Consider the following 144179-nt stretch of genomic DNA (forward strand, 5'->3'; position numbering starts at 1 on the left):
TGGCAGGAGGGACGCACAGACGTGACAGCACCTAGATTGATATCCAGGTTGATCAGTGAAGTATTCCCTACCATGACGATTTGTTTGTTCAGGAGACTGTAATTTCTCAACCTGTTTGTTCCTGGTAGCTCAGGCAGGTCTGATGCACTTTGTCACCACCCCAGAGCAGTATCTGCAACAGGCAACCTCCTTAGCAGCGGTGCCAATTACAGCTCATCACAGGTTGTGCTGGATGTACCTTTGCATCCCTTTGTGGTACTGAGATGAGTATCCCAGACTTACTCAGCTATGAGAGCCCCATCTAAGTGAGAGACTCACCACAGCTGATGTGTGCTGGTCATGTCCTTCTCTCTGCTTTGCAAGTCTGCTTGGCAAGTACGACAAGTGTTAACACTGGTATATGGCATTTTACTCTGAGACATTAGCCAGCTTTCAGGCAATGGTATCAAATCTCAGCTGATTATCTAGGCATTGTCAGAAGAGCAGAAAACAAAACTGTGCTTATGTCTCCAGGACACCAGCTTCAGTTTGTCTGCTGAAGTTACTACTGCTACATTATTCTACAGCATTTGAGATTTTTGCTCAGGTGTTTGTCATATGTATCGTTTTAGTTACTATGGATTTTCTAATACCTGGTTTTGTTTTCTTTTGCCTGGTTTTACAGACACCTCTCAGTGTTCGGGATGCTTTAATGTAAACCCTGGGCTTACCTGTAGGATGTCCCCTGATAAACCTCACTATCAATTATGCAAGCTCACATTTTTCAAAAGCTGTCCAGACTTCTTGAAGCAGACCAAAGTATGTTGCATTAATGTGTGGGAAGAGACTTAATCTATTTTTATATCCATTTTCAACAAACCACAATTTTCTCTGAAAGATCTGCCTAAACCCTTTGTCTCCTGACTTGAAATATATTTCTGAAAGTAATAAAATTTTCCATTACAGGAGCAAAGTACATATTAAATTTTATTTCTCTGAATATCAGAACTTCCCATCCCTTGAGGGATGTCTTCTGTGAATCTTTGCAGACTTGATAAATGAAGCACAATGAATCCAACTGATGTCCCACCTTCAGAGCAGGGTTATTACAAAGCAAGGGAAAAAGAATGTTTCTACAGCAAATGGAATCAGAAAAAAACTCCTGTTCTTAGGATACTCAGACATTTCTGACAAAAGATAAGATAAGGTATTTTACTCCTGTATGTGCACATAACTGTAAAGGCAGCTTGCTGTATACTTCACTTATTTAGAGAAAACATCCCTCTGATAGATGACACAGTTATGTAAAAAATAACAGAGCATGGTCATAAATTCATTGTATAGCTTTGACAATACATTGTATTTCTAATACTCCATCTCCTCAGGACTTTCTCATTTCAGGTGCCCTGGCCTCCTCAGCTTTGGCTGTATCTTCTTCTATTTCTTCTTTTTTACTTTCTTTTCCTTTAATAAATTCAGACTATGGGTTAAATGTTTCTTTCTCTTTGCCCAGGTACAGAGATCTTACCCGCTCTAGGCCAAAGGCAGGTGAAAGTCTATCCAGTACTAGTGAAAACTTTGCTACATGGACCAAAATAATCACTCTGGGAAAGTGTGGCATGTTGTCATATGAAGTAAAAATTGGCTGAAATGCCAATGCTGTTGAAGCAAGTGGAAATTTCCCAACGGATTTTAGTGAAGCTGGGGCTTCAGTCCTGGAGTTTGGGACCATGGAGCTGGGCTGTCCAGGGGACACCCTATGGTCTTGGTGATTGTGTCCCACAGGAGCCAGTGCTGTGTCATTGCTCTCTCTTGCTCGTGACCAGGTGCTGCAATGAACAGAAATGTTGTGGAACGATGGTCTTCATCACCCGACTAGATAACTATGTGGGCGGATGTGACCCTCTGCAACCAAGCGCTGCTGTCACCCCAGGGAACTGCACTGTGCTGGCACTGGCCACGTGCTCACCCTCTCCTTATTCCTCTCTGTGCCAAAGAAGGTTTAATAATCTCACGCAGTCACCCATTCCCAGGCAAGACTCAATGCTCCTCTTCAACGTGTATTTATAAACCTGGTAGTTTAAAACAAAGTTAGTAAGTGACACTGTCAGAAACTGTCAGGATTAAGGAAACTGTTGGATATTTCTCATGCTGAGAGAACACAACACTCAAACATTATTATGAGGTCATTGGCCAGTTTGGTCTGTTAACTTACGTGCTGCCCTTTTGCTTCTGCTGGCAGGGGAGATGGGAGTTCAAGCAGCAGACTCCTCATCTGACCCACCATCCCCGCCGGGACCACTGCCTGAGACAGGAGCACAGAGACGTGCCTCCTTCCCCTGAAATATAAACCTACCAAACACTACAAATGACTGACGCAATTAAAACCATAGTCCAGAGAAGGAAGATTGCCCCTTAATTTTTTGCAGGTTGAACGAGATAGGTAGAAGTGATGGTGTATTTCAGGTTTTAAAAGACACATGGGCAAATCTTTTACAATGAGGATGGTGAGGCACTGGCCCAGGTTGCCCAGAGAGGTGGTAGATGCCCCATCCCTGGAGACATTCAAGGCCAGGCTGGACGGGGCTCTGAGCAACCTGATCTGGTTGAAGATGTCCCTGCTCATGGCAGGGGGTTGGACTAGATGAGTTTTGAAGGCCCCTTCCAACCCAAACTATGCTATGATATCTGCTTGAAACCCATCCTGCCCACCTCCTCCTGCCAAGCTCTAACCCACACAATGGATCCTGCTTCTCAGCACCAAGCCAGGGCTGCTTTCACATCTGATGGAAATGAAAGTTTCATTATTCCTAAAATGATGTGCTGAACTTGAAATGGGAGTGCTTGGCACTGAAAGATGCATAGCAGATACCACAAACCAAGCCTGGGGATACCTGATACCAACTAAGAGGCATAGCCGGAAAAGAAAAAAAGCTACCTGCTTCCCTCTAAAATGTCCCTCTGTGTGCCAGTAACAAGGGTATGCAGCTTAAATTGCGATAGTAGTTGGAAATGTTTTAAAATCCATTTGCAGGTCACATCTAGCAGGCAGGCAGGCTGTCAGCAGCTCTGATTTTGCCATTTCATTTCCACTGTCTCTCATTCATGTGGAAAGACCCTGGAGCGCCCTGGGCTGTGATCTGCTCCGCTCTATTTTCGGCTGTCTGCTTTCTGAAGGAAGGTGATTTCTCAAATGCGGTTGTTTTCCAATTATCACTTGTTGAGACATACCCCCTGGTTATATTACAAAGAGAATCAGGTGGCAAGTACATATTTACAAGTCTTTATTCTAAGGCACAGGAATACCTTCTTGATCTGAGCTTTGAACTGAAACTATGGGGACTCTCTGGAAACACATTTCTTCTGGTTGAGTTCACCCAGCCTCTTACCCTTCCATGGGAGATACAGAAAATCAGGTATCATCTAATTTATTTGTGCGTCTATATGAATAGAGTGAGGGCGGTCCATTGTACAAGATTTAAAATAACCAAGTGCCTCCTACGATACGCTGTAAAGTTCCCATTGTATTTGTTACTAAGCAGGCTTTTTTCCAGTTACTGTTCACCCACTGCACACCAAGCCGTGACCCAACTGCTTCCTTCATTTCAAAAGCTTAATCTTTTTGGTGTATAATATTAGTTTGTAAAGCACTTTATCAGGAAAGCATGGATTTGTGAAGGGATGAGTGAGTGAGCGAGCAGTGCTGTGCCCTTTTTGTTTGCACTTTCCCACTCACAAGATGCACAGGATTACCTTTGAGCTCTCTCAGCAGCCCAAGTTTGAAAACTGGGAAAAGCATGACAATAAATGAAATATTTCCATTAGCAGAGAGCAGATGGACTCGTTCTGCATCAAAAATTAGCTCAAATATTGACAGCATTACAATAACACACCTAATACGGGAAAACAAAAGCCTTGGGGCTGCTGTGCTGGCTTCTGGCAAATTGTGCCAAGTGCTGACCACCTTCCCTCCCCATCATCCGCCGCCCCTGCAGAGTCCCAGGGCAGGTCCCAGGAGTCCCCAGCCACAACAGCAGGACCAGTAGGGTCCTGCTTGGAGCAGTCTGGTCATCAGTGGAGGCTCCTTTCTGTGCCATCATGCAGGACCAGCTCGGGGAAACTTCCAGGCATTGGTTTTCCTTCATCCTGTGAGCTCCCAGAAGTGGCAAAAGTCCCAGCGAGAGCTGCTGAGAAGAGAGAATCTCTTTTGTTGATGCTGTGGATGTTTCATGGCTCATAACCTTTGATTTTTTTTGGCAGCCACCTTTTCCTTTGCACCAGTGTGGTCAGCAGCTGTCTTTTCTCCTTGAAATTTGAACGAATTTGATGTATTTCTGCAGTTTCAGTTACTCTGGTGAGCAGTTTACCCCAGGGTCTTTGCACCAGCTGTTTTTCTCTTCCAGTTGTTTGCACACATCTGATGGAATGATTTAATTAGAGCAGCTTCAAGCTCATTGTAGTCAATGCCTCAGTTTCTTTTATGAGTTATTGAGATGCGGTTCATTTTCTCGCTTGTAGTTTTGGAGATTGAAATTGAGCTGCATCAAGATGCTGGCAATTTCTGGTTATTTCTTACCCATCTTTTCATTTATAGACATCCTACTTTTTCTAGGCAAACAACACACCCATTATCCCCCTTCCTTCTATTCATGGTTTGATTCAGAAAATCAAATCTGAGAACCAAATCATAGAGCTTTTCATCTACAAACACGTGTATTCAGCCTCTGGTGAATTTGTTTTGGCTCTGTTCAGATAAACAAGAGTGCCAGATGTAAATATGGTACTTGTAAGGCCAGGGAAACTGAAGGAAACCAGCACCTTTCTGAGCGTGGCAGAAGGATGCACACAGTATATGTAGGAGCAACCTGTTTAAGGTTTGAGGTCCGTATGCCTGGATTGTGGAGCTGTACTTTGTACCTGGGCATCCAGTATTGGGAATGTCTGTGAGCAACAGCTGCCACAAAGAGTGCTGAGAAAGAAATAAAAGGTATGATCATGCTGCAAAAAGTATGGGCAATGAGTTGAAAAGTTCAATAATAGCATCAGAGAGCCAGAATGGAAAATGCCCTAAAAATGTACAATTACTATCTACAGAGGCTTGTGGCTGAAGTTTCAATACAGTAATTGGGCTATTTCCCTATCAAATGTGACAGAAGGCAGAGCAGACTGTAAGGTACTGTATAAATATGAACTATGACCATTATTTAAAGTCACCCCACTGAATAGTCTGACACCTGGAAATCCATCTACCAGTAAGAACAGTTATTTTGTCCATGCCTAAATCATGTTTCTGAATCTTTTCTACCTGTCAGTAGTTAAGTTAGAAATAATTACATGATTCAATAGCATGTTGCTGCAAAAATAAGTACTATGAGAAAACGGGTCTTTTTGTCCTGTTCGGCTTTGTTTTCCATGCTCCCTTCTGTGCCGCTCTCACCCTCCATGTATTATATGAGGGATCCATACTAATGTGAAGGAAGAATCAAGTGGCCTGGAAATTCTTTATTCTAAATTACATGTGCACTTGGGCTTCTGACCCATGGAGCAGTCTGACAGAATAAACTGGTGTGCCGAGTTTTATTGAAATGGCTTTTATTGAAAAGAATAAGCAAGGGAGTTTACTCTTAAGGCAGCAAGGGTTAATCTGCTACAATTTTGCTAAGTTAATTAAAAATGGAACAATCCTGTGAGTGCATCAGGATTCCTATTAAGACTAAATCAATAAACCGATGGGTTCAAATCACTGAATCACTAAATTAATGCAGCGGGTAATCAAACTGGAGGCCGAGGTTGGCAATGGAAATAATTACTTTGTGTTAGTCCTGTTTCAAGCTCTCGTGAGAGCAAAGGACAAAATCTAAGGAAAAGCCAGCTTCCTTTCCATCTGAGGCTGCAGGCTGTAGTCTAACCAGTGCATGAAATTACCTAGCCAGGGAAGAATTATTTTGGTTTTAGGCCCATGCCAAGCAGACATTGTAATCCCATCCTGTTTCATTTTGAAGAAATGTACTTTAGAGAGTTCTCAGCCGTTCCTCTCTAACACGGCCTCTTCATGCACGGCTGCTGCCAGCGGTTACGGGTTAACTGTTCTCTCCGAATACCACAAAAGCTAGAAACTTCCCAGAGAAGAATAAAGACTCCTTCCATGAGGTGCAGAAGAAGTGATACACAGAGGACCCCGCTGCCCCCAGACCAAGAGCTCTTTCCCCTCCCCGAGCGCTCGTTCCCATCAGCAAACTGCCAGGCTGTGCTCTTCTGACCTCTCTAACTTGGGGAGAAATTATTCCACCATCCCACAAGACACTTTTTAATGTCTCCACAACTCTGAATTCGTTATTCCAGTATAAAATGTCCATCAAATTGTTTGTGGATGTCACAGTGCATCCTCCCTCCAGACCTTCTGGACTAAGCGCCCCTGCACAGACTGACCTCCCTGCCCTCCCTGCCCACTAATCAGCCAAATAAGTGGCAAGACTTCAGAACAGTTTAGAATCATCATTTTATTTTATTGCTTGTTTTATTTAAAGTCCCTTTAAAATTCAAGCTGTCTTATTTCTCAGAAGAGATACCTCATTCTCCTTGCTGTAGCTGTGGCTTTCTTGATGCCTTTATCCAGGCAATTTCAGGAGAACATACTCTGTAAAGCTAAATGCTACGCTGTTTTCCAAACATTCCACCCATTTTCTTCTCAAGACTGAGTAGTGCAAGGAAAACAGTGAGCTTTTACCTGTGGAGATTTACTTCAGGTTTCACTGGTGAAGTTTCAAGAGCCATATTTTCAATGATGCTTTGAAGATCCTGACAGACAACTTTTAGTACAGCTGATTTGTAAGCTTTTGAGCTTTAACTCTCACACAGACCAGTGCCTATAGAAATCAGGTGTAATGCCTAATGAGTGGGTGCTTTGAGTAAGTGAAAAATTGCCCTATTCATTTCTCTGTGGTTAAATAACCCCTGGTACTAAGCACCCTGCTGTGCAAATTGTCCCAGTAGGTATCTTGTCCTATATTTTATCTGTTTTAGCGTATTGCTTCAGTCAATAGGGTGACCATCAGACAAACACACTCTTTAAGAATTGATTAGGACATTATGACAAGCACAAGACAAGGAAGCCAAAATGCTGTAATTTTTTATGCCTTGCATGTAAACTGGAAAAGTTATTTCTGCCTTTGGGAACTGTGCCCCTTCTTTTCTGTAGTCCATTATCACAGGCACAGGGTATTAGATGGGAGAGAGGGTCAAATCTCTCTTAGTCAGGGTGGCTCCACATCTGATGTGGTACCATCAATAATCAGTATAATTCCTGCCCAAGTGCAGGAAAGTCCTGTGTGGCCACCAGCTCACACCAGCCAGAATGGCCAAATGATTTCTTCCATCTGAAATCACTTTTGTGGTGTAACGACTGGAAGTTCAGCCTGCTGGGCTTAAATACATCACGTCTGGCAGAGCTGTTGGGGTTGTGCCATCACTGAGGAACTTGAGATGGCTGGGCAGGCAGTGATATCCCTGCCATAGACTTCTACAGGACAAGTGAAAAATACACAGGCAGACTAGCGTGCTTTACTGGATTTGACATATTTTTAATGAATTAGAAAAAAATCTATGGTAAATTCATTAAGACTTTTCCGTGGGGGTCTCTAACCAGAGTCCCACAGCTGGGATTTAAAGGTCCTGAGACAAGATGTAGATGTTTTCCCCTTGGATGAGGCCCAGAGAACATACTGGAAAGATAAATGCACACTTCTTTCCTCATCTTCTTTCTTTCTCTGTAAAACATTTAGGCTTAGATCTTCTCTGGAGATAAACTGGCACGGTTTCACTTGTTGCAGTAGAGCTGCAATAATTTACGAAGGGCTTATGCATTTTAAATCACGTCACTTACAGCAGAGACAGAGGGAATACTGCAAACCACAGTACCTTCTGAAGGATCACATCCCCTCCAGCTCCCAGTCCCCACCTGACTGCTCTCCCCATCTTCTCTTTAAATCCAGGCTTGGCAGAGATTTTCTCATCCACCAGCACCTCGGTTCTGGCCTGGGGACCGGCAGCGCCCAAAGGAGCAGAGCTGCAGCCAGAAGCAGCTCCATGTCCAGACAAGCCAGCGCGATCCCACTTGTTGCGCTGAGCACAGGCAAAGTTCAGGCTCCCCCAGAGCTGCACCTTAGGGACCCCTTGTCACCTCGGCTCATCCCCAAGGCTCCCGAGGGCTCTGGCTGCCCCACACCCTTCACTTTGCAGCTGGAGCGCAGGGCTCCACGTCCAGCCTGGCCTTGCAAATCCCCCGGCCTTCCCTGGCACCCTTGCACGATTCGGGGTTTCTATTTCGCGTCCCTCCAAAGTAATTAATACAGAGGGCCGTACGCTGATTCTGCAGAGCCCATTAATCACTTCTGCTGAGACAGGGGGATTGTTTGTACAGAGTTTGCAGAGATTATCGCCCTGGCTCCGGGATTTGTCACGTTGCATTACAAATGGTGTTTTAGTGAGCTCCTCAGTTCCCAGGGGGCCATAACCTGTCTGAGGCAAAGTCAAATATTGTTGAGCAGCAGAGGTTTCCCAAGAAGGGGCTTATCTGTTCCCGATTGCTTGATTATATAAATAGGACTTCGATATGGGATATAAATGCAAATAAATCCTCAGGAGTTACATTTGATAATGGCACAGAAATTAATCTTCAGTTGCAGAAATAACACTGGCCGTTTCACAAAGTTTAAGTAAAAGACTGTAGAGATACCCACTATCCCACCAAAAATATTTTTCCCTTTTAAAATAGTTCTACTATTATTCTTGTAACCTACTGAGATTCCTTATTTGAAAATGTTTTAACAGGGATTAATTGACTAGTAACCAAAGAAAAGGGCACAGCAGCCACAAAACAGCTGAGCTGCAAGCACTGTCCTGTACGAGCAGTGGGCTGAGCCCATGTTCCCAGACTCCAGATCCACTCTCCCAGCCATAATCCAGCAGGAGGATGATCCAGGATTGAGTTTTACAAAGTCATTTACAGGCCTATGTACTCTGGGGTGAGTTAGTTGCCCAACACCATTGGGGAGCTCATTGTAGATAACATAGCAGGTAATTTCCCATGCATAACTGGGAAACTCTCATGTGATTCTACAAGGAGACAGTGATCATAAACGCATTCTTGCAAAAGTTTACCAGCAAGACAGTCAGATAAGGACAGTCATGAAACCAGGGGTATCAATGAAGAGGAAATGTTTGCAGGACCATACTGTACATTTATCAGCTGGTTGTCCTTCTCGGAACTGAAGAGCAGAATTTCCAGTCTTAAGGTTTTACTTCAGTAAACTTATTAACTTAGGTACACTTCAACTTACTTAAACTTAGTAACTATTAGTGTTATGGATTTTTTAAAATGTCAGATTTTCTTTTCTGGGCACAAACTACCTAGACATGTAAACACATCCAGTCACTTCCCCCAGCTCTTGTTCTCTATCTGGGAAGTGGCAGCTCTGTTGGGTTCACAGTCCTTACACTTTGTATGCTCATGCACCTAAATCCCACAGGTTTTTCTGTTGTTCTCATAGAGGAGAAAACCTGGAAGGGGATGGAGGAGTGAGAGGAGAAGAAGGGAAAGGAGATGCAAAGGCTGGGGGAATCTTGGATGCAGAGATGCTGGTGCAGGGGTACAGCCAAAGAGAAGTGCTGTTCACATCATTCTCAAATATACCAAACAAGTGGCGCTTACCAGTAGGCAGGTGAGTAGGATATCAAGAGAAATGGGTTTGTGGGCTGGGACACACAGTTTTGGCCCAATCATGGATAAAAAATTCTGAGAAATCCTCCAGAAAACAGAAAAACCCGAACAAATAAGTGAAAGCAGGGCATTGGTCTTCAGCATAATGGTACCAGCTTTGTGGTGGCATTAAGTTCATGTATAAAAGGAGGGGAGCTGAGAAAGCCTTAATCAAATGTCACTTAAAAAAAAAAGCATACATGAAGGAAAAGTTTTTTTATTTAGAAGTTTGGTGATTATGTGATTTTGAGCAATCCTACCACCTGCAGCTTGAGTAGCTACTTCAGAGACTTTTGGAAGGCACAAGTGAACAGATGGTATGTTTGTGACACCACCAGATAGTGGGCAGCGAATATTAGTAAACTGGCAAGTATCCACCAAAAATTACTCCAAAGCAGATAATTAAATAAGTTATAAATAACAACAAGAGAAAAAAAAAAATCTCAATAGCTGAAAAGGAAAGAATGAGGGGAGGAAACAAGACTTTTCAGATTAATTACACAGCCTTATTTCTTACTTTTTCCTTAGTCCATTACACAGAGAGACCAATTAAATATCTAATAAATTAAACATCCGTCAGATATTTTACATAACTGAAGCTAATTGTCTGCCATTTTGATATGGTCAAGCATATGTAATAATAATGTCCTAGTTCTCAATAGCATTAAGAAATAAATACAGACTTGAAATCGGGTCCCTCAGATATCACAAAAAGCCAGGTAGATGGAAAAAGTCCACAGCTTGGCACAGAACAGTGATTTGTATGAATGTAATATCCCCATTTTAATTTTACTGTCTTCAGCTCAGAAGCTTCGCAGGCCTGCCTGGGTTCTGATAGCAGCAATCTTGTCCCCACAATTCAAGAAAGGCACAAACAGACTGGAGAGGGTCCAAGGGAGGGCCACCAAAATGACCAAAAGGCTGGAGAACCTACCCTGTGAGGAAAGATTGAGGAGTTATGTCTTTTCTTCCTGAAGAAGAGAAGGTTCAGGTGGGACATCATCACAGTATTCCTGTATTAAAGAGCAGCTACAAAGAGGCTCTCTTTTCACAAGTAGCCACATGAAGAAGACAAGAGCCAACAAGTACAAGTTGCACTAGCATATGTTTCATAACAACATAAGAAAGACATTTTTTACAGAAGAACAATCATTCACTGGAACAACTTCTCCAGTGACATGGTGAAGTCCCCATCACACTATTCAAGATGTGATTGGACAGGGTGCTAGATAATCTCATCTAGATTCCTTTTCCCACGAAAGGCTGGACCAGATGATCTTTTGAGATCTCTTCCAACCTGGGCTGTTCTATGATTCTATTCAAATTATAATTTCCATTCGTAATGTAGGGTACAGGTTTACAACCATAAATCTTGTGCGTGGCTGTGTATTGGGGTCTTACAACAGAGTCAGCCCAGCAGCCAGTTGACTTGTGCGTGCCAGTGATCCCAACCTCTGAGCAGCTTGTGAGCTCAGGGAAATCCTTACACCATCATTCCACAGGAGAGAAGCCAAGACGCATCCCAGGGCAACGGTATTTAGCTCAGGCAACCAGGGAGCTGGTGGCAAAACAAAGGCTGAATGTTCCTGTCCTGTGTTTTTTCTCACAAGCCTATTGTCTATGCTGTTCCTTGAGGAACATCCAGCAGAAAGCAGAGACACTCTGGTCTTCTCAACTGGGCTTGGGTAAGCTCAAATCTGTTTTCCTGTTAGGTACTGCTACTTGTGATGCAGAATACCTTTCAGTCTGGAAAAGAGACAAATGAGGGGAAATATCACAGAGGTCTATGCAGTCACGAGTGGCATGGAAAGGGTGACTGCTTAGTGTTTCACCCATTACAAGCGCTAGCTGGTAGGTAGCACATTCAAAACAGACACATGAACGTATTTTTCATAAGATGTGTTTAAGTTGTGCAACACATTACCACAGAGAATTAGAGATCTCAAGGAGAGACTGGACAAATTAGTGAAGCAGAAAGTCATTGTGCACTGTTAAAAACAACATATTTTTCCTGGGTCAGGAACTCTAACAAATTGTCAGCAAGTTGGAAAGTAACCTAGAGAAGTACCAAAAAAATGTTTTGTCTATTTTCATCCTACTGCTGAGGAACAGCTTTCAGCCACTACTGGAGGCATGATGCTGGGCTAGACAGATTTTTGGGCCATCCCAAAACAGCCCTGCTTGTATTCTCGGGAACTGACAGAGAGGTCAGGGGATGAAAGACGGAGCCAGGAATTCTAGAAAACTGCTCTCTTCATTTGTTCTGAATACCTGCCTGTCGAAACGGGTGCCAATTCACAGAGTGAAAAATGTCCTCGGTGTTTCTCCAGGGCAGTCTGAAAGAGTAACTGCCCTGAAGAGTTGAATCAGTCATAGCATCTTTGGCCCCAGAGGAATGAACATGGCAAAAAGATCATCTTGGATCAACTAGAAGTCAAGACTGCAACAAGAAACTTTGACGTCCCCTACTGAGTTCCTGGAAGGAGATTAGACTTAAAAAACTCCATACCATGCTTCGGGTCGTGATTTCCACAGCCAGAAGAGTCTCAGTTTATCCCAGGCTATTGCTGTGAGTACCTTCCGGAGCAATTAACTACATGGATTCACCCTATCAATAATGGCATGAGTAACGTTGCTCCTGGATGTAATATGTGCGTGCTGGGCAGCGATCCACCTGCAATGTCAGGCGAGCTCTACAGAAGAAGGATTTGGCTGCAAACCTGCCAGTGCTGCAAAGTGTTTGATATTGAAAAACCATGAATACAAGGAGTGTTTGGCATTGTGAAACCAACACTCTGTGGGATATCTCTGGCTACCAACGTGGGATCTGCGGGCGGGTTAGTCAGTCCGCTACTTTGGAAAGACAGAAACTGAGCCAGAAAGGGCAGTGAAGTTTTCTTAAGGGAATCAGGAAGATTTTTTTTTATTATTTGTTTATGGTTTATTATTCTGCTCCCTACTCTCCTTCACTGCTAAGCCATTTCTGGTTCACCTTTTGCTACTTCCCTCTAGTTAACACCCAGAACCCACCCCAAATATTTTTCTCTCTTCCTTGGTTTCTTTTAAATCCCAGTGACTAATCTGCTATCTCTTTCTTCCTCCTAGCTTTTGGCTCTGGGTTGTTTTTAATTGGACCCTTGCTAACAGCTTCATTGTTCCCCTGTATCTGTACAGGGAGTGCAGCTGCATGCTCTCCCTCTCAACTGCAGAAGAAATCAGAAAATAAAGTAGAATCCCTCCGAGAGAGCGCAGCCTGTCTGTTCTCTAACAAGCTGAAGCAACTTTTGCAAAATGACTGCCTCCGTGGGCAGACAGCTGAGCTCTCCAAGACAAATTTGGGGCCCAGAGTGCACAGACATAATAATTACCAGACATACATCACAAGACCCTCTCGCAGCGTTAGTTAGGCCCTGCCTAAATCACAAGGTGCAGTCTCTGTCTCACTCCTGACTCTCTGGGTACTCAAACTTTTACTTTCTGTCATTCTCTCTCGGTACACTGCAATCTTTCTCCCTGAAATTGTAAATGATAACACCTGCTGAGGCCCTTATTTGTTCATTCGCCATATATCCGGCTGCTCCCTGTGTGAGATATTACGCCCACACAGAGGTATGAAATATACAGTAGCTGCTTGTGAAAGTTCTATATGAAACACGCAATGAGTATAAATAATGGTATTGTTCTGACGTTCTTCATCTTGGATCTGACAGAACATGTTCAAGAAACGCCAGGAACACTCTAATGCTGATGGAGAAGTCATTCCCACTGTATCAGTGTAGCTGAAAACAAATGAGCAGGACTGCCCTGGATATCCTATTTTCCTTTCACTACCAGAATGTATCTATTTTTCAAGTCATACCATATTCATATTTACTTTAATGATTCATAAACATCACAGGTTCCAGAAGCTTCTAATTAACTCATCTATTTAATGTTGTTAACAGATGCTCAGGGAGTGATTTATTGTACAATACCGGATCACACCAGTGTATAAATCCAGCCAATTCAATTGGCAGGCAGTCTGGGTAAATATCTTCTGCTGCTGGTGGATGAGACGCTGTCCTGAATTCAGCATTAATGCTCTGCAGACTGTGGCTGACGCGTTATTGTTTTCTTCTATTACTCTATACATGGAGCATACATTGTACGGTACAGCATGTGTTATTTCCCTCTTTTAAAAAAAGATTTAGTGAGGTACTGCATAGGACGCGGAATATATATTTATCCTGTCTGAGAAAAAAAGGAAATCAATAGCCTTTTAATTTACCTCTGGCTTTCTGCAGTTTCAAAACCAAGACCAGTCTCTTCATAACGCTACAGCAAAACGATCCTAAACTTAATTAGACAAGTCACATCTGGAACCCTGTCTACACTAGAGATGTGGCCAGATCTCCAGACCATTTATTGATAAATAAGGGCCTGGCCATCACAGCTTTGGGCAGCACATGGAGCTGAACACCTACAACAGCAGCCGTGGCCCCTGGCGTCACTGATTTCACTATACCATGACAGCCTGGCAACTTTGGCCTGGCAGATTTATTTACTTGGAAACTAGGGCGTTTTTCTCTTATATATATGTATTCCAAAATGGTAACACCACAGGGCCTGATTGCCTCTGCTTGTTGCCTGGGCAGGTGCTCTCTTCCAAAAGCGAGAGACAAGTTATTTCCCTCGCCGGAGGAGAGCTGCAGCTATGCTGCAGACAAATTTTACAGCTTTTCTCTTAAGAGCTCGCTGCCTTTTCTTTCCAATTCTTCCCAATGGCAACACCATGACTCAGTTTGTGGTAACAAAACACTAAGGAAACACAGATAAATATTGTTTTAAATTCCTTAAGGTGGTTGCTACTAGAGGACTGCTAAAATATTCCTTTTCGCAGTAATTACGTTTCTGTCTATTGTCTTAAAAAAAAAAGAGATATATTTAAGCTTTGTGTCTCAACAGCACTGAAAGGGGCTATTTTAAATAATTTTCCACTCTATTTTTGAAATATTTTTAGTAAAGTTACTGGGCTTTAACATAATTCCGACTCTGAATGAAATTTTGAAGATGAACCACCTGTCTGCTCCAAGCTTTACTTTTGGCAGTGCTTTCTGTGGGTGTGTTTGGGGAGGGGGCAGAAACATAAGCAATATTTAGGGGGAATGGGAAGCAAAACTACATTAACATGGCGCTGTGCCCAAATAAGTGAAGAAGAAGGGAATAGGACAGCTTGAGAAAAGTGATATAAACAAATACGCTGCATTAAGAAGTTACTACATTTCTCTTCAGGACTCACTATTAGCAATCAATGTAGGAACAATACCACGATGAGTGGGACTGTTTTAAATTTTTAATTAAAGCTTTGACCAGGAGCACAGCACCCTTTCCTCTCACACTCAGTTCCCAAGGCACAAGTTGTCTCCCTGATGGCACCATGAAGGCTCAGCGCCCTCCCAGCAGCTGTGGTGCGAGCACTGGTGTCTACTGGGGGCTACAGCAGTGTGTCCCATGCTGCAAGCGTCAAGCACACCAACCTACCCCACCGGCAGATTCTAGGGAACAAATCCACAGTTTCCACTAACACTGGCTAACTCCATCCCTCAAATAGTTATCTCAAACTCTGTGAAACAATTCTCCTTATAGTTCGAAAAGCCAACAGAAAGCATCATACATTATAGCTGTGTATGTGCTCCAGATCTTTGAGAGCCTGTCACTCACTTCTGCCTCCTAAAGCCATCAAACATGCAAGGTTCAGGAAATTACTACTAAAGAAAATCAGGTATTTGAGACATTTTTGGCAGCTCCCTCCTTCAACTCAGTTCTAGTCTGTTGATGACCTTGCAGAACAGTGACCTAAGTCCCAACACCATCAGCTGGTGGTGTTTCAGAACTCCTCCCCATTAGGTATCGGCCAGTGCTTTGATTTGGCATTTTCAGTTTGTGTTCTTCCTATTTAAAAGGAAGAGTAAACTGGAGATAAATGGGACACACCAGAGATGCCATTACCATGTCAGGAATATCAACACTATCACACACCTTTCGGGATCTTCTTAACAGATAACAGATAACAATCATGAACAACAGACATATTGGTTCACTTGGTTCACAGAGTAACTTAGGCTGGAAGGGGCTTCTTGACAGCATTCAGTCACTTTGCAACAGTTAACTTTTGTATTCAAACAATACAGGTAAACAGGATACTCTGCTCTTTTAGGTCAGTTTCACATTCTGTAACAGCACAACTGTCAAAACTCATTTTAGTAAGAATAGCAACCTAGATCAAGGAAGAAGTCTAGAACTGTGTTCAGTTTTGGGCCCCTCACCACAGGAAAGACTTGCTGGAGAGAGTTCAAAGAAGGGCAATGAAGCTGGTGAGGTGTCTGGAGCACAAGTCTGGTGAGGAGTGGCTGAGGGAACGGGGGCTCTTTAGCCTGGAGAAAAGAAGGCTGAGGGGAGATCTTATCACTGTGTGCAACTACCTGAAAGGAGGTTGTAGAATGGTGGGTGTTAGTCTCTTCTCCCAAGTAGCAAGTGGTACAACGAGAGGAAATGGCCTCAAGTTGCACCAGGGGAGGTTTAGATTGGATATTAGGAAAAATTCTTCCCGGAATGGGTTGTCAGGCATTGGAACAGGCTGCCCAGGGAAGCGGTGGAGTCACCATCCCTGGAGATGTCTAAAAGATGTGCAGATGTGGTACTTAGGTACATGGTCTAGTGCCAGTGTTGGGCTAGCAGTTGGACTCAATGATCTTGAGCGTCTCTTCTGACCAAAATGATTCAATGATCCCACCAAAACCTATATGAAACCCAAGAAGCATTTCTAGAAACTTTGCTACTGATCATGTGAACTCTCTGGCAAGAATCAAGATGCTGCAGAGAATAACGAAACATGAGGGTTGCCAAATATTTTGTCATAACCTCAATTACTAAACAACAGAATAAATTATTAGGACAAAAACCTGCAAATATTGAGATGCAATAATAAGCAGCACCACCTCATAAAAATAAGTTTTAATATTAACAACTTGATTTCACATGACTGCCTATTAATCTTTCTTTTTGCAAAGTTCAAACAATGTTCGAGTCCTGCACTGTTTACAAAGATGGGTTTATTCTTCTTCATTCTGCACTGACTGCACAGCTTCTGCTTTAACCCTAATTCGCTTTCTTTTTCTTCTCTTCTTCTTTTCAGCAGAAGGCTCCTGACCCTCCTGTGTTTTCTTCTTTTTCTTCTTCAGACAGCTGAGAGGATTGGGGCCACCTGCCCTTTTACGTTTTCTTCTCTTTTCACCTTCTTGCTTCACTAGTCCTTCTTTTTCTTTAAGCTCAACAATACTTTGTTTTTGGTGCTCTGGAACAAGCTGATTCATCTGCAACTTTTGAACAAACGCCAGAGATTTAGGAGAAGGTTTGTCTAGCACCATAGTGTTCTGAATAATAAATAGGAGAGGAATGCCAGCCTTCTTTTTCACTTTGTTTGCTAAATCCTGGTCCTGCAAAATTAAATACTTTAGTCAATATTTTGGGATTAAATCTTATTTGCAATTCAAATGCACCTACTTTTAATACAAAACTATGAAGATAAATTATATTATGAAAAAGATAAGAAACTTAATCTAGCAGATATACGTGGCAGTGCCTATCAGAGCAATTTAAATTTCAATTTCTCTCCTTCTGATTAGCTGTACTTCTGATGGAAAATTTATTAATGTTTCCTTTTTCATGCATGTATAATCATATATGCATTTTTTGCGGAAAAAGTCCCAGTGGATTGGTATGTAGTACACCACAAGAAGATAATTTTTTCCACAGCAAGTCATTTTAAACTCCTTGTATCTTACTAAAACACCTTTTACTGTAAACCATTTTATATATTCTGTATATAATTTACATGTACAGTGCCCAGAACAGACCTTAAAAAAACACTGCCTTTCTTATTTGTACACAAGTCCTAACTTTTCTCTAGTTAAAACCTGTAAAATTTCTTAAAATTGAAGTTATATGGTCATTTAATACTTGATTTCACTTTTCAGACTACCGTGCAAAACAATTAAGGGCAGGGGATGCACACACAAGCCATATGCAAATTAACAGTCATCAGTTGTTTTCTTATATGTCAATAGGTAGTATGTTTTCTACACTTTCTGCTAAACTAAGCAATATCCTGCCAGGGTCAAAGAACCTACTTGTTCAAGTAAGACAAAAGATTCTCTACCTCATAATTAGCAAATACATTTAAGAATGAGTAAGGCTTTATGGGATTAATTCCCACAGCTGTTTAAAATCTTATAATCGAGGTTTCTGTAGGTCACCTTACCCTTAGGTATCAGAGGATCACTTCAAATGAAATGGAGTTATGTCTCCCATGAGCATTTACCTGTGTAGCAATGAAGAAGTGGTGAGGGTTGCCTTCTTCAATCATGGACAGTAAACAGACTGAACCACTCACAGGATCCTTGTGGTGGGAACATTTTCGAACTTCGAATCTTTGGGCAATTAATTTTGCTCCATACAATGCTTTCCCCAATGATTCCAGCTCTTTTAGAACACATCTGAAAACCAAAAGCAACAGTGGTTTCTAAATGAAGAAGTAACTACACATCTTTTACAACAGCGAAAGGCTGATGTGAGCTAATTAGGAATGAACAATGGCCAGTTGTTCAGGCTCCATGATTTGTAAATGGCGCCTAGTAATCTGAAAGCAGTAGCCCATCCCCAGGTAACCCTTGACTTCAGCAAGATTTCCTCTGTTCCAAACAAGATTCAACAGTGACAACATTGTTATATTAAATGGATTTAGAAACATTTTGTATCAGTGACAATATTAAGTCATTACACTTATATTTGGACATCACCTAGTATATGAACTACTACGTCACAATTACTCAATTTAGCAGAAACTGATTAATTATTGCATTCAAGTTAAACCTCATATTAGCATCCATCATAATCCTTCAAACTTGCTATCAGAATCCAACCGATTCAAGCAAAAAAAGACAAAAGACTTCCAATATGACTAAAGATCTGGCAGTCTATGGCTTAACAACATCCCAGTTAAACAGCAAAACACAAACCTAAAATCCTCCTCTTAGCAGCACTTAGAGCAGATGTTCAGTACAGCCTATGAGGATGCTAGCTCCGATACTCAGAGGTGAACAGGAGATGAGACCTAACTTGGTTCCACCACTGAGTCTTACTGTTAAATGTGGACAGTGGTAGGAACACATGGCCTTGAAATACCACTTCAAGGATATGGCAGCATGGTGATTAACCAGAAGAAGTGAGCATGTCAAGAAATCTCTTTGGAATTTTTATTTATTTTACAATTATCTCCAAAATAACAACAAGATATTAAACAAACTATTTTTCTTTTCCAGAGATGAAAGTTTAGTCTTTGAGGACAGTCTTCGCACAGACTTGTGCCTGATCTTTTCGCAAGGACTCTCACAGTGAGCCAGCTCATTTCCTCAGGGAAGCTCTAGTCGTGCCACTAAGGTGCTGCCTCACCAACCTGCCATTCTGACAGCAGGAAAAATGAGTCGGTTCAGCTGCATTAAATGAAAACAGGTCAAAAAGACCAATATTGCTGAAAGAAGGAAACAAGAAGTGACATTCAGACATGACTGGAATAGTTTGGATCAAAGCAATGCCTGAACCTTTCACAGGTAAAGTCATGACTCGGTACTTTCTCCCGTTTAGAAGTACAGGCCAGTTCTGTATGCTTTGCAATACGGCTCAGTGTTTAACTTTTGTAGCCCTGGGTATACATTACTCAGATACTTTGCCTCCAAGATGGGCAGTTAGCTGTTCTGTCATTGCAGAAATCCAAGTGAGAGAGACTTTATCATGTGCAATATACAAAGTCAAGTTGAAAAAATGGCTATTTCAAGGCAATTCAGATATTTGGTGTGCACATTTTACCTCCACGCTTTTGTCTAGCACATCTTTGTGCTCCTCTGAGAACAGTGACTTTGGAAACTGTCCCTTACTGACAGGCTGAAACTCCAGATACGCAGTAATGTCCTCAATGCCTGATAAATCTGAGCTTGTCTCTGTTCACACCTCACCAAGAAGGCAGCACGCGCAGGCAGAGGCCCACCCGGCTGCCACTCTCACACCGGGGTCACCCTCAACCCACCTCATCCCTCAACAGTTTCTGCCATCTCAGAAAAAGGCAGCTGGTATTGAAAAAAGCTCCTGTCCCTCACAGAACAGTCTGGGTTGGCAAGGACCTTCAAAGCTCATCTAGTCCAACCCCCTGCCATGAGCAGCTACATTTTCACCCAGATCAGGTTGCTCAGAGCCCTGTCCAGCCTGGCCTGGGATGTCTCCAGGGATGGGGCATCTACCTCTGTGGGTAGTTAACTTTTGCAGGTTAACTACAGCCCACAGCGCTCCCCCCTCACCCCACCTACCACCCTCAGACCCACAACCACGGCAGCACCGACCCCACGGCGGCTGAGGGGGCCGAGGCACCACGCGGCCGCCAGGCGCCTGCGCACTGCAGCCCCCTCCGCCAAGCCCGTCTCCTCGCGCATGCGCACTGCGGCTGCCGCCGGCCCTACCGGGTGGTGCAGAACTGCAGGGCGCCGCCCAGGTACCCGGGCAGCTGCTCGCGGATCTGGATCTTGTTGCGGAGCGCGGCCTGGCAGAAGGTGCCGTCCAGCAGCACCTGGAAGGGCTCGCGGAAGTGGAAGTTGTGCTTGTAGAAGCCCATGATCTTCTTGGCATGCTTCTGCCGCGTCACCTTCATGGCGCCGCCGCCCGCCCGCAACGCCGGTTCCCCCGGAAGCTGCGCCGGGCCCGGCCGCCGCGGCGGAGCGGGGCGGGGCTTGCCGCGAGCCCCGCCCCCGGAGGCCTGAGGGGCGGGGCCGGAGCAGCGCCCCGGTCGGGGTGGCCGTTCTGCGCCTGGCTGTGCAGCTGTCCCCGGGGACACCGACCGGTCCCTTGTGCCCGGGTGGCCAAGAAGGCCAGCAGCATCCTGGCTTGTGTCAGGACTAGTGTGGCCATCGGGATGAGGGAAACGGTTGTCCCGCTGCACGCGGCACTGGTGAGGCTGCATCTCCAATCCTGTGTTCAGTTTTGGGCCCCTCACCACAGGAAAGACACTGAGGTGTTGGAGAGTTCAGAGAAGGGCAACAAAGCTGGTGAGGGGTCCGGAGCACAGGTCTGATGAGGAGCAGCTGAGGGAACTGGGGCTGTTCAGCCTGGAGAAAAGGAGGCTGAGGGGAGACCTTATCACTGTCTACAACTGCCTGAAAGGAGGTTGTAGTGTGGGGAGCGTTGGTTTCTTCTGAGTAACAAGCAATAGCATGAGAGGAAATGGCCTCAAGTTGTGCCAGGGGAGGTTTCTTCACAGAAAGCGTTGTCAAGAATTGGAACAGGCTGCTCAAGGAAGTGGTTGAACCACCATCCCTGCAGGTATTTAAAAGAGGCATAGATGAGTTTCTTAGGGACGTGGTTTAGTGCCAGTGTCAGGTTAATGGTTGGGCGCAATGATCGTGAGGGTCTTTTCTAGCCCAAATGATTCTGTGATCCCTCGGCCAGGCGGGCATGCACTGTGGCGGGGCGAGCGGTGCGTCGGGGGTCACCAGGAGCGGACTGTGCTGCCCGCCCCGCGTGGGGCCTGCCCGGGCTCCCACTTGCCATCGGACACTTCACACCCGTTCATGACCCTGGGTTTTGTGGTGCTGTGCTGGCTCCTGCCATTTGCTGAGATCAGAAATACACCAGAGACATATTTTTCTTAACTCAGTATAATGGTTAAATTACAATTATTGTCTCTGACACTTCATTGTCAGTATTGTTTATCATCCATCAGCATGTTTTCCTCAGGAAGGCTTATTCAATGCCTGATTTTATTGTTTGCCTGTATTAGGTACATCAACTTAAGTTCTACGTGCACAAAGTTCAACACAAAGTTGAAAATCATATATTCTGCATTTTACTACTACTTTTTTTTTCCCCATAGCAAATAGAAAATTTAATTTCACTGTAGTCTGGTGAAACAGCTGTCATTCAGAAAGCTGAATTTCACAAACACCTCCCTGTTCATCAGAAAACCTGAGCACACCAGACATCTGGCAGTTAAGAAACTGAACTTAATGCCTGTATTTTAGGCAGGCAAAGGGATGTGGTATCTTAACACCATCAAAATGGTAATTGGAGACATCTGTCTTGCTGTGCAGGTGCAACGACACACATCTTTCTGCCAGGGACAACAGTATTGCAAGCAAAATTTGCAGCGACCTGCCTGTGAGCTCATTGTAATCAGTCAGACTGCTCTAAGGGCATTTAAGCAAATACCCACCTGTCATATTGGTCTTTTTGCTACCAAATAGACATGGGAAACATCTGCTTCAAAGCAGGTTAGCTAGTGGTAAAAGAAACTGAATAATAATGTATTTAATTACTATTCTAGAAATTGAAATGTTTAAATGGGAAGATATTTTAAAGTGTCTACAGGATGAAAAGTGGGAAGAACAGGTGACTATTTTCCATGGGATATGACTGTGCTGTCGACAGTATATTTCTGTCATTAAGTAAATCCTTCTTTCCAGCTGTCTTCAGGGCACAGTTGTGTGTGCTCATGAGTGTCATGCACATATAAAGATACATGCTTTATTCCATGAGCTAAGTGATATGTTGAATTCAGTGGTCTTTATTAAACCTCAGTCCTGTGGCCAATGTGTTCTAATACTGGCGTGGTGTCTCAGTTCCCCTAACGTTATACTTTCATTATTTAAAAAATTAGACAAAACCACTCAGCAAGACTCCAAAGTAAAACCTTATTAGATTTTTTTTTTTTTTTTCAAAATTAACTGCCCAAAGACAGATAGTTATTTCTTATTAAGAACACTTTGCCAGCACATCTCACAGTGGACTTGTCAGCTAGAATGTGGAATCTGCAATGGTAAGAGCTGCTATTACAGAACAGAGATAAAAAGGAGAAAAAAGTAAATGAGAGGTTGAACTAGCCACCATTTTTAACTAAATGCAAAGTAAGATATAATCCAGAGTAGGGTGTTAAATGCCATTGTGATGAGATACTCCTTTGCTTTTCGTTTGTAATGCAGTTGGTCTGGTAAAATCTGTTCGGCAGGCTGGCTAGCAGGCAAAACAGCAGCACAGACTTCTCCTTCATGGTGCAGAAGATAGTGTTAATTGTATGATAAACTACTTGCAGTACCATTCTGTAAAATATATTTAACTTCTATGCAGTTCTTTTAAAAGTTTCTTTTTAATAAATTTTAAATGTTACAAGTAATGTCTGTAAGAATAGTATAGCAGTGTAGAGAATTTTTTCAACATTTTCTTTGATGTTTTGATAGTATTTTACATATAATAAAATTCATAATTTTCCTTTTAAGTTCAATTATTTTACTATTCCCATGATCAATCTGTAGAGTGTTTGTTGTTGCTGTTGTTGTTTTTCTTTTTAAATAAGTTTAAGAATCTTATGGGAGCTGCTGAATCCAGTGGTCCCCGGGACTGGGGGGTTGCTGCTCTTGGCTGCTGAAGTCCATCCATGTACATGCTTTGGACCTGGGAGAGGTTTTAGGCTCGCATGTGTCCTGGACAAGCATATGCACACACGCACACAGAGGACATATGTAATGTAAGTGTAGACAGTTAAGTGAACCACTGCCTGTTCATGCATGAACCCCCCTCCTCCCATTTTCTTACATGTCCCCCTAGATCCATCTAATCCTTCCTTTGCCTGCCTTGGGCCAATTCTGTGAACATCCCATAGTAAGTTTTGCACAATCCCACAAGCCCCTGCTGTTATTCCATTAAAAGTTTTGCACAGTCTGATACACCCACTCAAAAATGTTGTAAAACTCATGATAATCATGCTTCCTCCATCGTAGCAGGGACCAAACTCAGGCTGATTGTCTCCAGGGTGGCTTCCTCAGTAGCTCCTTTAATGGCCCGAAGAGTTCTGCTCTTCACTGTTGTCTTTGTTACCACCATTTGGCAAACTTTATGTGTCTGTGTGTGTTTAATATACCACTTTCCTTCTTATTTCTTGTTTCTTTTATATAGAATAATCCTTAACCAGATGAGTTAATTAGCCAAATGCTCTTACATTCCACATAGGCCTACAGAAACTGTCGCACAGTAAAGCTTGTCATAAAGCTCAGAGGAAGATCCCTTTTTGAAATTACTTACTATTATATTTTTAATTAAGAAGTTTCATCAGTTATCTGGCTGCATCACTAAAAGACTTGGAGTTCGGTTTTAAGTGACTGTTTTATTGAAGAACTAACACCACTCACAGGATCAGTAAATTGCCCACCAGCAGTATCGCTGTGGAAATGAACCTGAGGAGGAGAGCGGAAGGTGTTGAAGCACTAACTTTGTTAATGTGACTTGGTTTTCCAAAGACAGAAAGCAGAATTTGAAATGAGCAATTTATTTTTCCTGAAACACAAGTTCCTGATCGCTGCTGGACAGGATACTGGTCTAGGGTACAGTTGTGATCTAACAAAACAGTTGCTGTGACTTTATTAATAAAGTCAATGTCCTGTGAGTAAATATACAGTATTTATGAAAATAAGCTATCACAATGAAGGAGATCTTCTATATATCCGAGGTAAGTTAATACAGAACTTAGCAAATCTGAGCAATGACAGGCACCTTAGGAACCTGGCTCTACTCGCTCTGCTGCCCACAAAACTTGCTTCAGCAGAGTATCAGCTTTTTGAGACGAGACATCTCTTGGCAAGTTCAGCTGCTTTTAAGATACTAGGTAAAGCAGCAACAGAATTAAATAACAGAAAATTGCTGTGACATGTGGATTACTTGAAGCGAAAACTGTTCTTTATCAAAAGAGCTTTGATGTTGGTCTAATAATGATTTTCCTTAATAGCTGGGACTTGGCAAATGCTTATAGCTTGGTGAGAAAAAAATCTCAGCTCCTGATTCTCCCAAACTTGTCCTGTGTCAGACCTTTTTAATCTATGTTGCTCCTGAGCAAATGTTGTGCCCTGTGGTTATCTGCAATAAGTCTTAGCACCAGACATGTTTATATATAAAAACTGAACTGATTTACAAAATTTAAAAGGGTATGGTTTGAAATTACCAGGTTTGGAAACAAAACTCTAATTAATAAACACAGGACAGTAAAACATTATTGGAGAGTGTCTGAAAATACTTTCCTGGGTGTATTTTAGAATTTTTCTGAAGTATGTATAGGCCACAGAATAAGATTCACCAGCATTTAATATGTTAGGTTAAATTTGTCAGGATGTTTATTATTAATTGCTGGCTTCTCCTTTCATTGCTTTGGTGCTGGTTTTGAGCTTTTGAATTTTAGCCTTCATCATGTACAGTCATTTTTTACAGAATGTATTGTTCTGTTACCTGATTGGAATGCAGCATCTGGATTTATAACAAACATGGCTGTGACAAGCCTTGTTTGTTCCTTATGGATTGGTACAAACTCAGAGGATGAGAATTTTGTATATGGTAAAGCTTTCTGCATCTTTCTGGCTCTACTAGTACCAACCTCCTTAGCTAGAAAATTATTTCAGGTTTAAATACAATAACTGCTCATTGCAGTATACCCCACATTAACTGTCTTTTAAATTCCATATAATAAAAAGCACACATTTTATGTAGAAGTTAGGATATTTAGTTTCACTACATACTAGTGACTTCCATAGTAAGAAACAGAATACAATGGATCCATACAGGCTTTTAAGTGGCTGTTTGCAGGCAACTGTAGCTTTCTTAGTAGAGCTGAAAGAAATTATGGGACTGAAACCAGTGTGATTCTTGACAGCCTCTCAAATGTCATAGCAGCTTTTCTCTTTTTATGACCTTGAGCTAAATTCACACAAATGCTGAACAAAATCAGATCTTATCTAACTTGACTAAATCATTTATCTTTCTGAATAGATACACATCACTGATAGACATCATTTAGTTCATGCAGCATTTTTGGTTGATGCAGCTCTATAAGATGGACTTGTTAAACAGCTGGTTTTGTGCTGCTGGAAGGACAGACAAGGTCATCCTTTGGAGCTGTTTTCCAACAGGCAGATATCTTGCCAAAGAGTGATGGTGTGATAGCTGATGTTCCGGGTGGATCGAGGGGAAGAATGGAGTGAAGCTTTCCAGCTTGTCTCCCGTTGTGCCTTTTCCTCCTTTTAGCATTTCTGATAGAAAGTAAATATATCAGGTGCGTTTTAGTTCATTTAATCAACTACATAGTTTTACTTTGGAGATTACAGGAAGGTGGAAGACATAAAATATTCTGGATTTTTTGGCACGTTTGCTTCCACTTCTTTCCTCATTTCTTGCTCTCCTTAGAGAAGGTTGCTACCTTCCACATGTGATAGCTTGCATGTCATCAACAATTAGAAGGTCCATTAGTTGATTATGAAGATAAGGCAGAACAAATTGATATTGGAAGAGAAATTACATGGGAAACCTATTTCAGACAAGAAATTGACTTTATGGCCAAAATTTTGATTTGCACAAGAGAATTCAATTCAGTTGCCTGAGATACTGTACATATCTTTTCACCCTTACATTGATTTCAGGGAGAAATCAGTAACTAGAAACCTTTACATTGTGGTAATAAATGATATATACTCTCTATGCTTACATAATTTCCTAACTTGATACTATAGCAAGAGTCTGTCTCTCCTTAGAAACATATAATAATTTTGTGCAAGTAACTTCTCTTTGTTTTACAAGCCAAAATTAGCACTTTAAATATCTCAGTCTTTTTTATAATTTTCCATTAGGTAATTTTACTGTTAATTCCTATGTCATTTTTTGTTCCTCTTAGTTGTATGCTAAAGGTTTTGAGGTGCTATAGTAAATGACCCATTAATAATAAAAAATATGTCTAAACACCTGGAATGTAAAAATAATAGATAAGAATAAAAGGTAATTGAAAACATTTATTGGAAAATAATTATGGAAAAAAGCAGAGAAAAAGCTGAGCAGTGAAACTCTCCCCCTCACCCTCCTTTCCCAATAAAAGAGCTTATATTTTTAAAATGTTTCCTTAATGTGCAGAAATACCTTACTATGGTGGTGTCCATGATAGCTGCTCCATTTTTTTTTTTACAGTAATGCTTTCACATTTCGTCAAGCAAATGCTAAAAGGTTGCCTGTCTAAGAGCATGGCTGAAACCACACCTGGCCTCTGAAACCTCTGTTCTCACAGAAAAGAAATTGAATTTTCTTAGCTCACATTCTGGTCCCATAGTTCCTTTATGGCATTCAGTGTTTGTCCCTGGGGGTTTCTATTCTGTTGCAGCTCCCACCTTTACAATTTTTATATCATTCCTGCACCTTATTACTTTCCATTTCATGTTTCAGGTAAAAAATCCAATAAACCCAATTTCTTCTCTTTGATTCTCTTGAAGAAAATTAGAAAAAAAATGTGGAATGAACTTCAGTATCAGCACCAATAACATCTGAAATCACAATTAGCCTCATGACAAATACTAGTAATTAAAAATTCTTTGGCACAAAATGCCCATGCAGTTACGTAGCCTGATCTTAAGTTTTCACACTGAGCTCCTCTGTGGAAAGCAGTAAGCACTGTATAAATACCTGACAGTTCAGAAGATTATCATTTATCAGTGAAACAGAATCTTGTAGATGCTGTAGAAACAAGCATGCAAGGGGCCTGGCTTCAGTGACTTGCATCTGGTGAAGTGATCAGCAATATCTGAACAGAGCGGGTGTAGAACACTACCTTATTTATCAGGGAGAACCTTCTTAACAAGGGTTGATAGGCCAGGGGCAGTTTAATTTCCTTTAGATGTAAGATGCTGCAGTCAGCAGAACAGAAATGGCTGAAAATCTTGAATTTTGCTGGGTTTATACACAGTTCTGCTTCCTGAAGCTGCAGTCAGCACTTGTGTTACCTGCACAAGGCAGGCAGTGCTACTGGGTGTTACTGGAGTTGATGGAAGGAAGAGTAATGCATGCACTGGGTGAAACTACATCTAGTGGAGAGACCCGAAGGTTCCTGATACATCTTCTTCTGACCTCTTTTTTATTTTTTTATTTTTTTTTTCTTTTGGAAACAAAGGAAACAAAAGAATGAGCATCAAAGAGATCTTGTCTGTTTCATGGCTTCTAAAATTCCACTCCCAAATGTTCTTGCCTTCCTCCCATTTTCTCCCTATCCGGTGGGAGAGGCAAGTGAACGAGAGGCTGGGTGGGTGTTTGGCAGTTGTTCGGGGTCAACCCACTGCAGACAAACCTGACACAGAGGGACCTTCTCATCAGGAGGATTTTCACCCTCCCTGTGGGATATGGAAGTGGTATGTAAGTGAGAGGCTGCTACCAAAAGGCGTGATGTGAATTACAGAGGGAGTTCAAAAGGAGCAAAGAGCCCCTGCCATATGTAGAATTACCTGGAATAAGCTTTGTACTAGAACGTAGGGATTAAGTAGAGCCTTATACTCACTACAGTTCTCCCAAATACAAGGCTTACTTTACAAAGAAAAGATGTTAGATACTTAAGCAGTGCACCTGCCTGCTAAGGCAGAGTAGGTTTGTTACCTATAATGGCACACTGAAAAAGGTCAGTGATATATTCCTAGGGAGATGTGCCAAGTGCTTGTGTGTCTGAGGTTTCTGCGAGAAATCTGGGCTTTTCTGAACTTGAAACTTCTGTGCGGTTGCAAGATACTACAAGGTAATTTTGAGTCTATGTTACGTGAATCCACCAAGTTTTGGAGATGATTTTACTGGAAACAATTTCTTTTTGTAGGTAATTAATGTTGTTTTAGGCAACTGTAGTTATTAGTGCAACTTTGTATTTGGGGTGCTGTTGTGTCTCAGTGCAAGTACAGACTGCTCTATGTGTATCCAAAGTGATTCTTCCCTATTCCTCTATACTGTGCGATAATGAAATTAAGGTCTTCATTATGCTTAGAAATATTTGGAATTGCTGAGGGGGTAGGGAGGAAAAACACACAATTCAGACATGACCCACTTACCAGGTGGTAACAAGTCATTGCAGGTTAGCCCGTCTCCAGTAACTTTTCATGTGCGTGGTCTCAGCCTCCAGCACTCACAAATGCGATTCAAGTTGGTTTATTTAGCCCTTAAGGTAAAGTCAGTCTGACAATTTGGAAGGGATTACATCTTTGAACCCTTAATCAGATAATTTCCACTTAGTAACACTACTTCTGCTCATAGCACTGGTAGGGTGAAGCAGCGCTGTAGAGATAAACGACACATCTGAATTCTGCCAAGGTTTTTTACTTAAGTAGGACTGGGGAACAACAGGGTTTTCTTTGGTTGCAGCTGTCTTTTGATTTAGAATATCGTTTTAAAATGATTAATGGAGTTTGTGCACTACTTGAATTTTCTGAAATATTTTGTGATGGAAGTCTTCTGTTTTGTGGTTTTCCTGAGTAGCCTGGGCAATGTTACTAGATTTTTTCAGTCTGACATCCTCTTTATGGCCTCCTTTTCAATAATTTAGTATTTCAATGGTGACATTTTCTATGGCCTCTTGCCTGGATCTGGTGAGTTCTGTAAAGTAGAACGATGATATTTGTGTTTCATTTTTCATGTTAATCGTAAGTAACCAAATTGACTGAATTATTCTGGCAGTGCATTAAGTAATGTGAACCCTATGCCAGTCCCTCAAATAAGGTTATTTTGGGTGCCCACAGCAACCTCTTTGAAAATGCTGATGTTCTGTGCTATAGCTACTTTTTGTTTCTTTCTTTTTCTTTTTTGTTTTTGTTTTTCTTTTTCTTTTTCTTTTTCAATTACATTTAGTTTCTATTCAAAAACTGATAGGCAGGCATAACATGTCACATTTGTCTTATCCCAGGAGTTTTCATTCTCTTTCAGATCCCTAAGAATTGGCCAGTGGTAAAGCACTGTGCATTTACTGACAGAAGGCATGTTTTTTTCTGTTTAAATACCTTTCACCAACACCTTTGAAGTAGCCCACAGATCTCCAGCAGTCCATGGAGCTGAAAACCACTGTATTACCATAATCCTGTTTCTTAATCTTAGTTTTCTTTAATTAAAGCTGTTTGATCATATTTGCAAAGTTAAACTAGATATGCATGTGTACATAACAGCAAAGTGAAATATTGACTCAAGCAACTTTGTTGCCTAGAAAATCTTCAAAAGGCAATACTAGTGGAAGTGAGATGTTCAGTCATGGAAACCTGCGAAGGGCAGGATGCAGATTTGCAGTCCCTGTGTGATGGTTGAGCTCATTGGCCACGGCATCCTGCCTTGAAACTATGGCTCATTGTTGCATCAGCCTCTCCGCAAACCTATTTTCTAGAACAACTCCCTAATCCTGCTGCATACACACCCTTCAGTCTCTTTGGGGCACATTTGAACTCAGCGATGCTGCAATTGTGAATTTCCCTTTCAACTTCCATTTAACAGTTTTTTCCCCAATGGAACGTGTAAAGTGCAGTTCATCTTACCCAACTTTAGACATCTATTGCAAGCTGTTCTTAGCTAAGCTGGGTATCCAGGTTTCTTGTTGGTCAGTGCAGATCTAGTCAGTGAAATCAGTGCCATTTAGGATACGATTTGCATGGTGGTCATCATTATTGTACTCAATTCTTCGCTTGAATTTGTGCCAGCCCCGATGCAGGCAGCTGGTGGGGAATATCCTAAGTGATGTTAAAGCCATTTGTAGGCACAGACAATGCTGGATGTGTGTCAGCGGGAAAATGCAGATACATCAGCGCTGGTTGGTATGTTCTTCTCCCCTAGTTAGAAATTATTGTCAACTACATTGTTGAAAAGGTAAATTTTTATGAGGTCGCATATTAGGCATAGTGCCTGGACAGCTTTGTGGTGTTTGGTATGCCTGCCTTTCAGAGCCCATTTCATTTTTCAGAAGAATGTGTAGGGTTTGAAATACTTTAAAAAACAAATGAGAGCAGAAAGTCAAAAACAACAGTTAACTTTTAATACAACACTTAAACCTTTTCCCGGGAACATCATCAGTAGCTGATAGTTCAGCGTTTTGTTTGTATCTAATGATAAGGTTTTGTACCCCCCCTCAGTGCTCTGGTCATAGAACCACAGAACAGTTCGGGTTGGACCTTCAAAGGTCACCAGTGCAGCCCCTGCACTGACGGCTCCTTGTTCATGCTCAATCCACACCACTCTCCTTTTCTAAAGCTAAACCTTTCAATTATCTGATCTCTTGTATCTAGCTCGTATCCAGCTGGTTTAAGAGGTGTAAAGCTCCGCTGAGCGGGGCATCCCTTGGTCCCGCCGGGATCTGGGGTCCCCGGGCTCACACACGGTTCGCCAGCCGCCCCCACCATGTGGGGAGGAAAGGCCGGGCCTGCTCAGCCCCTCTCCCGTCCCAGGTCGGGGGCGCTGTGGCGGTCACCGGCGCCTGGCACAAAGCACCGGGCTCCTCCCGCCGAGTCGGTGTCGAAGCCGAGCGCGGTCAGACCCACCCGTGAGGAGCCGCCGCGGGGGCACCGCGCATGCGCTTCCCGCCGAGTTTCCGCCCGGAACCCTTTCCCTGTGTCTCCACTTCCGGTGTTTCATTTTTCCCTTTCCGGCCGGTGCGAGGGGAAAGATGGCGTCGCGCAAGGAAGGCTCCGGGGCTGCCGGCAGCGGCTTCGGCGCCTCCAAAGGCAAAGGCAAGGCCGCCGCCACGGGGGACTCGGCCGTCAAGCAAGTGCAGATCGACGGGCTGGTGAGCGGAGGGGCCGGGGCCGCCGCTGGCGGAGGGGCGGGCGGGACGGGGCGGCCGCGTGGAGCCGCCGGCGGGGCCGGTCCCGTGTGCGGGCGCTGCCGCGGCCGGGCCGGTGTCCGACCAGGGGACAGTGTCCGAACCGACAGGCAGGAGCGGTGCCGTCCTCGGCCCGAGCTCCCCACCCCGCGGACGGGCTCCCCGTCGGCCCATCCCGGGAGCGGGTTGTGGCTCTCAGCCGCTGTCAGCGCACGGATTAGTTGCTTTTAAATAGTCCCCTTTTCCTTCGCTCCCGCTGCCCTGGTGCTCCGGTTTCCTGTTCTCATCTTTCATAGCTCAAACTATTGAAAACTGTACAGGTGTAAGAGGTGGTGAGCACGGTGGGGTTTTCCTTCATATGTTTTGCTTTTTATCTTCTCTGTTAGGACTGTGAACACCTACCGTTTTTTATTAATAAAACACAAATCGACGGATTGAAGAGGTTTAGCAGAAAATGAAGCCACCCTAATAGGGATGATCCATGCTGATCTTAAGTAAAATAGTGTCTACTAAAGTGGGTTCTGGGCTTTGCTGCTGGATACACAAATCTTATGAGGGCTGGTTGATGGAGCTGGGGCTGTTCAGCCTGGAGAAAAGGAGGCTGAGGGGAGACCTTATCGCTGTCTGCAACTGCCTGAAAGGAGGTTGTAGCATGGAGGGGGTTGGTAGCTCCTCCCAAGTAACAAATGATATGATAAGAGGAAATGGCCTCAAGTTGTGCCAGGGGAGGTTTATATTGGATATTAGGAAAAAATCCTTCACGGAAAGGGCTGTCAAGCATTGGAACAGGCTGCCCAGGGAAGTGGTGAAGTCACTATCCCTGGAAGTGTTTAAAACACGCATAGACAAGGTTCTTAGGGACATGGTTCAATGCTAGAGTTAGGTTATTTTTGGAGTCAATGATCTTGAGGGTCTCTTCCAACCAAAATGATTCTATGGTTCTATGCATTTGAGTCAGTTCATGTCTCATACACTTGATACTACTCACAATGACACAGAGTGAGGAAAAATAGTTACTTAAGCTTCTTAAGGACAGAATCATTGTTTGTTACTTCTTGTCTTTCCCAGCTGTCACTGGAACACTGTACAGCTGAAGCGTGAAGGAGTCAGTGTACTGGTAATGAGAAGGAAGATCATAATTCTGGGGCAAGCTTTGAAGCCTATTCGGTGTTTATTAGTGATAGTCTCCAGTCATTGTCCTGGAGTTACACAGTATAGTAAATGTTTGGGAAGAGAAAGTGTACCTTATTTGTCTGTAGTGGTTCTTATGAAAGAGTCTATTTGAATTCATTAGTGGATTTTTGCAGTATTCTGTTCAACTGTCTGCATATCTGTGCCTTTGGTGCACATAGCGTTTTCAAAGAGTGGTGAAAACTGACCAGTTTTGAAATGGAGCCCTAAAAATATAGGAGCTGACAGCAAACTGCTGCTGTTGCAAGCAGGCTAGAGCCAAATGGACAGTGGTATGCATGTGGCTTTTTATTAGCAAGTTTGAGGAAACAACGAAAAAGGGAATAGTTAAGAGCAGGATACAGGTTGACGCCTTTAATTCAATTTCTGTGGGTGTAAAACCTGTTTTGTCAGCTTTGGACTTAGTAACAACTGTTAAGTTGGATTCCTTTTGTTTCTACTTCGATGAAAGAAAGAGAGCAGATGTTTCAAAACTGTTCCCTACCAGATGTGTAATCTGCTTTGTGAACTACTATTCGTTCAGATCAATTGTGAGTGGCTCTGATGGGCTGCTTCTGACAGTCCAACAAGTACCTGTGAATTCTTCTTGCTTTATGCTTTTTTTTTTCTGCTTGTGTATTCTTCTGGTACATCACAGTGGTGCCTCTTGCATGGAGTCTGTATGGAGGAAGGTAACTTACTGAAAACAGTAGAAAGCTTTCACCTTTCCACCTACTGAAGATATCTGCCAATGGATCTTACACAAAGTGTTCTCAGGACAGCCAGTGTGGTTCACACACTTCCATGACAACTGTGGTGAAATGTTTGCATAAATTTGCTTGCTTTGTGAACGAAGTGGCTCCCACTGCAAGTCCTTAGACTGTCTTACTGAAATTCTGCTAAAACATTCTAATATCTTGCTGATTTGAATGTCTCATCCGTGCTCTCACGAAGTAACAAGACTTCATCAGTCAACTTGATGATGACCAGAGTGATCATGTGCCAATATTGGGGATGAATTTTGGTGGGTGTCAGGGCAGTTACCGATCTCGTTCTCTTCACTGGTGCCTCATCTCTTGGCAGTGGCATAAGCAATCCTTTCAAATGGGACTGCTTTGAAAGCAAAGGCGTGCAATGGATGTTGCTTTTAGGTCTGTGTGTGCAAAACAGAAGATGCACCAGTCTTCTCTATGTGTGAGAATGTGAACGTACTTTTAGAAAGCTTGTTATTTCAGAGAAACAGTAAAATAAAATGTTAGTAATGAAGAGAAGTTCTAAATGTCAGTATGTTAGCTTAAAACATATTACATAATTCTGCAGAAATACCTGCTTTTCTGGCCTCCTTTTAAATTTGGTATAACTATAGAGCATCCTGTAGTTAACGTCTATTAATCTTATTCCATATTTTGTTACGTAATGATCTAATTTGGATTTAGATCAAGTACAATTTTATTTCAGGTAACACAGTAGTAAAATAAAAAGCACTGCCATGGCAAGAGTAAAAGCTAACTTTTGGTTATGAATGAAACCCCAACTAATAAGACAGGCTAAATTCACATAACTTTAAAAAATGTTAGTACTGTTGAGTATTCTACTAAAAAAAATAGCATCAAAATTTAAGAAGATTGAGGAGAACTGTAGATATTTGGTAACTTGATTGATGTACCTGAATGTTTGTTTATAAAATGCCTCTGAAATTGAATGTGAACGTAGATTTCCAGCGACGAAATTGAATGTGAACGTAGATTTCCAGCCTTCACAGTTTGACAAGAAAGAGGGGAATATAAAAGTCTATACCTTTTTCTGTTAGTTTTTCTACAAGATTAAGGTATCAGTCATCAAATGATACGTACGGCTATCTACTGTGTCAGCATCATTATGTGATTCCAAGTATTTTATTCTAGTCTTGATAGCTTGAGCATGGTTTTATTTTCTGAATAATTTTTGAGAGATCTGTAGCAGACAAATTATCAGTATATACAGTTACATGGGCAGTTTCAAATTAAGAATGTCTTTTGTAAAGTAAAATAAGCAGAAGTGGGTGGTATCTTTCATCCAGCTCAAGAATACAAGGAACGACTGCAATATCAAAGAAAATGGACTCTATCCAGTTACTTTTACAACACAGAAAGAGACACTTGTTGCACATGGATTCAGAGCTACTGATGTTGAGGAGATTTGTTAAATAAGGCATCTTTGAGGTGCTCCCTTCTTGGAAATGGTCATCTTCTGGATTATTGAACTGAGTGGGTATTGCAGTTTAGACTGTGATGAACAGAAATACAAGATTTCTGTTATTCCATTTAAGACAATGTTGTGATCTGCTTTGAGTTTGTTTAATAATGTGGCAGCCTATGATTGTTCTACATATCACTGTTTTGCTCATCCCTAGTGAGTAGGGATATGTACTCTATATTTGTACCACTAAGGGATAACAGGCTTTTAGTTGCATATTATGGAAAGTCCTAATATGTCACTGGTTTATGCCATCATAAGGTGTGCTCATCCAGCTTGTGTTGGTTCAACTAAAAAAGTATCCCATGTGTTTAAGTTTTTATGTTGAGCTTTTGTTGATATAGCACTGTGACAGAAAAACTATATGTGAAAAAATCTACAGTGAAAGCAGTTTCCAGTGTAGGTGGTCTAGTCTTTCTAAGAAATTAGAAATTGCAGGGTAAAAAAAATAATCCTCCAGAAACTCATATTTATAATGTGCTTTTTCTTTCAGATGAGATGTAAGTTTTCGAGTATTTGTTTTTGGCCATCCTGATGAAAAGATCAGCAGATGAGTGCAATATATGATATTTTGTTGTCTTTGCTTCCTGTTGTAGAAATTTGAATGGAGATTCCATTGTGTTCTCTCCACTCAAGTAGCCCAAAGAAAACTTCTGTTCACAGTAGTGGTGATCACATGCATAGGATATTTGTTTTTATTTTTTATTTGCCCCTGTATAGCTGTGGGTAAGAAGCCTTTTCATATTTCTGCTCTTTTTGAGAGATTAGCACTGAACCCGATCACTCAAATGTATGATGATTATGACCACAGGGAGCTTCATGAAGACTCTCAAATGCCTTCTGGAGTTCTTAGAAACAGTAATTGTAAATTTTATAGTGAGTGTCCATCTGTGATAAGCACAGAAGAACCAATTATGATTTTAATATAAGAACAAAAAAAAAAAAAAAAAAAGAATGAATGGATCTTTGCAGCTTGATTTGCAGTATATTTTTGGACCTAATTAGAGCTCGTACCTTCTTAAAGCTGTTTGTCCATTTGGAGAACTGTAAGCTTTTTTACCTTGTGCAGTTTGCTTTCTGAAGGCATTTTTAGAATGTGAGCGAGCTTAGTCTTCAAATAGTCTCTTTACTCAGCTATCTGCATGCACAGAGTTCTCTTGAAGTAAGTTTAGTTTCTTAGATTTAGTAAAACCACCAACAACTTTGGAAGTACAAGTGGAAGAACATATATAAGCACGGAAATCCTCTAAGTTTTCCTTCTATAGGAAACTAGACTAATAATTCTACTGACTCAGTGTCTTATTGGAATGTGCGTTACTGATGTGGTCACCTCCAACTGTTTTGTAGTCACATTTTAAGAGAAGTGCGGGGTTAAGATCACTCTATGATCATCTTTTGCCGCTTGCGAATGTAAATTTAAAGAGAATTCAGACCTATGAAGACTAAAAATTACTCCGGTTTATTAGTAGTTCTGGAGCTTCTGCTGACTCTCACCTACCTGGTGGTAGAGCAGGACAGCTAGTTCCAGATATACCGGCTGCATTCCCAGTTGACTGCAACTGTATTTGAGTGGAAAAGTTGTGATTGTGACCAGACATCGAGGAATCTCTTGCAGATAATGAAATTTTGTCTCTGTTCACTTATTCATTGAAAGGAAGGACATATAACATAGGCTTTTTCTAAGCTTCCTGTAGTGGGGAGAAAGGATGGCACAGCTCTGGTGTGTGTGTGTGCGAGGAATGCGCAGAAGGAAAGAACGTGGGACTTCCCAGTTGTTCGCGTGCAGCAGATTGTCCCATTGTTTTTTCCTGCTGGGTGGGGAAGTGTCAACAGATATGACAAATGTTGTGAAGTGTAGCATTTACTACGCTTGCTGGAGGCCCTTGTGATTTTTTTGTGTAGCTAGTGGGGTCCAGGTATGTAAGAGAACCATATTATAGCTTCAACACTTATAGATTTCTGGCAATATCCACGGGTGTAGTTTAGACTAGGTTGTGCATGGCTTTGTGAGATGTTTCTTCAACACTTAAAAGCTTGCTGGATTTTCAGTTTCACAGTTGTATAACTCTTAAAAGCCATTCTCAGGATCTTCCCCAAAGGGGTAATAATTATCACATGCTGTCTGAAATAAATGTAAAGCAATGCTGTAATTTGCTTACCTTTTTCTTTTTTTTTGCAAGAGGTGTTGATGGGCTCTTGTTTGTTGTACTTCTAGGAATTTTTTAGTGGGGGCTGAATCTTTTTGGAATTCAGCTGCTGAAATTAATCAGATTTGGTTCACTGACATAATGTATTTTTCCTTCAGGAAGGTACAATAAATTTCAGACTGCAAGCTGATAGATTTTTAGAACCTAAGCGATAGTTATTCCTTTGAATGGAAAGAAATTTTCAGGTTAGCTGAATAGATGTGCCAGTTTTATTAGTAGCTACCTGTACAGTCAAGTGACCTGTGTTAATCTACAAAAGGAAAGATACATGTATCTATGAACTAAAATTAAAAACTAGAGTTACTCCATGTGGTGAGTTATGGGTTGTTTTTGACCACTAGTATGTATATAATGGGTATATGGAAACTTTTTTTGGGAAAATAATATAGCTGTGGGTTGGGAGACTGGGATCTTTTAGCAAGGCAAGTGCGCCGGCTGCTACGCCAAATAAGTGTTTTTTTTAATCAAATTCGCCTTCAAAGTAGTGAGAAGGAATTATGTTGTTACTGGGAAGCTGTTCCGTTATCTGCAAATCCTCTGCATGAGGATATTCTGGGAAGGAGAGTAAAAGTAAAGGAAAATAATTCCTTATCCAACTAAGTCCTTAAGCACCAATATATGACTTTTATTTATTTTTTCTTTTTTAAAAACCTAACCCCTTGAATTTATGTATGCATTTAAAAATTTATATCCAGTAATGCTTTGGAGAACACAGTGTTGATTGACTGAATAAAGTTTTCTTATACATTGCTCTTGCATAAGAAAATACTTGGAGCTTTAACAACATGCTAAAGCATTAATATGCACATTGCTCTGATTATTTCATTACTGGGAATGATGTTTCCTTTTTTATTAAACCGCTGCATATTAAGTCATTTTACACCCATTGCACACAAATTTTACATATTGTAGAAAGTAGTAAAAGCTATGTAGGCTTCTCAAAACAACTGTAGGTTTCTATTCTTTATCTTCATAGCTGCTAATGTGGAAAGGCTCAATACTGGTAACCAATTACCATCCCATAGTTAAAGGATATTGCTGAAGCTTTCAACAGAAGCCTTTATGGACAGCAGTGGATGAGGTTTACCTGAATCTTCAGGCCATCAAACTGAGGTGAGGGTTGGAGGCCATGTTAATACTCAAGGTGATCTTCTAATGCCAGGTAAAATTAGGTATTAATATTTGTTTGAGGTACTTAATTCTGTGAGTCTTTGAATATGTGTTTAGGTGTACCTATTAAAATTTGTGTAGAACTTATGTTAAACCTTAAGATATCCTTGTCAGTTTATTTATATTAAATACAAACATTAATTGGCTAAAACATAAATATGTCAAGAAGATGGTTAGAAGTTGTAAGCCTTGTTTGCCCTTGTATTTGCAGCAGTGTGCTATAGTGTAGATGCTTCTCTTGTGTCAGATATGACTGATTTAATCAAAGATTGTTACTCTCAGCTTGGTTACATCATCCCTGATTTGGTGATGGTGTAGTGTGCCTAATGGTTTGTATTCTCATTTATGGCATATAGAGGTTTTTGTTTTTTTTTTTTTAACATAAATAAAAACATGCGAGTCTGTGTTTTTAAAAACACCCTAACATTATTGAATTGTTTTTCGATAGTTACTCTACTCACAGTTATGGTATTTAAGTTGCTTGTGCCTTGTTTTCTTATTACCAGCCATTTTTGTCCTAAAGGCTTACAAGAGAGAGGACTATCTCCCCAGCTGTTTATAGGGAAAGCTGGTTGGCTTCTTGGGTGGGGAGCTCTTTGGTACAATATGTTTGGTCCTAGTAAATGAAATAAGGTACCATGTTTACTGACCATGAGTTCTTGAGACTCATCTTGCAAATGTTTGTTTAAGCACTTTTTAAAATGACAACTTTTGGCACTCTTGGAAAGAAAGCAGTCAATGTCCATGGTATTTGAGTCATTGGTAATAACAGCGAAGCCTGTATTGAATTGGCTAAAAATCTTTGACATTTCCTAAGTTGTCAAGATTGTGCTTTTCCTAGCTTTTACTGTAGTTTCTTCCCTTCTCTGTTACCCTTTTTGAAGACTTCACAAGAATGCCCAGGCTGTGTGTTTTGCCCGCTGTTCTCTGCACAGTTTCTTGACATTGCAGACCTGTAAAACAGGATTTCAGGATATAATATCCTTCAGGCTGTGTTTTGTGTGTCCTCTGGAGGAGTTCAAGTGGAACTTTAAGTTGAAGTTTAATCCATTTGACTTTTCTTTGACATGTTTCCCTAAAAATTTAGATCAGATTACACTGGCACTGAGAGTTAATGTGGGAATTGAATCCTAGCTTGATGTGTTCATGGATACCTTGAACCATGGAGAAGACAGAAGCATTTTTTTAATAGCTGGGTGGTATATATATGCTTTCTGTTAATCATCAGGTACTATGAGTTGCATGAACCTAACCAGACAGGAACTTCTGACATATAATCTGTGCTTACATTCAGAAGAGAAAGCGTCGATGTGTACGAGCAAGTTGAAAGGGGAAGAACCTCCTTGGAATATAAGATTGCCCAAATTTCAGGCTTAGTGAAGTTGAGCCAGTGAAGTTCTGAGGCGTCACACTGTGTTGGCTCTCTCACCCCAGCTGGCTGCCTGGTTCGTGACACTTCAGCAGGACAGTTAATAACACTTGATGGAAAATGTCCCCCAGTGTCTGACCTGCTGGATTTTATGAGTTACCTTTGTCGGTTACCAGAGTAACAGTGGTACAAATCAATGTGGTAAAGAGTTGGATGAAGTGTTCCAAGTACACAATCTGTTCTTCTGTGTTCTTTATGCCTCTTTTTACATTGGCACATTTCTATTTAAAGCAAAACTAAAAAAAAATTATATATTTATTTATTTATTTTGTTGCTGCTGGTTTGCTAATCTATGGTCCTCCCTGTTCTGGATCTGTAAGTGATTTCTTCCAGCAAGTAAGAGACTTTTTTTTTTTTAATTATTATTTTAATTTTTTTTTTATTTGTGAACTCTTGCTGTTGATTTAATTCTTAAATATAGACACTATCTCCTTTGAGATTTCTTAACCTGAAATAGTTAAAGTACCTACATCATGGCAGTTTTAGGATTAAAATGTCAGTGTGTCTCATCAATGGGTAGCAGGTATACTTGCTAACAGAGCACAAACTTTAAATGATTTGTAAGAGTGCACTGGTGCATTCAGCATCTACTAAGTGTCATGGTAAGTACACTCTAGTGAGGCATTTAGAACTAGAACATCTGGTATCACTTCATACCATGAAACTAGTGTGCTGACAAAAGGAGTTAATCTCAGTGTGGAGGTGGTTTAATGTGTTGAGCAGTGTTACACTTCAGGACTTGAAGGGGAAGATATTATTTCAAAACACCCTTTTTTTGCTGTGGGCAAGGAGAAATGATGTGTTGCCTTCTACACTACTGTTATTAACAGTTACACATCTCATTGTTTTTTGTTCCTGTTATATGCGTCTCAGACTGGTCTCTTGCCTTGTAATTATGTATGCATAGCTGTTGAAAACTGTAAATCATGCTCTTGTGGTATCTGTTTGGCTGTGTTAATATCAAGGAAAATAATATTTCCAACAAATAGCTTTCAAATAATTTACTACATTTTGGTGATTAAAATGTTACATCAGAAGCAAATGAGATAATAAGCATCACTTTTGTTTCTTATTTAGGTGTAAAATATGACTCTTGTATCTACGAGTGTGGAGGTGACAGCTGTTGGCTTTGCTGAGACAACGCTTTATGTCCTCTTGCACACTGAAGGGTTCTTAAATATTCTCCTTTGGTTTCCAGTTCATGGTAACTGCAGTAGAGCTTTGCAGCTGATGTGCAGCTTGGTGTGGGTTAGGGCAGCCTGCAGCAGGTCACAGGCAGAAAAATGACAGATACAGATACTGAAAGGCCCTTTGTGTTGGTATAAAATGAACATATTTTATGCCCTATTATGTCTTGGGACTTCTTCTCTTGGCTTTTATCTAAATCTTACAGATTTTATGAGAGGCCTTGTAAGATGAAGAACAAGTCTTTTGTTTTCTCTAGTCTTTAAAAAAAAGATAATCTATTTTCAACTTATTGTTGCTTTAGTCTTTTTTTTTATTAATCTTTCTTTGCCAGAGGCATTTTTTGGATGTGATTACTTTGTGTTTTTTTCCCATATTTACACACATGCTCAAAATACATTCTCAATGTAGAGTTTTGAGCAGGCTGTTCTTTCATATTTGTTAATCTTCAGGCAGTGTTAAGATTACAGAGATGTAATACCTGCTTTTGCAACAATGCTTAGCAGTTACATTACTGCATGTCAAGTGTATCATAATGGGAAGTAAATACATTGTTAATGTAAGAAATTGGAAAATTTCATGTCTCTATATTAAGAAATCTTATTAGTCTTTTGTAAGACTATCCAGAACCTAAAATCAACAGTGCAAATAAAGACAATATAACTGGTTTAGCTTTTATGTCTTTTGTAGCATACATAGAAAAAGTTAATTTTATGTGGGTGCATATTTAAGATAAGCATTTAATTCACTTTTTTTTTTTTCCTTGTCTCAATCCAATTTTAAAGTTAATAGAGAGGTTTATTTACTCACTGGAGTTTGAGGATGCACCTCAATTTTGCTGCGTGCATGCAATAACAGGCTAATTCTCTTTTTCAATGTTTGGTCTTTTACTGGAAAAAGGGGGGTTAGGATGGTGCTTTGAGTGCATAAGGCTTGTCAGTCTCAGCCTTTGTTCTGCTTAAACGTTGTATCCTGCTTTGCAGGCCATTTGCTGCGCATCCTTCCCATTTGGTGGAGCCCCATATTTGTGCAACAGGCGATATAGAGTATTTGTGTTAAGTGCAATGCCCATGTGGTGTTTAGGATCTTAGTTGGAGGTGTAAGTCACTTCTGGTCAATTTTTTTTTTTTGATGCATACCTGAGAAAAACAAGCAATCTCATTGACAAAATTCTTCTTTACCATAGGGCTGAGTTTTGAACACTTAAAGCTTGGTTATTTTTTATGATTACATTTTTATCAATGCAGAAACTGAACTGTTTTTTTTAACTTTAGATGGCATATTGGGTATTTATTACAGCTATCATATTACTTTTTGGGAACAATCTGAAAGCCATACTACCTTATTCATTGGCACTCTCAGTGATAAAATTAGAATGATCTTTTTTAATTTCACTGTCACAGTAGCTGTTATTAGAAATGGAGCTCTTCTGAAAGTGGGTTTCACATGACTGTGTTCAGATTGGTGATACAAAGGCAAGTCTTATCTTTATTTGAAAGATGGAAAAGCTGAAGCTTACCAGCAACAACTTACTTTCATATTTTTTTCTTCAACTTTATACTTTAAGTCAGCAGGAGAATAGACTCTATCCAGGCTCGGTTCTCTGGATCGCGCTACCTGTGAGGAGGAGGATCTGTCTCTGCCGCAGCCCCTTCACACATAACCAGGCATTTGCCAGAAAGGATAAGTGCTGGAGTGTGGAAAAAACTGTTGCACAAAGGGTTGTGAATTATTAAAATGACATGGAAGTCATGTCCAGTAGGGATTTTACTGGTTACTTGGAAGCATCTGTTGACTGCATATGGAAGTCATGATGTGAAGACACACCCTGAAATAGTGTATGTATTCCAGTTCCGTTGTGCAGGGTGTGGGCTTTGGGAAAGATCCGCAGTCTCAGATCAGCCCCCGCTCCCTCCTCCCCATTTGGCTCTGCCCTATTGTACTAATTTTTGAAGGTCAAATAGATAAGCGTAGCTGTCTTGCAGTTTCTCTTCAGCTTCAAAATGATAATAGTTTGGCACAATCTGATTACAAAATAGGCTGTTAAATAGAATTTGCTGCTGCTGCTTTGGGCTGTCATCTTTCAATCTTTCCAGAGGAAGCTGCTGGAAGTTGGTGGTGAAGAGAGAACCTTTTGCCTGCAAATACACTACTAGCTCCATGAGCACTGCGAATATTTGAATGATGGTGATTCACTAATACACAGAACATACATATCAACTGTGTGTTGAAGTATAACCATAAAGCTCTGGTGTATCAAGTGGAAAATGTTGAAACTGTGCCTGCCTTTACTGCTTCTATATAATTTCCATATGTTGTGCTCTAAAGGAGTATATTCATGTGATTTCATTCTTGAGATGATGGCTGGGTATTGAATTCATTAGAAATAATAAATATAAATTGTATCGGCAATTTACAAAAATTGCCTAAAGTACTGAATGTTTTCAGAAGATTTGAGTTCAGTGAGATTTGTGAAATAGAAGAAATAATATACTAAGTAGTCCTGGGGAAATGCTCCATCCCACTTGTAGAAGAATTTTGGATGTTATCACAGCCCTATTACTGCCTCCTAACAGTGTGCTAATAACATCTAATGCCCTGCTGCTCGCAGGGCTGAAATCCTGGGGCTGCCTTACAGAAATGTTTCTAGAAGAAGTGAGTCTGCGGTGCCTGTGGCCCTCATGGTTTCCATGGGAATGAGCATGGATCCACGTACTGTGAAATGTGTTATGAAACTTTGTATTGCGGCAAATACGTTGTACCAGTGTGTGAACAGGGCAATGGAGAATTGAAATACCAAAATGTAATGGTGCGTTTTTACTTCAGGTTGAGGCAATATTTAAAGTGTACTAATGGCTTGTGAACAACCATGGAGTTGGTTGCTAACCTGAACTGTTGTGCAGTCTAAAAATGAACTAAAATATAGTGGGACAAAAATCAGGAAGAGATTGGTCTGTTAGGTAAAACACACCTTGATTAACATTCATTTTTTTTTCTGTGTTTTAATAAAGTTTTATTTTCTCCACTATTTAATGAGTTTTGGTGCACTGCAGTTTGTGTTTAACTTATTCCCTTTGCAAGAACAAGCAGGTCACTTGGACGTGAGTAAATAAGTGATTTAAACAGATGTTTCATGGTACCTGCAAGACAGCAGCTGATTAATGTAAGTTCCTGATACAGTCAAGGAAGACCACAGCCTGTGAAAAACTAACAGACCTCTAAGCAAAACCCAGTAATATCCCCTTCTAATGTATTTGTACAAAACCAGCTTCATGTCTGTGCTATTTCAGTTCTTCAGGCTGAGTTCCCACCTACCTATTTATGTCAGTAGCAAAATCTTTTCCATGGTATATTTTAGATTAGGTGTTTACTAGTTTTTTTTTTGTTTGTTTGTTTGTTTGTTTTCACTTTCTATGTCTGGTTTTATATAAATCAGTGATTTTTTTAATAATTTGGAATAGAGTTGGGTGTGTGGTTTTTGTTGTTTTTTTTGTGTTTTTTTTTTTTTTGTAGGTTTTATGAGTTTATTTAAATCCCTACAGCTTTTGAAGTGTCCTAGTAATAAAATGAGTGAGAAGGGAACCCAGGTGTAAGCACTGGGTGTGCTTCCAGTAAGTGCTGTGTGTGTGTGTCAGTCACTTAGTGGTGTCTGTATAAGCCTGGCCTTGTGCTCTGTGAGCCACCCCCTTCGCTGGAAGGCTGTATCGCCAGAAAGGCCCTGTTCTTGTTAGACTGGGCTTTCCCTCTTGCTTGAAGGGAATTCTAGAGCTCTTGAATCACAGGAGTTTGGAAGTAGTTCTTAGAAAGACAAATACCAAAGCAGAAAGAGCAGATACTTACGAAGTATTTAAATGGGGTATTTTCTGGTGGTGGTTTAAGCTTTGCATTCAGTTTGTGTTGAACATGTTGCTGAGGTAGACAAAATCTGTGTAACAGAGTTACAGAAAGTGGAAAACAAATCAAATGTTTGCTTTTCCAGACTGAGCTTCAGGGCAAGCGTGGTACAGCTCATCGGCCGTGCCCCGAAGAGTGCACAGAACCAGTTGATGTTCAGGAAAGGAAGATAAAATGGGCTTGTCACTGACTTTGAGATGTGCCTTGAGTCAGGCGCTTACTGAGATAAAGTGGCAAGGTATATTCTGTTTAGCTTAGTGTTGTGAATAGATGTTATCACCATCTTTGTCCTCTTGGAAAACACAGGAAGGTGTTGAGTTAGATGGCTATAAGAACTTTATGAGGCAGAAGGTAATATGGAAGACAATAGATTCCTGTAGTTACAGGGTGGTATGTTTCCTAAACCAAGTAGAAGTGACAGAAAATACTGACGTTAAATCAATAATCTGTTATGATTTGGGTAGTTTTCTTCAGCCGAACGTACATATTGTGGAGCTGAAGGTTACTGATGTTCCCTTTTGTAGTTAAATCATCTGAAATCTTGAGGTTTACAAACTAAGCTGTTGATATGGTATAAGCTGGTGTAATAAGTCACCCAGGGAACAAAAAGCTTTGGATGCTCTTCATATGCTTTCTAATATTCAAAAGCATTCAAATAGTACAGGAGCATGTAACATTCTGCCCGCTCTGCACCGCCCCTCCCCCCCCCAAAAAAAAAAAAAAAAAGCCCTACAGTTCAAGATGAAATATTTTCCATTCACTTTAACATGGATTTCAAAAATGATTTGGTACTGACGACCTACATGAGACAAAACCAACAGAGTCCTATGATTTATAATTTCTGTGTGAAAATATAGGTAATATCCCCTGTTTGAGGACCACCTCAGATCAATACACATTGTTCATAATAGTTGAGTTCAGGCTTAGCTCCAGGAAACATCCATCCTCCTGTAAAAAAGAGATATAGATATTTGCACCTGATTGAGATGGTATAAAATGTCATGCATCATTCCGTTATGCCTTCTACATAATTACTGTTTTTAAGCCCCAAATTTCTGTCAAGTTCAGAAATAAGATTTTAACATCTGGTGTTTATTAGCTGTTGAGTGACATAAAATGTAAACGTACTATTCCAAGAACTCTATTTTCAAAGGCTCTGTAACTGTTGGTGTCAGGGCTCTCACCAGTCAGGATAAATGTAAAATGTTGTGGGGCATTTGAGACCTCCTGCCCAAAGGGCGGTTATTGTACTTGCTAGACAGAATAGCGAGGGTTAGTATGTTCAACTGAAGTAGCTTTTTGATTACTCGTCAGGGAATTAAAATATATATTTTGTTTTTTTGGCCACCAGTCATAGTTAGGATTTAAGAAAGCTGTCAAAACAACTATAATAATGTTGAAGGTCTTAATAGAAAACAATTTTTTACTTCTGAGATAAAACTCGTCTAACCGTTTTAAGAGCTTTTATTCCAAAGTTAAGCATAAGGAAGAAAAGAACAAATGTTTAGACATCCATCATGTCATAAATGGTAAAAAAATCGGTACTGTTGAATAAGAAATGTAGAAGAATTCAAAAATCTCTTCAGGTTATCTCGAACATACATCTACGTGAATTCAGGTTTTGAGTATCAGTAAAGATTGTCATATTTCTGAAGATCAGTATAATGTGGAAAATTCAGTTTCATTTTTAATCTTCAGTTCATCTCATGGCGCAACTTCGTGTGGTGGCAGCCCTGGCGTCATGAAGCTTCATATCCAGCACCTGTTGACTTTGTGCTTTTAATGTGCTATCTGTCTAACAGGGCTTTCTAGAACATGTTTCTGTGGACAGCACTGATTAAGTTGGAATTTTTTATGTGCGTATGTAAACATCTGTCTGCTTAATCATCCAGAGGAGAGTGTTATGTGTATTAGACATGTGTTTTCTTACTCTTAACTGTTGCAGTGGTATCTTTAATTTACTTCAGAGTTCCTTTTCTCCTGGCAGGAAAGTTGGGAGACTTTGTTCCTGTCTTATCAAGTGGTGCTATAGCCAGGAGACAGATCAGCTCAGAGCAAGTTTTTGCTTGGTCAGCTTCCAGAACTTGTTGTTTGTAAGTATAGGATAAGCACTTATCTGTAGTGTGCAAGAACCTCATCTGGAACTATTAAAAATAACATTGCCCGTGTTTCATTATATCTTACTCTAGTTCTACCTTTTTTTTTTTTTTTTTCCCTCATTTTCCTAAGTCTTTGTTTAAAAACAAAGCCATTCTGTGCTTACTGGAGGATTTCAGAACTGATTAATTAAATTTCATTTTTGCATAGCTAATTTGTTAAGTTTCGGCACAACACAGGTAGATTTGCTTTTGGTGTAGTTTGAACTGGGGAAACAGGCAGGGCCACTAAATTAATGTGAAATTTGATGTGTAAAATTTGGTATGTCTTCGTTTGGATATTACTAAACAGATCAACTAACTCACTTTTTGCAGAGGTGCCATATATGCATTTAATGTGTATCAGGTAGATGTCTTGATTCTGGGCATCCTTGAGTTTAGCACAATTCAAGCTCCATTGCATGAGTTATTAGTAATGATAGTTGAGATCTGTCCATTTACAAAACTATATTAACAGTTCTCTCTTGAACTTTGTGGTAGGAGTTTAGGTAAAATTGCTCATGCTGTAGTGCTTAAATGTAAATGTTCACGATGGTTTGAGTTCGAGAAGACTCCATATGTGATACGGATGTGTTTGAAATGTATTGGACGCTATTAGCGGTAATAGCTTTCAAATTTTTTTTGCCAAGCTAAATATTAGAATCATAGAATCAGTAGTGTTTAATGTTGAGAGGAAGTGGACATCGCAGCGCCTTCCACATTTGGTGCCCTTGTCGGTTGGTTGAAAAACATCCACATAACACAGAGTTATTTACACTCTGTCCCCATCCTCTACCCACATGCTGGCAGTTGGTGCTAGTGGTTGTGCCGACAAAGCTTTCTTGGGTGGGAAAGAATGTTAAGCATTCCAAAAGGTTTAAATACTTGATTTAAGACTGTAAATCAGCTTGTTACATCGTGTATCCAGTGGGCTCACAGAAGCTCCCTGTTGTTTGATGTCACATCTGTAAGACAGGTACTGCAAATCTGCTTTCAGTGTGGTGACTGTCAGCTCTCTGGAACACATTCATAAATGAATCTTCTGTGCTTTCATTTGCTGGTGTCTCTCTTAAGAGAAATACAGGAATGTGTGTCTTGACATATTCATGTTCTTACAGCAGAATCTTCCCAGGACCCCCCAAGGGCTTATGATACTTCGTGTTATAGGTATTTCTGTAATGAAATACAAACTTTTGAAATTAACAGCAGTGATTTCACCATGTAGCCAAGGTTAAAATTTGGCATTATGCTCCTACAGCTACAACATGTATCTTTGAAGTTTTTAATAATTTTAGAATGGTTCTTTTTTTCCATAGTATGACTTCATTCTTAATGTTTGAGCATTGCTTTGCAGATTTGAAGACTAGAAACACTGCTGACCTGTGAACTTTTTTTTTGGTTAATTGAGGTTTAATGGCCATTAAAATCTGATAAGTGGCTATTCCAAGCGATTAAATTGATTTGGTATTTTGAACACTAAATTTACAAGACTGGGGACTCTTGAATTTGTATATCCTTTTCTAAACAGCCTTTGTGTACCTAAATATTTCTTACATACTAATTGAGTTTACTGAATCAAGCTGCATGCTATTATTGACTTGTGTGTTTTGAGGTATCAGAATTTAGAAATAGGATATTTTTTTGTTTTTTAAACGATAAGTCAAATTACTTGATACATTTTTTCACTTAAGTACATAGCCTTTCCTGGTTGGCCAGCTACATTACTTAAATAACAGTAACAGTTGAAATGTGGTTTTGGTTACTGTTAATTTCATGTAGCAATGGTATAACAGTGAAGGGTCTAAGGGCATTATAAACCAAGTATAGTTTGTACAAAGAGGCAGTGTCTCTTATTAGTTTAATAGGAGGATGGGAATTGTAAATAGTGTTTGGAAAGCGAATCAGCGTTGGATGAAAGGTGGGTTATACTGGTGCTCATTTACATTTCACTGGTATGTTTTTTACTGTGTCATGTGGAAAAATTGATTTGTATTTCTCAGTGTGTTGTGTTAGTTGCATTATTTACATTAACACTTCTGACATTTATTTTCAGACCAATAATGCTCCTCTGATTCTGTTCTGATGCTTCATAAACATAACACCTTTTTTGGGAAATGTCTAGATACAAGTTAATGTTATTTTTGTGTGTGTGTGTGTGGTTTATTCGGCATGAAGTATTGGTTTATGCAGTCAGATCAGGAAATGTCTCGGCATTGCCATTTTTATAGTGATCAGCTCTTCCTGTAGCAAACAAATGGAAATGACATTTTAAATGTTTGAAACTGGCCTTATTATCACTAGAGAAATAATTGTACTTTATACTTGAAGGCTGTTTTTAGTACTGAAACGCAAGTTCCAGTGCACGTTTCCCTCTTGGTCATATGGTAGTATTTTGATGGCAGATTTTTCAATCCACTTTTAAGAGCCTGCTAAAGACTTGTGTATTATGTGCTAAATAAAACTCTCCAGAGCAAAGAACAAAATACAAACAAGAATCATGTGTCATTGGATGCATTTCTCAGACTTGTTCATTTATCTTTAATATAAATGGTTTCAGTAGCTAATGTATTTTCCAGTGCAGTCATAAACCTGAAGTTCTGCAGCTTTTGCTCCTCTATGTTTCACACCCATTAGCAAGTTCATGACCTTCTCTGCTGCATTTCTCAGACTCCATGTGAACACAAGCTTGGGGGTAGACCTGAACTGGGGCCTGTATCTATCTGAATAATATCTGCTGTGGTCGTCAGGCTGGAGACTGACAACTGCAGACTTGTGTAATAACTTCATTCTGTATTGGGGTTATTTGGTCAGCATTTAAGAGTGTTGAACTCCTGGTTTTATCTCCCTGAAAAATCATTGATACTCCATGACAGCCCCATGCACTTTTCATTTGCTGCTGCTTCCTGTGAGCAATTATCATCAGAAATGCCATGATAAAATTGGCACCATATCACAAACGGTCCTGGAACAGAACCAAGAGGCAAACAGGGTGCACACTCAGTGTGCATAGAAAACTCAAGAGTAAATAGGGAGAAAAATACTGGAAAAGGTGAAGCTGTGCAGTAGGCAGAGAGCAGCTGTGCTCTGATCTGTCCAGTTACTTACAGATCCCCTGACTGTAGAAGACAGAGCTTATGGCAAATATGTGATAAACCTTAACTTGACACACTAAATGGAGGCTGAATATTATTTACATGCTGGCTCTGTGGTAGAAGGCATCCATCTTCTACATGTATGTGATTTTGAGCTGGTGTTTGCTGTACTGCTTTCAGCATTGTTAAATTCTACTTCACTGCCCACTGATCTTAATTTCATTACTATTTTCACATGTAGTGAGATTTATATAACCAAAGCATCTCTTTGTCTCTCTGCTCTGTAGACCTCTTTTAACAAATTGGATACAGAGTTATGGCTTCGAGTCACTTGAGGGGCAGATGTGGATGTATATTGGGGTGAAACAGACCGAGAAGCTTCAGTGTGAGTGTATCTGGATGCAGGAGAACACAGCAGAAGTGAGTTGTGCTGTGAATAAACAAATCAGTAAATGTTAGTCCTGTTCAATACTTATACACAACTTAATTGGAAAAAAGGTGGTTATTTTCCATTCTCCCTCTACCCTTCATATTCAAACAGGATGTATATGAAGCTCTTGTTTACCCATTTTACCCCAAGGCGACAATTTGTCTGTGAAGGATTTATTTTCTAGTCACTTTTTTGTTCCATTTAACCTATATTGTGGTACTTTAATTCTTTAATGGAGTTCTTAAAGTTGTGACAAAGTTCTGCTAATGAGCCAAAGAGAAAACTAGGGACAAATGTATGTTACTGTGTGAATATGAGCTTAACTTTTGGGGTTTTTCACCTGCAGAATGTTCACTGAATACCAGTATTTGTACAAAGTCTGTCCTCAAGGTGGTTGCGCTGGAGCCCAGTACACTAATGTGTTTGCCAACAGACATTAGTCCTATTGCTTTAATGACAACATGGTCATCAGACGTTTTCTGGTGCATTTTGCTTGGATGGATTAGGATTTAGTGAAATAAAACCCACTTATGCTGCGCACAGTATAAGTTCTTTAAAGTATGTGTTTGTGGTTAGTGTCTTATCTTGGTCTGGTTCTTGTTGTTAAGCATAAAATTTTACTTAAGTGTAAAATTTTTCTGAAGTGTTTCTGGCAACGATTGGCTACTTTTGAGTGTCTTTGTTCATACTGTTCCAATTTACAGTATCACCTCATGAGAATTATTCAGATTCAGGGAAGGAAGTGAGAATTATATTAAAAATATGATGAATAATTTGCGGTCTGTTTTTCTTTCTTTTATCATTCATTATTCTTAAATGTCCTATGACACATAGTTTATAAAATATAAATTACATTATCATCTGAAGTAGAACTGCAATGAGATGTAATTTTGGAGGTTAATGCAACTGAAATTTGATGCATATTGTACCTTTTAAAATTTTCCTACCAATTTCTGCATCATTACTTTAAAGATGTTTTGATAGTTTCTTGTGCAATGTTTGCCTCAGGAGGGAGCTTATTGCCCCTACAAGATAGCTTTTAACAGTTACAGCAGCAAGATAAACTAGAAAAGATCAATATTTCATTTTAGAAGGGTGTTTCAGAAAATTGTTTTAGAACTGCATTTTGACAGTTCATTTAATGGTCTTTTTTATTCTCCTGTAATAGTAGGATAGCCGCCTGTTTTTCAACCTGTATTAAAATTGCTGCTGTTTAAGCCAGTAGCGCACTTGGTTTGCAGCTCTCATTTATGTAACACTTCAACAATTTAAAAATTCCAATATATAGTGTGAGGACAAAAAAACCCATTACATAATCCAATTTTCTTGTGTTTGTGTTCTAGGTTGTGTTAAAGATCATTAAACATTACCAAGAAGAGGGACAGGGGAATGAAGTGGTCCAGGGAGTGCTGCTGGGTCTTGTCGTGGATGACAGACTTGAAATCACAAATTGCTTCCCTTTCCCTCAGCATACAGAAGATGATGCAGACTTTGATGAAGGTAATGATTGCAGTTTTGCAAGACTTTAAGTTAAAAAAAAATCTGTATGTGCAAACCAGGATTTTTCTTCTTTCCACAATAACCAAAATTGGTATATGATTAGAGAGTGGTTTTATTTGACTTGAGATAGCAGTGGGTTATCACAATGCCATCCTGCATATCCAACTGAAATCTTATCTATGTGTGGAAAGTTATAAACCCTGTATTATATGGACACACTTATTTTAGAGTAAGACTGTCCACACAGGAAGTTACATGAGTTTCCAGTCTGTGATTCATATAGACTTTAAAGCTTTTTATGAAAATGGCTGTGTGTATATATACATACATGTTCTTAAGTGTGTAGTCAGGCATATAGACTGCATCTCTGTAGAGTTATTTGCATGTCTTAAGTACTTATTAAAAGCCTGGAGAGCAGAGCTTTGTAAGTTTAAGAGGCACTTGTTAATGTGAAATCTGGGTGATATTTTTGCTTCTCCAAGTTAGGTACAAGTAGTATTGGTGGGTTCTGTCTATCTTGGTGTTTCCTTGCTGGTCCTGCTAATGTTTTGGTACTGCCACTGTAAGTCAGTATAATTGACTTCACACAGAATGGTATAAAATTTATAAAGTGAACTGGAAAGGCTTAAAATTGTAATCTTGGTAATATATGTGTGTGTTTAATGATGGTAGGAGAAATGCTTGTCTGCTGGGGCTTAAAGAGAGACAGTTTTATTTTAAGAGTAACTGAAGGGGCAACATAGTCGAAGTAGTTGCAGTTGGAAGCTTGATTGTATCTATTTTTGATAATTCAGTGTGAGCGAGATTACTTAAAGTATAAACTGCATTTTCTTGCTCATAGTGACGTTATTATTAAATAAATATTTAATCTTAGAAAAGAATATTGAACTGTGCCTTTAGAACAGATAATTTTAAGAAATCTTCGGAGCTTGGTAACGTTTCTTAGCTGTTTTTCATCTGTTGTGGGATTATACAATTTGCTGTATTAAAAAAAAAGCAAAACACAAGAGAATCTTAATTGTCCTACAGTAACATGGTGCTTGAGTCAGAACTATGTTTTATTAAAGCTTAAAAGATCATTTAAAGATTCCTTCTCTTCTGGAGCTCTTCAAAGGACTGGAGTAATCTAAATTTTATTTGGAGCCTATGCTTCAATCTTTACTGTAGAAAATGGCTGAATTGTTTCCTTGTAGCTGGTAGGCAAGCAAGGAGTGAAATTAATTTCTTAGTTTCCAAGATGGATTCATCTCACCATGTGATGACTACCATGCTGAAGCTGTAAGCCTGTGATCTCATATGCAAGGTTCAACTCCTTCTGTTTGGGAAAAACTTTATTTCAGAAGAGTGACTCTTGTTACCAGTCTTTCTTTTTGCCTTTTTAGCACATAGGCCATAATCCTGGCATTAAGTAAGATGCAAAAGTCAATGCTTGTGGGCATTCTCTCACCTGGATGTCTTAACTTGTCCACCGTCTGTTCCCAGGCTGCGGGTGCAGAAAGCAGAGCAAACTCTGGCCCGAGTGGAAAGTGAACCTGTGACAGTGACGCTGCTGTGTGTCTCTAGCAGGGATAGCGAATTTGCAGCCAGGTCAGGGAGCTTGTCTGTGCTGAATCATAGAATCATTTTGGTTGGAAAACACCTTTATGATCATGGAGTCCAACCATTAACCTGATAGTACCAAGTGCCACTAAATCATGTCCCTAAGCACCGCATCTACATGGTTTTCAAATACCTTCCAGGATGGTGACTCCACCACTTCCCTGGGAAGCCTGTTCCAATACTTGACAACCGTTTCTGTGAGGAAATATTTCCTAATATCCAATCTAAGCCTCCACTGGCACAACTTGAGGCCATTTCGTCTTGTCTTCTCACTTGTTACTTGAGAGAAGAGACCAACACCCTCCATGCTACAAACTCCTTTCAGGTAGTTCAACTGTGTAAGCAAACTTCAAGAGCCATTTTCTATTGATTTTCATCTTCCCCAGCCTCTGCCACCTGGGTCACAGAGAGGTTCTCTCAACATTCTTGTCAGTGAAATAGACTTAAATACGGAACTGTTCAGGAAACACACAGCACTCATGTTCATGCTGTGTTTCCTTTACTGAGGGCCTGTTCAGCTCTTTGACCTATGTGGTAGAGGTCATGGAAGATGAAAACCCAAACAAAATGGCTGTTGAGGTTGCAAGTTGAGCATTAGGTACCTTTTTAGGCTGTATATTGAGTTAGTTTCTCTTAGCCAATGTGAAAAACAATAATATTTTATAATTATCCTTGTTTGCTTTCCCTGGAGCTGTGTTTCCCTATGCAAGCATCCTGCCAGATTTTCAAAAGATTGTTTTTCCTTCTAGATACAGATATTCCAGCAAAGAACTCTCTTGCTATATGCCAGAACCTTAAAATTCAGGATGTTAGAAACCAAACCAAACAGGGCACCTCCCTTCCCCCAAGACTTGTATGTTGCATCAGTATCACATCTGGCTTTATGTATATGCACAAAATCAGGAGATATGGAAGGAAAGTACAACGGTCTTGGCACTTCAGTGCCTCCATCACCCAGGATGATACCTAACATTCTCGTTGGTCAGAATAACATTGTATTATCTTCTTTGCTTAGTGTGTATATATTTTTTTAAATTATATTTTTCCCCCTTGTCTAAAATTCTGAAATAGGAACAATCCTATTGAGGTTCCAAGTTTCTGGGCCTGCAGAAAGCATTTCCTAGTGGACTTTGTTCGCATTTGATCTTGTGAAGGGACTGTTGTGCTGGCTGAAGGGCCGTGCCACCCCAGCTGCCCTTCTCCTGAGGGGAAGAAACAGGGAGAAACTGTGGTATGGTTATCTCCTGGCAAACTCCTAATCGGCTGTGTTGAGATTTGAATGAATACACTGAAAAAATCTGTTCTTCTCTATCATTTTGCAGGAGCTTTATGAACAGGTCATCTGAAAAATACTTTGTGGTCTTCAGGTGATCATTGTTAGGAGAACTGAACTTACATACAGGAGGGTGATCTTTGAGCAAACAAACTGTTGAATAATTGGCAAGAGACATTTAAGCTAACGTTTTCCTTTTTAAACAAAGCAAATGTAATATAAACCACATTTTTGAGGGTGCTAAGAAAATATCCTTCATTTGGACTTGAAATAGATATGCATGACATTTAAGAATCATTTTGATAAAGGTGGGTTTCTGACCTTTTAGCAACAGCCTTTCTTCAGATATGCTTAGATACACTTTTGTTATGGTGCCATTTTGTCTCTTGCTGCTAATGCCTGAGATAATGCTAAGTTTTGAGTGTTTGCTGCAACAGAATTCCTTCAAAAATGAACTTTTTGATTTAAAAGAAAAAACATGCCCAAAACTGTTCTTTTAGTGCAAGAACACTTTTTAGTGCAGTTTGACTTGGACTATTTCTAGAAACTACAGAAAACATGAGGTTTTTTTAGCTTCAAGTAATTCTTATTATAAATCTGGAAGGATTGTCTACCATTTATGAATCCACAGGTGTTTTTCATCTTAGAAAGTTTCTCCTGCAGTGTCGTCTTCCTACGATTCTTTTTACAAAGTGTGATTTTTTGGTAAGATTTTCCTGTCAGGGAAGTCTTAAACACCTAGGCTGGCCTGCTGCAGCATAAGAGTTTTGGAAGGGTGGGAGGGTTTAACCCAGCTCAGTGTTAGAAATCTGTGGGTGAAGTTGAGTTGATGATGTGTGAGCTAATGGAGGGAAATTGCTGAACAAGGGTACGTTATAGTTGAGTCTTCAGCAAGAGATTCTTCAACAGGAATGTTTGATATTCTGGGGCTGCACTCTGGATTTTGGGCAGGCGTTTACTTTTTAGAGAACTGTATTTCCTTATTACTAGTGCACTTAAATCCTCATAGGTGCTGAATTTATTTCTTTAAACACAGATGTTTAATTTTAAGAAGATACTTTCCGTTATCTACATGTACAGCCCCTATTCCTGTGCCCCTGCTCACTCTCATCCTCCACCTGATGGATTCAACTCTGGTTTAGGGAAAATCAGCTTTCTGCTGTAAGGATTTTTTGCTTAGGCACCGCTATGAAATGAGGCCGTACCCCAGCTCATCTTTGTGAGGGTAGTTTTCTGATACCTTCACTTTAGGGCATTCCTAGGCTTTTGTCTGAGCGTAGTTTTGCTTTGTTTTAGTTAAGGTTTACAAAAAAACTGTAATGCATGAGGTATATTTTCTTCTTAAGAAATAAATGTATTATTTTTGACTATAAATTGTGTCTCTAAGCAACATGTTATGTTCAGTCCTTTGCACTTCATTGTTTTTATCTTCAGTGCTATGCATTGAGTAGCTCTTTTTCCTGTTTGAAGGAAACTGATCTTCCTTTCATGGAAAGCAATAGTTAAAAATGTAGTATACATCTTGTAAATAATCATAGATCATGTGAGATGTTATTTTGATAAAGTATTTTGAAACATTTTATTTCAACCTTATTTCAACCTGTACTTTACTTACAAAACTGAGATAGTAAATAAAGTGCTGTGGTAATTGTGCCAGTAGAAACTTTGAGACAGTTACATAATTATACATCACAATAAGTTCTAGAAGGTTGTAACTTTTTTTTTCGTTTTTGGTAACTATACAGAGTTTTCATTAGATTCCCTCTGAAATGCTGCAGGTGAAAAGGCGATGCCCCCTTCCTCACACCCGCCACCCCCAGCATGACTTATGCTTTCTTAACGGAGAAGGTTAATTCTGTTTTTCAGTTTTCAAGTTGGAAGTATCTGGATGATTAAAGATTGTAATACCTGCACCTTTCTGTGCTGTAGGCTGTGTTTAGTTGTATCATCAGTCAATAACAACTAGAAATAACACAGTGCAGCATTTCCATAAAACCACCATTTTTCTTGGCTTCCATTAGGCCTCAAGTGAAGGCAATTGCAAATCAAGAAACATGTTGTAGCTCCTACATAGTCCTTTTTCAGGGTTTTAATTGGCCAGATAGCAGCAGTTCATCCTGCTGAGCCTCATCTCCAGTGTTGCCAGTACAGTGACCTGCCCTGTGTGATCCTTGCAGAAGCAGAGGGTTTCAGGTAGCTAAAATGAACATGCTTAGAAAAGTTAATTTAAGGTAAAGCAGTGGACCAAGGGTGTGCTTCTGAACTGTTGCCTCCTGTGGTGGAAATGAGGTGAGCGTTGGCTGCGCTAAGGCCCTTCCTGTGTCATCGGAAGATTTGTCCTTGAGGTGAAGCCCGTGGTCTGCTACGTGGTGTGACATTCTAGGGGCTTCAGGTCCAAAGGCAGGTGAGTTCTTGTGCTTCCAGCATTCTTTGTCTCAGCGCACAAGCGTGGTGGTGTTCGGTGCAGCGTTTTGGCTTTTTAGGATGCATTTTACCAGTAAAGGCTGCTGTTTTGAAGAATTATGTTTTCTCTTCTATTAGGATAATTGTGTAGCTACACAAACAGCTTTGAGTACAACTGGCAAAGTAGTGAGAACCCCTAAGGTGCTTGAAACTGCTTTATGGTCAAACCAGAATCTCCCAGAGAGTACGTATATACCTATAGGGACCAGATGGACTATGTGAAGGGTCATTTCTTTTGCTACGATGGCCGTAGAAGTTCCAACATCATTAAATCACAGCCCCCTATTTGTGTCGATTCATCTTCTTTCTGTCAAGACTTCTGCCAAGGCTAAATTTTGTCAGTTTTTCTTGTGAAAGCAACTTCTAGTTATTCCCGTTTAAAATCTGCTAGTATTATAACTCAAGGTCTATCATTGTTGGTATATATTTTGTTTCTCTTGTATTATTGCAGGGCAGAACGTGAGCATTCCGTAACTGTGTTCTGAATAGGCAGATGCAATTTTAGCTGATTTTTTTTTTTTTCTGTGTGTTTTTGATTTAGGTTTATTCTCTATCGATCTAACAGTTGGTAAAAATAGAGATCATATGTATTGTCTTTTATTGTAAGAAAATGGAATGTTTAGGAAATGCAGAAATCCAGATATATGGAATTTAAGTTTCATTTCGCTAAGGACAAGAACAGATGACCCCAAAACTCTTAAATCAGAGTCTTGGTTCTGGCTCCAGCTGTAGTCCATTTATCTGAATTCCTCAACTGTGTTTTTCCGAAGTTCCAGTAGTAATTTAAGAAGAAAGCTATACTATGTAAATGTTGACTTTTCAATTACTAAGTGCTGGCAAAAGCCCATCTGATTTGTGTGTGCATTTATGAAGTTTCACTTTGTGCTCTATGTAAAAAGAATATTGAATTGTAAGTTGGATTTTTTTCGTTATCATTTGGATGTAAACATTCATTAAATAGTCTGTGGACTTTGTAAGGATTAATTTATATAAGGAACTCAAATGATGATGATAGCGAGTGGATGGTCACTTATTAAAAATGCAAAACAGTCTTGTCTCCCATGTTTTGGTTTTTTTTTGTGGGCTGCGAGAACTGATATTGGAATATACCGATTGACAGAGAGGCTGGTTATTAGATGTACTTAATTGTCATGTAATAAGATGTATCATGTAGTCAAGGTTCTTCAACAAAGCTGCTAATAACTCCTGAGTTATTTCATACTTTACCTGTTGCTGCTGCAAGTTCTTGATTTGTTTCCCAAAAAGAAACTAACCCTGGCCGTGTTCTCGTAGTTGTAATGGTTCAGTGCAGTAGCAGGCATGCAGCATGTTAAATGTTTTGCATAAGCTTTCGTACTGTGCAGACTTCTCTTTGCTGAGGTTTTTGTCTTTATTGGGCAAAGAAGAAGGAATTCAGATAAAAGGCCGCTTTTCAAGGCACACTCCAAAGCTCCCTGTGTGCGTGGATACATGGATTTGTCTGTATCAGATGCAGCAACATACCCTAAAGTATGTTTTTGTAATATAAAGTCCTATGAAAAAGTGCTTTTAATTATCTGAAATGCCACAGGGGAATGCGAAGGGTACGTGTGTGAGTCCCCATCTGGATTTTCTGGCAGTTTTTGGGCTGCAGGGCGGGTGCAGCCCCCGTTAGAGGGCACTCGTCCCCAGCGCACGGCGCTGCCGCAGACCTGGGGCTGCGCACAGCAGGGACACAAAATATTTACATCTATCTGATAAGGTTCATATAATGTTTTATACAAACGAATTCCAAAAATGTGTTACAAAGGGCATTGAATTAAATACAGCTCTACTGACTCCATGCTTTTTAGTTTCTTAAATCAGCCGAAATGTGCTGGATGTTCCAAGAAACTATGTAGGTTGGTAGAATTTGATTCAGAGACTTTTGTGTATGTGTATCCTAAAAGCTGGACAAGAGCTTTCTTGTTTTGCAGGTTCTCTTCACTTCCCAATTCTACCATGTGTAACTAAGAAAGAGGAGAGAGCACTTGTGAGGGATCTTCTTAGACAGCTTATTAGGTGGGCTTATCCTGCTGGACTGTGCAGGCTTAAAAACTACAGATGAACTATTCCTCTTCTGATAGTGTTGCATGAAATGCCTGAAAAACGTAGTTCATTGCATTTCTGGATTTTCAAGTTGATTTTTCCTGTGGAGGCAATGCTTTAAAGTCATAGGTAAATATTTTTGTTCAGTGTCTAATTTTGAATCAAGAAAGAAAAATCATTTTGCTCTTTAAAGCACAAAGCATACTCAAGATATATTTAAATCCAGTTCCGTTAAGATTTCACTGCAAAAGAAGTTAGTGTAAATTGCTTTTAAAAGCAGAAATGCTGTACTTTTTTTTTTCCTAAGAAAACAAATTTCATGTCATTTTTGAGTAATTTTAAACCTAAAAACCTTGTGGCTGCCTGCGTTCTGAAAGACTCAGTCCTAGTGTTGTTTCTGTGGTGGTTTTTTGTTTTGTTTTTTTATAATCCACTATTGCAGTGGATATTAACATATCTAATACACTTTTGTGCTGAACTTTACTGAAAATTATGCTTAAGAATAATAATTTAGCAATCCTAAAAATGAAGGTAGAGAAGCATCTATTTTAAGTGATAGGTAGTTTACTGTATGTAACTATCTTTTAGCAGCATTAGAAGGAGCTGGAAGATCCTGCATCCAGCTCAGTTTTGCATTCAGCCATTTTACTATATGGAAGTTTTGAACTTGAAGCCAGGAGATTTTTACTTTGTGTTCTATCTTAACTGTATTCTTTATTTATGATAATGATATATAATCATTAAGTTTGCTATATGGATATTTCATGTAGTTTTGTAAAATTTGCAGAAACTCATTTGTTTTTATGTAATCAGCAACATGAAACCCCAATTTCTTTTTTAATTTTCTCCAATTTAGGTAAAATATTAGAAGTGAGCTATTCTGAATTTTATTTTTCTTACTAATATAATCAACTCAACTCTGACTACCGACATTAATGTGCACAGGATGACCAATTATTAAATAACTGAATATCTTTTATTATTTATCTGTTCTTTGATTTCAAGCATCAATCGCTGAATTTTATACCCATGTTATAGTTTGTGATAATGATTTGGAAACATTAAGCCTTATTCTTACTGTTTTAGGGAAGAGAAAATGTGCGGGTACTTTTGAGTACTCAAAAGTTTTAAAAACAATTTTTGATGAGTTAGAATCTGAAGGTTATTTGATTTTTACAGATTAATTTAATGTATTTGTTTGGGAATATGAAAGAACTCTGAAACATGAAAATACTCTGTATCCCCCCACACTTTGAATGACACAGATGCAAATGACCTCCTGTTTATATTTTGTCATTAACTTGTGGAACTATTATGGTAAACAATATATAATGTGCTAGTTTCTATTAAAAGCAGAGACTGTCAAGAAGTTCTTTTAGCTTCTCTACTACAGACTAGTTTATGAAAAGATATTACTGTGAAGATGTGGCAAAGGTGAAACTTGCTGGCTTTGCTTTTTTTTTTTCCCCTGCAGAAATACTCTATTTACTGAGCATTTGAATTGTAGTGTACTACAGCCTAGGAAGAAAGTCTGGATATAGCCATTTGTATTTTAAGGAAAGAGTTTTATCAGGCAATCACTAGAAGGTCTGATGGATGTCCTGGTGTGTCCTGTGTTCTCTCCCCGAGCTGGGGCAGGTGCTGGCAAAGCAGCAGCTCAGGGCTGCCTCTGTGTTTGGAGGGAGCAAAGCTTCATCCAGCGGAAAACCCAAACCCTGGAAAGATGGTGCTGTCAGTTCTGCTAAAAACTTTCAGCTTCTTCATCCTTGGTTATGACTCTTCAGTCTCATTGAGACACAGGAGTGGCCGTTTCCACTGGGCTGCTCAGATCTCTCTCTCTGCTTTTGGTGTGTTTTGTTTTGCTCTGTAGCGTGTCCCTTCTTAGGAAACCGATTCCTTGTGGTCCTTGTGTTCCCCTGTAGCTTTGGACAGTTATTTTAGCTCTTTTTTTTCTTTTGGTAACACTTCTCCCAGTGTGGCTGAACCAAGAGGAAGAGAGTGCTCTTTTAACACCTTCTTATTACCTCTTTCCATTCCCCCTCCTTTCCTTTTTTGCTAATACAAGTATTTAGCCATTTCCTTCCCTGAAGAATGCTGCAATAAACTTGAGGGAGCTGAAGAAAAGCCCAGCAAAATGAACAAATCTCACATGCTAACGTTTTGAGAGCCAAAATGGAGGAGATGCCTATAGTTCTAACGAACAACAATTCAAATCAGTAAGTCTGGGTAAAAAATAGTACAAACTGATGGAAATAAGAAGTAAATTAAGAAAAATCTTCTTGGTTCTTGTTTCTGGCTCTGTAATGCTTTGTGGATTTCTCAACTGCATAATCTTGGAAAATCCTGTAGCATTTTTCTCTTCTAGAAGAAAATTATACATACGCGAGGTGTAGAACAAATTAAACCCAAGTTGCACCTTTATGTTTATAGCGTTTATTTTATTGATGGAAAGACAGAGACGTGTTGCTGGCTCGATGTTCCGTACTGAATATTGAATTGAATACTTGAGGAACAGACTCAAAATCTATTTTGCTAATAGGAACCCTACTGCAGCAGTGGAGTTGAAGGGATAAGAAATTGATTTATAAATATTACTAAATTTAAAAGCTTTTCTTGAGAAATACCAGTCTTTGATAGAAAAGAGAAAGATCCTTAGTACAGTTAAGTTTTAGATCCATATTTTAGCATTATTTATTTATGATTAATATATGTTGTTAAATCTAGTGGTGAGCTGAAAAAGCTCAAACCGAGCAAATCTCGCATTTTGCTGTAGTGTGGTGAACCAGTGTATAGAATCTTGATAAAGGCAAAATGTAAGGAAATAAAAACTTCTTGAAAGCTCTACCGAAAATGAGCAGGAAGTGTACAGCTGCACATGTAATAGTGTATAGTAGGTTAAATTTATATAATTCTTTATCAGCTGTATCTAAAAATGTATTTATTGCAGATAAGGTTGTTCCCACCCATCTAACTTCAAGACTTTTACTACGTTTTGGTTTTTGGTGTGTGGATCGAGAAGTTGCTGGAGTATGCAGCTTCTCTTTTGTTTCACTGTTTGCTGAATACACAGTTTGATTTCTTTTATTGGATTACATGCTTCAGCTCAGCGTACATTCACGCAGTAGAAAAATACACATTAAAATAGATTGTTTACTCTTCAGTAAAATGCTCGTATGTTTTTGTAGGTTTAGTGTGATAAATCCTCGATGCACATATTTATGGCCAACATGCAGCATTGTGGAGTTTTATTCAATAACAGAAATGGAAAGATTTCTTAAAACTTTTAGAAAATAAGACAGGCATGTTCTTTGTGCGATATATTTAGGTCATAAGGGACATCTGCTAAGGATAATTTTTTAACACTTGCTAACAATCCTCATATAATATGGCCTATTCATCAGTCATATTGTTCCTGACTTGGCTAGTGTAGATTTTAGTGATTCCCGATGTGCATTCAGACTCTCTTAATTGCTAGTTTCTTGCTGTTCTCTCGTATTGTTTTGTAGGACAATGCATAAGCGAGCACAGAATAATCAAAATTGTTTCCCTGGCGATATTAGGCACCTAACAGAGATATATTTGCTGTGCAATGTGTGCATGTTTTTGCAAGTGGAAGTCTGGTTGAAACAAAATAAATCTTAATGGAGAAAAAATTCAGCAAGATTTGAACATGCTATTCAATATGTGTAAGTGAATATATATATGTGTGTGTGTGTGTGTGTATTTTTTTTATCTATAAAAACCTAATCCATGCAATACATGTTGAAGGTTTTGCAGTGTGCATATTTGCAGCAGAGAAATGAGAGGGTAAGTGAGGGAGGCACTGCAGACACTGAAGGTGAGGATTTCAGAGTTCTCGATAAACTGTTGTATTGTGCCAGCTTTGTGCCTCTGGTTTAGAGAGAAGAGCTGGTTTGGAGATCTTTGCAGTGTAGCTGAGATCTGATCTTTCACATTCTCACAAATTTCGCTGGGCTGTCAGGTGTTTGACTCCCAAAGAGGCGCGTGGGCTGTTCCTCAAACCAGCAGATAGTGAGATGGGCATCACCAGGCTTGCCTGTGGAGAGGAGAGAGATTATGGTGAGTTTTAGGTTTTGATACTGGTAAAACAAGAAAACTGACCAGCTGAAGTCTAGCAAAATTACCAAAAGGGATATTTGCAATTTGACTTCCATATTTTTTATTTTTGCCCCTCCTTTATTTTTTTAAGCAGTTTGTACTGCCTCATACTGTGTTCTTACCTACTGATAGAGTAATACCTATTTAATGCTTTTGGATAATTGTTCTAATAATTAAGTGTTTTATCTTAATCCAGTTTGTGCAATTCTGAACTGTTTGTGATTGTGAAAGAAAACAAAAAATAGTAATTGTAGCTTTTGCAGCAGGTTGGGGGCATCTTGCTTACAGCTTCCTCCAGGTATTGGATCTTGTTTAAACCAAAGTCTTATCCCTCTGATCAATTTGGGGAAGCAACAAAAGGACGTTATTTGCTGGATTTGTTATTCTCATTTTTACTCATTTGTCTTAGCCAAGCGCAACAGATGATCTTTAAAATCCTGTGTAGCTGCAAAACATGAAAATACTTTTTCTTTTTTTTTTTTTTTTTTTTTTTTCCTGATTCTTTAAGGAATTTTTAGTTCCGCTCTAACAAATCGTGTTTAGGAAAATTGGTGTGGGCTATTAAAGCAATACCAGTGATCGGGAATAAATCAGCTTGTGGCTGTTAAGGCAGTTGTTGAGTACAGTTGAAAGACCATAGTCTGCACAAACGTTGATTTCATTCAGGGTTTAAATTTGTAGCTCTATGGCTTAATTGAAGAATTTTATCGGACTTCATAGTTGTTCTCCGTGTTAAATAGTTGAAAATATGATTCATGTATGCACTGTTGATTAAAACAACTTGGCAAAAGCTTTATGTAAACTGCTTTACTTCAAGAATACTTTATGAAAATTACATTTAGAGCACAGAGCTGGTGATTTTCTGTGTCTGCAGCCTGGGAGTGAGGACGGAGGGAAGCGCGGTGGAGAAGGGAGCTGGAGCCGCAGCTGCAGGGATGCAGTTTGGACACTGGGTGCCACTCCTGGTACGCACTGCGGCTCCAACGCTGTTCTCACGCGGGGAACAACGAGCGCTCTCAAAAATGGAGGTCTTTGTTACTCAGGAAATTCTGGAGTTCTCTGTCCCCTGAGCCAAGTGGTTCTTCTAGTTGAAAAACATATTCCTGAGTCCTACAAGGAATAACTAAAGCTACAAGGGCACGTTTTGTTTTGTTTTTTTTAAATATTATTTTGATTTATTGAGAGTCATTTTCTAAACTTGATATGTTATTCTCTAGGTATGTAGCTCTCATCACATACAAAGAAAGACAAGGTTGCAGCACCAAGTATTCAGGAACTAGACCAAACATGGCAATTCTCCTCAGGAATAGGAAGAAAGATTTTGAAACAAACAAACAAAAAGGAATGAAATGTCTCTTTGCAAGTCTTGTTTGTTTGGTGTGGGTTTTTTTTCTTTCTGGGGGGATGTGAGGGCTGTCTTTTGGTCACGTGCTTGTTAGAATAGTACAGTGTCAAAAATCACCGAATGGTGTGTTAGTGACAGAAAACTGGGTGAAAAGATGGTTGGGGATTTATCGACTTAAAGAAACTAGAACTGGAGGCATATAGCGATGGATTCCAAGTACTGAAGATAAAAGAAATGCCGAGGAGACAGAGTAAAGAGCAGGAGTAAGAAGTGTTTAGGTGTAAACTGGACCATCCTGAGAGCTGTGTAGCTACTCAACTGGGATGCACGACGTGATTTGTGCTTCATTGTGCTCATGCCTGGAGGCGTCAGCTGGCTCTGGGTGTCCTAAACATTGTACAAACATTGCTCAAACACTTTAGAAATGGCACAGGAGGTTAGGTGTCCAGGTCTTAATGGCTTTCAGTGGAATATTGGCATCTTTACCTATCTAATTTTGAAACTGAAATTTTGGTTGTAACTGAAAGACAAATGGGGCTTTGGAAGGCTAAATGCCATAGCATTTAAAAGAATGCAAGATTTCCAAACCTGATTTCCATGCAAAAAATGTCTCCACTCTGTTTGAAAAGGAATTGAAATAGTGGGTCAGAAATTAAAATGTGCTTGGAGCGGGGGAAAAGCAAGACACTGCTTGAAATAATAAATGGCAGGGTGAAGGATGACAGAGTTCCTTGTAAAATTCTTCTTTGATGCAATGGTGTAGAATTAAAACCAAAAAGTCTCTCCATACTCAAATGCAGAAATTTGAGCTCTTGGTTTTACTTTTTAAAATGACATTTGAAAGTGGGTTCTTGTTATTCAGTGCTCCATTCTGTGACGTTTGACTAAGTCTTCCAAGCCACTTTTCTTATAACGATGTTTGAAGTAAAAAATTAGTTGATGTATTTGGATGCATAAAGCATGAAGTTAAAACACAGAATAAATGTCAAATGATACTTTTTATTTTTTGTCTGCTTGCTGTCAGAGCTTATACTCCTTTTAAAGGTAAAAAAAAATTAAAAGTAGTTAAAAATATTGACTATTTTAATTGAAACTTGCAGGCTAAGTCTCTTGAAGTTGCCATTATTTTTTTTGGACTCTCCAGGACAAATACACTGACCTACAAAAAGCTGTGGCAAACATGAGACATTTGGTATCTCCCTTGTAATTAGCTAAGCTTTATGTAGATAGTGTATAATACAAAGCCACATTGATTTCTGAGGTTTTGCCAACTGTGGCAAAAAGCCTGACTCTTAAAATAAGTATCTTTTAATTTCTTTTTTCTTAATTAGACTTTGTTATCAAAAGGCACCAGATATATAAGCAGAGCCAGAAATGAAAGAACTGGTAAGAAGCTTTGTTTTGTTGTCACCTGGAAGTCTGTTAAATGGGCCACTTGAAATAATGAGTATGGCATATGATAAGCTGGAGCCACCTGGGTTTTATTAGGCTACTTGATGCTTTGATCACAACTTTATTTCAAGAGTTGTCTGTTTATAGTGTCAATGTTCCTTGTCATTGCTGTGATTTAGATTTTAATCTGATACTATACAAAGAAGGATTGCCAAAACCCAGGCAGTACTCAAATTGGTATGGGAGACATGCGAATCCGATTTACCAACTTTGGAACAAGAGTACCTGTTAAATGAGCCCTGTAAGCTGAACGTAGAACAGTAGATGATTTTCACCAGATATGGGACACATCTGCGTGATGCTGTGGAGAGCAGTGGTGATGACTCAGGTTTGCTGGGAGCAGGTTTTCACGTGGAGCAGAGCAGAGCTCTGCTGTCCTGGGTGGAGGAATGAGGGTGGACTTCATGGGACCATGTGTGTGTGTTGGTGTTGCTGCTGCCGTGTCCTTCGGGAGCTTCAAGCACGGCTGCAGCGCCATCCACACAGCTCTGTGTTGCCTGTGGAGTGGCCGGGTTCTGGGCCAGCTTCGTGTTCCCAGTGCTGCCCTTTGTACGATGCAGACACACTCCTTATGATTTTCATTTGCTTTCCTTTCACACGTTTGAGTGACTTCACCAGGAAAGAAGGAATGCTTGGGTCTGTCATCTAATCCTGCTCTTTCTTGCTAAAAAATTAATAAATTCTGATTCATCTTAATAACAGGAACATGGGAAGTGTCTGTCTTTATTCTTAATAAAATTTTGATGAGTCCAAAGAAGGGCAGCAAAGCTGGTGAGAGGTGTGGAGCACGAGCCTGATGAGGAGCGGCTGAGGGAACTGGGGCTGTTCAGCCTGGAGAAAAGGAGGCTGAGGGGAGACCTTATCGCTGTCTACAACTCCCTGAAAGGAGGTTGTAGCATGGAGGGATGGAGGGGGTTGGCCTCTTCTCCTCAGTAACATGTGATAGGACGAGAGGTAAATGGCCTCAAGTTGCTCTAGGGGAGGTTTAGATTGGATTTTAGGAAAAGTTTCTTCATGGAAAAGGTTGTCAGGCGTTGGAACAGACTGCCCAGGGAAGTGGTTGAGTCACCGTCCCTGGAGGGGTTTAAAAGATGTGGCACTTAAGGACATGATTTAGTGGTGGACTTGGCAGTGCTGGGTTAATGGTCGGACTCAGGGATCATAAAGGTGTTTTCTATGATTCTATAATGCAGTTTTGCAGAGATGAAATAAAATGACTATATACAAAATGTCTAGGTTGTAACTTTTTGAGGCTTTGCAGATTGGCAGAGTTAAGAGAGCTGCTTGTTTGATAGTGTTTGTGTATTTCGTTTAGTCGTGTATACTTAAGCATATTATTCAGTCTCTAACAATAGTGCTTTTCGTGCTGAGTTTATCAGTTACGCGACACTGCTGCTGAACATAACATAGGTTGTAACAGGATAACAGATAAAGTTTAATAATAAGGATGGCAGTAGTTCTCCATTAGGATTTTCTTAATTTCTCTTGTGTGTTTTGGAGTTCTTCAGGATAGACGGGGTGAAGGGACATTTCATTAAGTCTACTTTAAGAAAAAGGTTTCTGCGGAAGAACAACAGCGGTATGTTGTGGGGGTTTGTGTGTGCGTGTGTGTGTGTCTAAGATGGCAAAGAAGCAGCAGTGGGTTTAATTTTTGCCAAGGGAGGGTTACGTGAGTGCCGAGCAGCAGCTCTGTGCGGGTGGTGGTGTGTGCATGGCAGGGTGAGGGAAGCCTGGGGAGGTCTCCAAGGACACGTTAGCCCAATGCTGGCTATGCACAGCGTGTAATGGGAGGAAACAGCTATCAAATGACTTCTAGCCCTGTCACTGTGAGTTTGATATCCTATTTATCCTGAATTCGAAAAAGACTTAAATTACCAAAATCTATGCGTTTCACCATCTGTGATGTGATCGAGTTGTGTGGTAATATTTTCCCTGCACACGCACCCCACCCTCCATATGTGGAAGTTTTCATTTGTGAAGGCATTGCCGCAAAGGTGGTTTGATTTCCCTGAAATGAGTTAAAAGATGGAAAACTGGATTTTATATGAAAACACCTTAAGCATTGTAGTTCAAGTATCTCAGAACACTATAAAGGAGAAATAATGTTTTACTTTTCATTATTTGACATTTTACTTGGTTGTATGTGTTGCATTTTTTTCACTTTTGACAGGAAGGAAGGTAGTGGATGTGAACACGGTAAGCACAGTGTAATGTCCAAATGTCTTTGAGATCCAGCGCGTGATAAAAAAAGAACGTGTTGTTTGAGGAGAATGGCAGGGTGGATGGGAAATAGTGCAAATCCTTCCCACTTTTGATTATTTTTTTTTCTTGTTTCCAGATTACATTCAAAAGTTAAAGCCTTTGTATATATTTTTTTCCTGTAAAATCTGTTTTTTCCTTGATATTTTTTAGGAATTTTCATGTAAAATTTGAAGTTCATTAAATATATACAAGCAACTGTTTAATCCATGTTTTTCAGAACAAATAGTGTTTAATTATTAAGCTAAATATTTAATTAGTTTTAATGTAGACTTTTTATTTTGCATAAAAAGAAATGCTGCAATCTTCATTAAAAGAGCAGCAGGTTTGTATTTTTAGGTCATATGCACATGTGTATATATGTATATACCATTCCGGCTTATTTCACATCTCCTTCAGAAGTTCTCTTCGTTGTGTCCTTCAACTCGCTTCAGAGCTTAAGCAAACGCCTTCAAGCGTGTCCACAGGACTTGTGTGGAGCTCAGTGCTGTAACTGCTGCCTGTTGTGCTCCTGTGAGGGATGTGGGGATGAATCTGCCGCTGCCCATGGTTACCTGCACCAAGCCTGTGCATTTTAGAGACTTCCAGATATCTTACAGAACGAGTCTATTGCTGTCTGGATCAGTTCTTAGATGTGGTCCTACGCTTAATCTTAAAAAGGTATTGGCCAAATAATGCAAAGAGTAGTAGTCAATTTTTATATTAAAGCATCAAAGCATCGTGTTAGTGTACACTCCCAATCCCCATTAACTTTTTTTTAGGTTAGCTGAAATAGTGACAGAGCTTCCACGATACTCTTAAGTCTTTCTGCCAAATGTATGTGTTTAAGTATGGAAACTAGTTGATCAAATGACTTGTTTATTTGTAAATATGGATTAAAATTGTGGTAGTTACTTTTAACAGCACGCTTTTATATAAGCTGATGTTAGGAAACGTGCTGCTGAGTTCGGGGCCTTTGGCTCAGGTAGACTTTGTTTCATTTCCTCACAAGGTCTTGCAGACCTTTGGCTCAGCTAAAGGCCCATCCTCATTTCTTTAAAAGCTCTTATAGCAATAAAGTGACACAACTTCTACTCTCATGAAAGATCACCGTCATATCTTGATAAAAATGAGATCACCATCCTTTTTTTTATCAAGAAATCACTAAAAGTGTTAAGAGAATTGCAGATGTGGTTGAATAACTAAAGCTTTCGCTGAAGTTTACTCGTGCTAACTGTATTATGTCTATAAATCCATTCAGACTCTTACAAGTTAACAAAAATCCCCATTTTTTTATGTAGGAATGGAATTAATATATTGTGACATGAGCAACATAATTGATCAGGTGTTTTTAAACACTTCAGCAGTCTTTTAATTTAAAAAGTATTAAATCCTTAGAAGCGCCGTTGGTATTTTTTTTCCCAGAATACTTTTCTTCTCCAGTCAGGACTTCTGTAAATGTATATGCATGCTTCTTTTTGTCTCTGTATAGCAGAAAGGTGTATAGCGCACTGAACATCTATAAAACACTATTGCTGTTGGCTCGGTGAAAAGGGAAAAATATTCAAAGGAGACTTGGAAGAAGAGAATGGAAAAGGACCTCGGTTTCAGGCCTGGGGAACGGCAAAGCACTTCTGAGCTGCTGGAAGGAGGAAAAAAAAGGCTTTGTTTATACTAGTAAATCATAATGAGAAGCTATAGTAAATGCAGAACTCGAGTGGATATAGCCAGTGTTGTGTAACTTTGATCATCATTATGGTTTGTTTTGCATTTCCTCCGTAGTGTCCCACCAGGCTGTCTTTGAATCGGCTTGGCTGTCACCATGTCACCCACACGTGCACACTCCGAAACTGCTGTTCTTCCGTCCTATCTGGAACACTGCAAATGCTGTACTTTCTTTAACTTTCCAAAGTGTTTTGCTTTTTCTTCCGTCTTTCGTATGGAATATAGCCTTATGGTAAATTAATTTTTACTGTCACCTCTAAAGTCTCTCTCATCTCCCATCCAGATTATGGCATTAGAGTAACAGTTGATTTATGACTATTTTCATCGCTTTTCCTTGATCTTTCTCTTTCTTTCCCCCAGCTTGTCCTGTTAACATAGAGCAGATCTGCCCTTGCTTGCTCCACTGTTCTTTTTCCCTGCCCTTCCTGCTTTGAAACCTTTTCTCTACTTGATCTTCTGACCCGCAGACCAGGCTGATAAAAGCACAATCTCTTTGCTGCACCGTCCTTTTTGCTGTGTCTGCTGGATCCGTATCACCAGCAAATCGTGACTGCGAATTTTCCAGTGTTTATGTTACTGCATGCTCCGAAGTTAAGATTGTTTTATTAATTTAGAGGGAAATCTTCATCTAATATATTATTTAAGTAACATTATGATGAATGAAGTGTAAGCATTAAAACTGGTTGTAGATCCAGTACACATTTTGAAAAGCATGCAGTTAAAAGTTAAGCTTACAAAGATGGCCAGTGATCCTTTCGTCCTCCTATGCTACAGCGTTTATGCAAGTGCGATGGTATCTGACAACATATCTGTTACATGCAGCTGACAGAAGTTTCATGGATCTTGTAGAACCGCAGCCAAAACCTCGGTGTCTGTAGGCAGCTCGCAGGCTGTGTATTTGGGCAGTCTACCTGAAGCTGCAGATGTCTTGAACCAAATGCCCTGTTTTATGCAGGAAAGTGTAGGTAGCCGAACCACAAAAGTGCACTGTGTCTGCAATGTCTGCTGTGGGGAGCCCAGCCAACCTATGGAGCAGAGAGTTTACATGGTTGTAAAGCTGCCAACACCAGGTAGAAGGTGGGATAAGAGAATGATTTGTACCTGGAGTGTGAGATTAATACCCTGCACTTGCATAGCACCTTTCATTTGAGGATCTTGGCACACTTTATGATCAGTTAATTGCCTCATAACCTCTCTGTGAGGTAAACTATCACCAGTTTACAGTTAAAGAAACTGATGCATAGAAGAACTTAAAGTAACTTCTTTGGGATGGCTGGGTAGTTGTGGGAGAAACCTGTGAAGTTTGTCTGATGCTAATTTTGGAATGCCTAACCTCACAACACTTAATTTCCCTAAACAAAGCGTAGTCACTGATTTCTCGCTCTTTCTTGCTCCTCCAGCTCTTCAGTTGTGTGGGTTCCTTTCCTGTGTTTTTTTTCCCCGTGTTCCTTTGAACTGTGGCCTTAGAGGTGGCAGCTGTAGGAACTGCTGGAAAGGGAAGCAAAGTTCCCTCATAACTGTGAGTTATGGGCGCTGCACCTTGTCTCTCTTTTTTTTAGATGCTGCAGAGCAGAGTTTTGCCATGAAAAGAACTCAAGTCTTTTGACTTTCTTCCCATTCCCCTCAACTTAGAGCCGTCTTAAAGCTTCTCCCCATATTCCCTGTTGTTCTTTTCAGAGAAATCACAAACCAGTAATCCCATAGTGCCCATTACCATGCTCGTTCGCTAAATGTGTGTAACTGGGGATGGTCTGGCAATGCTGGGCAAGCTAGACATGACTAAACTAGTAATGCTGGGGCAAGGCATGGCTTTGTCTCTGTTAGAGCTTACAAGCATTGCATAAAATTCCATTTCTGTTTTAGCGTATGAACGTGCCTCTTTGTGGCCTGAAGAAAACTTTCACAGTGTATTCCTAATTGACCTTTTTTTCACATTAGGGATAAAATAGTCAGAGCTGTCTTTTTAATTGTTTTAACCATGTCTGTATAAAATTCCTCCTTGTCTATACTGTTATAAAGACAGGAGTATGTAGAATTTAACATATGCCAGGAAAGGATACATTTGGTATTTGGTTGAAGAGGTTTTTGAGTATGAACATTAAATTTATTAATTTATCTTTTAGGGAAACAGTGCTACAGGCTGCATCTTTCTTAGTGGTATATACATAAAAAGCCATTTTAGAAAGGCAACCGAGAGTTGTAATTCTTAAGATAGAAAAGTACTTCAAATATTTTTGGAACTACGACAATATATATTCTGGTTTGAAGTATGCATGGATGAAAATGGACACTGTCTACACACCCTAAACCCTCAAACTTCATGAAATGTGATTTCCTTGTTATGTGTACCAGTTCTTGTTAGTAGTGACTTTCTTCTGGTTTAAAGACACTGGGCAGTGAGAGGTGGCAAAAGAATGCTGGTATTAGCCATGTGCTCAATCAGCAAAACACATTTTTTGTCCTCGGCTTTGGAGAAGAAAAAGAAAAAAGCGAACAGGACTTTCCCTTAAGATATTGCAGACTTGGCAAGACTGATAATTGGTTTTAATCTTTCACTTTAGCTACTGTTGCCTCACAAGATAAAGCATTTTTTCTTCTGCTTCTTAATAGGCATTAATATATCTCATACTGCAAGGCAAAATCATCAAGTCAAATATTCTAGGTGGACAATATTTTTGTTATTTGGTTGTTTTATTTACCCCAAACCTACTGTTTAATTGTTCTGCCTTTCTGTTCTGCATCTCATTATAGTACTTCTTCCTTAAAATAAGAGCAACTAGAGCTGCACATAATTTCACGAGTTTCATAAAGAGAGATCTTTTGGAACAGATGTATGAAGCCTGTATTTGTTACAGGAGACCATTTTAGAAACTGTTTATATGGCGTAAGGGGGACTGTTGTGATGGGAAAGGTTATGGGTTGTTTCCAGGGAGAAAATTTACCATCTTTAAATTAAAAAAACCCAAGTTGATTGGTTTTGAGCTGGATGCATCTACTGATACTGTTCTTTTTTGTAAAAAAAATGCTTTTACTCCTGTAATGTATTGCGTACATGTAATATTAACCGGATCACTCTGGCTTATCATCCTAACTCCAAGAAGGTTAATTAGGGTCACATTAGGTATGGTACAAATTTCGGAGATGCATGTTGGTAAGTGTTCAAACTGGCGTGATAGACAGCTGAGCAGAGTTAATCCCTTGTCTCTGACCTGCAAACCTCTGACCATGGCTGTTTTCTTCTGGTGTTTAATGGTCCTTGTTCTGCATTGGGGATGTAATTAAAGAGCAGGTGTTACTGGAGTACCTGTTGTTGTAGCCGCGGTAAAGTTATGGTCGTCTTGAAGAAAAACAAACACCTTTGGTTTCTTTTCTGTGTAATACAAAATGTATGGTGGCATGGGGCTTTTATTCATTTATGTGCTTCTTCTGTGTGGGGTTTCTCTCCCAACTGACTTACATGCATTTTTCCTTGTTGAAACGGTACTTTCCTTGTTGAAACGGTACTGTCACCCATTTTCAGTGCTCAGTTAATTTGTCACGCAGAAGATAACTGCTGGCCATAAAACTTGTTTTATTGCCAATACATTTAAACACTTCTGATTAACTTTTATTGGGGTCATTTTATTAAATTTGATGCCTGCGAGTATCATGCTGAGGTAAAGATTGCTACTTGGGATGCCACGAATTTTATTAAATTGTTATCTGAGAGCATGGTGGTTCTTTGTTCCTGGGCCGGACATGAAGTTGATTTGGAATCTGGCAAAAGAACACATTGTTTCCTTCTTTTAAATTGGTATCATGCTAAGTAGTACGGCCTCCCAAATGCTTCACACAATTATTTTTAAAAGGTGCAGGAAACCCCAGAAATGTGAAGAGACTTCTTTTAAAAGCCTGGCTGGCTCATTTGAAGGAGAGATTTATTTATGTGCTTTGTCTCTTCTACAAAAGATTTCACAAAATAATGCCCAAGAAAAAGTACCTCTTTGCAGGTAGTTTTTTTTTTTTGTCTTTATGGAAAATAACCCAGCTGACCAATTTGAAAGACATATTTGCTGTTTCCCTTCACAGTAGGTTGGAAATTAAGTTTTTAGTATTTAATGATTCAGCCCTGGAGGAGATTTTTTCTTTTTAATATAAACTGAACTGGCTACTTTTAGTGCAAGTTAATTAGATTTTTACTCACAAGAAGAGTAAGACAGTAGTAATCTCGCTGCAGCTCAGTATTGATTTGAAGATTACATTTTATTAATTTATATGATAAAATAAATACATTTTCATTATTTAAGAAACATTTCTGTTAGAAGTAGATGTTCTTATTTTTATTGATAATAAATAATTTTAATATAATGCAATGGAAGTTATATGATTCTATATACTGAAGACTTTATGTGGTAATTAATTGATAGCATGGCAGTCAAACAGTATTACAAGGTCATTCTGCTAAGGAATAGAGACACAGCAAGCAGTTACCTACTGGGACTTGAACACACCAAGTAGGTTATTAATTTTAAGTAGTAAATGGGCTACTATGTAATGTTTACCTCCAATTTATACTGGGAAAAATAGTGCCTTTAATAGGGTTTTGGAGAAAACTTTAGATGGATTAGCCTCAGTAGCCCATGGTAGATAAAAAGGCAAAGAAAGATTGGCAAAACATATGGGAGAGTAATGCTTAAGAGAAATGCAGAAGATGATAGCTTGCTACTTTTATGTTTACCAGGTAATAATTTACTGCTTTTGTATTTACTCAATGAGATGTGCGTAAGTAAACAGGAAAGCTTAAGCAGCAGGGACAATGGAAAGAAATTTGGGCTTTAAATTGGGTAAGAGAGAGATCACAGCAATAAGTAGACAGAGATGAGAATTTATACGTGAAGAAATAATGTATTTACTGTGGCGTGAGTTGTAATTTGGTGTTACTGAGAGTGAAATGGTGATGGGAAGTAGACGTTATAAGGCAAAGCATTCGTATTTCTTTTTGAGCACAGTCTCTCTTTTCATAAAGATAAGGCTAAAATGGGTAGTGTGCTTCCTACGCTATAAAAAACCAAGGATTTGATTCAGTGCATAAAAACAGCATTGGGGAAATTTGATGAACTGTGTGCTAAGTGATTATTTTACCTCCACGAGAGACCCTGAGGACCTGCAAGTTTTTGACATTGAGGGAAAAGTGTAATTCTTTAAAATAACTCCTGCTGCTAACCTAAGTAAAGAGAGAACTTTCGTATGGAAACCTAATATATGTGTTCTCTTAGTCATGCCAGAAATGCAGATATGGTGTTTCATGGCAGCTTTTCTGTGGCTCCCAGTAACACAACTGCTGAACATCGAACAGGAATAAATGTATTTCACCATAAACTGGTAATAATTTGTGCTTTGGATAGAAGAGGATAGTAATCTTTTGCCTTGCATCACCTAATCTGATTTTCAGTTCTTTAGTTACGTAAACACTACAAAACTGAAATGTGGGCCTCTGTTCTAGAACATTTAGTGATTTCTTGTTTAACAGTGATTTCTATTTTCAGTTTGTGTCTTCTGTTTAAATACTTCTAAATTTTTTTTTTCCTCAGACTTCCATGGACTAATTCTTTCCCTTCATCTTAAACTACGGCTTTCCTTTTCTAAAACTGAAGGAAATAGCTGTGAAATGTCCCATTTCTTGAGCATTAAGTAGTTCTTCATGTGAAGAGCTAAAGCATACCAACCCCCTCCCTTTTGTTCAGACCAATGTGCTTTGTATGCTTTTTTAAAATTAATAAAAATACTTTATCATTGTATGTTCCACCATGGTAGACTGTATTTAATGATAAACACATATAAAGTACAGATTACAAAAACTTAGTGTACTGCATAGATGTTATGGAAGGTGATCTGTCTGTGTACTAGGAAAGATGTTTGCCTCTACTCAACAAAACCAGATTATTTTCTTAAGCAAGAGAGCTGTTTATACAAAATATTGTCACTTCGGGATACATATGAAGTTAATGACTAGATGAATCTGTTTGAGGTGCCATCAGATGGTGGTATGTGTTTTTGGCATACCATACTAATATTCTGATGTTCAGGCCAGATTTTATTTTAAACATAATTTATCTGGAAACTGGGCATGTATATAGTGCTCCTCATCCCCTCAACAGAAACACGCCTTTAAAAAATTTTGTCTGAGATATTTAACTATGTTGTAAAACCAACTGCAGAACAAGACCTGAGCAGATATCAGTCACAGTATGTAAAGTTTTCTGTCTGCTGTTTTTTGTAGGAATAGTTTTTCTTTACAAATAAGAAGATAATATCTTGCAGTAAATTACTATAGCTGGATGGCCTTCAGGCAAGTTGAAAAAGGAAGAAAAACAACTGACCTGCTAATAGATTGTGTAATTTCTATGGGAAAAAATGATGCTTCACAGCTATTAGAAGACAGTGGACAATATAACCAGCTAGAAGAAAATGGATTAGAAGTCATTCCAAAATAAATGAAGATTGTGGTTCTTACTGTGATATTGAAGGGCGCGGGGGGAGTAAAATCTTTAGAAATATTTTAATATCTTGTTTTTCTAAGTGTAACTAATTACTTTTTTTTCCCCCATGTTATTTGTATAAGTCAATCCCAACTAATGGAAAAGAAAAAATAAAACCAACAGATTCTCAGTTATTTTGTATCAAATTCCCCAAAAGATGATGCATGAAATCTGGTAACTGCTCCTTGCAGTGGTCAGACTGAAGCAGGGTTTTTAAGCATTCATTTAGAATAAGACATCTACCTACCCAGTTCTGAAAATTTTACTGGTCTCAGATAGTTGAGCGAAAGGACACTGACAAATGGAGCTGTCCCTAATCTAGTCACACTTAACGCTGCGGACAGAAGGAATCCTCCTGATTTTTAGATTTCTTTTTTGATTTTCTTAAATTACTTCTAAGTAACATGCAGGTTTTTGTGGTACTTCTAGTCTTTTGGGTATCTTGGTAGCAATAGCTGCTGTGGAAGTGATGAGTGAATGCAGACCAAGGGAGCAGGTTCCAGAGGTGGAGGAAGGATGGCACAGCAGCTTGGAAATGTCCCTTGACAATATCTCAGGGACCAAATTTATTCTGTTGAGACAGATCTCCATAGGCTCGCTTTTCGTTTGTGAGAGGGAGAATCTCAAAGCCAGTGCCCAGTTTGGTGGCAGGGAAGATCTCAACTGACGTTTTACCTCAGAATGAGAAGGTAAATATGTGATCTGGCCATAATAAAGGCACATCACTGAATGGAATTAAACAACAAATGGTAGAAATAAATCTTTAAAGCAGCACGTAACCTGTTAAATGTTGACATTATTTACTGAAAGAGATGATAATTTTTCTTTCCAACTTTATAAGGCAGCGCTATCTCCCTCAGCCTGCAGGCCACGCTTCCTGGCTGCATCAAAAGGCGCGTGGCCAGCAGGTAGAGGGAGGCGATTCTGCCCCTCTGCTCCGCTCTGGTGAGACCCCACCTGGAGTCCTGTGTCCAGCTCTGGAGCCCTCAGCACAGGACAGACATGGACCTGTTGGAGAGGGGCCAGAGGAGCCACAGAAATGGTCAGAGGGCTGGAACAGCTCTGCTGTGAGGACAGGCTGAGAGTTGGGGTTGTTCAGCCTGGAGAAGGCTTTGGGGAGACCTTATAGCAACCTTGCAGTACCTAGAGGGGGCCTACAAGAAAGGTGGAGAGGGACTTCTTACAAGAGCATGTAGTGATAGGGCAAGGGGTAATGGCTTTGAACTGAAAGAGGGGAGATATAAATTAGACAGAAGAAAGAAATTCTTCTCCATGAGGGTGGTGAGAGACACTGGAACAGGCTGCCCGGAGAAGTCGTAGATACCCCATCCCTGGAAGCGTTCAAGGCCAGGCTGGACAGGACATTGTGCAAGCTGGTCTAGTAAAGGTATCCCTGCCCATGGCAGTGGCATTGGAACTAGGTGATCTGTAAGGTCCCTTCCAGACCATTCTATGATTCTATGTTACATCCTCACAGAAACATGCAAGCAAAGACAAAATCAGGTAGGATAAATGGTATTTTAATAAAGACAGGAATTATTTTTTAAGGTATAACAAACTCTCAGTGTAGCACCATTTGTTTTAAAACAAGGTACTAGCTTTTAATAAAGTTTGTCTTATGCTTTAGGTGATACATTTTCATTTTTTATTTATTTTTTGCAAAGTCCCTCATGAGTTCGCATGTTTAAGTGCAATTGCACTTAATGTTATGGTGAGGTGGAGGAGACTATATCAGGGAGTATTGTGTGTTTGGTTTTTTTTTAATTGTATGCTGAAACAGTTTTTAAAAATTATTCTACTAACTGTGTCCTTCCCAGTATCCAGTTTAATGAACTGTCTCCATTCAAACACAAGCATGTTTTCTTTGCTGTTTCTTATGTGCCTAAAAGCTGGGTGTCTCAGAGGTTTTTTTAGAGTAATTCATAAAATACTCACTAATTTTTCACAGAATTCAGTCTTTTTCCCATAAATTACATTTAAATGACTCAGAAGGTGTAAATAGCTCCTTCACTTCTTAAGTGAATAGGAAGGTGTACTCCTCCCTGCAACATCCATTCTGTGCTGTTAAAACCTATATTAAAAAGGTGGGCCCAAAGGGGCTGCTGTAGAATTGCTTATTTGTATTAAGATATTTAGCAAACCAAAATGTGGTCATGATGTATTTGTGTGATGCACCAATTGCCGTGTTTCCATGCTGGAAAGCGTTAGCGACTTCAGCACGGGAATTAAAATAGACCTGATAAATTAATAGACTTTTATCAAACTTTCTTAAGCATCCTGACAGAGGAGGGGTTTCTCAAAGAATAAAGAGAAGGATTTGCAGCTGGTTTTGGACAGCTCTTCATAAGCAAAAAGGGTACTGTTTGTGCTTTTCTTCTTAAGTTTAATTGAAATACTGTGGAAAGGTAGTGGGGGTAAGCATAGGGGGTGTGGAACAGCAAAAGGGAAATGAGCCTCTCAGTATGAATGAGCATTTACATGCAACAAATGGAAAGGCAGATAAAAGCCTTAAAAGTGGAGAGATCAGCTTAAACATTTGTTGTAACTGTAACACCTCTTCCCTTCTGTTCCATTCTCGATAATGCTGTATTAGAGTGTGTTAATGGCATTGCATAGAACGATCTGTATCAGCTTTGTGAATTGATACAAATTGATTATTAGTATACTGGTCAAAGCCAAAGGAACACAAATGTCAGATTTATAATCAAGAAAGTACTGAGACTGGATCATTTAATTGTCCATTTTTTGTTCCTGTACATTGGAATGACTGTTTTAAGTTGTGATTGACTTCTCTTAAGGATGGGTCTAGGATAGACCTTGAGAGGATCCCCATGTGCTGACTGTAAGCGGTGTATTTAATGAGCTTTAGGTATCAATAAAAGATGTTTTCCAAGGTAGGATTTTTTCAATAAAGTAAAATTTGCTTGGATTGATAAGAAAATAATCAGGAGGGAATGTCAATGTAAGGAAGAAGTCCAGCTAAGGAAGAAGAAGAAAATATACTGGCTAGTTTTTATCAGGTGTCTTATTTAGAGAGGAAATTGAGAGTTTTTGAGAAATGGGGGCAAAGGTGACTCAGACTGTTGGTACAAAGCCTGAGCTGGTGAAGCAGAATTCATTCAAGAGGAAGGTGCTCAAAGATGTCATTTGTTTAGAAAGGACACGGAGCTGTTTGCTGGTGCTGTGGGAAAACTCATGCTGTTGTGATCTAATCTGAAGGATCAAACTCAATTTGAGGACTTGATCCTGTGTTTACTGCAAAATTAAACAGTCCTTTTAATTGTTCTGCTATTTTACTGGTCTCCCAAGAATAGAAATCTCTATTTTCTTTGTCTCACAAGAAATGCATTTCACAGTTGGAGTTTGAATAATATTCTTTGTGATTCATCTTGTCGGTATAGAGTTCTGCAGAGGGGAAGACGTTTTCTTTGGTTCCTGTCTTGACTTATTTCATGTAGTTGTTGTTATAATTTGTCATTGAGTGCAATACAATGTGTACCATTATTTCTTCTGCATAATTTGATCCTACTCAACCTGCCGACAGCACCACAGAGCTGTGTGTATGGGGGAATGGTTTTGCCTGTGCTGCGGGATGGGGAGGAAAGTGCAGAATGACTTAAAGCAAGACATGTCAACATTTCCAAGCTCTGTAACTCTGCTTGGCCATATAACTTTTCAGAGGAACTATTTCCTAATAATTTAATTTTATATAAAAATACTCAAATCAGTAATTCTAACTCCGGGCAGCCAGCAGACCTTGAATATTAATGCATTATTCTATGGCATGATTTTCTATTTCAAGCTGGTTTGGAGCTTTCCTTTATCATTAGAGTACTTTTTGTATCGATACACGCTACCACCAAAATATCTGTTTTAGTTGACAAAGCATGTGCTTACCCTTTATGCAGCATTTTATGTACAAGCCTTTTTTTTTTTTTCTTAAGAAAAGATTTATTTTGATACTCCTTTTTAATAATTCACTGCATAAATCCTATATCCATACATAGGGCGTTCTGAGTATGGATTTGTCTCGCTTTGAGCTTTACAATATTTTTTTCAGTTTCTCATATGTGAAAAACATAGTAAGGCTGTACATATGTATTATTTGCTAAATTCCGTAAGTTCTGGATGACTTTAAATCATTTTAATGCTGTTTAAGTTTATTCCTTGTGATACTCCTAATCAGTTACTGCTCTTGTTAGGGTGCTCATTGCTAAGAGCAGACTATTTTTGCTGAAGCAAATGACCGTTGTTACAGGGAGACTTTTGTAGGTAGTGTTTAATTTGAATATGTTCTTACAGCAGTCTCTTGGCTGTTAGATTTTGTAATTCAAGCACCTGTCATTCACAGCTCATTCCCCAGCAAAGCAAATTTTAGGTAACAGAGACATTTATATTGTGGCCTGAAAGCAGAAGCGTATTGATTAAGTTGGATGGTTTCAAGAATGGTAAATTAGTTGTAACATGTAATTTAGCCCTTCTTTGTTATTTCAGTGGGACAGGTTTTTTGAATGATGTATAACAAAAAAAAAAAGAAAAAAGATCGGGTGTTTCTAGTTATGATGCTGCTCGTTCTCAGAGTGATTTGTTGTCTGCAGGTGAATTTTCATAATCCATGTAATCTAATCCAGCAGCCGAGGGCTGTGGGGGCTCCCGGCTGTTCCTCGTGTTCCTGCCGCCCCCCGAGCGCAGGACCCAGCGATCGTGGGACCACGATGTGAGCTGGATCAGTTTGTTGATCCCCTGGAGAGGGAATCCAACAAGTTGGTGCAGCTCATGTAGCTGGAGGAAAAGGAGGAATGAGCAGGGATCACCCCTTTCAGCAGCATTTTGGGGTAAAGGATTGAGTGTAACATGGAACAGCATCATTTTTGTTCTCATCGTATTTACTTTGTTGTCTGTTAACACAGTGGACTTTATCATAAAATGATCAAGAGCTGTAAACGTAACTGGAGTGACTCTTCTTACTCTTCGCTAAATATCAGAATAACATGTTAGCCACAGTAATTCTGAAATAAGCCTGAGCAGAATATTATCCGTATCACAGCTGTAGATTTATTTGTCAAATCACGTAGAAAATCCGAGCAACGGTTGTGTTTCTCATTAAGGGAAGACATAAATTTGAGCTCACAAAGACAGGTTAGCTGACTGTTTGTCTGTTATTGATACTGTGCTTGAGACTCCTCCAAACTGCTGTATGCGGATTAGGTAGTGTAAACAGATAATGATTTATAGACCCTAGCATACAAATTTCATAGGAATATTCATCTAGAATAACATTTTAGTGATTTGTACTGGTTTTGATTTTTGTTTTGTTTTTGGTTTGGGTGTTGTTCCTGTTTCTCCCCTGCCCCCTCCAGTTCCCAGCTGGTTTGAGTTATGAAAGGCTTTTGCATCACACTTGTCTTCAAGTATTTTGAAGTTATATTGCAAGGTAGACTATTTGCAGCATTGATTTGGAACAGAAGTTTAAGCTTGCTTGCTTTTTCTGAAAACTGAATAAGCACAAGTGCCTCCCCCCGCAGCCTCTCAGTTCACATTGTACCAGAGGTGGTCCCTTTCTTCATCCATTCTTCTCCTGGAACCTTTCGTCACTTTTCTACAGGGTGTCAAGGAGCAGGACACAAGCCTAATATCAACACCTAATAATTTATTATGCTTGATATCACAATTTGATTTCTGCATGATAGATTCTTGGTATCATGCGTGATTTATATCATGACACTGCTCGCTTAACCACATTTTCCGTGGCCAGTTCTTAATCTGTTTTCCCTAGTTGGCTATATTAAATTCATCTGTTCCCAGTTTTTGTCTCATGTCTTGCATTAAGTGCATGTAAAACTTTTTTTATTATTATAATAAAGGCTATTATGCAAAGGTAAGTGGGAGAAAAGGGCCCCGGACTGAGGGAGCTCTTTGCAACACAGTTTGTATTAACGTGTGGTCTGCTCTGTGGAAAAGTTTCAGTGTTCCTGTGATGGCATTAACCATTTTAATCACTTTCTGTTCTGCCATGAAATTTTTATCCAGGAAAAATAACTTTGGCTCTGGATATCACTTCTTCCTTGACTAACCAAATGCCCACTAGGGTATTTATTCTTCTGATTTTTGTCCCAGGTTTGATGTTAGAATTGTTCAGTGACCAATCTCTGTTTGCACTGTCAGTAATGTTCCTACCATTTATAACACTGTGTAAAATCCAGTCTCTCTTTCATCAGTACTAATGGAAGTGAATGATAGTATGAGGTGATGGAAACATTTTATTTCCTAAACACTTCGCAGTTTGCCGTTGATTTCGGTTACTCTGGAGGACTGATCTTTCGCAGCTGTTGCAAAATGTAAGTGGGTTTTTTCCCCGCTGTGCAGATATCTGCCTTTTTCTAAACTCTCTGTGGCACAAAAGGGTCTTTTTAAAATGTCACAAATACAAAGCAATTTATGTTGGCATTAAATGTAAACATTTTGCTGTCATTGTTTATGAAAGAAATTGAAAGTTGAGGAGCGAATGCGTAAAAAAAGATAAATATTGAGCAACCTTCTTACAGAAACAGAAATGCGAGTTACAGATAGTTTATTCCTTAGGAAATATCTTACATTTGGTTTTACCAGTTACTGCTTGAAAATACTTGGGGTTTCACTTTTATATAATTACAGTAACTATGCCTTTTGCTGTCTACTCTTATTTTTTATAAATAAGTTTTGTCAAATGTAAAGGCATGGATGAATCAATTGTAAGTTTGCTTGTGGTCTAAGACTCATGAAAACTATATGTATGTATATCTAGACAAAGCTAGATATACATGCATACATAAATATGCCTAGATAAATGGTTGCACGTGCATAAAACTGCCTAAAACCCCCTCTAGTATAAAATAATAGGATAGGTTTTAAATGAGACAACTTTTAGAAATTATTTTCCGCTGAGGGTTAGCGCTGGACCTTAATGCATACATATGGAGCACAATGTTGATTCAGATGGAAGAGGAAATACCAATTTAGATTGAGGAATGTGTTCCCTATAATCCTCTCTGTTCTCAGTTATTCTTATAGAGCTTTGCGTAGAGTTTGTAGCTGTGGTGCGGGAATACTAACTTCAGTAGCAGATGTGAGCCTGAAGCTTATTACATGTTTCACCAGATGTTTCATTTATCTTTAGGGCAACCTTCTGGTTTGTTTTTTATATCAAACACTGTGAGAAATCAAAATTCTAAATGTATTTTAAACATGTTATGGGTATTTGGAGATAAAGGAACCCTTTTATAACCTGAAGAAGCACTGCAGTGTCTCATATTGAATGTATTTTTCTTTTGAACTATATTTCAACAAGATAATTTATAATTTCACGTATTGATCTATTTTTATTTACACTAAGCATGCTTGTAAAGATCATGTAACCCAAACTGAGCAGCTTTTGTTTGTTTATGTAAGCTCATTGCCTACTTTTCTGTTTCTTTATTAACAATTCATGCGCTTTAATATCGTACATATTTGTTGTTTAAAATTTGTTTACAGCTTAAAATGATTTTTTTGGTTGAAGAAGCCTCAGCATTTTCAGCAATAATTGTGAATCGCAAGATATCCCTTAGAGAGGCTGATTCGGGTGGTAGTTGTGGAAGGGCACTGACCTTTGGGACACTCTTGTGGCTTCACTGTCCCTGCCTTGGCACAGCGGCCATCGCCTCTGTGCAGGATGGGAGGTCAGAAATTCAGCTCCTGCGTTCCTGCACCTGCTCACGGGCTTAAAACCATGTGCTGTCCTTGCCACATTTGACTTACAACGTTGTCCCAAAGCTGGTGTGTGTTTGGTATCCGTTAACAAAAATTTCAGTACTTGTGACTCATGGTTCAGGAGTATAACAAAAGCACATTTTGGGAAGTTTTACTAGTGAAAATTGTAGGGACAGCAGGTGATATGTCTCCTAAAGTCTGTTTAGTGATTATTTTATTTTGTTAATCAGGCACATTTTATGATGTCGCTCATCAGGAACCACCTCTACCTTCTGTCTTTCCTTTCATCACCATGTTGGTTCCATGAAAAAGAAATATCCCATTTGCAAACTTACCAAAAAACCCAGAGTGAATTGTTAATGAACTTCAACTAGACAGTAAGAAGGAAGCAAGTAAACACTTAAATCTGGCTCTGTTCTGTAGATCCAAATATCACACTTGAGTCCTGGACAAAAATTGTCCGACTTTGCAAAATCAAGCAAAGATGGAGTATGCCTCTCGCACTTGAAATGCAGCATTGGAAAACAAGTTCTTTATTGCTCTTGTCCTTGAAAGGAGAAGTAAAAGAGACAGTCATTTTAAAAACACATTGGATTGAGAGTTTGTGAACTCTTGTGTAACATGGAGCAGGTCTTAACAAAGCCTGCTCTGTTTATGTACTCTTCCGTTTGTAGATCTCTCCTTTGTGGCTGTGCAAACATCTCTCCCGTTTGGGACTTAATTACAATTACGTAGCCTCCTTGTAACAGCTACAATTGCTTGCACAGAAAAGTAATATCAGGAGAGTATTTCATTTATTTATAGCTATCTTTTAAAACAACAGCTGGCTACCAGAGCCAGTGTGATGTGATCAGCAATTGCTTTCCAAAACAGAATTTGCAAGTCTATTTTAAAAGCTAATTGGCATATCTTTCAGTCTGGGATAGTGTTTCTGTTCCTTCTCGTGCTTCCAAAGTAATGCCTAAGAAAGGAGGCCTTGAGGAGAGCCTTCCATTGCCATGTGGCCTTGTGGTGACAGGAGTAGAGAAGAGAGAAGAGCACGGGCTCTGCGTCGCCTTTAAAAGACAAGAGTGGAATGGGCAAAGTTTGGCTTCTGTTGGCATGATCATACAGCTAATCTAGCCACCTGCCTAAAAACCTCACTGAAGGGCTGTCTGTTGTAGAAATGGTGTAGTTTCCACTGGACTGGGTTATGCTGAGTCCCCACTGAAGTCTGGGTTTGTGAAATCTCTCTGGATTCAGCTCTCCCATGCGGAGGTTTTGTTCGCGCAGTTGTCACTTTGTTGAGTGTTTCTAATTTGCAGGTCTCTGTTAAGACCGTTGGGACATGGTTTCCAACACCCCTCAACTCTAAGTGTAAGAACTCAAGACTATTTGTAGAAAAAATGTATTAGATTCTTAGGCTAAACAGTAACTGAAATAATATACTATACAGAAAGAAATCTTTTTTTACTATGCGACCAACCAACATAATGTATTTGGTGTTTTACGGTGAGGACTGTGCACACACACCACAAGCTCTGTGTCTATTAATGCTCTCTTATAAGCAGCACTGGGGCTCACAGTCTTCCCACAGAAAGTATTTCCCCCCCCCACTTTGAGTATATTCTTATAATAAAATACAGAGATGATGTTGGAAACGCAAACCGCAGCTTTTAAGTAGTTGTTTGGAGACTAAGGACAATATAAACATCTTTCTTCTGAGGCAGAGAAACCTTTTGACAGAGTTTGCAATATTTCATGCTGACACCTGATACCATGATTTGCGATACAAAAAAAAAAAAATAAAAGAAATGGGGAAGTTTAAAGTAATTGTTTTAAGTAAACAGATACCGAGCTTCTTGCCAGATACCTTAGTTGCCACTGTTCAGCTCATTAAACTTCCGTTATTCAGAACTCTTTTCTGATATCGGAGTATAACTGTGGCACATGTAAATCTTTGTTTTTCAGAAAATAGCATTCTTTCTAATATCTTGCAGAGAAAGGATCTTCACCAGTTCATCTAGATTTTATTCTAGTTATATTATTATTATTATTCAGACTTTATTATTATTATGACTTTACTGTTGATGGCTACAACAATATTTCTCAATTTTCTTGATTTAAATGCAGTTTGAAACAGAAGAGATCATGGTCGCTGTACTAAGATGCTCTTTAATTTGTGTTTTTGTTTCTGCCGTGTTTCCTCATCTGTTGAACAGCATAAATTCTCTAGGCTTCTTGACATTGCAGTTCAGTGTTATTCAGTCCTTGGCTTTGTTTCCTTTCTGTCCTTTGACAGTTCTGTATTTTAATGTTTGCTTACCATACTGAAATGCAGTCGCAAATCTAAGCACAGTTTGTGAAACAAAATATTTTCAGACTGGCTTACCCATGTTAATTTTTTGAAACCATTTCTGTTACTTTTTTTTTTGTTACATTCAGTGTGAGTGGCCTAAATAAATAATAGTCTGTGGTTGTTAACCAGAGATTTTGTACCTATTATGACTAGTGTCTTGTTTGCATTTGAAAAAGTATTTAGGCAGAGTCCTTTGAGAATTATATAGTGCTCTGCATAATTGCTTTTAACGTTTTCAATAACTAACAAAAAGATGAATGCAGATGAAAATAGCTGCTTTTGAAACACAAAAAGTCTCCTTTGATGAAATTTCTCACTATGGTTGGTTGTTTCTAAAAGCCTGTATTTTACTCACACTAAACTTGGATTACTTAGATTGCCATAATTCTTCTTTAGTGTGCAGCAGAACTTTTGGGATCTTGGCCCCTTTAAAGAAAAAAACAACTATCCAATAGTTTTTTATGTGATTTGTATTAATGTTTGGTGTTTTTTTCTTTATTGCATTGTAACTTATTAAACCATCTTTTCCAGTCATAGAGTCATTCATTGAACAGCTGAGGTTGGAAGGGATGTCTGGAGGTCTCTGGTCCAATCCCCCTGCTCAAAGCAGGGTCAGCTACAACAGGTTGTCCACTTGGTTTTGATAATCACCAAGGAGGGAGGCTCCACAGCTTTGCCGGTTGTGGAGTTCGCCCATCCTCACAGTATTTAAAAAAAAAAAAAAAAGGTATTTTGTCTTATGTTTAAGTTGGATTTCCTAGGTATTTATGAACGTGGATAAGATCCCCCTGAGCCTTCTCTCCTCCAGGCTGAACAGCCCCAGCTCTCTCAGCCTCTCCTTGTATCTCTCCTTGTATGACAGATGCCCCCAGTCTCTTGATGTCCTGAACTCTCTCCAGCACGTCCATGTCTCTCTTGTACTGGGGAGCCCAGCACTGGCCACAGCACCCAGTTGTGTCTCAGCAGGGCTGAGCAGAGGGAAGGGTCAGATCCCTCGACCTGCTGGCACTGCTCTGCCCGATGCAGCCCAGGAGAGCGTTTGGCTTTCTTTGCTGCAAAGGCACATTGCTGGCTCATGGTCAGCTTGGTGTCCATCAGGACCCCCAGGGCCTTTTCTGCAAAGTTTCTGTCCAGCCAGCCAGCCCCAGCATTTGCTGGTGCCCGGGGTTTTTCCTCCCCAGGGACAGGACTCTGCAGTTCCCTCTCCTGAACTTTGAGATTCCTGTCAACCCCTTTCTCCAGCCTGCTGAAGTCCCTTTGGATGTCAGGACAAACCTCTGGTGCATCAACCATTCACCCCAGTTTTGTATCATTGTAAACTTGCTGAGGGTGCACTCTGTCCCATCATCCAGGTGATGACAGAAGAGTACTGGACCCAGTATAGACCCCTGGGGCACACCACTGATGACTGGCCTCCAGATGGACTTTGTGCTACTGATCCCAACCCTGCATGGCTCATCATCACTGTGTCTTTTAGCTGAAGTCTGTTTGGGTGGTATTAATCTTTATTATCTCTTTTTCCTCCAGCTATACTTTAGGTTTGTAAATATAATTTAGTTATGAAGGCATTTTGGCACTCAGTGAAATATAGGTACCACCAAGTGATTCGATGATTCATCTTTTCCTCAAATGAGGCTGTTTTGCTTTGGGGCTATGTTCAGAGTAAATGGTGAATGCCATCCCAAGGGTTTATAATCTTCAGAGAAGACGAAGGAATGGAAGTAATTGACTTGTCCAGCCCTCATCAGGGAGTCCTTCAGCTGAGCAGCAGTGGAACCACAGCAGCTGCCTCCAGCTCCCATGCACCGCACGTTACACTGAGCTTTGTCTCCTCCTCGTTAGAGAATTGATTGCAGTGGATCTGTCAGAGGGACAGAGTTGGGCTTCCCAACTTGTTTCCCATGTACAAAGCTTGCTTTAAGTTTATAACTTCCTCCTTGGCACAAAGCACCTTTTCTGCCTGTTTAAACAGGGTGTGAGTTTAGTTCTTGGCTACTTTAAAAGAACAAGCCACACTTAGATATAAAAGTTGCAAGTGCTATGTTACTGAAATATTAGCTTTGGCTTGCAGAATCCTGCCATATGATGTTATAAGCCCTAGAGAGGGGAGAAATTCTCCCCAACTCTGCCTTGTGTAGCTTGATCTAAAAGCCATGAGCTTTATTTTCTGCATTTAATATTCCTGAACTGTTGAGGGGTTTAGTTTTGCTTAAATTGTTTGCTATCTTTTGCATTCGAACATAGTGCATGATCTCAAGCTCTTTAGATGCCAAAGGCTGCTTATGAGAAGGCATGACTGTCTTCCACCTCAAATATCTAACCACTCCTGTTTTTATTGTTCGTCTTGCTGTGCAATGGAAACGACTCTTTGAAGTGGCCTGAATTCATTGTTTCTTTGGGGACACATTGAAGAAGTTATACTAACGACTGGCGTTGCTAGAGTTAGCCTGGGCTTTAGAAACTCTGCTGAGCAATACCAGTAGTGATGCCATTCATTGTTACACCTCCTCACTGCAGCACTAACGCACAATGAAATGGGGGTTTCTGTTTTGAGTTACCATGGTCTGAATTCCCTAACTGCTAGGTTATTATCTGGATTTTTTTTTTTTTTCCTGTGAGTAGAGATTATAGAATCATTGAATGGTTTGGGTTAGAAAGGGACCTTAAAGATCCTCCAGTTCCAACCTCCTCACCATGGGTTGAAGCTCACCTTCCACTAGAGCAGGTTGCTCAAAGCCCCATCCAGCCTGGCCTTGAACACTCCCAGGGATCCACAGCTTCTCTGGGCAACCTGTCCCTGTGCCTCACCATGGTGAAGAATTTCTTCCTTCTATCTAATCTGATCTAATTCTACCCTCTTTCATTTTAAAGTCATTACTCCTTGTCCTACCACTACGTGCCCTTATGGAAAGTCTCTCTTCAGCTTTCTCGTAGGCCCCCCCTAGGTACTGGAAGGCTGTCTCTCTGCCTCATTTGTTACTGAGAAGTTGCATTTCCATTACGTATTGTTGAATTTGCTTTACAACACCCTTTTTCGATGTATGTAAAAGTAGGGCCGTGTGCTTTAACATTTACCATGGTATCCAACTTAATTCTTGGGAAAATACATATTTAAATATAGGTGTTATTTTCTCTGTTCCCTCTGCTCCCAGTGCTGTATGTATATGTACAAATACATACACACATAAGCGAAAACAAGGAAGCAGTAAGTGATGCTGAAAAATCTGATTTCCTTGTGAAGAAAATGGGACCTGTAATAGCTAACTATTCAGGTTGTTCAAGAGGAGATTGGAAGTCTGACATAAAAGTAGTTTTAGGATTTGGAGAATGTTAATGCGTCAGCACAGTTGGGCTGGATCTGTCTTGGCCAGGTGAAATGTCAGTTTGTTGTTTACTTTACTCACATCTGTCTGGAAAGCCTCTGAAGACTAAACAATACTTAAGTACTTCAATAGATTCTTGTGTGTTAAAACAAGGACTGGTGTTTCCCTCCCTCCCAGGTGTTGCATGCTAAATTGTATTTTCCCCAAATTAAGGAGTAAGCATTCTGGTAGAAAGTTAGTGGGAACTGGGAAAAAATAAATTAGTTTAATGGTTCTTGTGTCAAAATGGTGTGATTGCTTCCAGGAAACCTTTCAAAACCGCCTGCTGGCTTTCCATCGCACCTGTGTTGTAAGTTGCTGTTGTAAGTTGCTAACCCTATGTTAAGGCATCGTATTGGAATTATTTACAAATCTGTGCTGTTAGGCCTGAAACCTTGTGCTTTTAAAACATTACCTTAATACTGTTTAACTAATTAAATGTTGCATATGCTACTTAATCAATATCTATTGCGGTAACAGTCAGGTAAGGAAACAGTACAACAATATAGTAGTGATGTTCTTGAACATCTCTGTTGGATTTGACGGAAAAACAATGTTTCACCTAATGAAGCGTGACATACTTCCTCGATTGATTAGCTCCAAAATTCTTAACACATTGTTTTTCCTCTCACACCCGGTGCTTAGCTGTATGAGATGAGATGTGTTGAAAATTTGGATGCCATTGGTTCTGGATGATGATTTTCTGGTCAGAATGTCATATCTCTCATCACGGTACGCCCTTGCTGCCTACTGGCATCCATGACCACTAAATAACTTTTTGCATTTCCAGTACCCTGCTAATGCTATCACCTGTCATGTTGACATTTATATAATGTTATTTAGCTTCAGGAATCAAGGGAGGTTGGTTTTCATATGCAGGAAGGGACTGGCTCTGTCAGAATTTGATTTAACCTGCTGCTTCTTGGTGCAGCCAGCAGCTTCCAAAATGATTGTGCCATGGCCATTGGCGGGGAGGACCTAATAAAAAGGCACAGATTTTCATGAGGTGCGAAAATGTCTTGTCATCTAATTGCAATAATTTAGGAGTCTTCCGGGCGAATTCTCTCCCAAAGTCTGTGCCGCTGGTCCTATTCTTCTTCCAGAACTGAGTGTTTTCCTTTGAGCTCTCTAGGAAATGTTAATCAGGGTCTTCTACTCTTGAGCCCACCTACAATCAGTTTCCGTCATATTGTTTCACGAACCCTAAACTATCATAAGAGATAATTGACAACAGCTTTTGGTAACCAACATGCTACAATAAAATATTAGTGTAATGTGTATCCCTTATGAATATGTTAATATATTTTTTTTAAAAAAGGAAGATATTTCAGATACTCAGTTCTGGCTTTCATTAGGCATCAACTCAGTGTGAATCCACAGCCTTCACATGTGCAACATAAGCCTTTCACGTCATCTATAGAAATGTTTAGGTGGAGGGATCATTTAGTTATCCTTTTAGAAACCTGCATGTTAAGAATTTTTTGTGTTAGCACTAGGACAGTGAAAGTTGATTTTTCCCTCTGTTTCGAGGAGTTGGCCAGTGATAGTAAGTGAGGTTGAATATGTTTGTCTCCTCTGCAGTGGCTGGATCTGTAGCTCGAGAACCAAACCAGCAGGGAACCCGTCACTCTCAGATCTTTCTGCCTGCAGGCTAAAGGGTAAAGATTTTTATTGTGGCAGGGATCTCAAGCAAGAGGACATGACTCATTTATCTGAAAGTCAGCAAAGTGAATGGCTGACCCTGGATCTCATAATGGAGAGCTGCTTTCATCTATCGACTAGGTTGGACTTTGCCTGGATTCTGACTTACTCATACCTCGTGTGAATTAAAGTTACGTTGGTCAGGGTTTGAGAACTGGCTGGCAGTGTTGGGAGTGCATAGAGACGGTGGCATAGCACAGATCCACATGAAGCTGCCCTTGGTTGGAGCTTACACGTGGTTTAGCCATCGCTCTCTGAGCTGGTCAGATGGGATGTCTGAGTCTTTCTTTGTGTCACAGACAGCTAAATGGCTTCCAGGTGGTGTAAATGTTCTAGGAGTTACACTGAAATGTTCTGGTGACACTGCATTCACGTAGGCATTACGCAAAGCTCCTAGTTATTGAGAGTTAAGTGCTATTCTTATTGAACAGAAAGAAATTAATATGGCATTTTACTGCTCTTTGATCAGTGAGTAACAGCATCCCTGCTAGATAAAACTGACAGACTTTGTAAAACTAATGTGAATTTTGAGGGTTGTATTGAGTCCTACTATCTTCCTTAAAGGAGCAGTAGATGTTATAATAACTAAAGGAGCAGAAGATGTTGTAATAAGTGCTTCCTTCCTGCTGCACAGGGAGGTCTTGCTCAGCATGAATAGGCCCCGATGGAAGAAGCTGTAAGCCTGAGGCTGAAGACATGCTTGTCTTTTTTAACAGGTGCACTTAATGCTTTTTAAACCTAGATATTTGTGTAATTTTGATTCAAAAGATGTGTTTATGGGAGTAGCTACCGCAATCATCTTCTGTTTTACCAAAAATTAGGACTTTTCTTGACTGAATCTCCCTGCCAAATGTTTAACAGTGTTATCCCTACATGATGGGCTGATGGAGATCACAGAAAACAAATAGTTTGCGTAACTTTCAACTGAAGAAACAGTCCATAATGATAATTTTTCTTTTAATGAATCCTGATTTATTATAAAGATAATTCAGGAACATTGTTCTGTGCGGGTTGTGTCTGCTTCAGTGTTCGGGTAACATTTTGTGAGCTTAAAACTTACGAACAGTGTGCAAGATTCTTCAAAACAGACATGTGGATATTGAATCCCAAGGCATCAGAAAACCGCTTGCTTCATTGGATCTGGTAAGACAAGATGGGTCTCTTGGCTTTAAGTGAGTTGTTGAAGATGCCCCTTCTCATCCCCCTGCCCTTTGAATTTTTGCAATGCAAACACGAAGAGTTGTACAAAGTACCCAGATGTCGAAGTTTTACAAAAAAGAAGAATCTTCTTCTGGTTTTCAAGTGGAAAGAAGTCCAGAAATCCATTATGTGAAGTCATTCTTGTTTTATTTCACTTACTGAAAAGTTATTAATAAAATGAGAACGACATTTTTGTAATGTGTACTCTATGACATTACTGATTTTTTAAATGCAGAGGTTGCTCAGATGTTTCCATTTCAGTGTCTGTCCCCATTCCGCTTTCGAATTGTTGAATATGAAAACCTGTGTTAAATTAAGAAAGTAAAAATGACCGTGTAATTCCTTAATCTTCGGACATTTCCAGGTTTTTTTTTGCAGATAATTTAATAACCTCTCTCAGCATGTATGTAATATAAAATTCCATAAAAATATAGTAATCTGGTAGATATTTATGTAGGAATGGAATTAGCCTTTCAACACACATTCTTGTTTTATTGTGTGTTTAATTGCTTTGTAACTTGTAGTGCTAAAGTAGATACGTCAATAGTATTTTGAAAAAAAAGAGCTTTTACCTGTTAATGTAGCCTCACTAGAGTAAACAAGCAAAAGTCCATGGCCAGTAAAGAAACTTAAGGAAATCTTACTAATGTTTTTAATATTTTTGTTTGGTTGGTGTTTGTTTCTTTTTAAAGATGGTGCTTAGTCAAATATGAGGTTACTCTAACATACGGTCAGTTTTTGACCGTTCTGGTTCCTTTTCGTGCCTTTAATCCTACTTTGCATTTTAGTTGCTAGAATGATGTTCACTGGACAAAGTTTTATAAGTAAAGGCTTGAAGGTGCTGAAGTTCATGAGAATGCATTCCTAATAGAAAACATTTGATGCTTTCATTAGGCGTTTGATGTTTATTAGGAAATGAGATAGCATCTTCTTGCTCTTTTACAAGGAAAACAATAATTAAGTTGCCCAGATGGCATTTTTAGTAGTTTAATTTACTGCTGTCATGACAATGTAGGCTGCCTGAAACTTTTTTCCTTGATAAAGATTTTAATCTTGTATCAAATCCATCTTCAGTCAACATAAAAGCAGTAGTGTAGTAAGCCAAATGAATGCTTAGATACGGGTAATGTTTACCTGCCATATAGGAGGAGATGGAGGGTTAAATGGCGAGTGTTTGTAAGATACTGTGAAGATGGAACTTTCTATATAAATTCCAAGAAAACTACTGCAAATATATGGCAGTAGCATTTTCTTCTGATAGTCGCTTCTTAAAGATCATTGTCAACAAAATAGTGAAATTATATTGTGTGATTTCAACTTTAATTTCTAGATCCTAGTTTAAATCGGGTCTCTGAATTTAAAAATCCTTTTAGAAGACTTAAGTGTTTTAAGATTTCTGGAAGATAGTATCATAATGCTTTTACCCTTTACAATAATGTTGCATAGCTTATAAGACAATTCTGCAAGTTATCTTGACAGTCCTGCCCATCTTCTTTAGACTATTCTTGAGGCTTGGGTGTGTTTATTTAAAATCAGCGCCAGTTTCCATTATCTTGAGATGTGTAGAGAATCGTGTGGTCAGTGAGGTTTGTTTAGTTTGTCCAAAGGCTCATCTGAGTGTTTGCTCATGTGTTAATAAAATGAAATGACAGCTTGATTGGTCTGATTGCCTCCTAATTCAGAGGACATGTGCTTAGACCCGAGCCCCACGCTCTCTGTCAGCAGACACTGGGTGGGTGCCAGCACATGTGCAGGAAGTGGCGGCTTCCACTTGCCGCTTCCCCTGGTCCCGTCACGCACATCCCCGTGCTCCCCATCCCCTTGTTTTACTCCTTGTCTCTGAAAACTTGTCCTCATCCTCCCTTATTCCCGCCAGCCGCAGAGCTTCCCTTGTCCTGCATTGGTAGGACATGTGTCCTTGTGCTGCGCCGTGGCTTGGAACCACCTCTGTGCAGCACCAAGGCAGCGATGGGCAGTGGCTGCCTGCACTGGCGTGGCCCACACTCCAGGACGGTGACTCTGCCCGTACTGCCAAACCTCTGGTCAGCAACTCTGGTGGAGACTCCGTGTGGGCAACTGCCGTCTAAACTGATAATACCATAAAGAGCAGCCTGGAGATACCTGCTTACACTTTGGGTAAGCGTCTCCAGACAGAAGCACTCCAAACATGTTGGTTTATTTTTATTATGTTCCTGTTACTTTTCACTGTTCACCTGCTGCTTGTGATACCTCCTCTGGGTGTCCCATACTTTTTCTGCAGAGCACTATTTATCTTACACAGTGCTGTAGTAAAACTAACATTGAATTGTGATCAGGGTTAAAAATTAATGAGTTCACTGAGCGTACACAATGAATAGTTACATTAGAGTTTTCCTTCTACTCTTTCTCCCCTTCTTACTCGTAAAATGGTCTTTTTGCCTTAGAAAGCAGTCAGACACCAGCAAAGCCTCAATTGCTGCAGTGAGCATCTGCTCAGAGAAGCTGGTTGGGCTTGATCTTCCTAGAGCAGTAGCATCGGTGGAGGTGATTGCTACAGATTATTTTTTAATATAGCACATAGTCTATATAAAAAAGCCAGATTTGTAAAGCGTGCTTTCCAGGTGGTGTGCCTTTTTTCCACCACAGTTGCTAACTTATTAAAAGATAACAATTTCTTAAGAAAAATGTAATCCATTTTGGACAAATGTGTTCTGCCCTTTTTTTTATCCTTGAATTTAGCAATTAAAATGGCGTCGAATTAGGTAATTTGACTCATTTTTAGTTTTGTGGTCTTATGATTGACTATGACTCTTGGACTTTTGCCTATTTTCAGGTGATTTTTCTTTTTTTTTCCTCATCCAGCTCCTCACAGGCCCTGGTCTGCTTAACTTCCAACTTTAGTGGAGATCAGGTGCTTTCAGCCCAGTATAGCAAAAGCGCATAAAATAAGAGTACTGTTTTGTAACCCTGACTTGATATTTCAGAGGAGGAAATGAATATTATTGAGGAAGGCAATATTTACTCTTAATTTTTTTCTCCCTGAATAGGAGAATTGTTGAGTTACTGAGCTTGTGCATTTGTCTTGGGAGAAGTGTGTGTGGGGTTGGATATAGATAAAAATCTGCAAATATGTGCGTGCATATGTGTTGCGCAGTTAAAACTTAAGAAACATATTTTGGCAGTGTCTAAAGGCTTTTTCAGATAAAACTGTGGATTCTTGTTTCTCTTTACCCATTGTTTTTATTTGTATTTTTTGACCAGAATAAGTTGCTTGTGGTAGTAATTATATTTGTATCTTCACAATTGGAATTGTTATCAATAGATGCAGTCATTGTGATTCATAGTTTTTTAGACAATTAATTGTGATTGTGTGTGTGGAGGAAAACGAATTAAATTCTTGTCTCCGTAATGCTCTGTTCTCTAATTAAATTAAATAAATCAATTTTCCTTCTTTTCAAATGCATACGCTTGTTCCTTGAACTAACATCTGCTAACTTGTTTGAGTCATTGAAGATACTGTCTGAAGCATATATGTGGTTTGGCAAAGCTTAATATGTATAGAAAAAGCAGAATTTTTTTGTGCTGCTAAATAGTCCCATGTAGTGTACAGCACTTGTTCAGTATGCATGCTACCACATGGTAGCCCTTCAAAAGAGACAAATTATTGCCTTAAAATACTATCCACGTTAGTAGTGGTGCTGTAAAAGGAATAGTTAACTGGTTTTCGATATCGTTTCACCCGAATAACCAAAATTTACCATGTTCATGTTGCCAGTTAAATTCAGAGGAGTGTTAGTGCAGACACTGGATCCTGTTTCTTCTGATGGATTTCTGTGCCCCTTGGAAAATATACCCCATTTGAGTAAATTTTAATTAGTGACAACTGTACGTTTTAGGTCATTTGTCTTCTGGATACCCAAGATTCTGCGAGGAAACAATATGAAACCTCAGATACTCCAGAGTCTTTTTGAGGAGGCTGTTGTGGGTGAGGGAGCAGTGAAGGCCTTACCTTGTTCTGGGATCAGTCACCTGTCCCCATGAGGACATTTGTCACTTCTGCTGTCTGAGCTCATAGTTTAAGGACAAATTTGTGAAACATGAGTCAAGACAAACCCTTAATTGTAAAATCCAGACTGAAGGCTGTGCGGATATTAGTGGTTCATAGCACGGAGTGGTTCGTTACCTCCTTTGGTCCTCCTGTGGCCAGTGGATGCTCCAGCAACATAAAACCAGTCTGGCATGGGATACTGGGTACAAAGTTCCTCCACTTTGGTGGGGCTTGGCTTTCAAGGAGTCGTGTTGGTTGCTGCTCTTAAAACCAGATTACTTAGGGCATATCAATTTAAGATTGGAAATTAAGGCCTTGAGCATCTGAGGTGCCATCAAATGTATTGCCTCCAGGACACCTTTGATCAGGGTTTCACGTGTCATATCGTTTACCAGCAGCCTAAATGTGGCCAGGCTGAAATGTGTCTCATCTGATGGTAACTATTTAAGGACTAAATTTCGGCAACGCGTACATTGATGTGTGACTTCCTGAGAGCTAGATTTAATGAATTGTTTATAAAGAATTAAAAATAATAATACAGTTTTAACAATAAATTAACTTGCGTCATGTATCAGGGTGCTAGAAGAATGCTTGTTTTGGAAGCGTTTCAGAAATATGCTGTGATTTCGAGAAGGATGTGAATTTGCTATTTGTAAACTCTGGTGTCTTAGATTTGTTTGCATTTTAAAATCATTACAAGGACATTTTTTTCCTTTTTTGCAGTGATTCAGTTGATTTGAACTATTGTTAAATTAGGTTTTCAAACAGTGAAGTTATTGACTGAGGATATTTTAAGATATTTAGACAATGTGGCCGAGTTGTTCCAGTGTTGAATGGGTCATCACATTAGTGTTCAGTTCTTGCCATTGTCTCTCATTTATTATATAATTTTGGGTATGTTATTTTCTTCTTGAAAAGGTAGGGAATGTACCTCCTATATGTTTAAGCCCAGATAAAGTTTCTAATGTTGCTGATACTTTTTGCAAAATGAAAAAATACTTATGTTTTTTCAGTATTTTCTTTGATCTTTTACAAGTTTGTTACGACATCGTTCAATTCAGGAGAAAAAAATACCCACCAAACTACTGTAATAGGGTTTACTGTTTTCAGTCAAGGGATTTTCTTAGTACAAATCCACACAAGTCACTCATATTCAAGCAAAACACCCATACTGTATAGTTTTGCATGTTTTCGGCTTTAGACAAATTATGGTAACACATTCTAGCTGCTGTTAGGGAAGCAGTTTGTGTGTTTGTCTGCAAACAAACAAAACAATTACTCTTTTAGAGGAAGGAGGTGTTTTTAATGCTGGGGAGACACGTGCTGGCTCAGGAGACAGAGGCTGTGAGTCCCAGCAGCACGCTGAGGAGTGCAAGCATGACTGTTGGCTTTCCTCGTCATGAAGACACTCCTGAACAAATAATGTGCTTAAAAATATAGGTACACTGTTTAAATGTGGGAGAGAGTGGGGGAGCATCGTCATCTGGCTGTTCCCCTGCCCTTTTCCTTGCTCAGCTCAGTTCTGGGCACTCTCAGACTTAGTGGCTCTTTGGAGTGGCACCTTTGCCACGTGGCTTGGGGAGGACTGTGACTTGAGACAGTGAGCTCCTCATTGGAAAGAGGTGTGTGACCATCCCAAGTCCTGGCAGACTGAGGAATGGGTAGAGGAGAGAGCTCTTGCCTGGTCTGTGCTAAACTTCTAGGTAGAAAGCTGTTGTGTAGACTGGGCAAAAGATTTAAAGAAACAGTGGTGACGATACCAACAAAAGCAGCTTAGGGGCTGTTATCCATTTGTGCAAGTTGGCAGCTTGTTGGAGCTATCTAGCTACTAATACATGTTATAATATATATACGTTTGGTTAAAAGAGTTTTCATTTCTCCCTGGTGGGGACTGCATCATGTTTTAATTTCTGCAGTTGTTTTCCCAAGGCAGAGATGTTAGCTATTGATGCTTCATTGGTTCTTTGAGATTTTTCCGCTGTTGCCTTCATTATCATCTAACTGCTAACAGTCATGAGAGGAGGAATTGCTGACTTGAAATCTGGATGGTTTTCAGTGAGTCCTTTTTCTTCTAGATGATATTGCTCACACTTACAACCAGCAATATGTAACTGGACACACCATGTTAAAGAAAAGAAGTTGTCCAGGAACTCAGTTACCAGTTACCGCTTGTGTGAACACTTTTAAAAGCATGATATACCTTTATTCAAGTTTGTAAAAGATCTAAATATTTTCTTAGGGTATTCCTTTTCTTTAACATTTCCTCTCTTAGGGGAGAAATTATCTGAGGGGGTCAGCCTCATGATTTCATAAGAATCTATATATAAGTATCTTCTTCCCATCCTTGCATGACCATCTCGACTTTGACAGTGTCCTCAATTACAAGAGAATTGCCACTGCAAGGACAAGTCTAGTTCATCTATCTAAAAACCCACATTTAACTTAATTTTCAAAAAATGTTTTATCTCTTGCAGCTGCTTTTGAAAGTCCCTTTCTAGTTTTTCCTTTTCATGACTTCATTTGGCTAGAGAGGATCTAACCATAATTTCGTTCTTTAGCATGTTATAGCACATCATGTCAAGAGCCAGTCTTACTTGTTTTCCACACAGATAAATCTTTTAAAAGCGTCTTTTAACCAAAATAGTTTATTCTAGCTACATTTAATAAATGGATCAGATGATTTTTCAATTCAAAATCATGGTCGAAGCAGGAGTCTGTTAGGTTGTTCCGTAGGAGGTCTGTGTTCTTTCTGGTTTAATTGTAAAATTTAGAAACTTAATATCATTTCCCGCCCCAAAAACAACAAAACCTTTAAGGATGGAGCTTCTTTGAAAAACTAGATCTTGGCTTTCCTTTTATGAGAAACATTGAGATGCTACCTAAAGCATTTGGGTTACTGTGTAGGGAGTATGCTTGAAACTGGCCGCTACTTCTGGAAATTGTGCACTAAAAGTGACATTTAAATCCATTTTGATCTGACAAGGGGGAAGGTTTTCATACTGACTTTAAACCAGCTGTTTGGTCACTTCTGCTGTCTGTCTGTCCTGAAGAGTGCAGTGGCGGCTTTAAATTTGCCTTGGTCTAGAGGCAGCCAAGTGGTGCCTTTTCCTCGCTCGTGTTATGGGATTTGCTGTGTTAGGGCTGGGGTGCTGTATTATCATGGTATCCTGGACGGAACACAAATTGCAAGCCGTTTCTATTAAGATATTACAAAATAGGGTGCAATCACCAACATATGCCAGTGGAAAAAGTCTGCAAGGTTTTATATAAATGTACGTAGATTACTTTAAAAATACAATCAGTAAGATATGGCAATTTAATGAAAAGGGCCAGCAGACTGCAGAATGTAGTTCGTGCTTTAAGCATGATAAGTTTGGAAAAATATTTGTCCAATCTTGAAAAATGTCTCCTCATATCTTAAAAGAATGTGGTTGGATTTTTTTTTTCTTCTTGAAAAGATAGAAAGTGGGGTCTGAAAACGTAGCATATTCTGTTCTCAAATCAATTTATGTTGCTGCCTTTTATAACGGATATCATATTTTCATCTGCTCAAGGAGAAGCCTTGAAAATAAAAATTAACAAAAATGAATGCATAGGAGGGGATTGTTTATCTTTGTGGATTTTGCAGCTGCAGGCAAAACTTAGGGATTGTGCAGGGTTGTTGCATTTGATGTCCTGTCATTGGCTGTGAGTGTTGGTTCATCTGATAATCGCACTGAAATATGTTTCCTTAAATTTAACCAGCAGGCACAGTGTCCATCTGTTTAAAAGGTCTGATAAGTGATAAGGTGTGTTGATCTGCTTGATGACATTATGTTAAACATTCCCAAATAGAATTCTGTTCCGTCAAGGAAATCTGTTTGAATGAAGCATTTAGTAGAAACAGCATTTATGTGTTGGTACAATGAAGCATTACAGCTGTTGGTGTAAAAAGCCCGACAAAAAATATTCTCTACTGTTTAAGGTAACTTACTGTATATAAGTGTGTGTGAATTATGTATAAGATATACATACATGCATACTTAGGCATTCATGTACATCTAAAAAGAAGCAGTGTTGAAAAATTGAAGACAAATGCAGTCAAAACTATCTGACAGCTCTAGCTTGTCCTCCAGACTCTAATATGAAAATGTACTTTTACGTTGTGAAAAAGACATAGTTTATCTTCTGTTTCATATACTCATTAAATAATTCTCCTTTCGATTCCAAAAGTTACATAATTCTGGACAGTATTGCAACTTAAATCACAATATTTCTTTGTTACTAAATGGTAAAATGTTACTGCTTAATGAAAGCCAGTATCGGATTTTTTTTTTTTTATGAATGAGCAAGGTAACGCGCACTGTAAATGACGTGTAACAGTTTGTTGATCACTTTAGCAATTAACTGCAGCTGAAAAAAGTCTGCTTACTCAGGCTAGTGTTACTCTCACTCTCTGAGGAAGCTCTGGATTTTAACGACCACAGTCCAGCAGCGAATAAACAAACTTCTGCACAGTTGCAAAAAGGAAAATAAAAAAAAACTCAATTTACTCGTTTAATATCAAGCTCGCTCTCAAAATAGCACAGATTGTGTAAGTTTACTTTTTGAACATATTTTTTGTTGAATCTAGTTCAATACCAGATGGAAATGATGCGAAGCCTTCGCCACGTAAACATTGATCATCTCCACGTTGGCTGGTACCAGTCCACGTACTATGGCTCTTTTGTCACCCGTGCCCTCCTGGACTCCCAGTTCAGTTACCAGCACGCAATTGAGGAGTCTGTAGTTCTCATTTACGGTTAGTATGAGGTTTCCTTTATTATTCTTTTCCCCTCTTAATATTATTACTACTATTTTTGTATTCTGTCTTTTGCCTGTAAGAGTAGCCTGGCAGGCCTTTTCGAGTAAATACCAACCCTGTGTCTACGGCAGCCTCAGCAGCAGCTAAGTCTAGACAGGGTTTCCTTCTTTCTGTTTATTTTTCTTGCTATCAGAGCCCTGATGTGTACGTTTTGGAATGCTGGAGTAGCTGCTTCATTTTTATTCCTTCATCTCCCCTCCCTGGTGGAAGGGGCTGGTGGAACCCGACCAGATGTCTAACAAACCCCGCTTGCTGGCGTGTCTGGCTCTGTACGTGACTGACCAATCATCGCACGAATTGCCAAGTTTTTTTTTATACCTCTGACAGAAGCATACAAAACCTGGACTGTTTCTTAGCACAAAGATTTTTTTCTTTTCTGCCTATTTAATGGTGTTTCCTCAAGCTCTCCAGACCAGATGTTCTGTGCTGTATCAGAACTGTAGGCAATTTAACAGCTTTATAGCCTCCCCCTCCCCAAACACTCACAGTTTGCCGTATCTGGCAGACTTGCATATAGTTTCCAGCTGAGAAGTAAATGTAACGTCCTGAGTATCTGTCAGAAAAAATACTAATGAATACGATCAATCTTATGAGCTGCCCCGAAATTGTTTCAGTATGTTAACAATTGGATTACAGTAAAGAACAAGTTGTTAAAGTATACTTATATTGGCTGGAAACATTGCATCATCAGACCTTGATGAATTTTCCACTTGTTTCAGTCTATTTTGGTTCTCATTTTATCACCGATTGCTAAAAGTTTTACTGTGTTAAGTTTCAGACAACATGAATGTTAACACAGCTTTTATTCTCATGTTGGCATCCTTCAGCTGTTATCATGCAGCAAGTGTTAAGCTTCTTTGTCCTAGGAATGTAACAGTTTGTTTAGAAAATTTCCCCCTAAATTCAGCAGAGTATGTCAAGGCAAAACTAACCTTTTTATTTACCAGTTACATTGTTATGCATGAAGCAGCAGGGCAACTTGATCTGAATTTAGCTTATTGCTACTCTGAAATTACACTTTTGCATAAAATGTAGTTTAATGAATATTTTAATTTGCTGCATAATGACTGGAGGGGAAAATCTTTATTTAAATGAGGTAGATCTTACATAAGTTCTGTGGATAGTTCATGTGAAAGAAAAGAAAATGTGAATTAGACCTTTAATGTGGAAATAATGTTGTGAGTAGAATGGGTCTAGATCCCCCCCATATTCTCCAAGCTTAATTAATTAGCTTCACTCTCTGTAGTTGGGTATATTTTACATTTTAGTTCGACAGGGTTACTTTCGCTATAGTGTCTTGTTGTGTTGGTTATCTTAATTTTTTTTTTTGTAAGACTACTTAGTTATTTTCCTCCTGTTTATGTCATTCACGCACTAAAAAAATAAAAAAAAAAGCAATCTGGGGTTAGTAATAATATGCTTCCTCCATTTCTAATTATAGATCCCATTAAGACTGCCCAAGGGTCTTTGTCACTAAAGGCTTATAGACTGACTCCCAAACTGATGGAAGTTTGCAAAGAAAAAGACTTCTCTCCAGAGGCGTAAGTAACTTAAAACAGTGTTTTCTTAAAGGCTTGCTGGGTTATTTGTGAGGCAGAAGGGTACACAAGGTGATGAAATACTGTGTTTTAAAATCTCGCGTAATAGTTTGTACTGGGGAAACTGGATGTATCTGGGTAGCGATAGATGCGCAGGGGGCTGAGAAGGCGTCAAAGTCTGTCTTTGGGCATCTAAATAAGGGTTGAAGTGGTACAACTTGAGCTGATGTTGAAGGTGGTCAGTGGGCTGGCTGTAGGGAGCATGGTGAACGTAGCAGTACCTGGGAACAGAGTCAAAAATATAAAAAAAGAGACAGAGAAGGGGAAATAGCTGCTCTGTCTTTAAGCTCTTTTTTTCCAGAAGGAAAATGGAACAGGTATTCTGAAATAGCTGTTCTTCTGTATTTATTCCAAATTAACTCCCCCATGTGGACGCAGACTTCTGGAGTAAAGTAGGATAATTACTCTGTTTCAGAAGATTAGCTGCTTGTAATAGACGTAGGCCTTTGCTGTCATCTTTTTCCTCAAACAGATTAGTCTTCCACAGCACAAACACATGCACTTGTTGAAGTTGTTCCTTGAGGAAGAACGGAATCATTTCATTGCTTGGTGTCTAAACATAACATTTCCATGATGGACAAACAGATTTGTGCCTGGGCAGAAAAAAAAAGGGGGGCAAAGGCAAAAAGCAAAAATTTTTATTCCAAAATCCAATAGGCATACAAAGAAGTTAAGGATATATTTCCTTAGAAGCTTATGGATCATACCTTTATTTCCAGATTTTATGACAGGTATTACTGTGTACTTTATTATAAAGCAATAACAATATTTTTTATATGTATATTGTAAAAAAAATACACTGGGAATTTATATTTTAATATCCACCGTAGAATTTAGTTATTCCAAAACACACACTGTTTCATCAATCTCCCTTTTGCTCAGTAAAAATTTTAATTATTCAGCTATTGGGGAATTTTTTTTTCATTGTAGTAGTTATGATTTTAAAGATATTTCAGTGGCATTTGGTAAGTAACTATTCACTTCTATTTAAGAAACACTGATGGCAGGGAAATCAGTAGAATATTTTGGAAGGGGCAGAGTTAATCCTGTCAGTACAGTCTCTTGCTGGAGGCTTTTTCATGTAAGTAATGTATTAGCAGGCGAAGCGGCTGCTTGACTTCTGAGAATTTTTCCTAGAGCAGCTTTTCCTGGTCTTTGTAAACGTGAGGTTTTGCCATGCAAATGCTCTCTTACCAAAACTTGACTCTTGTTTGCTTGTGGAACTATGAAAATCAAGAGTTTTTATAAAATCGCCAGTTGTTGGAGCAACAATTCAACAAAAAGAACAAGAGAGTTACTGGTTATATTGACAGATATTTTTAAATTTTTTTCACAGCTTGAAAAAAGCAAATATTTGTTACGAAAACATGTTTGAAGAAGTGCCCATTGTAATTAAGAATTCATACCTGATCAATGTGATGCTGTGGGAACTGGAAAAGAAGTCCGCAGTAGCCGATAGACATGAATTGCTCAGTCTGGCTAGCAGGTAAGTACTTGTTACAATAATGGATGTATTTTTATTCGCTTTCCCAAACCACAGTTTAACACCTTGGGTGAAATCCCAGTCTCATTACAGTCCATGGAAGCTTTGCCTTGACTTTTAATGGGGTTAAGACTTTACCCTTCATGTTCTTTTGCTGAAGGAAAAACTGCGTGGTAAAACTATAACATTAGACTCAAGGACTAAAGTCAGACTGTAATCCACATGTACCTGTACTGCTTGAAGCGTGTAATCTTTTCGGTAGTGTATATTCCTTCAAGAAAATACTGACGCTCAGAAAATTCAGGCAAACAGATCTGGAACTAAAAATTGGTTTTGTTGAATATACCTTAAGTAACTCTATAGATTATTTTAATAAAAAAATAAATGACATTTGTTCTACTTTGGTAGCATTAGAAAATAAAATAAAATAAAATAAAGCCTCTATCTGAGAAACTGGCAAAAATGCTCCAACTGATTGTCATGACAGCCAGCATTCATGGTGTTAGAAATTAAGTTCAAGAGTTTCTAGAATGATCTTCCTATAACTTTATCAAAGAATAACCTTCTGTTCTTGTAGCACTTTGCCCTAAAAATGCATTTATGATAACAAAGCAGGCATGACCTCTAGCATTATGATCAGAAATTGAATCTTAACACAGTACAGTTAATTGGATTATTATTGGGCTGACCAAAAAAAAAAAAAAAAGATATAGAAAAATGATGCAGTTTCTTATATATAAAAACTGGGATGTATTTGGGGTGTAACATTTTCTTTTTACTCAAGGTATCGTCTGCCAAGATTCTGATCCCCCCCGACTCCAACAGCCAAGTTAGCTTGCGGCCTCTTTTCCTTTCCCGTCCTCCATCATGTAATGCCGTTGTTAATGGGTCCATATTGCTAGTGGTCCATATGTTGCCTGAATTAGCAGAAATTTTCCCCTCTATTTTCTTTACTTGAGCTTATGTGGTTGTATTGAGGGAGCTGATCACTTTTAAAGAAATCGGTCAAGAGAGAACAGGTTGAACTCTGACAGGGAATTTACACATGTTGCAAAAGATACTTAGTCAATAATTTTGTCCAGTAAAGTTGTCACTTTGCACCTTGGAATTAACAAAGTGAAGAATTTTTGCTGGGATGTCCAGTCTGCTTGACTTTGTAGCCTTTCTGCAAGGCTCTGTCCCTGGGCAAAGATCACAAAGCTTTTGCACCCAAGGAACGAGGGGACACTGGGTGCAGGAGGTGACAGTGATTCCTCATCAGCTCTACCACTTTCCTGTGAAAAGGAGGACCGTGCTGAGGTTACAGCTGATTTCCAGGTGACCTGACAGCATTGCCCAGGATTGCTTCTCTGGGTTTGCTCCTGTAAAAAAAAAGGTTGGCATTACCCAGCGTGGGCACACAATACAGTTCTGGAAATGGAAATTAATATGAACAGATCGCAAACCACACTTGAAGTTTTTCATCAGCTTTACATCTTACGTAGGAACTGTTCCGCACCACTGCCCTGACTCGAGATAAAAGATAAGAACTGTACAAATTAATTTCCTTTCTGGAATGATGGTGTTAATAGCCTGGTGCAAGACAGGCTTTTGTGTTGGTCCCCATATCAGCAAATGGGATAAGAAGTGAAGAAAAATACGATCCCAAAAGAAAAAGGAAAATTAATCATTTGTGTCTAGGATTCCTTCACAACAGGAAAAAAGGGATGCGTTTTTTAGTGAACCAAAGCTTCTTTTCAGTGGGTGTTGGAGCAGCACGGCGCTGCTCTTGACAATGACACAGGTAGAACTAGATTCTTGATAAACCTGGTTAAAAGTGCCTTTTCAATTAAGCATGTTTCTTTGAATGTACCCAGTTACTGTCCTATATACAGGCAGCAATTTCTTGAGCTTATTGAAGTCTAGAATTTCCCACTACTGGGGAATTAATTCCACAGATTCATGAGTTTTCAGAGGTGTTTCTGAATATGTCTCCAATATCATTCTTCTGGCTCACCTGGTCTGTTTGAGGAACTTAAGATGCTTAGTTTGGTTTGAGGGAGATAAAGTTTTTGAAACTGCCCCAGTGGGTTTATTTGGAGGTTTTTGTATGTGTCTTTTAAAAAAATATTTGATAGCTCCTTTTAGTTACCAGGCAGGATATGTTCAGTGATATCTTACATTGGTATAACTCAGAAGCTGGCAAATTAAAACATTTTAATTCTTGTTTATTCAAGGTAGGGTGACTTATGCTGCCTGCTGAAATATTTAACTAGTTTTTACTTGAATTAAAGCATGAAGATTTCTCTGTCAAATAATACATTGCCTGAAGTAGGGGAGTTCAAACCCCCGCTGTTCCGGAGTTTTATTTTCACCTTACATTTCCTTCTTTTTGTCTTTGAATAGTTGTGGCTAAAACATTTCAGGTATCAACTTTTAATTTTGGTGCATATCCTCCTCACTTTGCTCTTGTAGAATTAGTTGGCAGCAACTTTTAGGCTACTGCTGCTTTTTTAATTTTATTTTATTTTTTTAGGTTTTGGGGTTGTTTGGACTTTTTTGAGGGTTTTTTTGGTCCTTTGGGAGCATCCCTGAACCCTTTTTAATCTTCTGAAACAATGTTTTTGGCAATGAAATGATTTACCCAGAGTTCTCCTCCGGAGAGTTTGTTTCATCAAGGTTCTCACATGTTCAGCCACCCACCTTGTCTGAGTTTGAAGCGGTACCTATTTGAGGTACTTTGCACCTTAATATCTTTCTCCTTTTGAAGTACATTTGTGATAATTGTGTAGAGTAGTTTACTTTTGGGGGGCATACATTTGTGCTTCTCTTGTGAAATGTGAATTGACTGGACTATTCTAGGGAACGAAGTTGAAGGCAGACTAGCACAAGGCTAGCAAGTAATAGCAAGCAAAGGACTTTTGCTCAGGCTGTTATCCTCCTGCTACCCTTAAGGACCAAAACGTCTCGAAGACCTTGGAGTACTGCCAGTCTTTTGATAGAGACTCAAGAATTAAAATCCTGTCAGATAGTGTTCCAGATCTTCAGAGGAATAATTGCAACCAACTTTCCCATTCTCATCCATCTCTTCCCTATTCTATTGATGATCTAGTTTTAAATTAGAAAAAGCTTTTTTGTGGTCTAGCTTCATAATAGGGTTGTTCTATAATATCTGAATTTGTCTCAAGCAATTTTTCTAATAGTGTGCGTCAGTAGAAGCAAACATGTGCTGAACATTTACGGCAATAACATCTAGTTGGCAGATATAGTTTTCAAACATCAGATGCAGTATTTTTGCAAAAATGACATAAGGGTTACTTTGGCTTTTGAAAACAATATTAACCTTTATACATTGTACTGCTTATTCAGAAATCTCAATGTGCTTAACGGATTATTAAGATAATTATGCAAGTCTCTAATTTGCAGACGGGAGAAGCTGACACAGAGAGGGTAAGTGTGTTGCCCAAAGGCACACATCAAAGTCAGAGTAGAAAAGGGAATGGAGCTCAAGACTCCTGACTTACATATCTCATTCAAACAAAATCTTCTTAAAAAGAGCACAGGTTGAACTCAGGCTGAAATGCTGAGATGTAAACAAGTTCTGCTAACCAGTGGGAATGTTTCTTAGAAATATTTAATCAAAAAGATGTGCTTTGCCCAGCAGTACCTCTCTAATCCACCCAAAGCTGTTCGCACCGGGAGGAGAAATGCTGCACAGGGTGGCACCTTTCCCGAAATACAGCGACTCTGAGAGGGTCCTTGGTAGAGCTGATGGAAAGTGAAAAAATGAGCAGCAGATAACAGCGCTTTCTAACGCTTCTTCTAGCTGCTCCCCGTTCTCATCTTCCTTAGCTCAGGCACAAGCAAAATAATATTAAATAAATGAAGTGGTCCATTTATGGTGACTGTAGGCAAGTTTAGGGGACCACCTTTTTGTTTGTTTGTTTGTTTTTTTCAGACAGCTCCAGCTTCAAATTGTTATACCCCCAAATTAGGTGCCTTGGTAGAGCACGGGGGTTCTGATCTCGGAGTCTGGGTGCCCCTGGTCCCTCCCGGGACAGTGCAGGTTGGGGCTGCTCCAGAAGTGCAAGTTGAGGCCCATAAGATCCGTGTAGATAGTTCAAACTAAGGAGCAGGACACGGGAAGCTGAGAATGATGTGAATTGCTGCTTCCCTTTGAAGCTTCGGTGTCTGACTCCAGGCTGCATTTTGGATGTTTAAGACCTTTAGCGGGTGTGTGTCTGGAGTCCTTTCCTGATTAAAGATGCCGAAGTAAATGTGGGCTTCATGTGTAGTTCCCCGTGATGGATCCTACAGAAGCGGAGCCAGTTTGAGGTTCCAGCCCCAGCTGCTTGCATCATTCCTCCCCACTACCCCCATTTCATCTCTACACCCTTCCCACCCTCAAAGATTTGTATTCCCTCATCTGTTTCGGAATATGGCTGTACAAATAGCTTTGTGGAATAGTCTGGTGGAAAAAGTCAGGCTCTCACTCTTCCCTTCCAGCCTTTCCCTCAGCTTTCCTGAAGAAAAAAAAAAAACCCCATCACAGGGTGTTTTTGCACGTACAGTAGACTATTTCACTGGAAGGGTTTGAAGTGTGCCCACGCAAACAGCTGAATCCATACAGCTGAGAGTGCTGTAATCCCTGGGCAAAGAGGGAGGGGGAGGCAGGAAGATGCTCATGCTGGAGCCTCTTAAACTGGCTTTGCTGGCAACAGCAAACTGCACCTTTGCTTTCCTTAAAATATATCCCTAAAGGGAGGCTCCAGTGGTCCAAGCATTCCCTCGGAGGAGGGAGGCAGAACCATATCCCAGCAGGATGTCCCTGCATAGCGAGTGATCCGTGAGTTTAGTTAATGTCGAGCTGTTGCTTTCTCCTTCTGTGGTGCCAGACCCCAGCGCAGGGCCCACCAGCGGGAAGGACACAACAGAAAGGACCAGGACTGCTACCTGCAGCTTGGGTTACTCTGTTCACAGGTTTCTGCTTCTCACCCTCAGAATTATTTGACCTTTGTATTTAATAACTGTTAAACGGGGAATCAGAAGTAATCCGTGTGTCAAGGACGTCATTTCATATCTGCCCTTGTGGGTGAAGGATCAAGTGTACTTTCTAATCTGTTTTTATTTCTAAGCAGGCTTTGACAGTTTCACTATGACAGTTTGTATGTATTCATCCTTTTTTGGTATTTTTGACTATGTCATATGACTTTCTCATGCTTAGTATGATAGCAGTTCTACAGCTGATATTTCCCCCCATGAAGATTCACTGGTAGCTGAGGTGTGGTGACCTCTGGTGCCATCATAAGGTGGAGCTATGTCTTGTAGTTCAATTCAAGAGTGTCCGCAGGTCGTCAACACTGGGTGATCTCAGACCTGACTCGTTTCAGATGAAACTAAACTGAAAATAGGCTTTAGGAGGGTGCCCGATGTGCTTCAGCCACTAATGGGCTTTCAGACCACTGGGCCACGTCAGAACTAGAGATAAGAAACCCCCCGAAACACGTGAAGCGTGGACATTGGTTTCTCAGCACCAGCTGTTTTGGTTTATAGGACTGTTGCTGTTGGTCTAAACTATTTGCTAATCTAAATGTACACTGAATTTATTTTACTCTTTTGCTGAATTAGCTGGCTAAAATGAATCCATTGAAAATGCAGTTGCTTTATTACTGACACCATGTTTTCTACATTTGACTACCACAGAGCCTCGTAGGATACTGGGTATTGATGGGGATGTAAGCAGTATTTACTGGCACCCCTTTGAAAAAAAAAAACCAACACATTAAATGTTAATTTTTTCAGTTCCATTGATGCATAGGGGGCATTTAGGTACCAAGCAGTGTGATCTTTGATATATTCTGTAGGGGAGTGCAGAAGGTAAGGAGGTACCTGAGAGAGCCTTTGAGCTAAGTCTGTGATGAGTCTTATGCAATTTAACTTCCTAAATCTCATCAGAATAAACTTCAGCCAAATAAAACTTGTTTAAACGTTTCATATATATATATATATATGTATATGTATATGTATACATATATATACACACACAAAAATTTCTTTCTATCGATCTGTCTGCTTTTTTTTTTAAGAGATGGCGCAAAAAGGGTGTCAACCACATGAGAACTGAAGAAGAAGCTGGTCCTGTATTTGCAGCATACTTATCACTTCATGCCTCAGTTCACATCTACTTAAGTTATCTGATTTTAGCTTTTTGTTTCCCTGGCAATGAGAGCAAACACTATATTACTGCAACTTTTAACAATAACTCTCTGTTTCTTTATTCTGCTATACTAAGTCAGTCTCAAAGAGATTCACATAAAATCATTCTTTGTAACCAGCTATATTTCATATGGACACTATCGGTAAAATAATTATGTATTCTTGATGTCCACATACCGTATAAGGCTATTAGTGTGTACCTACATAGGCATTTCTGATAATATCCAGTTCTACCACTAACTGTGTAATATAAACTCTATAAAAAACTGAAAATATGCACACCCCTGGCCATGGTGTTATTCCACAATCATAAACATCATGTGCTTGAAATGGTCAACCAAAGAAACCCCAAGAAGTTTAAAAGTAACTATCATAGTGGTACCTTTTTTGCTGCTGTGTAGCTGAAGTCCTCCTCACTGTCTGCCCCTGTATGCAGCTGAGATTTAAAACTCTAACTTGCAAATAAGTTGTGATCTGAAGTTAGTGAAACAGCTGTCCTACTACTCAGAGGTGAGAGTGTCTACAGCCAGCTTCTCAGCAGGTGTCCTCTAGTGCCTCAGTGCCTTACCAGCCTCTGTCTCCAGCTATGAGTTCTGTGGATTTGGGGAATAATTTATACTTAAAAAGAGTTATGCATAGTATTACACTGTGTGGTTCCCTTTTTACTTTATGCCCATCTCTTCCAGTTAATAGTTTTCTCAGTCCATAGGCTGTAGGATGGTGGGAATGTGTTGTAAAAGGTAGAAAGAATCTCGGATAATGTGGAGAAGTGGTGACTGAAGGACATGATTCTGACATAGATGGGCCCCAAACTTTTTATTTGAAAGAAACTCTCATGAATAATGGTTCATTTCAGTTGAGGAGGAGAAGGATGGAGAATTAGCTTTTTGAGTCATTGATCTTCAGCCAAGTAGGACTGGGTAAGGCTTAGATCAGAGCCAACAAACTTGCTTCTGATCAAAGGGATCAATAGAGAGCAGTGAGTGTCCTCCTTTCACTGCACTGCCCTGTAAACACCATTTTGGATGAATACCGTCTCCATGGGCACCAACCTAAAAACTTCCAAAACTTTAACTTGGAAGCTATACCTTACGTTGAACGGTCCTGCAAAATACTGAATCCATTGCTAAAAATGGTTACAATAAAAGTTATTTAACAGACTGCGTTTGTCTGGCCAAGGCAGTAGATCGCGTAACCGGAGCTGGACGCGCCCAGCGCGGCGGCTTCCCCGGTGCCTACGGTACGGAATGTGGAGCTGGCTGGGCTGGACACAGCGCTCGCTCAACACCAACATCGAGCCGTGTCTGCTGAGCTTCCAGGAGTGGTTTGATAGGATAGTTAACGAGATGGAGTTCTGAAGAATATTTAACGATCCCTGCAGAGGAATAGTTAAATATTTGTGAAAGGCTAGCAGTAACTTGAAACCAAACTCTTTGAACACATCTCCTGGAACATTGTTCAGGGTCTCATGTCACAAAAGCATCAGACTTTTTTTTTTTTAATGTTTGACCTGCATCTGTAATATCAGTAAATTCATACAAGACATTGCTTTTTCATAACTATAAGGTTCCCTGCAAAGATGAAAACACTCAAATATGATATTTGCAATGTGGCAAAGATGCTAGAGGAGAAGATGCAATGTAAAGTATCATCAAGTAGATATCTGAGCAAAGATAACCAGGAACTTAAAAATTTGCAAACTGTGCCATTAGTGCAGAAATGCTGGTCAAGTGACTTGAAGTTTCTGTTTGTTTGTTTTTAATAAATTCAGTCTTTCATGAGTGTTTCTTGTATTTCAGTAATCACCTCGGGAAGAGTCTGCAGCTGCTGATGGACAGAGTGGATGAGATGAGTCAGGACATTGTTAAATACAATACCTACTTGAGGAATGTAAGCAAACAGCAGCAGCAGAAACACCAGGTTAGTAACATGGGAAACTTGAATGAGAGGATTTTGTTCCACAAAATACGTTTTGGGTGGTGTTATCTAAGGCAGAAGGATTTGGATTTAAGCAAGATAAAATTCTTACAGAAAAATAGCCATTAAGTAGATTTATAAAATGTGCTAGTCAGTGGGGAATTAATCAAATGCATTAACTTCTGCTGACATATAGTGTGGAGTGGTCTTTCTTTGTTATTTTACATGGTTTTAGTGATTTATGATAAACCAAAATCATTGATAAATATGCTGTGGACACAGGGATTAGAGGTTTAGTAAATGAAATGAAAGAGCTGAAACTACAAGTGAGTTGTTCCAAAACAAACTCTGTTTTCATAGCATCACATATAGCCATGCATCTGGAAATAAAGGAACATAGTCCATATGTAAAAGACAACGCACTGTTCTCTGATTGGAAATGACATTTTAGTCATATTTTGTATCAGTAAATAGTGATGCTGTTCAGATGGTGCTGACTTTTAGTTCCTGATGCCAAAGGGCCTCTTTAAAATCCAAAATAGTCTGATTAGAGAATACTGAGTATGGAGCCTGGCTGTAGGTGGCCCTGCTTGAACAGGGGGGTTGGACAAGGTGACCTCCAGCGGTCCCGTCCAGCCTCAACCCCTCTGTGATCTGGTCTTACTTTATTTGCTGTTGCTGCATTTGATAAAGCAATACTGTGTCTAATTATAGAAGAATGCTGGTAAATTAGAAGAAAGCACTGTGAGAATGATTTAAAAGCTTGGAAAGCAGATCTCGGTGGACGCAATTCACTTCACGTGATAAATTAAGTTAACGAGTGACTTGCTTACTCAAGAAGTACCTGCATGAAAAATAAATTTGAACTCTTTAATCTAGCAGACAGAGATATGACAAGATTTAATACTGGCCAACTGAAAATGGGCCAGGCCACTTTAAAGATAAAATACTGCAGGTATTGCTACACAAAGTAGCTAATTATTAAAAAGAGCACCTGTGGTTCATATGAAATGCTTCATCACTGACTATTTTAAAGTTTAATTGGGTTTTTTCACTTAAGTGTAGCTTGAACAGGGAGCACTTTAGGGAAGCAGCACAGCGGTGCAGCACTGGGCTCTCTGGGCTTTGTAATTCACGAGGACATAGAAGCGTCATGCGTGTTATCTTCAGAAAATTTATTTTCCTTTGCTGCCTAATTTGCATAGAAAGATGGCATCCACTTCAAAGGCTTTTGTTGTTAACAAGGGGATCTATTTATTTTGAAAAGCAGAGCAAAGTAGGTTCCATAGTGTCTCACTTCATTTCTTTACTAACTATAGCTGCTTTAGTAGTGGCTCATTGCAGCATAGTTAGTGGTCTTAACTTCGTTTTTAAAGTGGAGCAATTGTGATTGAGAGCAAACCATTTCAATAGAGAATAATAGGCAGACTGCTGAGAAGTGAATGGGGCAATGCAAAGAAAGCAAAACTACATGCAATTCACGTACAAATATGGGCATTTAAGATTTTATTTTTAACATTGTCCAAAAACATGTATTTGTCACTACTACTGGAAAAAAAATTACTTCATTTGAGTATGCCACCAAGTGGGAACTGTTTTCAGACTCTTATGCACTGATACATTTAAGTAAGTCAGAGAAAGCACCCTATACTCTTTGGCCTCTTTATTTTCAAGATTTGTTTTGTGTTGGATATGAAGGCTTCAACAGACAAACCTTAGAACTGAGCTCTGGCTGTGACATACGGCACAAAAGCTCACATATGTGCTTTGGGAAAGTATGTACTTCTGCAAGAACAAATGTTTAAATGTTTATTCAATAGCTGAAGAAATGGTCTGCCTTATCGTTTTTTGAGTAATCTACATGGCAAAGGGAAGCACTGAAAAGAAATCTGTTTGGTGTTTTTGTTGTTGTTTTTGTTTGGGTTTTGTTTGTTTGTTTGTTTTTGTCTTATTTGCTTGCTTTTTTTTTTTTTTTTTAATAGAACAGTTTCTACAAACTACTACTCTAGTATATCCTCTGGTAACCCACAAAGAAATGGCATCAAAGTGGCAGAATATCTAAATAGCTGGAATGGATAAATGAAGCATTATGCTTTGTTTCAGCCACCACTTTGTTCTCAGTTTAGAGTTAATGTTTTTTGGCTTAAAATACCTTATTCACATTATACCCCTTTCACATTAATATTGTCTTGACCTTTAACTAGCATAAAATTGAGTATTTCTGTTTTGTATAACTATTTAACTATTCGAGCTAATGGCTTTACATACCTACATATTCCAACCTGGTTTTCCTTTTTAGCATGGGGAAATGGAGGCCTTTATCTACCGTGCGGTATTCTTTCTATCAGATACAGTATCTATCTCTATGAAAAAAAGGTAAATTAAAAAATAACCCCAGTACCAGATAATTTTCCAGTGCCTCAGTTATTTTAGGTGCCAACTTGGGGAGAGAAATGCTTGTTACCAGTGAATTGAAAGAAACTGTGAATTGCATTTTGGGTTATTTGAAATTAACAGTATTGCATTGAATAAGTATAATTTTTAAAACATTCATGTGGGTTAGGTAAAGAACATCTGAAAAGAAAAACGTTTTGCTGCTTTGGAAGTTCTGTCTCATTCTGTTTCTTTATTTTCAGTACCAGCAGAGACGTCAGCAGGAAAATTCGCAGCGTCAAAGCCGAGGAGAACCCCCTCTTCCTGAGGAGGACATCAATAAACTTTTTAAACCACCGCAGCCACCTCCGAGAATGGAGTCACTCCTTATTGCGGGTAACATTCTAGCAGCCTCTTCAACTCATCTTTTCATATAGGAATAGCTTGGGGAAAAGTGCAGTTGTTACCTTAGAAAGCATCTTAATTTTTCATTACCTTTGCCATTATAGTGTGACATTTTGGCATTGGTAGTATTCCAAATACTGTCCTTCATTTGGTCAAAGGCCGTGAGGTACAGCCCTAGTGTCTGAAGTTAAAAAAAAAAAAGTATCTAAGAAAAGACACACTAGTATGCAGCCCATGCCTCTGTTAGAAAGTCAGCTTGCACACGTAGAAGAATTTGGAGCCATCTAGGTAAGTAACAGAGCCATGTTACCCAGGCAGAGATGAACGTATGTAATTTTTTGGAAGCAAGTCACTGTGTTTAACCAGAATGGCTGCATGAAGCTTTAAACTTGCTGTATGGAGACTTTCTCGCTTTATTCATATTTTGCCATGGTACCAAGCTCCTGCCTGACCATCTGTGCCTCCTGGCTTGGTGGGAAAGGGCAGGAGCAGCAGCCAGAGCCTCGTCTGGCTCTGTTCTGAGAAGGTGAGATGGGATTTTTAAGGCAAGCGGGAGCAATGCCCCAGGGAGCCGGTTTTCTGCAGGACTGGCTGTAGGGATGCCGGCAGCCACTGAGCTGCTCCCTGCACCCCTACCCCAGCCCGTCCTGCAGCCCCAAGATCACAGAATCAAAGGACAGTTCGGGTTGGAAGGGACCTTCAAAGGTCATCCAGTCCAACCCCCTGCAATGAGCAGGGACATCTTCACCCAGATCAGGTTGCTCAGAGCTCCGTCCAGCCTGGCCTTGAATGTCTCCAGGGATGGGACATCTACCACCCCTCTGGGCAATGTGGGCCAGCAGCCCAAGACAGGGACAGGCTGTTTGCGCTGGAGCCTCCAATTCTGAGCAGAGTGGTTCTCCTCAGCCCTGAGTTATGAAGAACATACTGAGGGGTTGAACTGACTGTTGCAGCAGCTGAGGAGATTTTAATTTTGCACAGGATTGAGATAATGTCTTTGATTTGTACAGCCAGAATTTTAGGGAAAATATCCCAATTTTCCCGCAGCCCAAGGTGAATGAAAATGTAAATGAGAATGAAACATAGATAATAGATCCCACCTTCCCAGCTGCTGCAGTTTGCTGGTACGCTGCAGTACGTAGCCACAGTTTGGTACAAAAGTCAGTGCCTGTCCTGAGCCTCCTGGGAGGATAAAAATATCTGGGACCTCACAATGGCAACACAAAGCAGAAACCTTAGATGCCCTGCTAAATAGTCTAAATTTGGAAAATGTCAGGAAAAAGCAAATTGTTTAACTGTAGCAGGCTTTTTGGATCCGTGAGCTATCACCTTGTTTTGCACTGGGAGAAAATTAAACCGAAGTCCTGATAATTTAGTGTACAGAAAAGAGTGCTTTGACACTTAAAAAAAATAAAAGTAAATTTGAACTACCACTCTCAAATTTTGGAGTGACCGAGAGATTATTATTTTAATATTAATATTGTTTCACACTGCTAATAAGTGCTGGTTTTAGAAGAAATTATGTTTTTGATTTATTATTCCTTCTGGTCTCTTTAAAAAAAAATATTGGTTTGATAGTTTTAACCAGTTAATGACTCCTAGTAGCATTAAAGTATTTAAGCATTTGGCTTTCGCATAATTTAAAAATACAACAGAAATGTATATGTTTGTACATGTGTGGTTTATGGAAGTGATAGTTTAGGATGAATCATCTCTTATAAGAGCAGGAATTGAAAACTATTATACCTAAAGTGAAAAAAAGAAATTTGACCAACGAACTCTCTTCCTTTTTTATTTTACCATAGTCAAGGGGAGAATTGAAAGCATCCACTTCAACTAAGTGTGTGGATAAAGTGTAAACCTTCAGCCTTTTGTTTCTGAGGCATTTAAAAACTTTTCAAATAGAGCATTAAATTGAGAGTTTATTTGCCTTCTAAACAGTCTTGATTGTGATTAAACTGGCTTCATGTTTTGCTATTCCCAGCTAACAAGGGAAATAACTTGTAGCATTATGTGTATAAAAATACTTTGATGGGCACATTTGATTTGTAAAGCACTGACAAGTCTTCATACCCCGATGATTTTTGAAATAGCTAATAAGATTAGGTGGAAGAAAAGGCTAGCAAAATGTCCAACAGGAATGCCATGATTTTTAGTCTGCTACTGAAAAATATTTGTTACAAATATTTTAATAGGGACAGCAGATCCATAAGAATAGAACTGAAATTCAGTCTTGTAGTATTTTTAGAGCAACTAAATTGAACAGTTAATTTGATTAAGCTTCCAATACAGCAGCAAGAATTGTTTATTCTCTTTATTGTTACATGTATTTTCAGAAATGGTACGTGATAGAATTGTAAGAAAATTAAGGGTTTTTTTGAGCATACCAGTTTACCTATTCTGCTCATTTCGTTTCCTCTTCTTCCCAAAGCTATTTGAGAATACTCAAAGTGAGAAACTCCTAAGTGTAGAGTAGTTGAGCTATTTTGGTTGCTTCTCTGTATAAATCCTGAATGATTCATGTACGTTTGGCTTTGTAAAAATGATGTTCTAGGATGTCTTTCTGAATTTGAAAACTAACAAGCGTTTACTCTTCTTTCTTGTTGACAGGTCAAATTAATACCTACTGCCAGAATATTAAGGAGTTCAATGCACAGAACCTGGGCAAGCTTTTCATGGCTCAGGCTCTCCAAGATCACAACAACTGAAGAAACTTTGCTGTAGCCATCAACAGGAAAAGTTATTTACAGTTGTATGCCATTCACAATCCTCTTGAAAATTTAGTGTATTGGGAAAAGAGTCACCTTGGTTTGTGTAGAATTCTCCTGTAAGAAAAATAAAGGCAAATTTTAATGATATTTTAGTATTTCCTTATTTGTTGGCCCTATTGGACTGGAATTTTCTGTGGTCACTCAGGTTTTCTAAATGTTGGACAATTATTCATGTTTAGTCATAGCAAATAATACAGGTTTTATTTAACTTGGGATCTGAAATAAAAACAAATTATTACAAATGTTCAGTATAGCTGACTTCACAGAAGGAATTTAAGATTTCCCAGTTTTGATCGAGAACTTAAAACCATAAGGTGTGAGTCACCTGGAGCAGTTACTCAGTTTTAATTTGTTTGGACAGTCTGGTGCGATGGACCTTTCATATCACAAATATTTCATTGGCTTCACATTCAGAACATAAAAAACTGGTGCTACGTGGAGACTGGTCCCCACCATATCACACGAAGCTGTGTTCCTGTTTTCTGTTGCTGGCACCAACTGGATTGGTACCCAGTGATGCTACTGAAGTCTTGGTGACAGAAGCTGTAGCAGTAGCTAAACCTGGCGCAGCTGGTGTGGTGCAAAGGGCCACCGTACCTGCTCTGCATTAACTTTGCCATCTGGATGTGCCTTAGTTCCTGAACTCAGGCTACTTATCTTTTTAGCAAGGATGTCAATTTAAAGGCTTAATACATCACAATTCACACGTTACTGACATTGATTAGTTTGTTGTTTTGTGTTTTTTCTTGAGTTCTTTCTTGCATGTCATTGTGTGATGAGTTCTGAGAGCCTAAAATGGGTGCAGGAGTGTGGTTTGGTCTTTTAAAATAAATAACATCCTCTAAATATGGACCTAGCATGGGATATTTCAGCCTCTAAGGTGAATGTTTTGGAAAGTCAGAAGTGTGTGAAAACTGGAGTTAGACTAAAAACGTATTCATTTCCAGTCTAAACTATAGTGATTGCGGTTATTAGGTAAATATGGATGCAAATTTTGTTCAGCCCTCAGATATCTGGCAAATTGCCAGTCTCATCTTTTTGCCTTGGAAACTTTGGGCACCTTTGTGTTAGCTTTCATACAGTGAACTGCTCTGAAATCAAAGATTAGTTAAGTATCCTGCTGCAGTGCCACATGATTGAGTTTCATTTCCTATACAAATAATATTCAAACTGTGTTAATTTTCTAGTTTTCTGAAGGACCAAAATAAGAACCAGGGAACAGAAGTAGGAACAGATAATTAGACTAAGATGAGACATTTGAGATAGAAAAAACGATCTTCTGGATAACTGGGAACAGAAGACCGACTTTGTAGTGACTGTGTATTGAAGGAAGCAGCAGTAACTTTATACATACTAGAAGGTCTGCGGAGGAGGTGTTAGCAAAATAAATACTTGGAACAGGTTAAAAACAGGCTGTGTGTTTTGGATTAGTTCTTTAAGGTTGAGGGTGGAAATGTGAGAAAGAGGGCAGTAATATTCTGCTGTTCTGAAGTTTACCAAGATTGGTGAATTTTATATAGCTAGATCGAATGTGCTAAGTGTCGATTAAAGTCCATGAAGAGTAGAGATTTGTATCTTTTAAAGGTATGGATGTGAGTCAGATGGGAACAAGACACAAAAGTAGGTGAGGTGTAAGTAGTCTTTGGAGATTATTTGAATATTCTGTTCTGAATTACACTTTGGTCTTCTATCATGGTGGAAATAATTAAGGGGAGCCTCCCCAAAGCTCAGTTGAAGCTGTTGGTCTGTAAATGAGAATCAACAGCTGTGGAGATTAGGAATTAAAGGGATGGGGCGGTGGCTGCATGCGGGGCTTGGTGTGAGCTTTCCCCACTACCTTCGTGTTCCTGCAACTTCACTTTTACATGTGCGTGAGCTGGCAGCTCGTTCACCATAAAATGTGTCCTTTCCACTTCTAATTGTGATAGCACTACCTTATTTTCTCCTTCCTTGGCTGTGGAAGGCTTTTCTGTGTACTAATAAAAAAGTAGTGACACTGGAGTAGTTAAAAGTTACCTCTACAGAAGTTCTCTTTGGTCAGTGAGCTTGTTGTCACTGTAGAGGAAAGCAAGGTCTCTGCCCTGCGGTTCCATCTCCATCGCGTGTGCAGACAGGAGACAAAATGTGCACGTGAGGGAAAACCAGTTATTCACAGTTATTCGCCAGTTATACACAGTCCGCATCAAGCTGTCATCTCTCCTGTCTCGCTTCCAGCCTTGTCAGTCTGTGTTGAGCTAACTGCTTTGTAATGCTTATTTATTTGTGCAGGACTGTAATTCTTGTAAGAGAAAATGTTACTTTGGAATCCAGTTCTAATTGGCATTGTGCCAGGCTTTCAAAAGTCAGGTTTGAAAGGAGGCAAAAATGGGACAATTATTTTCCTTTTGATGCTGAAGGTGGAAGAGTATTTCTCCTAGTTTGTCGATCCTTGGAATGTTCACCAGTGACATTTACTGCCTCTGTTCCAGTACTACTTGTAAAACACTGAAATGTGTCTGCTTGTACTGACAGCCCTGAGGTTGTCTTCAGGACAGGCGATAGGAAGGGATGTGAAACTTTGGACCATCTACTTGCTTAACTGAAAATACTAAGTGTCATTTCTCAGACACGGTTAACTGACTGCCACAGTTGTTGTCAGACTAATCTTTAATATTGATATTTAAGGAAAATGAAACTAAATGGGAGAGCTTTTCTGTAATCCAAACATACTTGGTGTGCCCTTATCTCAACATCAAAGTACAATGCAGTATTGCCATTCTCTTTTTGTTGTTTACGAAGTTGGACCAAACTCCATCTAAACTGTAAACATTCTGTTGCTGACTGCCCACATGGAGGAAAGCTCGGCTGCTGTCTCCCCTTCTACACAGTCTGTCGCGTCCTTTTTCTTCTCAGCTCCACGCAATGTTCCCCCAAATACTTAAACATTTTAGAGGCTGAATTTCTACTCCTCTGCGTCCTGTCAAGGTTTGGGCTTCTGTGCAGGTAGGAATGGGCAGCGTTTGTGCAGGTGTGAGCAAGTACACAGAGTACAGAGCAGAGAGGGTCTGGGTGAGGTTGCAGATGCCCCTTTTTGGTGCTAGAAGAGATGTTGGATGGGATTGACGTGGAAACCAGTAGTACTCGTAAAGAACATCAGATGTTGTTGTGTTTTTGCTCTTTATGCTTTGCAAATTCCTGAGCACGGAGTCATTCAACTTCTTGTTGGTCAGTCTTGCCTGATTTTTTGCCCTCTGATAACTCTCTGATATGACAAATTGCTGGTGACAATCTGAGACATCTTTAAGAAGCGAGCACTATTTAATGGTTCTCACTGAGTAGTCAAAGGAGTCCTGGTGCTCTATTAAGAAGTCGTTAGGAGCTAGTGATGCAAATAATATCACCAGCCAAAATATGTGCAATGTGTGCAGTAAGAGGAATTGAATTGCTCTCTGTAGAACTGCTTCTCATCCAGTTTGCCAGTCCTGGGGTGAGAGATATGTTCCTCATGATTTTCCATGCCTGTGCATTGCTTCCCCTGTGTTTTATACTTCCTTTTAGTTTTCTTCAGGTTTTGCCCAGAGCTTGTTGTTTTTTAAGAAAAAAAAAAAACACCGTGCTGCTCTAAATCCAGTGTCATTGTGTGCTTTTCCATCTAGAAAACTTTGTCTGCAACTGGAAAGATACTTCAAATTTAGTGAACTGAACATTGGATTCATGGTGAAAGTTTTGGTTGCTCTGGTGTCAGGTATGGTCCTGACTTTCTTCCGCCCCTGGTCTTCAGTTGCCGGGACTGAACACATGGACACTGCTCAGGAGACCCGGGGCTGCTCCTTGAGATGAGTCCAGACGGAAAGACACAGAAGCTTTACAACTGGAAAGAGGTTTACACAAAGTTGGGCCTGTGTTTTATTTGTTGATCTTTTAACTGACGGACCAGATTGCTCTTGACACAACTCACCGTATGCTGAGGGGCAGCGAATCGCGCAGAGGGTGGCTTTAAAAACAACAGCTTTGGCAAAAAGCTCCTTAGTGAGAGAAAAGTCCATGTCTTATTTCAATTAAGGCTAACATTTATACGTGGGAAAAATGGCCAGATCCATTTTACAATTATATTAAAAGGCATTAGGGTGTCAGTAAAATAAACAAGGAAGGCTAGCAATGTCTTTATCCAGCAGAAACACAGTTTAAGTCTTCAAAAGCTTTTGAAGATGAAAAGAATGTGTACAATGAGGATTTCCATTCTGGTTTAAATGATCAATTTATTCATCTGTCACTATTGCTGAGGATGGTGTTCCTTAAATATCGTGCAATACATCAGTCTATTGATCTTTCTTTTCTGGATTTGAGCAATGTGTGTTTAGTCTTACATGAAAAAAACATCCTGTTTTCATCATTTAGTGTGTGATTTCATCTTTTGTTGCTCAGTAAAACTGGTGGAGTGAGACTCGTGTCCAACAGGTTAGAAAACCAATGGAAGGATTCAGAAGTTTCATCCCATGTGCAATGTTTGCTTGCTTGCATATCCTGATGTTTCAAAACAAAACACTGAAGGGTTTAAAATAGTTTTTGTCTGTCTCAAAATTGGTTATTTTTTTGTTCACAAGTCTTTCACCTGGCTTCTATAACATTAGCAAATCTAATTAGTAGGTTGCAGATTGCATCTGAGGCAGGAAGAGATAACTGGAATGCACCAGTGGTAACAGGCTTCTTTGTTTCAGGCTGTGGTAATAAATATGCCTGAAAGTGAAGTCTAATAATGACTAATATATATATTTTAAGATAAATAGCAATATGATGATCAAGGCTGGTCTGTCTTACAACAGATTTTAACACTTGAGCAGTTCTGCTTTGGACCAAATATGTGTCTTCCACAGAGAGTTTTAATTTTTTTTCATTTTTTTTTTAGTGTACCTTGCACGAAAATCATGGTCATGTTAATTGCTGTAATATTTAACAGTAGTCAGGCAAATCTGTTGTTACTAGCTATGAAAAAAACAGTTCCAAAAGGATTAACAATTACGAGCTCCGATGATGTTAACAACTTGTTTACATGGACTGCAAGGTTGTATTTGATTTAATAATTTTTAACATGACTCCTGAGGTCACATTCTAAGACAATCTAGGTTTCTATTGTAATTAAGCTCTCAATTTGGGGGGGCGGGGGAAGCCCTATGAGTTTATAGAACAACTCTTTTTATAGTTATATATGTGAGCACAAGTAGTCATGGACTTTGTTTGTTGTGGCTTTTTGGTCTTTTTAGTTCAACCACAAATAGCTGTTCACAATGACTCCTACACGCAACTACCACGTTACATCTCCAGCTCCCTCCAGGACTTTCTCCCTCTATGGAGGGGCTGCTGGTCCAGGGCTCTGCCCGGCTCCTGCCGGGCTGTTCCAGGGCTCCATCGCTGCTCGTTGAACTTGGCCGATGAGTTTAGAAATCACCAGAGTCAAGTTTAAGCAACAGCATAACTGTATAAGCCCTGTTTCTTTAGAAAAGCTAAACATAACCCTTTACTTATGCTGATATCAACAGCTGTGCACGTTGCAGGGCGTGTGTGAAGAGGAAGGTTTGCGTGGACCACCAGCATCTGTTCTGGGTGGGTAACATAGATGGCAATTGAGCAAAGTGGCTTGGAAGTGAAGAACTCTCCATTCGCTAACTGATTTTCATAAGACTTCAATGAATCTTTAATGAATCCCCACTCTGAAAAGAAAATTCCCTACTTGGGAAGGAGACCCAGACATTTTAATTTTATATATCCGTCGAAGGGAAATAATGCAATTTATGAGAAGAAAAGAGGCTTCTGAATCGAGCACTAGCGTAGTTACGTGGTCACAAAGTCACTGGATTGTGGCTGCCTGCAAATGCGCTGGCTTAAAAGTCAAATTCTACAGCATTAGTTGTTGTGAATATTTCTTAAATAATAAAAATTTTCATTAGATCACAACAGTATTAAAAGAGACTCTTTTTGTATATTTACGGTATTTTTCAGCTATCTTAAAATAACTAACTGAAGTGGTACAAATCTGGCATCTATCTGAGATTTCTCATCCCTTTCGTGGGCGGCTGCTGCTTCTTCCTCTCCTGGGACAACCAAAGTTTTGCTTTTCTCCTACAAAGCATGGGAGGACTTTCCTTGCTGAAAGAGGTGAAAGGGGATTTGGGCTGTGGTCTGAGCAGTCCTGAAGGAGGAAACCACTGTGCCTGGAGGGAAGCTTGTCCCTGTCTTGTGGCCCTCTAGCCATGAGCTCCCCCACCGCCATCTCTGCCTGCCGCCCAGGCCCTGACTGAACTTGCTACTCCTGATACTGGTAGAAGTAGTGACGTTGGTAGATATAGGTGAATAATTTCCTTATGTAAACAGCAACTCTTCTTGACAGGAAGCACATGAGCTGTTTCATCATTGAAAACAGTTTGGCAATGTAGACATGAGCCCAGCGGGGAATCCTGTGCCTGAACCTGGATTTGGCCTTTCAGTACTTAAAGAGGCCTATAAGAAAGGTGGTGACAGACTTTTTAGAAGGGCCTCTTCTGATAGGATAAGGGGTGGTGGTGGTTTTAAACTAAAAGAAGGGAGGTGCAGGCTAGACATAACGAATAATTTTTTTACAATGAGGGTGGTGAAACACTGGCCCAGGTTGCCCAGAGAGGTGGTAAATGCCCCATCTCTGGAGACATTCAAGGCCAAGCTGGAAGGGACTCTGAGGAACCTGATATGGTTGAAGATGTCCGTGCTCATGGCAGGGGGTTGGACTAGATGACCTTTGAAGGTCCTTTCCAACCCTAACTATTCTATGATTCAGCAGATCTGGATAAACCCCTTAAGTGGGTCCTTGAGTCGCAGCACAATAAGCAGAGATCTTCTCTTATGTATTTCAGAGTGTATCTCCTTAAGACAGATGCCACGTCTGTCATATGTATTTAAAGTGCTTGATGTGCTCAATCCAGCACGTGCTCAGCAGGTCCTTGATATCATTTGGAGAATCTAAGTATAATTGCCTGATTATTACATCTTATGGAGAAAATAGAACATGATTAGGCCATTAAAAGGTTGTATGCTGACTAACAGGATGAAGATTGCACTGACGATTCAAGTTTTTCCTGTCTCTTGAGGGCTCAAATTTCCAAAATTTAGTAAAGAAGATTTTATCGTATGAATATGTGTAGGCTGCCATGGAAGCACAGTTCCCCTCTCTCAGAGTGAAGAGAGTAGAAAGCAACAGCACAATGCGGTTACCTGCTGTATGTACCTGACAGCAGAGAGGTGCTCATGGGTTTCTTTGCTATTTACCAGACACCAAAGCAGTGTTGAGGCCAAAATGCGCAGATGCGATGAACACTCCTGTCCTCATCACCCTAGCAGCCAGATAAGGTTGTTCTGCCTAGTCTTTTCTTAGCACCTGCTTTTAATTTATTATATCTCCTAATCCTGTAATTAGCTTATCACATTCTTTATTTTCAGCCATGCTCTGTGCTCTTTCTCAGTTTTCCTCCTTGGTTATTCTTTGAATTATCTGCAGGGTAATGATCAGAACTCTTGTTCTACATTATGGAAGCACAAGAGCTTTTCATGTGAAACTGTAGTTTTTTTCTCCCCCCACCCCCCTCTTTTTTTTTTTCTGTAACCTCAGTCTTGGAAACTGCTGAATCCCTTGAGCAAAAGCTTCCCAAAAAAAGATCCTATTAGTCAGACAGCTAACATTAGGAATGTTTAGCCTGAATTGTTCAAAGTTATCCTAAAGCAGAGTATTACAATGGAAAATGTTAAGTAGCTTCCACATAAATGTGGCTACTTGTGCTGCCATTAATAACCTTGGCCTTGTAGAGAATGTTCTTGTGCTAGCTAAATTAGATTAACCAGTAAATTTCCTCCATCTTTAATGTTTATCACATTTATGACTTCTGGGCTTAAGGCTGCTGCCACTAAAGCTGATGGTGAAACTGTTGGATTCTGTGTGAACATGGACTTTTCAGGAATGATGTCAGAATTTTGTACTGTTGAAATCTGTGAATATTAAGACTGCAAGAATAAAGACATTACAATACAAAACTAAAGTGAATAGCTTTCAGAACAGGCTTAAGTGTGAACAAGAAAGTGTATGGCATTTCAGTTAGTTTTAACGTTAGCTTGTAAAAGTTTTGAAGTATATTAAGAACACAGGAGTCCCCACGGCTTCTGGTAAAATTACATTGTTAATGTTGTAAAAAAAAAAAAAAAGAAGTGTGATGAAGGTTTCAATTCCATTTTTCCGAATGTTTCTTGTATCCAAAGAATTACAACTCTCGGGAGAGCATAATATAATATCTAAAGTCATATTGGTATTTAATGTTTTATCATTGTAGTTCTGATTCCAGTCTCTGCACCTTATTCCATCACCCTCAGATATGCTGTGTTGTTATTCAGATTTAAATAGCTTTTACCACTCACCGACAAGAAAGCCTTTCCAAGAATGTTGTCTGCATTGCTTGCTAAAAACCAGGATAATATAAATCTCCTGCACTGGTAATGTCTGTCTGGTGCCACTATTAAATAGAAGAAAACAGGTAGCATCCCAGCTGGCGTGTTGCCACTTGGGCGTAGTAACCTGTGCTCTGTGCCTAAGTACAGGTGAGACATTTACGACTTAAAATACTGAGCTATTTTGTCTTATATTTTGTACGTGCTGCCAATTTTTTTGGCCTCATTTAAGTCTGGAGTATCTTCAATGCTGTTTCCTGTTGGTTTACAAATTCCCAGAGGTTTTTTTTCAGAGCTAACTACTGCTGTACCAGGGCACGGGCCAGTCCAGAGAAAGTGGTTCAGTGGAATAACTCGCCTCACTGGGCTGCTGTCACATCCCAGCTACCTGGAGTAGTTTTGTGCTGTTCTGCCATGCATAGAATCATAGAATAGTTTGGGTTGGAAAGGGCCTTCAAAGCTCATCCAGTCCAACCCCCCTGCCATGACCAGGAACTTCTTCAACCAGATCGGGCTGCTCAAAGCCCCATCCAGCCTGGCCTGGGATGTCTCCAGGGATGGGGCATCAACAGCCTCTCTGGGCAACGTTGGCCAGTGTTTTGCCACCCTTGTAAATAGACAGCCTTCAGTCCGAGATCCCTGCAGACAAAATGTGAGGTATCTGTGAGCTGAGCCGTTCTGCTGAGCCTGTGCTTCATTCCCTGCAACGTGGCAGGGAGTTGAGAGGGAGGTGGGAGATTTCGGTACGTCTCAGGTGGGAAATCTGTGCTGCCTCCTCCCCAGTTTGAAAGTGAGAGGTGGTGGTGACTGAAGCCAAGAGTTTTACTGGCCATGCCTGGAGAGCAGGGGCTTATACCTGGCAGAGGCAGAGGAAAGCTGATGTCCCAGAAAATATGCAGGGACAGGAGTGATATCTGACCCAAAAAAGACAGACTTTCCACATGCTCGTATCCATCGTACAGAGAATTCACAGTGTGGGCTCTTACTTGACCATTCTGTAAAGTGATCAGATCAGCTACAAATGAGCATGTCTCTCTCGGAGTGCTCTGCTGAGCTAAACAGGAGGACGTCTCTGAGGCTTTTTTGTGGCTGATTTTAATAGCAGCAGTCTCATCATGGTGTGTGGGGCTTTAATTGTGCACGTCCCATTAGTGCTAATGGAGTTACGCACCTGAAGTCTTGCGCACGGAGATGAGACTATAAATCTAGGGTTACAACCTCATTAAAGTTGTTTATTTCAAGTGTAATAGCCCTTTTGCCACCGGGATGCCTTAATTCACTACTCTATTTGTCCCTTTGAATGAAGTCTTCGCATCTCAAGATCATAACTGCCTCTTCTGTGCCATGCCCTGAGATGACCATTCACACTTTTCTCCATCTCTGTTGCTCAGCATGGTAAAAAAAATAAGGCAGGGCCCATCTCCTGAGAGTCATTAGAAGCCTGATACAGATAACCTCTTTTTATTTTTTTTTTCATCTTTTAGGCCTCACCAGTTTCTGTTTTGTTTCATTAAGAGTTCTAGAAGGTGCTGTGGGGCTATTCTGTTTCTCAGCACAACTTACCATCACTTTTGGAGACCCAGCTGTACTCAGCACTTCCCCCAGGCAGGGAGTCCAGGGGCCGAGGGGGGCACCTGGAGAAAGATGTGTGTGCACATCAAGGAATGAGCTGTTGTGGCACATGGAGAAAAGGATCTTTAAATATGAGCAGAGGAAGGAGTGATGGTGGGAAAACCAGGAGAGGACTGGGCTTATAGAAGCGAAGAGAGCTCACTTTCCTGAAGAACAGGTGCCAACAACTGATAGGTTAAAAAGATGGGTTTCCCCAAGTATCAAAATGGGGTGAGGTCAGGCAGCTTGTAAAAGAGGGTGGTTTTTGAAGGGTGGACTGTGCTGATGGCAAGCAGAGAGGCAGTGGCCAGAGATGTCCTCTCCCATCCCACAAGAGGAGAAACCTCTTGACAAGTATGTACCTTGTCTCTTGTGTCCATCTTATGAAGATGAATACCTTGGTCTTCTGTTGTCTTGTGGTCTTTTCAGCCCTGAATTCTGTTTGTCTCTGAAGGGTGTTATGTACAGGAATAACAGGGCCTTTCCTAATCCATCACAAATAGCAGATGACAAAAAAAAACCTACAACAAAGAAACAAAAAAACATCCCAAAACTTTCATTTAATGGCCTTTGTTTTGAACTTCTAATTTTTTCAGCAAGGGGTGATTTTTTCCATACTGGTCTTGAACCTACTGCAATTAATAAACCAAATGCCCATCACAGGTTGCCTTGAGAAGACTGGTTTGCCAAAGACATGAAGTGAAAAGTCTGTACGTTATAAAAAATGGTATAAGAAGGTTAATGATTATTTGATAATATCGGTCTTTTCTGACATGGAAGGATTGAAAAACCTGCTTTAGGCCCATGTTTCTGGATTTGGATTTTCACGAGTATTGTGCTTGTGGCAGGAGGACACGGGGGGGGCACTGGGAGGACCAGGGGAACAGAGCGCTCGTGCTTCAGCCAGGCCCATATGTTGGAGGGCAGCAGAGATGGGGGTGCAGGGGCCTACTCAGAAACAGGTTATGTTTCAAAAGCACAGGTAGGAAGGTGATCATTAAGAGGATAAGCAAAGAATAGATAATTTCAGAAAGCCTTTTGGTGGGGGAGAGGGAAGGGGAGGAATGAGTAAGGCACAGATTGCCCTGGCAAATTGACTGACATGAAGAAATGCTCATATGTGAGAAAGACACTAAAGGCAGATGCAAATGTGGATTTTCACATTGAGTGGGAGGTGTGCTGCATGGAGGAAGCTGAAACTTGGTAGCAAAATCATAAATGTGAGCAGACTGGAGCCAAAGATGAGCAGTCTACTGCAAGCAGTTGGACAATGTTGGTGAGCTGAGAAGAGAAAGTAGAGATTTGAGCAGAGGTGACACTAAATGGAGATAAAATTGATGGAATAGGAAACTTTTTCGCAGGTAGTAGCTATTTAGTTCACAGATGACTGTTTCTTCTGGAGAATCAGAGTGTGCCCTCACCAGTTAGATCTGCAAAGCCAGAGCCCAGCCCCTTCTCCAAGCTGCCATGTTCATCACATCTCCTGGTACCATCCTGTCTTGTCCAGTGGTTGCTGTTCCTGTTCACGTGTGCAAGTCCCTTTCTGAATAAGCTTTAAAAGCATTGCAGAGCTTCCACTTCACTTTTGCATTCTATTTTCACTATTCAACTCAACAAGTTAATTTGCGAAGGTAGTTATCACGGTTTGAAACACCTCATTAGGAGATGGATTCAGATTTGACAGCAGCAGGTATTGAACTCCATGTTGTGTGTTGAAATAATAACCAAAATTGATCTTTACCTTGTTCTTTCCATTTCCATTTTATTTTCTTATTCATTTAAGTGAGTAAGGTTGCCCCCAAGTACCTGTTTCAACTGAGGCTGCACAGTACACTACAGCTGGACCCATAGAAACCACCTTAGAAACATTTTAAATTCATTTAAAGACTTGGTTGAGACATCTCTGAGATTTCCGGTGTACTGAATGCTTTTGTCTGCTTCGCTGTGCTAATGGTATGCGTGCAATTGGCATGCAGTCACAGAATGGTTTTGGGTGGAAGGGACCTTAAAGATTGCCTGGTTCCAACCCCCCTGCCATGGGCAGGGACACCTTCACTAGACCAGGTTGCTCAAAGCCCCATCCAACGTGGCCTTGAGCACTCCCAGGGATGGAGCATCCACAGCTTCTCTGGGGAGCCTGTTCCAGTGTCTCACCACTCTCGTGGTGAAGAATTTCTTCTTTATATCTAATCTAAATCTATCCTCTTTTAATTTAAAGCCATTACCCCTTGTCCTATCACTACATGCCCTTGTAAAAAGTTCCTCTCCATCTTTTGTAACTTTTCGAGCTATGGCATCACAAAATCAGTTGTTGTCCAGGCAGAGCTGTCCTTTTCCCCATCTATAACTAAGACCATCACTTCTCAGCCATCCCTTGGTGCCGCGCTGGCAAGGCAAGCAGCTGAACTGGCTTTGCAGTCTTTCCGTTTCTGCAAGCCTAGGGAGACAGTGAGGACCCTTCATTTGAGGACTCTTCAGTGAAACTGCTGGCTCTACCCCGTTTGTGATAATCACAGGCATTTATCTATTAAAAGAAACAAATTCAGACACTGTCAGTTTGTACCAACTTTTGTTCTTCTGCACTTGGCTGGTTTGTTGTTCTAGAGCTGTGCAGTTTTTTGTTGTTTTGAAGGGGTTTTAATTTTTATCCAAATCAGCACAAAGCAGTAATGGCAGCAAAAATCAGGCCATTTTATTTTAACATCTGGCTTTGAGTCACGTTTAACGTTGGCAGGCGATTAATAAAAGCATTCTGTTGTTTCCCTGTGAAACAAGATATTTTTTTTTTTCCTGGCACCTAGGTATGTACTGTGCTCTGCAGAAAGTGCATCTCACAGTTCCTCAAAAAAGCTTCCTAATTGTAGACTGGGTAGGATAAATATTTAGCAATCGACTTGGCAGGGGAAGTGTTGCCAGGAGACACCACCCAGGGAGCACTCCACCACCTACTCCTTGGCCATATCCAGCAGTACCAGTACCACCAGGATCTGGGCTGCCATGCCACCCAGCTTGCTGATTGCTGGCTTGGGCAACCACTTTGATGAGGCCAAACAAGTTGTCTTTCATCTAGAGGCTACCACCTGCAAAGGGTGCTTGTGTATCACTCACCCACGGTGCAATTTATTTCAAGTGGCTTCTGCTGCTTGTGTTGGACCTGATCGTTTGGGCATCTCTCAGTGAAGAGTGCAGTGGTCAGGGGACCAGATGTCAGCACCTACTTCTGAATGAGATGTTTCTGTCCTGAGCTCTGCTGACTGCAGAGGAGGCACAGGATTACATGTTCAGGTGTAGTCAGACCTTTAGTCAAATGAATGTAGCCTCTGGTACTTCCAACAGGATCACTTTAGCATTGAGGGTCCCACCTGGTTTGTCCTGGCTCATCCATATCTTCCGTATGCCCTTTATGTGTAGATGAGATCCATCTCCTCATCCTGGGCATGTACTACTTTGAATTTCCACCTGGAGATGGGAACAGAATAAGTCAACATGTGAGGAGTGTCCCCACTGAGCTGTGCCACCCTCATCTGCATTTGCCAGCAGGTGCTTTGCATGTGCTCCTGCACGCTCTGAAAATCGAGTCCCCACTGATAATCAAACTTTGAAATATGGAACATGCCTGTCCTAGGGAGAGAATCGTGTTGGTTGCATGAATTGTATCATGTTGCCGGCTTTGTCGGTATTTTTGTATAGCTACAAATATTTTCTATCAAGTTTTATTAAGTGAGACCCACATACTTCTTCCAGCTGTGACCATGCGGTCTGTTCCTGTAGAGCTGTTTGCCCCGCCCTTGCTCAGTAACGCTTCACAGTCCTGCTGTGGTGCAGATGAAGAATTCGGGTTTGAAGCTGACAATCTGATTCCCATTAAAGCTGTATGGAAATTTGCCACACACCTGCCTAAGAAGCTGGAATAAATAATTCAGCGCTGCACACTGATACCTAATGGCGAGAGGATAACCGGAATAACCTTGTACTGAGCTAAGCTCCTCAGTGTTCTGTCCTTTCATGACATGAGAAGGAAAAAACCCCAAGACAGTCACGGGGAGGTTGAAAGGGGCTGTGGACTTTCTCTCTCTTGGAATGGGCTTTCAGCCCTTCCAAAAGGAAGGGACTGACATCTGGTATAGCTGAGGAACACAGCGACGAGAGCAAACTGAGACCCAGTAACACTCACTGGGGACCGTCAGCAGCCACGAGAATGCGACTGAGTTAATTGCTGCATGTTAATAACCATACAAGGCAAAAAAAAAGAGTGTGTAAATCTTTGTGTCTGGCTCCCATTTTCAGAAATACCTTTTGACTTTAGGAGCAAGCGTCGTAAGCAGAATTCAGACTCTTCATAGCACAGATCACTTTTGCAAGGAAGGCCACGTTCATTAACCATTAACTGGGGGAGCAACTCTCCTACAAGCGTGACTGATTTGCCCTCATTTGGATGCAACTACAGAAAGTTATTTTGAAAGCTAGGCACACAGGAGCTGTGGGCAGACACTTCTAGGTATAGGTCCTGTGCTACTTAGGAAGTCAGTTGGTCATACTGGTTTCTTAGTGCTTTCTCACTTTTTTTTGCTGTCTACATGCCCATGGCTACCTAGTGACTAACATCCGGAGCAAGCATCATCAGATCAAGCTGCTGTTGTTCAATTTTATATTTTATGTCTCTAAAAAGGCTAAGCATCTCACATGAGAGGTGAAGGCATCTTGTTTTTCGTTTGGAGTTCACGAGGTAATTTATGATAAAATAATCTTAACAAATACTGGTTTACATTCTAAAAAACTTGATTTGCATAAAATCATATTAGCTTTTTGTCTGCAACACCTTTTAATTTTCATTGTTTCTTATTCTCAAAAGCAAAATAATCCCTGCATTCAGGCTGTTGGTGATCTCTAAGTTACACTGGAGACAATATATCTCATTCAGCAAGAATGATGCACTAACTCCAATACACGGTGCAGCCTGTTGAAAAAGATAGTCTAATCTTGCTAAATACATTAATAGGTTATGTAATAACTGTAACAACTGAAGTTGCATGTGGGGTCATGGGGTTCAATGACAGCTCCCTCCGTCCTGCCCTGTTTCCAAGCCTATAACTGCACCCAACGTGCAGCAGATGCTTCTGTTCATTGTCACCTGAAGCTCCATCAGTTGCATAGACACCTCTTAATCCTCTGCAACCTTTTTACCTACAAACTTGCCATTGCAGGCCTGGTCTTGAGTAAAAAAAACCAACAAAATCTTGGATGTCACCAGGTGTGCCACCCCAGTCCGAGGAGGTGCCTCACTGCAGGCCTGTTTGCCTGGCCCTGGCAGCGGTGATGGGCTCCTGTCCCCACTGCGCTGCCCCAGACCCTTGTGGGGGCGACCGCCTGTGAGGAGGCATAACCTGCAGCTACAAACACAGCCTTGCTTTCAAAGCAAGCAGGAGAACATCTGTAGATGCAGATAGGGAGAATATTTGCTCAACAGAAAGGTGTCATTCTCATAGCATTGCTTTCCAGTGCTGTAAACTCTCTGGGCCGATGTAAATAATATCAGTGGATTAAACAGAAGTGGTTTCTACTATTACGTAGTTACTGTAATTATTTCCAAGCTGTATGGCAAAGGGATTTTTTTTCTGGCATGTCTGTGCTTGGAGGCAAGCTGTAGGTAGGTCTGCATGCTCAATTTCAGCATTTAATCTTGGGACAAGTAGGTTAACAAGTAGTCTCTCAATGACATTACAGTATATTGTGTTTACGATGTCAAACTAAGGCCATTCTCATTTTTTGACTTCTATAAAACACCCCATATACTGTACTAGGAAATAGTCACTTTCTTACATATGATGTGCCAGGTTGGTGTAGTGAGACAGTTTTGGTACATTTCCAAAGAAACTAGACTTCTGGGATTTTTTATTTCATTCCACCCAATGCAATCTGATCTACTGTGGGTCCCATGTGAAGTCAGTTTATGTACCTTTGGCCACACAACCCCACATGATTACTAGCTGACTTTCTTGGCTCTAAGAAAAGCTGTCAGGCAATTTTTTGATGTTAGCTCCAAACAAGGAGAATCAGGGAGCTTGCTGGTCCTGGTTCTGCACACAAATGGGGAAAAAGGCACATCTTTTCTTTAAATGAACGGTCATTTAAAAGAACAAAACAAACTCCTGAACTACATTTTTTCTCTGAGCAATTATTAGATGCTGGTTTCTTTAATGAGGAGAAACAACATTCTTGTACCCCTAATTGCAGACTGGAACAGATCTTGAAACAGAAAAATCTGCCTTACTAATAAAATCTATCAATCAGCTAAACGTGCATACCCAATAATTCCTTGCAGGTCATGCTAATTGCTCACTGAAAAACTGTGGGGTCTGTAGTACTTGAAAATGTCTTTTACATGTTATTATTTCTCAATCTTTGTTTGCATTTGGTGATGTCAGGATGCCAAATTTATAAATAATGGGGTCCTTTCTCCTTTTATTTAACCACTGGACGAGCCAGATCCCCCTGGTTGCAGCTATGGTTTAACTCTGTTGCACTCCAGGGCTGGGATGGTGGGTGGGTTGGTCCCACGGAGGGGGATGAAGCAGCATCGCTGCCCATCAGACAGCTCAGCACAGTGGGTCCCATCCTGCCCCCACTAATGCTGCTGACCCTGCTCCTGAGCAGGGTGGGGAGGAAGTTTGGAGAAATTTGACTCGAGATGCAGGTTTTGCAGCTTGGACCTACTTCTGTTGCTGGCCAGGGAAAATGCTGCTGGTAGTTTCTGTGTGATGGAGGGAGAGCAGGAGGAGGTGGCGCGGTCCTGACTGCCGCAGGAGAAGATGCAGGCTCTGGGAGCTGAAGTCACAGCTCTGCCCTATTTCACAGTGGCTAAATGAGCATTTCTCAATCTTTTAAAATCAAAGGACCAAGAAACCTTTTTGATCTGAGCACCAGCAGCCAGGGAACGAACAGTGCCTGTGGGCAGGCACTGACATAAGCACCTGCTAACTGCGTGGGATGGCGTGTGTGTATTTTGGTTTAGTTTCTTAATTATTTTTCTGCAATCAGTTCATGGACCACCTTCTGGTTCTTTATGGATTGTGGGTTGCCCATGGGCCCCTTGGTGCCATGCTGAGCTGAGTTACTTATGAACTTGGGCTGCACTCGAGGCATTAGAGATGAAAGATTTATGTGCTATTACATATATTCTCTGAAATAATTGCCTCTGTCTCAAGCACTTTGATATTGATAAGTGACTGAAGTGGAATCTGTGGTTCCTATCTAGTCCTACATGCCTTGTTTTGAATTATCCACCTTCACTGAACAGTTTCCTCGTATAAGCTTAAATTTAACAATTATTTCTTTGCAATGATCTATATTAATGCAGGCATTGCATCCAAGAGTTTAATCTAACATGTACGTTTTAGGTGAAACATTAGAAATCTTCCAGCATCTGTAATAATTTTGTGTATTAATTGAAGGAATTTTCAAATTTAAATTTCAAAAAATATGCTTAAATAATGCGGCCCAGCTTCTAAGTGGCTACAGAGAGGAAACTGGAAGATGGATGCTCCCTCTCTAGCCCATGTGAACATAAAAAGCTGGACTTCAAGGCCAGCTCAGTGTAGTCTTGGTTTGCTGCGCTTACTGCTTCATAAGAGGCATGAGGTCCACTCCTGTGCATGGATGAAACTCTGGCAGGAGACAGGTGGGCATGTCTGCGTGGCTCTGTCCTGCAGGGAGCTGCGTGCTGCTGCCCCACGGTATGTCTCAGGGTCAGCTGGGGTCCTTCTGGGGACGTTTGTTTCTGTTGTGTCAAATCAGTGAGAGTCCGTGGACACTGGAGGCAGCTGGTATTATCTGGTGGTCACCAGCTTAAGCTGACAACACACATGTGAAAATCTTCCCCTGATTAGGAGTTGGCAGATACACTTGGGGGTCTGATGGGAGGACATGCGGCTGAGGTGGAGAGCAGGAAGGGAGCAATTTACATCACTTTATTAACCCCTGTTAACTCCTGTGACCGAGACCTTGGGCAAATGTGAAGAAAACATTGTTTTTGCCTCAAAGAGGCATCATGTAGCCATGTTTCATGCACAGATCATGACTTCAGGCTGAGACCTGGTGGTCCTGCAGCAGTGGTCTGTTCCTGCTCCTGGCACCCACCTACATGTGGGGCAGATCCCAAAGGAACAGAGGATGAAGGTAGCCCAGAAAGGTGGGTAATGGTATGATAATGAAAAGGTAAATCAATTATGATGTGGGAAAAGGGTAATTAGTGAGCAGGTTACTGCATAGCAGCTGAGCTCTTAATCTGTTTGGTCAGGCTGAGTTTTTCAGGAGTAGCGGATGGGCTGTAATTCTGGATCTCTCGGGTATGTACATCTCCTTCTGTGGGGAACTGGCTGGAGTGATAAATCTGGCTATGCTGCAGTAGAGCTTAACCCCGCTTGTGAACAGCCACTGTAAAAACATTTGGGGCATGTGCTGTATTTTAAACATTGATGTCGTGGCCGTTTCTGTTGCTGTTTCAAAACACTGGAAGAGACAAGGCAACAGGATTATATAGTTCTCCAGCTCTGTTTTGTTTGTTCCTAATCTTAAAGTGATTTTTTTTTTTCAGTCATAAAGAGCATTCTTTTCATTTTCTTTTAATTTTGTCTGCCACTTTGGATGTCAGATCTGGTTTATATACTCAGTGTACACACACATTCCTTAAAATAGAGGGATCCTGCTATTTTGCCTCAGGCACTTTGCAACCCATTCCTGGTTATAGCAACAGCAAATCTATTTGAAGAGCAATACCCTTCTGCCCTGCCAAGTCCATGGCTCGCAGTGGAGTTGGTGCAGGCAACATTGGACCTCTGTGCTCTCCTCATACCCTACCGAACTAAACGTTCCCTCATAGCTAAGACATTAGGATTTTTTTTGGCCAAAGGAGGGGATGAGGAGGGGAAAACTCCTCAGCTGCCCTGTAGGAACATGGACTCTCCTGCAGTCAGTTGGAAAAATGATGGTGCAACAATTTTCTTGTGTGGGTCCTGATGCTGATTATTTTCTTTAAGCATCGTTTCCTCTGCAGCAGAATCTCAGGTTTCATTTTGTATTAGAAGAAGGTAATTTTCTAAGCAATGCTTTAAGTTTGTTGATTAAAAGCTTGAGAGAAAGACTTCAAGGCTCAAAACCCAAAAGGTGAACAAGAAGAAACCCACAGGGTATTATTATTAAGACAAACAAACAAGCCAACCAACTAACCAACCCAACAAATAAAGACCGTCTGGCCTGTTTTCTGATTGGGGCTGGCAGTGTTGTCCACGTCTGTCTGTTGTGCTGACGTTTTCAATGCTCCCTCTGTTCCTCCTCTTCTCTCTGGCCTTCTAATTTTGTGAATGATATTTTTATAAATGCTTCTTCTTGGGTGTATTTGGTGCTGGTAAAGGGAGAGATCAGGAGAAATGCCATAATCTGATCTGCTTTGGGCTTGGTTCTGTTTTTCTGTGCATGTTTCTTGCTGGCTGGCCGTGCTGTGTGCCTTCCTGATTGCCTCTGTTCTGGGTCAGTGGGTGTCAGTGGCTTGGGAGGGTGCCAGGTCCTCCTAAGGCTGATCTGCTTGGTCAGGACACTTTTACAAATATGCCTTACATCGATCTAATTGTCCTCTGCCCTGACAGAGCTGACAGCCTTCAGACCTCCCAGGATGTCCCCTCCTCTGCTTTTTGGCTTTCTCTCCATCGTTCTCCATACCATGTCTATCTCTTTCACTGCTAGAAGAGCTGAAGACTGAGCTGGAAATGGAGATACTGTGGCTTTATTAAGAAGATCTGTTATTGTTATTTATTTTCCCCATGGTTCCTATACTAATGGCCATTGCAGCTCATGTTTTATTTCAGTCTGACATTTGACAATTTATTTAAGAATAATGGACCCTTAATTTCAAACTTTGCCTGAAAATATCCACAAGGCTTATGTTAAGATCTGGCAAAACCAGTAGCCCCATAGAATGGAGGATGCAGCAGTGCCATGTCCCCTAATCCAGCCAGCAGCGAGACTGAGCATTTGTTCCCAATAGGCACACGTGTGCACACCTATGTGCACTGCTTAAAAGTAGCACAAAACAAAGCAAACAGAAATACACAAACACAGATGGCACAAATGGCCTAATTCTGTCCCCTTCTCTGGCTCAGCAGGATGAAAGTCCAGTCATAGGAATGTACAGATATTCATGTCTACAAGGTAGATCCCTCCAGCAGCTGGGCTCAGACTGGTTTTCAGTCTCCCCAGTTTCTGGCACCCACATAAGTGAGGTCCCAAGGCCACAGCTCCACTCCAGTTGCTGTGTTCAGACCCCCTTATGCACACATGCATGCAGAAGACAGAGCCTTACTTCCAGAAAAGAGGTAGAAATTGAGTTGTTTAAGAACATAAGACAGATTGCTGCGTGGCCAGACAAACATATTCACCAGACATCTTTTTATGTGCAGCTGGCTCCTTTTACATCCTTTTCCCTCTGTTTTCCCACATTTATTCCTTCCCAAACCACATCACTCCCACCCTTTCCCAGCCTTTGATCCCTCCCCTAAACATCCCATAATAAGTCTCGTACAATTCTAGCATGCAATTCCCCACATCCCCTAACGAGTCCTGTCCCGCAGGGCAGGGACCCCCCAGTCTGTGTGGTACCCCAAAGCACTACCACTGGGGACTCACAGTGCTGGGTCTCAGCCCATGGGGCTGATGCTCCTCTGGGACAGCCCTGGTGGGGCTGAGACACGTTTTTTGTCTCTGACTGGGGCTTCCCCGGTGCCCCTGTGCTCTTCTGTGTGAGTGGGGGTGAGCCTTTCATCATATAATTTAACAGGTTATTTCTGGAACAAGAAATTGTCCAGAAACACTAGAGATTACCCCTAGGTCAGCCAAGACTTAGGCATGTTCAGAAATGCCTGAGTGACTTAGCAGTCTCATGTCCTTCCTTGATACTTAGGAATGTAAAACTCCTCAAAAAAAGGTTGCTGTTTGTGGTCACAACTTGCTTCTGAACAAGGGGCTGAGGCTTTTCTCTGCAATATTTACTTCCGTTTTGACTAGTATTGCACAAACCATAGATTTTGTACTACGAGAACTGCTCCTAATGTAACAATTGATGGTGAAACTGCAGCACATATTTTAGTAAATAGAGCTTTTCAGTCAGGACTGGATAAATAATAGAAAATGCATCATACTATGTAGCAACTTTTTCCAATAGCAATTTTGTTCTAAGAGACAGTGATTTGTCAAATCCACTGTCTAAACCCTAATTGAAATGTGTTGCACTGATTGACAGAGCTATAGTCAACAACATTTGATGTAGAAATAAGCAGGATATTTTCTTCCCTGTGTGCTTGTTAGATTAAAGAGCTCTCAAGGATCAGAAGACGTGTCTCTGTCTAAGGAACAGAGGCATCTGTGAATGGTAGGGGTGTAATTTCCTACCCACCTCCAATTACACTCTCTTGTGATCCATCTGTCTGGGAAGCTATCAGGTATTGTGTTTTATAATTACTGCTTGTTAAAAATATCATCTTTGCTGGAAGTTTAAAAAAAGAAATCTCAAAGGACCCTCAAAATTGAAAGCAAAGCTACTTTTAGGAAAAAAATACTTCTAATGAGAAAGAGATTAAAAATGGGAACAATTTACACAAGGATTTGAATTGAAAAAAACTCAACCCGTGTAGAGCATTTCAATGATAAAAGAAATGTACATATTTATGAAAATGTTTCCTGTCAAGAAAGCACATTAAAATATTTAGATGAGGGTGTCTCAGTATAATTGTAGAATTGCATTGAGAGGCGTCTTTTGCCTGTTCAGGTGCAAGACTGAATTCTGAGTTTGATTTTCGAGGTAATGGCTGTCCTCAACTCCCTTCATCTGGGAGCAAAGTGGTACATCTAATTGACAGGAGAGTTCGATGTATTTGCTGATGGCATCTGGATCTCCTTAAATAACTGTCTGATTTCCCCATAGAGCTGAATTGAGGCAGGAAGAGCAGGTGCCTCACAGCCCCAGTTTTCCCTTTGGCTAGATGAGAGGGGACACTGCTGGCCCCCTTCCAACCTACATACCTGAATTTCCTTCCCACAGAAACAAAAGGTTGTGCCTGAGTTACATGTCTGGACCTAGAACCTGGAAGCTCTTCCAGGCCATTGTTTTAGATATAGGCAGGGCTCACACTCTAGAGGTCTCTGAAGACACTTCATTTCTATAATGAATGTATAAGGAATTAGGAGAACCATTGCATTAAACATTAGAGGAGCCTTAACTAAGTGGATTTGTTTCCACGTGGACCAATCTTCACCTCAGCGCCCCTGGGAATTGTTTAAGCAAGAAAGAGCATTATCAGGTAGTGTAGACTGAAAACTCATGCATATTCCTAGTAATTGCAATGGCACAACTCAGTATATATGCTGATTTAACAACAGAATTTGGCCTCTATTTATTGATGAAATTATGGCATTTTGATCCATATCCAATTCCTTATCCTTGATCTGATATCACCATTTGCTTTTATGGAGGACTAGATGTCCCCAGCCCAGCTGAACCACGTTTCTGAGAAAACCAGTTCAGTTGATACCGTCTACTCTTTTCAGTTTATTCCTAGTTGCTTTCTGCTTCCCTTTCTTCATTCCTGGTCACCCAGATTAGGAATCAGTCATCTGGAGCTGCAGAATTACAACATTTGTTTGTGTGCTCTTTGTTACAGGAGCTGACCCATCTATACCAATAATAGCCTGGGAGGCCATTTAAATCCAGCTGAACTTGCCCCTTGCTGTGCTGGTACATGCCAAGGATGCTCATTGGGGCAAGCAAGATCACTCCTCATGTCCAGGCATATACAGACAGACTGGAAGATGCTGGACTGACCTAAACTGCAGTGATATGGGGTCTTGGATTTATGCAACCAAAACTGAGAGACAAGAAAGAGAAATGACCAACTATGGTTCATGAACACGGACTAATAGTTATTTTGGAACTAAGGCCGTAAGCCTTGACTTTGCATATCTTCAGCATGGCACCTTCAATGAAGCCACACCAATTTCCATGGGCTGACGATTTAGCTTAGAAACTGTGTGGTTATTCCCTCCTCTGCAGATGGTCACCAGGGGAAGCAGAATGTGGAGTGGATTCTCAGACTGCAGTTCAAATTGACTAGTCAGCATTGGGGAGAACAACCCTCAGCCTGCATAGGCAGGGAAAGAGTTAAAAACCAGAATTCCACTTCGAACATTGAGGGGAATCATGACTTTCACTACAACCCTCTGCCCAGCAAGTATAGTAACAAACTGGGTGGATGAGGATCTCTCTCTGATTGTAGAGACTGAAAATTATGGTATTTGCACAGCAATAAACTGTTGTGGGAATAAAAACAGCTCTCAGATGTTTACTGCTGGCAAACAGGGGGATCCTGAAAAAAGGATCACGTAAGGATTTCTGTTTTGTGGTGGAGACACTGGCAGTAAAATACATTTTTAAAAAAGCCAGTATACCTGATACCATGGGCAGGATCTGATTCTTCATGGTTTCAGCCTGCTGGACAGTATTTGACACTCTGCAGAGGCAGCACACTTTCTTTGCAGATTGAGAGTGTGACAACTCCTCTCCCATCCTCTGCCCTGGAGGCTTGTTAAAAGCAGGGACAATAAGTGCATCTGGAAAGTGACTGACTAAATTACTCAGGAACCAAAGAACTGGGAAGGTGTGTATGTCTGTGGGGGGTTAAAGTAGAGTTTGTGAGTTGCTCTAGCTAGTATCTCAAATTGTTTATCTCATGGAGTTATGATGGGGTAACTAGAAGGGTACTCTATTTTTAGTCACAATTCAGGTGTTGCCCCTGGGGATCCCTGTGCACTGAATAGACTCTTTGTCCTAAGGAAAGCCTATAATTAAAATACTCCTCAAGCTCTCCTGTATGTACCTTGAGTCCCTGCGGAACCTCCAGAGGCAAGTGCCTGACTGTAAAACTCCTGGGATTTCCTCCACTGGGCCATGTGCACGTATTTCTTCCAGGGCCGTATGAGGTTTTTCAGGTAACAAGTGGTCTGAGCTGGGGGTGCCAGGGGGCTGGGATGAGCGGGACAGGCACACTGCCCTGTGGGGACGCTGGCCACAGCATGGCCCATAGCCACCATGTCTTTCTGGCGGTCTGGACAGCCGAGGAGGGGTTGTAAGACCTCCCTGTGGCAGCGTCTGGAAGCAGAGGGGGAATTTCTGCGTCCAGAAGGGAGCCAGCTTTGCATAAGGAAATAATCTCATACGACAGAGTGATGAATTTGTGTGCATGTGTATCCCCGCTCGCTGCTGGAGGCAGTCCAAGCTACGTGTCTGTGTGCCATAGGCCCTTGGCGGCTCAGAGCAAACAGAGGATCCCTTTCAGCCTACGTGGTGGGGAACCGTCCTCCTGGCATGAGGCATCCCTGGGTCATGGGTCATTTCTCAAGCTGACCATTTCAGCTTAACAAAGCTCAGGAAAGAGACTTTGATTTTTGTTGTTTTATACTAGTGAAAGCTCTAGAAAAGGCATGGTTGATTTTGTGCTGTTATGCTTAATTAATTTAATTTGGTAATGGCAGAAGGACTTTATTGATGAAAGCCATCTTTCTCTAGTGTAACCCAGAGAACCTATCCATGCTGTTCTCCCCCCACAAGCCCTCTCCTATGCAGGTAAGACCTGATGTGAAGGGATGCTCAGAACCCAGCCTGTGCCCTGTGCTCTTGCAGAGAGGGGTCTGGCAGAAAAGATCCATCTATTTCAGCCCAGAAATGCACCACAAGGAGAAGCAGGTCGTGGAGCACATGGGCAACCCTGCTGGTGGCCGGTTGCATCAGGGCTGAAGCCGGAGGAGAGCAGCCCCTCGCCAGCAGAGCCGGCGTGGGTGATGGGGCGGGTGGAGGGATCTCTGTTCCCCCACGGTGCAGCCACCCCGGCCTCCCCCTTTCCCAGTACTTACGTCAGAGCCTGTGCACTTTGCCAGTAAGTTTGATACGACTGACTAAAAGCACCATTTTCCTGGTAAAACAAACACAGGCTCCTTTTTAAAAACACCTTTTGATACTTTATGAGTGGGGCTGGTATATGTAACCTATCAAGCCCAACATATGGCTTATTATGACATTTAGCTGATTAAAATAGTCTAGACATAAACTTGAGATTTCAGAAATGTTTAAGCTAAGTCCGAAATACATTTTAATGTACAGTAGATGTATACTGCAATTTGGGCCACCTGTGTCCTTGTAGGAATTATGGAGCAGGAAGTACTTTTGACTCAAGAAGTGTGTCTGAAAATTGAGGCTGTAAATTAACAACAGCTTGTCTATTAGATTATTTCACCCATAAAGGAGTCTGTATATTTCTAAATGCCTCGTGATTTTCAATACCTTGCTGTTGTTACTTTTATTAAAGAAGGAGGTTGGCAACAGTCTGGGCTCCTAGGTCGAGGTACATTTTTAGAAAATTGTGGAATAAATAGCAGCAGCCAGACAGCCAGTGGTGGAGCATACC

The 144179-nt window shown here is 40.2% G+C and overlaps 2 protein-coding genes across 3 annotated transcripts; one reads left to right on the top strand and one right to left on the bottom strand.

Annotated features, from left to right (window-relative positions):
* Positions 1-16714: 16714 nt before the first annotated feature.
* On the bottom strand, positions 16715-20541 carry UTP23 (UTP23 small subunit processome component). Of its 2 annotated transcripts, none has more exons than XM_082045258.1 (3): positions 20284-20541; positions 18096-18270; positions 16715-17211 (listed from the first exon to the last, which is right to left on the bottom strand). In XM_082045258.1, the coding sequence occupies exons 1-3, from the start codon at positions 20469-20471 to the stop codon at positions 16828-16830; spliced, it is 747 nt and encodes a 248-aa protein (XP_081901384.1). In that variant the 5' UTR covers positions 20472-20541; the 3' UTR covers positions 16715-16827. The 2 variants fall into 2 exon arrangements, with proteins under 2 accessions (XP_081901384.1, XP_081901385.1); XM_082045259.1 differs by having other exon boundaries at positions 20391-20532.
* Positions 20542-31242: 10701 nt separating this feature from the next.
* EIF3H (eukaryotic translation initiation factor 3 subunit H) lies at positions 31243-118710 on the top strand. The gene is made up of 8 exons (XM_082044137.1): positions 31243-31400; positions 51727-51883; positions 101651-101818; positions 103323-103422; positions 104816-104965; positions 112957-113077; positions 115711-115843; positions 118463-118710. The coding sequence occupies exons 1-8, from the start codon at positions 31281-31283 to the stop codon at positions 118558-118560; spliced, it is 1047 nt and encodes a 348-aa protein (XP_081900263.1). The 5' UTR covers positions 31243-31280; the 3' UTR covers positions 118561-118710.
* Positions 118711-144179: the final 25469 nt, after the last annotated feature.

Source organism: Streptopelia decaocto (assembly GCF_964273445.1).
Source record: "Streptopelia decaocto genome assembly, chromosome: 2".
NCBI lineage: Eukaryota > Metazoa > Chordata > Aves > Columbiformes > Columbidae > Streptopelia > Streptopelia decaocto.

What these genes read in the sequence shown, in the direction of transcription:
- UTP23 (XM_082045258.1), bottom strand. Translation starts at nt 20,471, where the DNA reads ATGAAGGTGACGCGGCAGAAGCATGCCAAGAAGATCATGGGCTTCTAC. An exon ending in CTGCAGTTCTGCACCACCCG is followed by an intron (nt 18,271 to 20,283) that starts GTAGGGCCGGCG and finishes TTTGGTTTTCAG; the next exon opens with ATGTGTTCTAAAAGAGCTGG. An exon ending in ACTTCTTCATTGCTACACAG is followed by an intron (nt 17,212 to 18,095) that starts GTAAATGCTCAT and finishes TTAATTTTGCAG; the next exon opens with GACCAGGATTTAGCAAACAA.
- EIF3H (XM_082044137.1), top strand. Translation starts at nt 31,281, where the DNA reads ATGGCGTCGCGCAAGGAAGGCTCCGGGGCTGCCGGCAGCGGCTTCGGC. An exon ending in AAGTGCAGATCGACGGGCTG is followed by an intron (nt 31,401 to 51,726) that starts GTGAGCGGAGGG and finishes TTTGTGTTCTAG; the next exon opens with GTTGTGTTAAAGATCATTAA. An exon ending in GGAGTCACTCCTTATTGCGG is followed by an intron (nt 115,844 to 118,462) that starts GTAACATTCTAG and finishes TCTTGTTGACAG; the next exon opens with GTCAAATTAATACCTACTGC.